This window comes from Glycine soja, chromosome 15 (genome assembly GCF_004193775.1).
Source record: "Glycine soja cultivar W05 chromosome 15, ASM419377v2, whole genome shotgun sequence".
NCBI lineage: Eukaryota > Viridiplantae > Streptophyta > Magnoliopsida > Fabales > Fabaceae > Glycine > Glycine soja.
Window position 1 is genome coordinate 3,981,766 of NC_041016.1, and position 135,718 is coordinate 4,117,483.

The 135,718-nt window shown below is 32.6% G+C and overlaps 13 protein-coding genes and 1 pseudogene across 19 annotated transcripts; 8 read left to right on the forward strand and 6 right to left on the reverse strand.

The window, feature by feature from the left end:
• The first annotated feature begins 5,863 nt into the window (after positions 1 to 5,863).
• LOC114386402 (peroxidase 43-like) lies at positions 5,864 to 9,120 on the forward strand. Its single transcript, XM_028346405.1, has 4 exons — positions 5,864 to 6,213; positions 6,402 to 6,584; positions 6,749 to 6,911; positions 8,574 to 9,120. The coding sequence occupies exons 1-4, from the start codon at positions 6,013 to 6,015 to the stop codon at positions 8,996 to 8,998; spliced, it is 972 nt and encodes a 323-aa protein (XP_028202206.1). The 5' UTR covers positions 5,864 to 6,012; the 3' UTR covers positions 8,999 to 9,120.
• Positions 9,121 to 11,028: 1,908 nt separating this feature from the next.
• Positions 11,029 to 14,153, forward strand: LOC114386401 (putative clathrin assembly protein At1g03050). The gene is made up of 3 exons (XM_028346403.1): positions 11,029 to 11,172; positions 11,513 to 12,227; positions 12,837 to 14,153. The coding sequence occupies exons 2-3, from the start codon at positions 11,579 to 11,581 to the stop codon at positions 13,982 to 13,984; spliced, it is 1,797 nt and encodes a 598-aa protein (XP_028202204.1). The 5' UTR covers positions 11,029 to 11,172; positions 11,513 to 11,578; the 3' UTR covers positions 13,985 to 14,153.
• Positions 14,154 to 15,347: 1,194 nt separating this feature from the next.
• On the reverse strand, positions 15,348 to 16,397 carry LOC114386404 (60S ribosomal protein L44). Its single transcript, XM_028346407.1, has 4 exons — positions 16,246 to 16,397; positions 15,835 to 16,014; positions 15,674 to 15,748; positions 15,348 to 15,588 (listed from the first exon to the last, which is right to left on the reverse strand). The coding sequence occupies exons 1-4, from the start codon at positions 16,246 to 16,248 to the stop codon at positions 15,529 to 15,531; spliced, it is 318 nt and encodes a 105-aa protein (XP_028202208.1). The 5' UTR covers positions 16,249 to 16,397; the 3' UTR covers positions 15,348 to 15,528.
• A 1,228-nt stretch (positions 16,398 to 17,625) lies between these two features.
• On the reverse strand, positions 17,626 to 26,202 carry LOC114386399 (phosphatidylserine decarboxylase proenzyme 2-like). 4 transcript variants are annotated; one of them, XM_028346399.1, is made up of 21 exons: positions 25,928 to 26,199; positions 25,771 to 25,850; positions 25,664 to 25,688; positions 25,435 to 25,494; positions 24,937 to 25,005; positions 24,720 to 24,812; positions 24,594 to 24,644; positions 24,148 to 24,231; positions 23,682 to 23,773; positions 23,321 to 23,476; positions 23,093 to 23,177; positions 22,283 to 22,394; positions 21,643 to 21,743; positions 21,337 to 21,384; positions 20,301 to 20,447; positions 19,550 to 19,645; positions 19,391 to 19,465; positions 19,192 to 19,284; positions 18,937 to 19,023; positions 18,800 to 18,850; positions 17,626 to 17,970 (listed from the first exon to the last, which is right to left on the reverse strand). In XM_028346399.1, exons 1-21 carry the CDS (start codon positions 26,096 to 26,098, stop codon positions 17,863 to 17,865), a joined length of 1,884 nt encoding a protein of 627 aa, XP_028202200.1. In that variant the 5' UTR covers positions 26,099 to 26,199; the 3' UTR covers positions 17,626 to 17,862. The 4 variants fall into 4 exon arrangements, with proteins under 4 accessions (XP_028202200.1, XP_028202203.1, XP_028202201.1 ...); XM_028346402.1 differs by having other exon boundaries at positions 25,664 to 25,683; positions 25,928 to 25,959; XM_028346400.1 differs by lacking the exon at positions 24,594 to 24,644 and having other exon boundaries at positions 25,928 to 26,202.
• A 7,617-nt stretch (positions 26,203 to 33,819) lies between these two features.
• Positions 33,820 to 35,363, reverse strand: LOC114386403 (NAC domain-containing protein 104-like). Its single transcript, XM_028346406.1, has 3 exons — positions 35,127 to 35,363; positions 34,540 to 34,814; positions 33,820 to 34,286 (listed from the first exon to the last, which is right to left on the reverse strand). Exons 1-3 carry the CDS (start codon positions 35,287 to 35,289, stop codon positions 34,149 to 34,151), a joined length of 576 nt encoding a protein of 191 aa, XP_028202207.1. The 5' UTR covers positions 35,290 to 35,363; the 3' UTR covers positions 33,820 to 34,148.
• A 5,100-nt stretch (positions 35,364 to 40,463) lies between these two features.
• LOC114387474 (7-deoxyloganetin glucosyltransferase-like) lies at positions 40,464 to 42,463 on the forward strand. Its single transcript, XM_028347665.1, has 2 exons — positions 40,464 to 41,128; positions 41,370 to 42,463. The coding sequence occupies exons 1-2, from the start codon at positions 40,609 to 40,611 to the stop codon at positions 42,302 to 42,304; spliced, it is 1,455 nt and encodes a 484-aa protein (XP_028203466.1). The 5' UTR covers positions 40,464 to 40,608; the 3' UTR covers positions 42,305 to 42,463.
• Positions 42,464 to 43,291: 828 nt separating this feature from the next.
• LOC114386644 (soyasaponin III rhamnosyltransferase-like) lies at positions 43,292 to 45,480 on the forward strand. The gene has a single exon (XM_028346679.1). The coding sequence runs from the start codon at positions 43,336 to 43,338 to the stop codon at positions 44,767 to 44,769; it is 1,434 nt and encodes a 477-aa protein (XP_028202480.1). The 5' UTR covers positions 43,292 to 43,335; the 3' UTR covers positions 44,770 to 45,480.
• Positions 45,481 to 45,934: 454 nt separating this feature from the next.
• LOC114386643 (beta-xylosidase/alpha-L-arabinofuranosidase 1-like) lies at positions 45,935 to 50,362 on the reverse strand. Its single transcript, XM_028346678.1, has 7 exons — positions 49,644 to 50,362; positions 48,421 to 48,708; positions 48,151 to 48,320; positions 47,939 to 48,036; positions 47,431 to 47,781; positions 46,795 to 47,205; positions 45,935 to 46,705 (listed from the first exon to the last, which is right to left on the reverse strand). Exons 1-7 carry the CDS (start codon positions 50,082 to 50,084, stop codon positions 46,134 to 46,136), a joined length of 2,331 nt encoding a protein of 776 aa, XP_028202479.1. The 5' UTR covers positions 50,085 to 50,362; the 3' UTR covers positions 45,935 to 46,133.
• Positions 50,363 to 69,384: 19,022 nt separating this feature from the next.
• LOC114387677 (BRASSINOSTEROID INSENSITIVE 1-associated receptor kinase 1) lies at positions 69,385 to 76,316 on the forward strand. The gene is made up of 11 exons (XM_028347885.1): positions 69,385 to 69,478; positions 70,153 to 70,285; positions 70,366 to 70,437; positions 71,429 to 71,572; positions 73,033 to 73,104; positions 73,225 to 73,296; positions 73,383 to 73,462; positions 74,134 to 74,262; positions 74,361 to 74,702; positions 75,031 to 75,425; positions 75,654 to 76,316. The coding sequence occupies exons 1-11, from the start codon at positions 69,385 to 69,387 to the stop codon at positions 75,969 to 75,971; spliced, it is 1,851 nt and encodes a 616-aa protein (XP_028203686.1). The 3' UTR covers positions 75,972 to 76,316.
• A 1,179-nt stretch (positions 76,317 to 77,495) lies between these two features.
• Positions 77,496 to 82,747, reverse strand: LOC114387960 (protein RAE1-like). 2 transcript variants are annotated; one of them, XR_003661436.1, is made up of 12 exons: positions 82,605 to 82,747; positions 82,437 to 82,523; positions 82,292 to 82,369; positions 81,732 to 81,925; positions 80,794 to 80,935; positions 79,723 to 79,803; positions 79,118 to 79,246; positions 78,580 to 78,657; positions 78,399 to 78,470; positions 78,157 to 78,178; positions 77,974 to 78,054; positions 77,847 to 77,885 (listed from the first exon to the last, which is right to left on the reverse strand). XR_003661436.1 is itself a non-coding variant. In XM_028348264.1 (11 exons), the coding sequence occupies exons 1-11, from the start codon at positions 82,653 to 82,655 to the stop codon at positions 77,835 to 77,837; spliced, it is 1,044 nt and encodes a 347-aa protein (XP_028204065.1). In that variant the 5' UTR covers positions 82,656 to 82,747; the 3' UTR covers positions 77,496 to 77,834. The 2 variants fall into 2 exon arrangements, 1 of the variants encoding a protein (XP_028204065.1); XM_028348264.1 differs by lacking the exon at positions 78,157 to 78,178 and having other exon boundaries at positions 77,496 to 77,885.
• Positions 82,748 to 86,682: 3,935 nt separating this feature from the next.
• On the forward strand, positions 86,683 to 88,824 carry LOC114388074 (annotated as a pseudogene).
• Positions 88,825 to 91,544: 2,720 nt separating this feature from the next.
• On the forward strand, positions 91,545 to 93,130 carry LOC114387579 (heavy metal-associated isoprenylated plant protein 30-like). 2 transcript variants are annotated; one of them, XM_028347780.1, is made up of 3 exons: positions 91,545 to 91,994; positions 92,539 to 92,614; positions 92,791 to 93,130. In XM_028347780.1, exons 1-3 carry the CDS (start codon positions 91,683 to 91,685, stop codon positions 92,889 to 92,891), a joined length of 489 nt encoding a protein of 162 aa, XP_028203581.1. In that variant the 5' UTR covers positions 91,545 to 91,682; the 3' UTR covers positions 92,892 to 93,130. The 2 variants fall into 2 exon arrangements, with proteins under 2 accessions (XP_028203581.1, XP_028203580.1); XM_028347779.1 differs by having other exon boundaries at positions 91,551 to 91,994; positions 92,770 to 93,130.
• A 2,405-nt stretch (positions 93,131 to 95,535) lies between these two features.
• Positions 95,536 to 108,369, forward strand: LOC114386636 (high affinity sulfate transporter 2-like). Of its 2 annotated transcripts, none has more exons than XM_028346670.1 (14): positions 95,536 to 95,700; positions 103,859 to 104,215; positions 104,727 to 104,775; positions 104,866 to 105,070; positions 105,155 to 105,329; positions 105,404 to 105,469; positions 105,562 to 105,675; positions 105,749 to 105,865; positions 106,153 to 106,279; positions 106,386 to 106,672; positions 106,755 to 106,945; positions 107,348 to 107,430; positions 107,513 to 107,589; positions 107,934 to 108,369. In XM_028346670.1, exons 2-14 carry the CDS (start codon positions 103,871 to 103,873, stop codon positions 108,075 to 108,077), a joined length of 1,980 nt encoding a protein of 659 aa, XP_028202471.1. In that variant the 5' UTR covers positions 95,536 to 95,700; positions 103,859 to 103,870; the 3' UTR covers positions 108,078 to 108,369. The 2 variants fall into 2 exon arrangements, with proteins under 2 accessions (XP_028202471.1, XP_028202470.1); XM_028346669.1 differs by lacking the exon at positions 95,536 to 95,700 and adding an exon at positions 103,601 to 103,706.
• Positions 108,370 to 129,908: 21,539 nt separating this feature from the next.
• On the reverse strand, positions 129,909 to 131,788 carry LOC114385664 (non-specific lipid-transfer protein-like protein At5g64080). The gene is made up of 3 exons (XM_028345672.1): positions 131,352 to 131,788; positions 131,143 to 131,169; positions 129,909 to 130,364 (listed from the first exon to the last, which is right to left on the reverse strand). The coding sequence occupies exons 1-3, from the start codon at positions 131,698 to 131,700 to the stop codon at positions 130,207 to 130,209; spliced, it is 534 nt and encodes a 177-aa protein (XP_028201473.1). The 5' UTR covers positions 131,701 to 131,788; the 3' UTR covers positions 129,909 to 130,206.
• Between the last annotated feature and the right edge of the window lie 3,930 nt (positions 131,789 to 135,718).

Sequence of the window (135,718 nt, forward strand, 5' to 3'; positions counted from 1 at the left end):
TCTTATGGTATAACCTTTTCCACTATTTTTTTTATCAAGATGAAAATTTCAAATTCTACTCTTCTCATCATACCAAGCTTCTTGAGTTTCATAATACTTCTCATCAATGACTAAAACATCATTGGATAGCGTAAAAAACCTAGAATTGACACATGCCTCCTCTAGGTATTGTGCCATGTAATCTAATCCCTAAAAGGTAGAAGCTTTGACATGCTCCTTCTCCATCAAAGGTTGCACACATGCCTTGGCTTTCTCCAAAACCACCCATATTCATTCTCATATTTTGCTATTTGTTTAACATCCTAACATGCTTCTAATGATAAAGGCACATGAATAAATCACATACATATTGAAATGAAAGAATCTAGAGGTTTTGTTAATGTGGGATTATACAATTGATGGTAGCTTAAAAGGAGTTTATTAGTATTATAATTATCAATAAAATACATCTACTTCTTAATAATTTATCACTTAAAAATTTTATCGTTAAATATGCTTAACTTGAAATAATTTTAGATTAAATGACCTCTTTGATTATAAGATTGTTTTGTGAGATAAGCATTCATCTAGAAAACTTACAATCACATCGAGAAGAAAGAAGCCAACCTTAGATTCTATTATGTAGCACAATTCATTTATTAAATGGACTATTGCCAAAACCTCTTGGACTAAAAGGTTTCAATAAGTGTCATAGTGTTGTTGTCTGTTATAAAAAGAGCAATAAAATTGAATTTTAAACACATACATTTAAAAAAAAAAAAACGACTCTGACAAATGTTCTTTGAAGGAGCTAGTAATATAGAATAGCACATTGAGGCATATCATTAAGCAATTTATTATGTCCTGAACAAGCCAGACACTTGTTACGGTAGCTATTATCACTTTCCATTACCATGCAGAGTATGAATAAATTATGTTATAGGTTATTTTGGCCACATATTGGATAGAACATGTTATTGTTCGACCTTATATTGGTTATATTGGGATTATATTGTTGTATTAGTTTTGTTTAATTTAAACTTTAAAGTATGATTTATTTATAATTCAACCACTAAAAGTACTTGTTTGGAATTAAAACTCAAGTTAGACTAAGGCATCACAACCACAATTTTCTATCTGCATAAAATTTATTTTTTGCATGATCACATATTGAATGCTAACTACAACTTAGAGTTCTCTCGTTCTTTTAATTTTTGCTTAAGAGTGTCACAAACATTCCACTCTGCCACCCATCTCAATCATCCAATAGATTTTCAATTACTAAACTATTATCCTCTTTCAAAATAGATCTTCACCTCGTGTTCAGTGTTTAAATAGCAGAAATAACCATTACATTTTATAGTTTTAGGGTGTGGCGCTTGTTTTAGAGAATAGAAATGAAAATGATAAAAATAAAAGATAAATTTTGAAATTAAAATAAAATGTAAAATATATAAATCCCACAAAAAAAGTAAAATTTGCATCAACTATTCTTTCTCTTCGTTCTAAAATACAATCTTAATTTAGTCTTTGTTTATGTTATTTTGGTCCCTGATGACGTGTTCCAAATATTAAACCCATATTAACGTGACGTTGACGCATACTAGGTGGACTCAACTGATAAATTTGAAATCAATATTTTATTTTTAACATCTAAGGACTTAATTAGTGATTTACTGCATTAGTTTTTATTTTTTTTATTTTACCCCATGGAAGCAATATACTAATATAGTTTTTTTTAAAACTTAAAAGTGGTACTCACAATGTTAGCGGGTAGCATCTGATTGAGCATTTCATTTGAGGGGTCCCATCCCATACGAGCGAAACTTTGACGCCCAATGCGACGACGACCCCCAAATCTCCAAAATGTGGAAACCCTAAACATTTCATCTCCCAAATAAAAAACTTCAATCTAAACAATCCGGCGATGAAGCTCCTCGAATCCAAGAAAAGAGCAGAGTCACGGCCAGAGTCGTCGGAAAACCCTTCAGACACCGATCCCCCGCACAAGAAAACTAGGGATTTGCCAAACTTGACCGAATGCCACGCCTGTGGCTTCAAGGTTGACGTCTGCACAGGTAAGAACAGACTCCGAACCCTCTATAGCGAATGGCGTGTGGTTCTTCTCTGCAAGAAATGTTTTTCTTCCGTCGAATCTTCCCAAATCTGCTCCTATTGTTTTTCCGGAGCGTCTCCCGAGTCATTTCGTTGCAATCAGTGTCTGCATTCTGTGCACAAATCATGTTTCTTAAAGTACAAAAACGCTGCTCCGTGGTCCTATGCTTGTTTGGGCTCTGAATTTTCTGTCTGTGTGGATTGTTGGATTCCTAAACACTTGGCAATTTCCAGAAGAAGGAATAAAATAGGAGTTAAGAATGGGAAAAATGGTAGGGTTATGCCAGAGAAGGGCAGTCCTAGGGTTTTTGGGGGTGGAAATTTGGTGAGGTCAATGGAGGATTTGGTTGAGGATGCAAAACGTGCGGTTGGGGAGAAGGTTGAGGCTGCTGCTAGGGCTAGAGATGAGGCAATGCAGAAGGCTATGGTGGCTAGAAGTGCTCTTGAGATTGCAAACAATGCTTTGAGTTTAGTGGCAAATAGGGAGGAGAGTAGTCTGAATCTGCCTCCCAAGATGGATGCTGTTAAAGTTCTTGATGGTTCCGAGTTGACTTTTGAGTTGCATCCACGTTTCAATAGCTTGCCCAGGATTTCAAAGAGTTGCTGCTTATTGAATGTAAGTTACTTGGATACCCCAAAGCGGTGGACCTCTAGTGTTGATTTGTCGTGCAAGACATCAAAATCAAGGAATGCTAGTGATCGTGATAAGCATGAAATATCCAACGATTCTGTAGGAGCAGCATTGGATAGTGGTTCTTTAACTGATCTGAATCTTCTCTGCATGGGCACAAGTGGCATGGAAACTGGTTTACGTGCAGCTGAATTTGGCAGTGAAGGGATAGGGGAAGAGTTGCTGAATGAAGGGGAGGGAAGCTGTTCTGATCGGCTGATAAACTTCAGTGAAGATAGTGGCATGGAACTTGATCACAAGCAAGCAGATTCCCCATTGCATAGGGAAGAACAATGCATTAGGCAACCAGATCGCTATTTCTTCAAGTATAGTAGGAGGTGCAATGGGCAACCAGATTCTGCATTGCATACGGAAGAACGATGCAATGGACAACCAGATCACTATTTCTTTAAGTATAGTAGTGGATGCAATGGGCAACCAGGTTCTGCATTGCACACGGAAGAACAATGCAATGGGCAACCCAATTCTGCATTGCATACAGAAAAACGATGCAATGGGCAACCAGATCGCTATTTCTTCAAGTATAGTAGGAGAAGTCGTAGTTTAAATCAAATTTAGATAGTTATCTGCTAGAATGTGTTAGGATTTAGGAATTGAATGTTGGGGTCCCTTATCAATCATTTAATTCTTGTTTGTGATAGTGGATATTTTAGAAGCCATCCTAGAAAAGAACGGGTATAGACAGTCTTTTTTTATTCTTGTTTGGGTTAAACTTAAAACTGAAGGCCTTTGTTATTTTGTATGTCCATTATCATTTCTGACATTGTATTCGCTCTTCCGCTGTCCAGTTTGATCTTTGGAAAAATGAATAAAGATTTTGTTTAAGAAAATTAAACTTATGTAGAGTGGAAAAAGGAATAATGATAAGAAAGTTTTGCTACTAGTTTCATTGATGAAATATAGAAATGATAAGCTATACAGTGCTTTCTATAATGCTGGAAGTCTGGAGGTATCATTTCATTTCATATATATGACAACTGTTCAAGTTTTACAGGCATTTCAAGGATCCAATTCCGTAACAGATTTTCTCTTGATTTTATCCGTCCTATTGAAGCTTGGTTGGATGATCTATTAAGTCGTTTACTCATCTTTTTACTTGTTTTAATGCTTTGGGAGATATTGCAGACTTTACCCTGTAATTGCATTCTGGGAGCCTTATAAAATGTTCAGGTGGATTTTAGATGGATAAGACTCAAAATGAATGCAATATTCAAAAAATTATATCATTTTGATTGAGTAGCTTTACGCTAGATGGGAATGTTTCAGTAGTTCTTCTGTAGCCTGTTTGAAGTAAGGTGATGTATTTTCAACTTTTAGAAATTTTCATTCTGATTGCAACGGAATGCTTCTCTTTTCCTGTATTGGTCGGTTGTGGCATATGTTGGTTCTTCCTCACGGTAGGGAATAACGAAAAGATAAAACAACCAAAAACCAGTGACCCGAATTAAACTACCATAAACCAGTGGCATCATCTTAGCTTAGCTTAGGCAATTAAAGTAAAATGACATTAAAAGACAGTAACTAACTAGAAAAAGTATCCTAATATTAGAATGCCAACTTACTTAGTTTTCTTAATTTCTAGACCATCGATCCCATCAAAAGCAACCTGATCTAGGTGGTAAAGTAAAAAATGACAAGAGGCTACAGCAAATTAATTAAAGGATGACACAATTAAACACATTTAATGTTTTTTTTTATAATTTTGGCAAATTAGAACACATTAACAAAACCCAAATGATACTCGAATGAATCGCATATTGACGGTCGAAAAAAACCAGCGCGCTTGTCTTCGTTCGGTTATGAAAAAAGTTTCACGAACATTGAATTTAGGGTGAAAAGTGTATCATTTCGGTAACAACTCCTTGCAAGAATAAAATGCAAATAACATACTAGTATATGTGTACACATTGATATCAACGTTACTGCATTCCACTTACCACATCTCAATTATACCAGCTCAACTAGCAGTACTTAATTCTGATAAAGAAGAACAAAGATATAGTACTTAATTAAACCCATAATATTATGATTTATGAAGCCTCTATCATTATGTCGTGTGAGGAAATAGCAACTTTATGCTGAACTACATTTATGCCTACATAGGACTTCGGGAAATAATACTTTGAAGAGACAACTCTAACACGTGCAAGTTCTTAACCCTGACACAAAACTAATTGAGTATAAGATAGGCCATAAAATAACGTGCATGCAAGTGCTGGACAAACTACTTGGCTTGCCCTACAGGTCAGAAAGTCTAAGATAAATACCCATTGCCTGATCTTGGTGTGATAAAGGGATAAGGAGGGCTGTATATATCACGCAGTCTTCTCTATATCCAGTAATTAGAATCGAGCAACTAAGACGTATTCAATTTGTTTAGGAAAGTGGCACTTACCAAGACTCCATAACATTAATTAAAGGGGCATAAAGATGGTCTATATGTATATTGACGTTGATTCGACTCATCACCCTCGTAATATTTTCAGCTTCTCATAAATGGCATTGATTACATGTCTAAAATTAGAAACTCTGCTTACATGTATTTTAAGAAAAATAAAATAGAAAGTGTCTTAAAGTAGACTAATACTTAATGAAGCTTAATTTTGACTTTTATTACGCGGATTGTTGAAGAAAAACTCTACTAATTTTAAATATTACAAATATCTAAATTATTACACCTAATTTTTCCAAAAAATAATAAAAATTATAATTGGTTATAGAGGTTGAAGTGCGTGCAGCTGACTCACGCAGTTCTTGATAAAAAAGAGAAATGAAGACCATGCAAAATTGATTTAGGAGCCGTTCTCTTGAGTTGAAACATAACGAAAAAAGCAATTTACACTTTGATATTTTATTTTAATTCAAAAATTTCTATGTCAATTTATTTTTCATTTCATTCTTTTTATTTTACTTTGCCAAACACTACATTAGAAAAGAGAAGAAGAGTAAAAAAAAAAGACATCACAAGTGTCATGCACTCATGCTTGACACGTTGCCAACTAAATTGGCAAGTTGCCGTCTGCAATCTGAATTACTGTGTATTTATTTCAGCCCCACCAGCTTGATAAGTACTGTACTGTTCACCCTTCCCCTTTTCTTCCTCTACACTAGCATCATTTTAAAATTACCGTTTGTGTAGAGTAGACATATACCTATTAGTATATTATATATATGTTAGTGTGCTCTTTGGTGTATTTCATATACCGTTGCATACTTGCATAGTAGTAATGGCGCTCTTTGTTTTGTCTCTCTTATTCTTCTCATTCTTAATGGGGAGTTCCGAGAGTCAGCTTCAAGTAGGTTTCTACTCCAACACATGTCCTCAAGTTGACTCCATTATCCGTGCCGTTGTTAGAGACGCCGTTCTCTCTGACCCCAATATGGCGGCTGTCTTACTCAGACTTCATTTTCACGATTGCTTTGCTCAGGTAATTGAGCTCTCTGTCTCTCTCTCTCTCTCTATGCATGTATATTAATAATATTTATTGTATAGCTAGCTTGTGTTATATATATATATATATATATATATATATGTGTGTGTGTGTGTGTGTGTACGTTGATGTTTCTTTTTCATCCTTTTTTGTTTCTATTTGGTGATACATATGGATTGGATCAGGGATGTGATGGTTCAATTCTGATTGAGAATGGTCCACAATCGGAGAGACATGCATTTGGACATCAGGGGGTTAGAGGGTTTGAAGTGATAGAAAGAGCAAAGGCACAATTGGAAGGCTCTTGCCCCGGCTTGGTTTCTTGTGCAGACATAGTGGCTTTGGCAGCCAGAGACGCTGTAGTCATGGTCCTAACTAACTTCATTATTAGTTAATTCATGCTTTTTCTCTTGTTGCTCATATTTTTCTATATCTCTTAAAAAAAGTTACGTAAGATTCTACACAATATGTGCTTATGTTTATGTTTGAAAAAGTGTTAGGATGAAATTTTATTTTATGTACATGCATGCAGGCAAATGGGCCAGCATATCAAGTTCCAACAGGGAGGAGAGATGGGTTGGTTTCCAATCTTTCGCTTGCAGATGACATGCCAGATGTTAGTGATTCGATTGAGCTACTCAAGACCAAGTTTCTCAACAAAGGTCTCACAGTGAAAGACCTTGTTCTTCTTAGTGGTACTCTCTCTCTCTCTCTCTTTCACACACACACACACAGCCCCCGAACACAAACAAAAGCACATACATCTTTGTCATGCTGAATAGGTGAGATCATGGTTGTTGAGGAGGAAAAGTAATATGAACCTTGGCCATTACAAGACATTAGACATGCAATAGCTAAATTACCAAATATATGATATAACTGCTACACTCCGCTTTAGAATACAATGAAAGCAAGTGAAGGAGTTCTGTTCCCAATTTGGAAAATAGATGGTGAAGTCCTGGGAATTATTCGTAGAGAAATTCTAATTATACAATAAATTTATATTACTTTTATAACAGAGAAAGACAGAAGTAAGATAAGAAGAAAGAGAAAGTGTGAGATAAGATGAGTGTGATGAAAAAGATAAAAATAAATAAATAAATTGTTGTATGAATTTGTTTTATGAATATGATATCCTTTTGTTTAAATATAGGATATGAGATCATCAAATTTTAACAATATCTCTTCGATTTTGACAATTTTTCCGGATTCAAGAAACGTTGACATAACAACTACCTTTTTTATTTATTAATAAAATTATAAAGCAATAGGGGTCTTAGTACCTAGGATTCTGAACAGTGCCATATGTTCCATCCATCCATTTAGGATAATGTTTGCTAAAAGGATCTATCACCTAGTAGATGTGTATATTAATTATTAATATTTAATGATGCGTGTGAGAGAACTTTGATTTGATTCATGTCATTGTGTATCAAATTCGATCAGTTGTAGTATGTTGTTTATTAATAATGAAAAATAAGATTGCTAAAATATAAGTGGAGTATTTAATTTTACTAATAAAAAATTGTAATTGTAACAATAGGCTCCCCTTTGAGCTGTATTTCTCTGTGTGCTAGCTTTCGTTTCATTGGTTTGGTTTCACCTAATTCATTGACTGCCTAAACTTTCGTATCAAACCGAACGCAAAATCGTGGCATGCAGATGGCAGTTCTTATATTACAAATGGTGCACATGCAACGTTACAGTTGTAATCCATATTAATTGATATTGATAGAGATCAGTTTGCTTGTTTGTCCGATTCTCTTTATATATTTATTATTTTATACTTTCTGATTACTTGAGAACCTATTTACTGGATTTCTGGGAAAATAGCTGGGTGACGCTCACGACAGTGACAAATATAAGCTAGAGTAATATGAGCAAGTAAAGAAAACGGGCTTTTTTTTCGGGTAACTAAAGAAAATATACTAGCTACTTAATGTTATTAACAGAGTGAGACAATAATTTGGTTTCTCAAATTGAAAATACTAGTAATTAGTCTTTACTTTATATTATAATAAGGAAAAATTTATTCATTAACTATAGAGTTAATTTTTTTTTTTGTTAGCAATGTCTCACGCAACTTGTCAAGTATATATATTATGATCTACATGACAACTCAGTTAGAGTGTGTTTGGGTTGCCGGTACCACAATCCAGTTTACGTTTTCAAAAGTAAGAAATATTAAAAGACATACTTTTGGATCTAATATGGGTTCGGGGCCTTGGCATCGGTTTTCCAAACATCCATGTGTCACGAAAAGTATACTATTAAACTAAACTGGTGATGACTATGAAAGTTTAGGATTATTTACTTGTAATATTGTAATATTTTATTCATTTTTAAAATAATGTTAGGTGCACATACAATTGGAACCACAGCGTGCTTCTTTATGACCAGAAGACTGTACAACTTTTTCCCAAGTGGTGAGGGATCAGACCCAGCAATTAGACAAAACTTCCTCCCTCGGCTAAAGGCAAGGTGCCCTCAGAATGGAGATGTTAATATTCGCCTAGCTATTGATGAAGGGAGTGAGCAGAAATTTGACATAAACATTTTGAAGAACATAAGGGAAGGTTTTGCTGTGCTAGAATCTGATGCCAGACTCAATGATGACATAGCCACCAAGAATGTCATTGACTCCTACGTTTCTCCCTTCAGTCCAATGTTTGGGCCTTCTTTTGAAGCTGATTTTGTTGAGTCAGTTGTGAAAATGGGCCAAATTGGTGTCAAGACAGGTTTCCTTGGAGAGATTAGGCGCGTGTGTTCAGCTTTTAATTGAAGTAAATATGCAATTAATGATCAATTGGTCATAATAAAAATGTATGGCTTCTAGATATGTTATTTTTTGGGTGGAAGTCTTCTGCTATTTATTTTTACTTCATTATACCTATTGTTATTGTATAATCCAACTCGTTAAGGTGTTATTTGAGGTAGTTTTTAGTTTTGAGCTTCAAAATTTTTAAAAGTAATAATAAATTTTTAGTTTTAGTTTAAAAAAACTTTTAAATCAGTTTTTAAAATAAGACTAATTTTAAATAAACTCATTTTAAAAGTTTTATATCATATTAAAATTAATTTAAGAATGTTTTTTTGTGTGGTGGTGATGACAATGATGATAATAATGATACTAGTAGTGATGATGGTAGAAAAACCATTGGTGATCGACTGGTCGTGGTGTCAATGACGATAGTGACAATAGTGGTAATGGTGGAAGTGACATTGATGATGATGATGATGAATCGAGGATAATAACATTGATGATGTGATGGTGGTAGTGGTGTTGATGGTGACAACTAGTGATGGTGGTGGTAGCGATGACAGAGATAATATTAGTGGTGGTTGTCGCAATGTCACTGGTGTCAGTGACGATGATGATGATAGTAACGATGATGGGGAGGTGGTGGCAGTAAGTAGTGACATTGTGGCAGTGGTAGTGATGGTTGTGACAACAATGATGGTTGCGGTAGTGGCGACGATGACATTAATGGTGGTGGTGGTTATGGTGGTAGTAATGTCAGTGGCGACGATATTGATGATGATTGTGGTGATGCTGACGGAGGTGGTGGTGGTGGTGATAATGATGATGATAGTGAAAGTAACATTGATGGTAGTCATAACAATGTTGATAATAATGATGATATCAGTGGCGATGATGGTGGTGATGGTGACAACCAATTATTGTAATGACAATGATGATAATGATAACATTGGTGTAGGTGATGGCGATGATGAAGTTGATATCGATGATGGTGGCGGCGTTGACAATGAGGATGGTGATGGTGGTAACAGCAAAAAATTCATTGTCAAATATAAAAAATGTATTTTTTTAAACTAAAAATCAAGTTTATAAATTTTTTTCTTGATTTTGAAAATGAGTATAAAAGTGTTTTAAAAATAATTTAAAAACTATTTCACATTCATTTTTATTAAACACATTTTATTTTAAAAATTATATTTGAAAACCATAAAAACTCACAAGTACCCCAAATGAACAATAAGTTAATGAACAAATATGCAAAGTCCCACACCCGTGGCTTGTTTGGTTTGGCAAAACTCGTCAATTTTTATCATGTTCGGTTTGAATGTGTTAGAGCATCTTCCTTGGGAGTTATTTATGAAATTCTTAAATTCAAGAATCAGTTATATAATTTTTATTGTTGGAGCATCAGTGTTTATATAAGTAATGTTCTTAACAATTTTTAAAAATTGAGATAATTGAGGAATTAAAGAGTGTATCATTAGAAGGTTCGAGCACATGTGGGTACCTCGATAAATTTTCTGATTTGCTCATTCCTTTTGGTTGACTTCCTCGTAGTGACAAATTAAGCTTGCCAAAGTCGGTTGAATATGAATATATGATGTGAGAAATAGCCTTTTTCACTCGTGATTAAAAAACTTATGTTGGTCAAGTTGATATTTAACATGATTAAACAATTCGATGTGAAAAATCTTAATTTAAAAAGTGGGAAATTTTAGCATTCTCTCGTGGTTGGAAAAGTTTTGTGGTCACGTTACGTTGCCTTTGAAAAGGTCAAAGTCAAATAGTGATGAGAAAATCCAAGCTAAACATTTCTCCTACCAAATATGGCAAAGCCAAGATTGTCATCGATCATTATAGCCAAAATGATTTCTAATGGGTAATTATATCCTTTGGTTCCCACGTTTTTAGCCAACGAAAAGGGACAGTGCATAGCCAATTTGAGCTTGGGTTGTAATGCTTGCCCGATACAGCAACAGAAGAAAGGGAAGAGGAATCAAAGGATGGATAGAATCAACTATCTCTCTTTTCCTTCCTCATCCTTTTTTTTTTTTTTTTCATTTCCCTCTAAACATCTGGCATTAAACATAAAATGCACTTTAAATGTGCAAAGAAATTCATGAACATTAGTGCTTGTGCCACAATAATTATCAGTTCAGAAATCTTAATTACTGCCTCTGGTCCTCTTCAAGCAGGTAGGGTCCCCCTTAATTACTGCCTCTGCCTCTGGTCCTTATTATATAACACTTTTCTATTCAGATTTATTTTGTGTTTCTGATAAATACCTTCATAGATTTAATTCAAAACTTGTCATATTTGAAAGGATTTAACTAATTTTTTAAAAGATTTAATTTGTTCTTTAAATTTTTTAAAATACACCAATTTAATTCTTTCCTTCAATTAAACTAATGCCGTTAGAAGTATAAATTCTGGCAGTCTTTTACATTTATTATTGTTTTTAAATAAAAACTTATCATATTTGAAATACTATGTTAATATTAAGACACTTGAGAAACTAATTTAATAAATTTGCAGGGAGTAGTAAATTGATGGGGTGATATTGATTAAGCAAGTTTGGAAGAAAATCTAGGTAGAGAAAGCATGGCTCCAAGCTCTAAATTCAGAAGAGCCCTTGGGGCAGTGAAGGATCAAACAAGCATAAGCCTAGCGAAGGTGGGAAGCAGCACCTCAGTTGCTGACCTTGATGTGGCGATTGTGAAGGCAACAAGGCACGATGAATACCCAGCAGAAGAGAAGCACATAAGGGAAATTCTGAGCCTAACATGTTACTCTCGAGCATTCATCAGTGCATGTGTTAATACCCTCACAAGGCGTCTCAACAAGACAAAGAGCTGGACAGTGGCTTTGAAAACACTTGTTTTGATTCAAAGGTTGCTATTAGAAGGTGATCCTGCCTATGAGCAGGAAATTTTCTTTTCAACTCGACGCGGGACTCGCCTTCTCAACATGTCTGATTTTCGTGACAACTCAAAATCTGATTCTTGGGACTTCTCTGCATTTGTGCGAACATATGCATTGTATCTAGACGAAAGGCTTGAGTACAAGATGCAAAGCCGGCGTGGAATGCGCAGCATGTATGGTTTTGATGAAGATGAGGAGGAAAGGGAAAGAGAAAAGGAAATCATTGTGAGATCCACACCAGTGCGTGACATGAAGTTAGACCAAATCTTTTCCAAAATGCAGCATTTGCAATTGCTGCTTGAGCGCTTTTTAGCTTGCCGCCCCACAGGTTTGTAATTACTTTCCTATCAGAATTACAATTTCATCTCACTAATCAATGTTGATCTTTAATACAAACTTTTACTACATCTATTACTCAAATGAAACTCTCATTTCTATCAGAGAACACCGCTGAAAGCATCTATGGAATTGCATTTTAGTTTGTCGATACCTTTTTTATCACTCAAAATGCATCATTTATTATCTTTCATCTTGATTAAACATTTTTATTTAATCAAATATTCTCATTCATGTATGTAAATTAATCACCTCACGTCCTTGTTTCACTGTGATGAATGACAATCTCAATTTTTCTAATTATTATTTGAGAAATGTTAACAGTATTTTCTCTAAAAATAATTTTCTATGATTGGTTATAATTTATTGAAAATTATCAATTTTGATAGATTTTATTTTTTATTTAATAAAATCAGGAGAAAAAATAATTAAATAAGAAGCAAAATCTATCAAAAATAATAATTTTCAATAAATTTTAATCAATCATAATCTTAGAAAGAAAGTACAAGAGAGAGTGTGATTATCATTTCTCTTATTGTCTACACTTTACATGCACATATAAAGGCAATTTATCTCATGGTTATTTATTTGAATGCAACAGGAGGTGCAAAGAACCATCGAATTGTGATAGTGGCTCTCTACCCGATTGTGAAGGAGAGTTTTAGGATATATTATGATATATCAGAAATACTTAGTATCTTAATTGATCGCTTCCCTGACATGGAAGTGTCAGACTGTGTTAAGGTGTATGACATTTTCTGCCGTGTTGGAAAGCAGTTTGATGAGCTAGACCTCTTTTTTGGATGGTCCAAGAGCATTGGAATTGCACGCTCTTCTGAGTACCCTGAGATTGAAAGGGTCACACTTAAGAAGTTAGAGGTCATGGAAGAGTTTATCAAGGACAAGTCCGCCTTAGCACAAAGCAACAAACTTGAAGCAATAGAATATAAGACCCAAGAAGAAGAAGTAGCTTACGAACCGGAACCGGAACCAGAACCAGAACCGGAAGAGGATGTTAATGCAACCAATGCACTACCACCACCACCAGAGGAAATCAACGAGGAAGCGGTTGAAGAAGTGAAGGAGGAGCCAAAGGAAGGAAAAGTTGTGCAGACAGAGGGAGATTTGTTGAATTTAAGTGATGATATGATGACAAGTGAAGAACATGGGGAGAAACTAGCATTGGCTTTGTTTGATGGAGCAGTACCAGAAGCAGCAACAGGTGCCACACAAGCACTTCCGTGGCACGCATTTGATGAAGGAGCAGCAGATTGGGAAACAACACTGGTGCAATCAGCAACCAACTTGTCCAACCAAAAGCCAACATATGGTGGTGGCTTTGATACATTGTTGTTGGATGGCATGTATAAACAAGGAGAAGTGAATGCAGCCATGCAAGGACAAGGGTACGGGGTGAGTGGAAGTGCTAGTAGTGTGGCACTTGGTTCAGCTGGAAGACCTTCAATGCTTGCACTGCCAGCTCCACCAACATCAAGGAGTGGTAGTGATTCTATTAGTTCAGATCCATTTGCAGCTTCATTGGCTGTGGCACCTCCTTCTTACGTGCAAATGTCAGAGATGGAGAAGAAACAGAGGTTTTTGGTTGAAGAACAGATGATGTGGCAGCAATATGCAAAGGATGGCATGCAAGGACAAGCAGCACTTGCAAAATTACACTCTAACAACAACAATAATAACAATTCTTACACAGGAGGTTATCCACAAAACTATGGCAACTATTATCGTTAACTAGGAAAGGTTTTTCCTTATTTTGAGGGGCTTACCCGCCCCATTAGAAACACTTGTTTTCAATCTTTTTTATTAGAGTATGAAATTAAAGATTAATAATGCCAATACCATTCACAAAATTCTAATGGTATTGTTGTCTTTCTTTGCCCACTTCAGAAAGCAAGTAGTCGCTAATGAAGTAATGATTTGTTCGCACTATCTTCCCGTTCGCACAAATCATAAGAAACTACCGTCTTTACTTTTCCCTCTATACTAAAAGTAGATTTCTATTAATTCACCCAAAAAAAAAAAGGAAATTACTATTAAGAGTTCTTTTTTTATTAGATTAGTTAAATTTGATCCATGTATCTAATTAATGTTAACATATTATATATTAGATTTTTTTTATCCGTTATTACATTTCAATTTAAAATCATTTGTAAGTGCATTTTTAGTGTCTTAAGTGATTGTATTTGAATACTTTTAAAAAAAGGTTGCTTGCATAATTCTTTATGATTTTTTACTGTCACAAAATAAATAACATTAAATAATTAAATCACAAAATTTATCACATCACAATGCACACACTAACACAACAACAAAGACTAAAAATTGTGACAAAAAAAACTCTAGAAATTTTGACTTACTAAACTTTTCTGGGTCAACTTTTCCTTCTATTTTTGACAATTTTTTTATTCTCTATAAAAAATACAAATCTAAAAAAAACATTAGACCATTAAAAATATTGAATATAAATTACAAATTATTTGACAACACAAATTAAAAATGTTTGAAGAAAAAAATATTTAGTGAGCGGGATTGTTACAAAAATAAGGACCTTCTTTGGTTTCTTGCTATGGTCTGTTTAACAGACGACAGTTGCAGGTGTTATGAAAATTGTGAGACACATTCAACAAATTTTAGTATATTATAATAGTGTTAAAATAATAATACCAATATTTTAGAATTGTTGATACTTTAGAACGTGAAGGAATAAGGAAAACCACCTATTACGAGTTAATAAGAATTGCTTTAAAACATTCACACGAAAAAGAAAATATTAGCAATCCCCGAGTGTCCCAAACTTTACAAGAAGACATCTTTATACGAAAGCAAAAGAGGAATAAAGGCAATCTCTACATCCCAAATAAGCGATTTCCATGAGAATTGCAACATCAAATCAGAAATATACTTCAATTTTTTTCTTCAGAAGTTGAACCTGAACAAACAGATTCTATCCTAAAATGCCAAATATTTTTATTTATTGTAGTACTACTATAAAATTACTATCCATTATAAAAAATATAAAAATCTACTACACCCGAAAGGGGATTTTTCATGTAAACCGAGAGCAGCTGATACTGACCCAAGCAACAGAATAGTAGTAGTATCAAAAGTATAAAAAATAGATAGAGATTGCAATCGATGAAATGAGCAAAATAGTTTTAATTTCTCAATAACAAGGTGTTGCAAAATAATAAAATATAACTAGCAGAAAAAATCCAGAGAGAAACAAAACATTCCAACATTGCTGAAACATAAAGCTCTAAATCCTAATTCTCAAACTAGAAGAGTGATGTTCCCTTGCCCTTCTTGTCACCACCAATCTCAAAGTGCTTGCACCTCTGCACAACATAGACAGGAACTAACAACCATTAGCCACACACCACATGGAACCAAAAAAGCATCCATTGCTTTCCATATACTAACCTTAATAGCGTGTTGGGAGACATGCTTGCAACCCTGGCATTGCAACCTCAGAACAATCTTCTTGGTGGTTTTAGCCTATTTTAAATAAAAATATATTTTTGTCAGCAAAAAAAAAGATCCTAATTCCTATGCACTTATAACGAAATATTTAACCAACGAACCTTCTTGTGGAAGACGGGCTTAGTTTGTCCACCATAACCGGATTGTTTGCGATCATAACGGCGTTTTCCTTGGGCAGCAATGCTATCCTTACCCTTCTTGTATTGGGTAACCTTGTGCAGCGTGTGCTTCCTGCACTCCTTACTCTTGCAGTATGTCTTCTTTGTTTTCGGAACGTTCACCTATTTATTATTCACAACAACAAAAGAAAAAAGCATTTTAACATTTTCCAGCATAGCAACCATGACCAAATAACCAATAACCAATTCAATCAAACCTAATTCACTTAGCTAGCTAGCTAGTTAGGGCTTTAGCAAAATTCAATTGAACTCCAGATACAAAGCCTAGGGTAGATGAGATGGTGATAACAATGTTAACCATTGCGGATGAATAACAGTGGAAGAGAAGGTTACCATGGTGACGGCGCGTGCGATCGGAATCCGAAGAAGCAGAGTTCTGCTGTGCGCCGCGAAAATGAGGCAACGAATGACAATGCAATGCGTTTTAATGGCTTTGGGAATTAGGGTTACACGGAGGCAAACGAGGCTGGACTGGACCGGGCTTTCTTTTATTCAAAAATTACTAATAAGGCCCAATTTTATCCAACGCCCCTTTTTATCCACTCAAGTTACAATAGATCCTTGTTAATAGTACTTCTTTTAAGTCCTAAAAAAGTTCATACTAAATAGATGTATTAGTTTTTCTATTGTAGATCTTGTATATATATTTTTTGAGTTTAATATTATGCATTGTTAGGATAATATTTTTTTTACACCATCAAATAATATAAAATTATCACAAATATATTTTTTTAAATAATTATTATAAAAATCAGCAACATTAGCATACATAAATTTTTTTTATTTTTATTGATTGACAATATAAAAACTTTTATACCATCGATGCATTCTACGTAAACTCACATAAATTCTTACCATACATAAGTTCTTTTTCATAAATCCAAATATGCTTATCCAGCTGCTTCCTTATAACGTAATCAACCAAGTGAATAGCATAGGGACTAATTGCTCCATAGTTTGAAATCTGTCCCTTAATCAGTTTTATATTTGATTTTATTTCATTAGTAACACATTAACATTCTTTATTTTTTTTATCCTTTTTTTATAGGGAGAATGCTTATTTTCTGTTCAAGTGTTTTCTTTAATAAATTTTGCATGAGTTCATAAATAATTACTTTTAGAATTTGTATAAGCAAAATTAAATAAAAACAGGTACAGATAAATTAGGTTAACTAAGTTAATTGAGACTATATAATGTAATGTTCAGTAAATAAATTAAACAGTGCAAAAAAAAAAAAAAAATAGACATCGGATAAAAAAATAGTGATACATTGTAGTTTTACTAATAAGCCCAGGTTTTGACCATTGACCCCAAATTTAGGTCCAATAAAAATGACTTTAGAGAAAGGGAATATATATATAAAGGAAAAGTTTGAAAGTGATAAAGCAAATTAAATTTGAAAATGGTTAAATTTACAATGCCATGATATGTTCACAATATCATTTCAGAAGCCGTTCTTTGAGATCTCAGATCCTCAACTACTTTAGGAAGTAAAACAAATGATATGACCAACAGAATAATCACCAAAAACTAAGCAAATGTCAAAGATGCAAATTGCTTCTATTTATGTCACCCATGTGGATGATATATTCAATCTAAAATTATAATCATTAAACAAGTTATAATGAGGTTATGCAATGACACGCAAATATGTTCATGCCTACACTACTTGATGGAAATATGCGATGGGGGCCGGGTGGTTGTAAGTTTGCTCAGGCATCATTACTCCTTATATGAAGATTGGATTTCTATATAGCTTAAGCATATCCCATATTTTTCTAAATAGATCAAACCGGAGAATTCTAAGTTAACATAGAGCCAGCTAGAGTAAATACCATACAATAATGTTGAAAAAGGTTCACTTTACAAATCGGGAAAACATCTCCCATGATTAGCCTATGATTCATGATTAAAAGAAATTAGAGTTTAATTTCAACATTTCCTAGATATCAAGACAATTTCCTCGTGGAGACACCCAATCTCATCCCTACAGAAACCAAGGTCTCCAGTGATCTGGCGCTATTTGCTAAAAGGTCTTCATCAATTGCAATTGAATTCTGCATAGCAAAAAAAAAAAAAATGGATTTCACTGGGTTCATATATTCCAATCTCAATCGAAATCTAAAGCTCACTAAAGATGAAGTTTTTAAAATGGAAATAAACTTGACTAATTTACTCGAAAAAATATACTCATTAAAATCAATTGTATATTTGTTGCATTAAAAAAACTATAACTTAAAGTAAAGAAATAGCGCACTTCAGTAATGTCGTTTTCTTAATTAATATTTGTAAAAAGTTAATATTTTTGAAGAATTTTTCACAATTGATTCGAACTGAATTAACTGATTCTATATGCAAATATATTTTCAGCTGCTAAAAATGTGAGTTTAAAAGTAAGATATTTCCCTCTCTACATCCTGCTGTTAGGTTTATGTTTTCTTATTTATTTATCTATTTATTAGTTGAACTATTAAGCAATCAAAAATTAAAAAAATTCAATGAAACCGTGTATAGTAAGCTTGAACTCATCAACTCCATCTTCATTTTGTACAATCCTATCAAAAATTGAATTTTAAAGAATCATTTGCGACATCCCCGTCAATCTCAATATCACATTGTAAAGCTTGGCCTTTTTATAAATAGTTTATACTTATAGATTCAAGTAAAATATTTTAATTCTACTCAATAAAGGCTTCTTTTTACAATTTTAAAAGGAAAAACATATTAGTTTTATGATTTGGCATCAATTATAGGTGCCCCGTGGATAGATCGTACCAAACATATAAATCAAGGTCAGCAATATCAGGAACAGGACCATATCCAACATTCTTACAATAGGACTAAAGAATTACTTAAAAAATAAAGATAACCAACTGAAATACATACCTTTTCAAAAACGCAAATTACGGTGCTTCCACCAAATGAGAAATATCCAAACTGTAAATTAAACAAACAAATTCCACTTAGAAACAAAGGCAACATATAAGATAGGAAAAACGATAATCAACTGTAACTTGCCAAACCTCATCTCCCTTCTTAACATAATCGCCCTTTTTCTTTGTAAAAGTAATGCTACCAACCATTGTAGCTCCTATTGCAACAAATGCCACCTGAATCCAAATTATAAGATAAATGGTTAATACATGTCTACAACTATAAGCTAAAATGGCAATAAATTATAGGTAACTCATATCATTTCATAAACATGTGGCATAAATTTCAGCAGGATATAGTCCCGAACTCAAGAATTCAGACACAAATTAATTGCAACGACTAACGTTTCCAAAATCTACAGTTGAAATTATTGAAATAACTCTCTTGTTCTCCGTGAAGACATTACAGTACTTACTATTTACAGCAATGGGATTCACCTGAGGAGTAGAACACGATAGGGGGGAAAACACAACTGAGAATTAACAGAAGAAAATAGACAATATATATGACATATCATTTCCCTCAAGTTATTATTACACATACAGTATACAAGCATCCAGGGATATCTACAGATTGCTCAAAAATTCCTGATACTGGAAAATGGAAACGGTGATAATCCTGCAACAAATATATGTTAAAATTAAAATTTGAAATCAAATTATATACAAAATTAAAATGACATTGAAAGAGAGCAACAAATACCTGTGGTGCCAAACGAAAAATCACCATTGTTCCATCAACAAAAGCACTGGAACACATTTCTTTCCCTAAAAGACCTTGAACTGAAAACCTTCGACCCTAAAAGTAACAACAAATAATCCCAAAAGCACTTCAGTTGGCATACATAAATAAAGTTGAAAAGATTAAAGGAGAAGAGAATGAGATATATTCCGATATTTTAGGGAATCTAATTTTCCTTAGCTGGCAATAATTTCATCAATGGGCTTAGCTTAATTTTATATCATTAAGTTATAATTTATAACCTCTTGGAAATAAAATGAGTGAACATAGTAGTAGCTACTAGTTACCACAAACAGTATGGTCATTTCATCATTAAGAATTGTTCAACCGGCTTGCACCAAAAAAGAAATTGTTTAAGCATCTAAATTGTTTCATATGTTACCTATCAAGCTTGAACTCATGCAAAACAGCAACATCACAAATACAAACCTCAGATCATAATCTCCTAATTGCAAAACCATTTCCGCCCCCCACACCTCTGTCCTAAAGTAAGGTGAGTCAAACAGGCCCAAGTTCAATGAGTAAAGTCATAATTGTATCATTTTTATTCAAGTCCAACCTGAAAATCAGAAACAGTTTCCAGATTCTGTCTGATAAATGTCTTAAATGCAGATTTCAAAATTTGATTATCATATATTGTAAAAAACAGCTTTTTTGAGATTAGAAGCCTTCCATATTCAATTAAGAATTGTAAGAAAGAAAAAAAAAATACCTTGATCCAGAATCTTGTACTATCATCAACTGATTTAAACGCCGTAAGACGGCAATCCGCAGCACATACAGCAATGTCATCACGTTCAGCAGAAGCAATTGGTCTTGAACCAGGCTTTAACTCTCGTATGAAAAATTCATTGAACGTCTGCCCAGAACATAATTTAAGATAGGTGTTATGTAACAAGATAATGACTACCATCATAAAGTCCTACATTCTTTTCAGCACAGGCATTGCCCTGAAATTTCATTCATCTTCACAGTTCACACCAATTGCTTGTACAATAAAAAAATGCACGTTGCTAGCTCAATGGAAAACAAATTCTTTCAGTTCCCCCTTCGATCAAGTTATGCTGGGATCAATAGAGTAGATATATTCAACTATAAAGCAGTAGGGATTCTACAACAATCTAACTGAAACCAAGAAGTAACTTAAATGGTCAGGGTGGAGGGAAGTTTGACATACATATAATAAAATGCATGCATATGTATGAAAACTAAAAAAAGTATTCAAATTGTTGGTTTCATGACTGGCTGGGAAAAAACAAACTTAACAAGTTAATACTCAAGCATAATCAATTAAAAATGCAACCCACAAAAGCATATGGATTATGGTAAACAGAAGATTTCAAAAATAACTAAAGAAGTAAAAAGATAATACACAATGCTATATTCACTGTAATTGTCAAACATATTATATTCGGAATAAAAGCCATTAACCACAGGAATGCTTTTCAAAAAAAAAAACCACAGGAATGTTTGGAGGTCACAGTCACAGTAATGAAAAGCATGGCTATAGCTTAAGCAAACAAAGGAGAAACGATAAGGTTCATTGAAAAAAATTGGTAGCATATAATATTTAATTTTATCAAAATTAAGACATAAGACTGTATGCATATGATGAAACACCATTAGATTCAGCATAATCAAATTGAACAGGCAAAGCATCCTACATAACTAACATGGTCAAAGAGTGTTCAGGAGCAATTATGCATCAATAACATATCAACTTAAACTCGTTACAAAGTTTGACCCACCTTAAAGTGTTCCAGTGGATACTTGACTTCAACCAAATTGATTTGATCCTACAACACAATAGTTACATCTTTTATAAGAAGGGTGTAAGTGTAATTATAGGAACACAAGTGCAGCACAAAGAACTAAAGTAAAAAACAGAAGGAGTACGTCCCAAAAAAAAAACCACAATGCTGAAATATGAGGCACAGTAATGAATGAAAAAGTGGTTGAAACTTAGAATCAAGAAGCACTACACAACTACAAACTTACATATGTCAAAATCAAAGTATGTAATCCTCAAAGAAATAAAACAAGCATTGTTACACCTTAAAAGATCTAATAAATTTTGGTATATCTGCAGATGATTCAGGTGAATCCATTCGTGCTCCCTGCTTTTCAGAAATGCTTTGCAAGAGCTCCTTCACCCCTGCATATGATAGATTCACTCATGTAAACACATAAACTAACTCAATAAAGAAGGAAAAAATTATTCAAATCCATTCTGAATCTCATATTGGCTACAAAGCCCAGGTTTGAAGTGTGACCCAAATGCCAGAAGGGTGCATTTTGATAAATATTTTTCTAATAATTAATTGGACTTTTCATCATTTGTAATCTACTTATAATGCACCAAATCAGCTTAAAGAAATGTCAGCTAGATCTAACATATCTGTACAGCATTTTTTAGCAAGCAATATTTTCATAGCATTAATTCTACTAACAACACCTCAGCAATTGCCACGAGGCCGACAATAGGGAATGGTGACAGGTAAAGCTAAATATAACTGTACAGCAGTTTTTAGCAAGCAATATTTTCATAGCATTAATTCTACGAACAACAACACCTCAGCAATTGCCACAGAGCCCACAATAGGGAGTGGTGACAGGTAAAGCTAAATATAACTGTAGCCAAGAGCTTCTTTCAATAATAATAATAATAAAATAAAATAAAATAAAAACTCATACCTATGTCCATTAAGCCAAGACCTATTTTTGACTGATAAATGGCTGTCATGGACAATACAATTTTTTTGTCAATTATTTCTTCAACAAGCCTTTGAGACTTCCGATCATATACCTAATGTCAGAAATAAATAAATATTAAATAACAAGTTGAGAGGGTGAGGAGGTACAAATACAGGATTAAAACTACCAGAATTGAGCCATAGAATTGGAGATTGGAATTGGAATTTGATCGTATTTTCTAATTTCTATGTTGGAATTTCTTTTAAAATTAGAAGCCTAGATCCTAATTGCATTGCAATTCCATGGAATTACATAGTAACTACCTTGAGTCATTTCCAATAAACCAACACTCTAAAAATTGTCAATTCCCCCTCACTGACAACATCCCAACCACTGCCCTTACTTCCATTGCTATTGAAATTAAAATTCTAAGCTATAATTCCAATTCCTTCATCCAAACATACCCTAAGGATATCTCTATTTATCTGCCTTGATGAGATGTTAGGCCGATACAATTCAAATTCTCAAGACTTTAAAAAATGTTATGCAAGACAAATTTTGATATTTGGTAAAATAGCATGAAAAGGCTGCCAGGAATGATAGATGTTAGTAAATAAGCCTGGAAGCCTTTTTTCTAATTATGGTGGATGTGAATGGGCAAACTCAGTAATTAGCAACCTAAGAAGGAATTTCATGAGGTCCTGTACATCCTGATATAACTTGAAGCATACATTCATGTCTGATGTATCATATAAATATAATTGGAATGTTAAATAAAAGAAAAGGAAATTGGTGGAAAATATTGTATACCAGAATATGGGATGCACTTGATCCAGATCGAATGCCAACATCGTAAGATGAGAAATGCGCCCATTCACTCAGTTTGAAGAACCACCTATACAAAAGTGATTTTTATTTTCTTACGATACAAATTACATAACTATAGTCCATAAAACTAGGGTATAATCCATTAGGTCAATAAAGCTTATGCTCTCTCTCATACCCTATCATTCAATGCCTAAACTTGAAGAAATTTACCCATATGAAGCCTGCTTATCTGTCAAGAATCCTCCAGCCATCACCTGGTTACCAGTCCCTTCATCAAAACAAAGAGTTAAGTGGATCATGCTGTTCAACTGGTCAGAAATCTGAAGAACCTCACCACACACAGGACAGCAATTCAATAATGGTTCCCTGCAATAACAGAAGCTAGCTAAGCAAATAAGAATAGAACAAACTTCAAAGTAAGTCAAACATTATAATTATAAATCATCAAATCACAAATAATGATATAGAGATACCAGTTAAATTACTAAACACAGAGGCACTTCGAGCAAAAGACAACAATAGGCATACAAAATTAAAACTTTTATATCTTGTAATTTAGATGGGTCATTACTGTTCTTGATGAAAAGTAAGAAGGGAGGCCAACTCGTCCATGCTCACAACACCATCTCCATTTTTGTCAGCTGCTTTGAACAGCTCTTCTTTCTGTTGAAAAATAATGTATTGACGACAGAGTAAAGCGTGTATACATATAATTATAAAACTAGATATTATATTGTAACTTCATTTCAAGATTCACAGGGTAAAGATTCATTATTTCAACCATGAGTCCCTCAACAGCTTGTAGTGAATATTTGGACTTCAATATAACCAAATTCAAGGTTCTAAGTTTTAACATTCAAGATGATATTAGTTTATAGAAAGTATAAACCATAGAATCTGAAAATAGGACAGAAAATATGAATCAAAGTCCAAATCCAGGTACAAAAACAAATTAAAGATAATTTAAAAAGCAAATAATTCAACAATAAAAAGTAATAGGAACACATGAAGTGCAAAATAACTACTTAGGTAGGAACCTTGCTGGTTGCAACTTGATTGCCAAAAGCATCAATCAGGTCAGAAAATTCAGAAAGTGAAAGCATCCCATCTTCATTGTAGTCCTGCATAAAACATCACTTCTCAGGTTGATATTAAATATTAGAGGACATGAGCTCAGTATATTTAAATTATCTAGACAACAATGAATTACATGTTGTGCTTTCCTTGATTTGTAGATTTCAAATACTCTTATATGTATTCAACCAGCTATAGCACTTTGTACAACATGTTAAAAATGTGTGTTAATATTGGAACGAGGACTCAGTAACAACCATAGGCACAATATGGTTTCAGATCACTATATCAGTATCCTCATGTACAGGAATGAAATTATACATCATCACTCCATGTGTTACCATCATGTCTTTTATTTAAGCCCACATTAGGCAAGGGTTATCAGAAAACAGAGGAAGATAAAACTTACCACTATAGATAAAATGCGTCTAACGAAGCCTTTCTCCGTTTCAATTGGATCCTGTTAGTTTGTACTAACTATTGTTAGAAATCCCTATTATAAACAACAATAGAATTTATATCATAGGGCATTTACCTCTACAGTGCATGAAATGGAAATGTTGCCAACCACTTTTCCAGGCACTGATGGATCTAAAAGGTCGAATACCTCGACATCAGAATCAGAGTCCTGCACAATCATATCATTCACAACAAAAGTGTGTAAAATTAATAAAGCTGAAACAGCATGGAACAAACCAATAAATGAACAATTCTAAAATCAGTGGCATACTGATGTTTTCTAATTTCCTCACCTTGGTCAGAAATTCAAGTAGATCAACCTCACAGTATCCAACAAGAGTATTGCGGGACATTTTGTTGGTCTAAGGGAGAGAAAATATTAAACTTAGATGCAGTATTAAAGTTAAAACAATTGCACAAAAAATTAGGGAACAGGAGATGCAGAAAGAAGACAGTTTAAAAAATTTATTATAGATATATTGGGGGGTACACATGTGATTGGAAGGAGTATCCCCAATTGTTCACCTTCGGGGATCTGAAGGCACTCAAAGGTGGGTTGCCCCCTCTCAACCTAATTTTCTCCATACACAAGAATCAGGATTCAACCGTGATCATATTTTTTTCCCTTCTAGTTCATATAGATTGAAAAAAAAATGCCCTTGAAATGCAGCAGAAATATCCAAAACAAGCAACATTCATTTTAGTCCGACAAAAGGGGCATATCTTCCCCCCAAAAAAAATGTTTGAGGGTAACTCATATTGAAAGAGAAGGTCCTAATCTTAGAGCATACCTCGAAGACAGAAATTCTTGCAACATGAGCTCCATTCTTTTCCAAAAGAAGTTTCTTTTCCTGTAGAAGAAAATATGAGTCACATAGACGAAACACTGTTCTAGTTCCAATTACTCAAACAGGTTTCAAGTACGTATGGTGCACGTCTTCCAACCCCCCCCCCCCCCCTGAGTCACTAAATAACTAACAATGAAAGGAAAGCATAGTCACTGTTGAAAGTAGTACTCACAGAGTTCCAAAGTGGTTTGTCTGTGCTGCACCATCATCAATAACACAAAATCAACACAACAGAATCAATGAAACATGATTGATTGATAAGACGAAGAAGAGCTTAACTGGTCAGAGGTGTTGGTACGGAAAGTCTGTTCTCCGAGAGAAAGGCACGCAATCCATTTATCCTTGAACTTCATCTCCGCCTACAACAAATTAAGAAGTAGAAGAATCAGATAGTTGCGTTAATTTAAAAAAAAAAATTAGTAATGTGCCTGCTCACGCGAAGGAGGGCGAGGAGAGCGATTCCGGCGAAGTCATCGGCGTTGAGGAGCTTGTGACCAGAAGAGCCATTGCCGCTTCTGCGGCGGCGAAAGTGAAGACGCAAACGCTCTTTGAAGCGAGCACGACGCGATCCTTTTCCTTCCGACAACTTGGAGTGCTCGTGACCCATGGCTTGAGGCTTGAGGGCTTGAGGCTTGGTCAGCAATGGCGACCATTCTGGGATTCACAAAATATTCAACCATCAACTCAATACACGATTGAATGTGCTTTTTTCCCTTAGTGCACTCCACGTAAGCAAACCCAATTCAATCGTTTCAGTTTCAGATATTTTCATATTTCATTTCATACACTATCCTTTCTTCTTTTCAATTTTATTCTTTAATATTTTAAATTTTTAAAAGATAAGTTAAATTTAAATATAAACAAAATTAACTAATACTTGTACTGATTAAAAAATTTAGTTAATTTGATTTAATTCTACTAGTCACATTCAAAAATAGCAATAATAGCAATACATGGAGAAATACAATGGGAAATAAAAGGATTAGGAAAAGTAACAGACTTCCTAGCTAAAGTATGTGCTGCATTATTGGCCTTTCTGTTAGCAAAAGCTACACAAAAACTATGACGATCCTTCAATATATTCTTTGACAAATTGGATTCCTTCTTGTCTATCAAATCAACTATCAGTTTGCAATCCATTGCATTACTCGCAAAAGTGCAAAAGCTTCACCTTCTTCAGCTTCCATAACTGAATTGATCCAACCAATTTTGGCCTGAACAAAGGAGCCTGATTCATCTCGAATACAGAAGCCAAAACCAGTGTTTACCACTTTGGGGGATAATTGCAACATCAGTATTACACTTGGGAAATTAAAATCTGGAGAAGGTTTTTGCCACCCTTGACACGCTTGGTTATTCTCCCTAGCCGGCTGAAATTTATTTCTAGCATCTTGAGCATATTTCCCGTCTTCAAAAATAAAAATAGCATTTTTTTAAAAAAAAGTGTCGTTCTATAACATTTGATATCAAGAATAAAAAACAATCAATTTAATTGTTGAGATGATATCATCAATTAATAGGATAAAAGTAATTAAAAATTTCGTATATTTAAATCAATAAAAAAATTCTTATAATTGAGTTCAAAAGATAGTTTTTTTTTTTGTATTAACTCACGTGTTTAAAAGATGAAATTATATGTCAATTATGTCATATTATTTTGATGATTATTTGAAGCTTTCATTATGATATACCTATGCCCAATTATTTATTTTGGATTTCGACAGCCTTGCTCCTCTGGTGCCATGATAAAATTGCAAAGCTTTAACCAATGGAATAAAGTCAGTATATATAAGCAAATATTTCCAATATTATTACAACATAAATGAATTCACCAAAAAAAAATATTACAACATAAAACAGCAAACACCTATTTCAAGATATCCTTGATGAGTTGATGGAAGGTTGATCTCTTTAATGATCATGCAAAGAATCCAAAGAACCAAATGATGATATTCTTAAATCAATAATTGATAATAGGAAGCATTTCCTTCTTATTTCTTTATTTTTCAACCATGATCAAGAACAGGACATATCTGAAGAAAAATCTGGATAATTCCACCCCAATAATGATCTCTCAACTTCTAGTGTATTTTAACTTCAAAACATTCGTGACCACAAATCTGTTCCTTCCCATATTGTGCTGGAGATTCCGGTTCTTAATAAGCCTTTATTCATTTCATTCTATATACTTATTGCCTATGGTCATTACTATTAAATATATTTACTTGAATAATCAATGTATTAATGTTAAAATATTTTTTTAATAACTTAAACTCTGACCTTTAATAAGTGTTTTGAAAAAAAAAATTATAATTTGTGTTAGTCAATCAAGTAATTTGACACAAATGATTAACATGTTGAAGTTAAGATAGAATCGTTTCGATGATGTCAAAATTCAATTATTAACGAAAATAATTTTTTATCAAATTTTATTAGTATTATATTTCCTTAATAATTAAAACATAAAAATAAATAGGGAGAGAGAGTAGCTTTTCACAGCTGAGACAATTATTCTCATTTATATAATAATGGGAAAATATTTTTAACCATAGAAATTATATTATAATACAAGGTTATATTTTTAAACATATAAATTGTATTTTAAATTTATAATACATAATTATATTGTAATAGAAGATTATATTTAACCATTTGAGAATTTTTTTAAAAAAATATTAAATTCAATTTAGAAAATAAAATAATAATAAATATAAGATAATAATAGTAATCCCTAAAAACGTAATTAATGGATGAATAAAGAAATAAATATAGATATTTTATTAGGAAAAAAATAATTAGTCCAGTTATAGAAAGGTTAAGCGATAAAAAAAGATAGGGATAATTAAAAAGATAATTTGTATCTACTCTAAGTTAACCATTAAAAAAAAAGGGAAATAATCACTTTATCAAGAGATTTCAAATTGTAATCATTTTAAACAAATATAAATTAACCTAAACTCACATTCAGAAGATTCAGAATAGAATCAGTTTCTTCACTCCTCCCTACATTTATGTTTCTTTTGTATTCCCAGCTTAGATACATACACTATTTCCCAATTAATGTCCATGTCGTATTGTGAAATTGCCCAGATGATGCTAATGGGCTTCTTTGTTAATATGATTACGATTCTACTTGTGATTACGGTAATCTCAGATTGTGGGATTTATGTGCGTTTGTGTCGCCTATTGGGTTGTAGTACTTGGATATACTATTATACTCTGTATTTCCTCGATATCTGGAGGGAGAATCTCAAATCGGAGACGTTGAGTCGGCAGATAAACAAAGGAAACCTTGTCAAAACGTACAACTATTTCGTTTTTCCCCTACAGCACATATTGCTGAGTTAGTCATGAGAGTCTTACCCCCTCTCGTGTGGGGATATGAATTTGCACCAAAGAATTTAAGAATGAAGAGTCAATTCAATTATTTTTTGAGATGCATGTTTATGAATTTCATTCGTCTTGTGTTAATTCTCGGTTACTTGACGGGAAATTACTTGTCTAGATTGTCATGAGGAATTGTCAATTACCATCTCCTAGAGAGGCACATAGTAAGACCATCTTCTATGTTTATGTTTTTTTTTTAATTAATGAAAATGTGGATTGAGTAAAAAAGTTTATGTATTTATGTTGTATGTATGGGCTGCATGTTAGATTGATTCTGAAGCAAAATCAAGGATTTGGAGGGACCTGAAGCCTATAATGTTTCTATGCGGTATCTGAAATCTCAATAAATTTGCAACATGCATGAATTTTGTGCATTTTAATTTTCATTTTAGCATTATTCTATGAGAATGATTTTTTCTTGTACCTGGAGCATCTGTCCAGGGTTTCGATTGTTTAATGTTACTTTGTCGCGTTCTAAATGATGGTGTAACTCTTTTTTTAGGCACTAAATGTGATATATATAAATTCTACTTAATGTTGTAAGAGCACTATTAAGAAAATGAAAGAGAATTATATATATATATATATATATATATATATATATATATATATATATATATTAATATGCGTAAAGATGTCATCATCTATGACTTTAAATTTACTTGTATATGATTCCAAATCAAAAAAAATTCTTTTTAATTTTTTAATCAATCCTAAATAGATTAGTTAGAAAACCCCATATAAATATACGTTACTATGTTTTGTGTCGATAGTAACTTAAAAACATTATTCTATTTCTCAACAGAATCACTTCAGGTGATGTTGTTCTGATACCCAAACAAAAATAATATTAGAGGATTCGAAAACATTTGTCTTAATAAAATACAAAAAATAATTTGCAAAACTTAATGAATTTGAATTGTTAATTTATACTGAAAAAACAGTTTTATCCCTTTTTCTTGTTTTAATGTTCAGACATGTCCTCTTCATTAAATTTAACTAGTCTCTTTACTCATGAAATTGGGATTTATTTTATGTTAGCCATAAATTATAATAATGGGTTAAATTATAATTTATGGTTAACATATGTTTTTAATATATATATTTTAAAATGAATTTTATAATCAAATATTGTGATAGAAGAGGTACTTGTGACTGAAAAAGTCATTATCGCTTCTACGACGACAAAAAGAAAGAAAATCTTTGGAACGAGAATAAAATGACTCGTATTTAATTCGCGTTCCAAATCTAATATTCATGCTTTACATTTCATTGATCAAGTATTAGCTAACTTAAGTCATTTTGCCACTTTCTGAAAAAAAAAAAGAGAGTCATATTTTGCCACTTCTAAATTCAATGAGTAATACTAATAATATGTTTCAAATATAAATTTGGAAAACTTAAGTCATTTTGTCACTTCAAAGTTCAATGAGTAATATTAATATGTTCCAAATATAAATTTCTTTTGATTAATTAATTAACTGATTATATTTAAAAATATTTGTTTTGGTATGTAAAATACTTATTACATCTAATATTAATAAATTTGTATAACAATCCTGTGTAAAGCGGAAGTGAGTTGACTAATGATAATTTAAACACGTGTCTTAAGCTTCCAATTTCTCCATATCTTCCTACAATAGTGCAATTAAATATGGATTTAAATAAATAAATATTCCATGTTCATGTATCATCGCATTCTATTTTTATCTTGTATTGGTTTTTAAATGTAAAAGCAACTGGTTTGTGAGTTGTGTGGTCACTCATACGTCATCCACTAGTCTTCATATTGTCATATATTGAAGCAATTTTTATGTCAACCAAATATTTTTCTGGTGTATGATTACTCCGGTATGGCCAGAGAGACAAATTAAGTAATATGTTAACGTTAGGAACTTTATATATTTTATCATGTATTAATCCTTTTTCTATTGCCTTCAACTGGCCGGGTTCATTCATGAACTCTCATAGCACATAGCACATAGCACAAGACAGTTTTCTCCACATATTATTTCCTCTATGTGCTGAAATTTGATCACTTATGCGACAAGTTCTCTTCCTTTGGCAACCAAACTGAGAGCATTTTCAATTTTGATTGCCTTTTTCCCTTTCGATTCATTTTGTGTGGGGTTGACTTATTTTGTACCTTTTTGTTGACTTTTGATGGTTGCATGGATCGATTGGTATAATTAACTTCATTCGAAAGCTACATAGGTATATATTGGCCTCACAATAATTCTCACTAGTTGCTCTCTCATGCCAATGTTAAAAAAAAAATCATCATCATCATCATACCAAGAAACAAGCAAGCCAAATGCCAACATTGGGATAGATGGGTACATGTCAAACACCTGCCTTCCCCTTTTATTTATATACATAAATTTTGTTGCGATCAACCAAAGCTTTATGAACAAGTTGAAAATTAGGCCCATTGGGAAGGTTTCATGACTTGGGCAATCATTATAACGTCCAATTTTGATTTGGCATTTTCAACTTTCCACGTACAATCGGGAGCATATAGTTTATGTGAGATTGGGAATAAGCTTTGAAGTAAATGGTGTTTCCGGCTCTTTGAAGTAGCCAAAACCACATGCCACCACTTTTTTCTCTCTCTCTCTCTCTCTCTCCAAAAGTCGCATGGGCAGGCTAACAATTAAGCAAGCACGGGTGAGATGATTAGGAGGCTCAGTGGTTACGATCTGATTAAGCAATGAAATGTATAGTTAATTATAATATTACAACTTAAAAAGAAACAAGGGTGGGAGGGAGTTCTTTCGTGAATTATGATAGACATGAACTCGTGGAAACAACACAAACGTCGAAGCGCAGCATGCTTATTGGATGGGACAATACCACTATATTTTTTAAAAAAATCTTTAGAAATTGTTTTTTTTAGCTGCTATGATTAGAATATTTGACTTTTTCATATATCCTCACATATTTCCACCAATTTTGATCCTTTGGATTAATTAAGAGAGTAGTTCTTAAACTAGAGCTTATTAATTAAAGTTCATTGGATGCATCATTAATGTAATTATTTTTATATTATTAACAAAATTTATATTTATGTTATCTGCAGTAATTATGTTAAAAATCATATGAAATATCAAACTTTCTAAATAATGTAGCAATATATCATTAAATATAAATATACAGTTTCATATTAACAATGAAGTAAATTAAATCATTTACTTTGATGACATATTAAATATAAATACATGAAAGCAGGGAAAATCTTATAGCAAGATTTGACGTCTTTAGTTTAAAGTGAAGAAAGTGCACAAGAGAATAAAATTATTAATTACAAAATCAACAATTGAGATTATAATTAATTTTAATTTTTTTATAATATATTTGATTTTATTAAAATTTTCAACCTTTAATTTTTTTAATCAATAATTGTGAATGAGTGTACTTAAAGTGCATCTTCCCACTTTATATAAGCAAAACTACATATAAAGCTCAGTTACTGATCCTTTTTATTTATTTATTATGTTTGAAATGTATTAATGTTTTAAAGATGATCCCAGCAATTGAATGATGCTTTAATTTCGATCTAGTGACGAAGTGCAAATTCTATAAAAACAGTATATATGATTGGTTTCGTTCGGCCCAAAATTTTACTAGCTTCAAAATAATGGTGTCATATCATGTCTATTATAGTATTAGATTAATGCTAAAGATAACCAACCATTTCTTGGATTCAATCTGTTTTTTATCCATTCTTCACCAAATTTACGGGCAGCTTTGTCATTAAATTACAATGCCTTTACTCATAATTATCTCTTCACTTCTGGTGGATATAGACGAGAAGAGAGAACCCCATGAGAATAAGTTTCTTTGATCGGCCAATAAAGTTTATATATATATATAAATATAAAAATATGATATGGGTACCAGAAGTACCATTTACATCTGTTAACAGGCACTGTGATAATGGTTACACAGTAACTACACCAATAATTAGTAGGCATAGATACAAGGTAACCACCAATCAGAAACCTGAGACTCAAAGGAAACAGCCCTGCACTCAGAATCATTGTAACCCCATGAGAATAAGGTAAGCATCATGGAATGGTTTGTCACTCTTTGGTGACAATATATGCATATAATATAATATAGTGCTCGTGCTGGGGCTTGAAGCATGCGAGTGCTTGCATCACACATGACTTGATGCTTCCCTAAGCAGCCACCCATATATGCAAGAAAAGCAAAATAACAACAACAACAAAAAAAAAGGAAATCGTCCTTGGCATCGTGACCCAATTAAGACAACTAGCTACCAAATACCATCAAAGTAGACAAAAGCTACAAAACTTAAGTAGTTTATTGCCCAATGCTCAGTTGCAAGCGTGTGCTTATTGGGCTCCACAGTCTCCTCTTCCTCTTCTCACGTTTCATGAATATATGTTTTGAGTAATATTTTCTAGATATTCCAACAATGTAAATATCTCATTCATATTCATTATTCCTCTCTATCCATCTCTCATTACACCAAATCACCTATTACAATTACACTTCTTGCTCTACTATCTCTTTATAATTTTTCACGTCTTTAATATTAATTTATACGTATAATTCTTTTTTGTTATTGATTGAAATTTCAGGTGAGTTTAATAATTTGAATACACACCTTTCATTTGTAAAACTAACAAGTAATTTTATCTAATATATAATTAATAAAAAAGAGTGTTATTAACATTTTTTTTTCTGTTGTTGAAATCTCGTTCTCCCTTTTTTCCCCATTATTATTAGATTTAAGAGGATACCTTTAAGTGCACGAAATTTTCATGCAACAGTGGTGATGTGAAGATTATGTGATGAAATACGTAAATATTACTACTAAATGCATCTTATCCGGATTTGCAGGTTGATTGATATATATATATATATATATATATATATATATATATATATATATTAATGGCTGAGAATGGATACTGAGCTGGCAATTATCGACGTACGTGTCCATATATACCGAAGAAACGGCAAAGAAATTTGAGGGGGGTAGCCAGTGAGTGACGTGGGATCTGAAAAAGCATAACGTCATACTACATATTGTTTGGCCATGAATTTTTTACATAGTGCCCCACTTGAAGGGCTGCTATGAAAACCCATTTCACTGATCATTACAATGCCACCTACACTGGATTTAACTATGGCTCGTAAATTAATAGCATCAACCATATATATATAACAAGCATCAATTATTTTAATTAATTATCCAGTTGTATACTGCGGCTAGCTAGCTAGATCACTTGCATTAATAGCTAATAATTTGGTAAGCTAATTTCATCAAGATCATCATCCAATGACAAGAATACTTCATCCAAGCACGACAGCTCTGTTCCATTATCATCGTCGCCATTGCGCTCATAAACACGACATATCACCCATTTATTGTATTCCTGAATCAAACACAAAAGGAAAAATAAAATCTGCAATCAAATCAATGTGTTGTACAATAGTTTTCCAACTTGAATATACGTCAGTGGTAACTGTTCACACGACTAGCTATTTTAAAAAAGTTATATGTATTTTTTTAATTTTAATCACTTATGTATTAGCTAATAGTTTATATTTTTAATTCTCATTTCTTACTATAAGAAGAGTTCATGTTTGATGTGCTTCCTGATTATGTATGAAAATATGTATACTGACTATTTTTGGTTGTGATTTTCTTTTGGATGATCTGGTAGAGGAAGAAGAATCTGATAGACGATATTCTTGCATTATCCAATTGGTTTTGATACCAGCAGCAGGGGCTTCTCCCACATGGAACACAAAATATTTCTTCATGCCAACTCTCTTGTTGCTTGTGCTTGAAACCACTGGTTCTTCTATTCCAGTTGGTTTCCAATACCCATTTCCAGTGACCCTATTTTGTGTCCTTCTGCTGTAGTAGTACCATTGGTTCCCCTCTGCTAAAGCTCTACCTGTACACAGATGAAAATTAATTAACATGCATATATACCTACAGTACACCAAATTAATTAGCCATATATTTGGCATCTATTCTGAAACATGAGAAATTATTATATGGTTCTAGATCATATAATTTCAATTAATCTTTTCATAACACATACGTAACTAAATTTTATTAACTCTTTCATACGTGTCATATGAAAATTAATGGATATTGCATGGTCCTCTGGACCATACAATAGTAATTTCTTAACAGTTCAAAATGGCAGGCATGGAACAAAGAGGCGTGTAATGAAAGTTGAAACCAAAGCAAGGAGTGGTACCATCAAGTTCCCATGGATCATATGGGTAGACCTCAAGATCAGGGATGACATCTGGGTGGCAAGGTAAAAGAGATGCCTTTCTGTGAAGGAAATGGACCACAAGCTCTTCATCTGTGGGATAAAATCGAAACCCGGGTGGAAGGTTGACATTGTTATCTCCCATTGAAGCAAATAGAGGCAGGGGAGGATGAAGGTGGGTTTGGAAAGGATGGTATTTAAAGTGCAAAGAGAGAAGGTAGGAATTAATGAATAGATATAAATAAATAAATTGATATATATATATATATATATATGGTCTGACGTGAAATTGAAGATGGCGTTAATCACGTACAAAACATACATTTCATCAAATAATTGATAATTTTATTTTTGGCACGACAGCACTCAACTCCAAGCAAGCAAGGCGGCAGATAACGGAACGTGATAGATAGACATACTATAATACTTGCTCAAGAAATTAAACGGGATCTACAAAAGTGTGTTGGAGGGACAGAGTGTTGCGTGGCAACAGATTCTTTTTATTTATTAAATTAAATGAAAGACTTTGATGGCATGGGTCATCATCACACTTCATGCTGACATCATCCACCTGCAGTTGTCAATGTGGCATACATTAAGATGGGTTTGGTCTTAGGCCAATTGAACTAGGGTGTCCCACCTCTCCGAGTGTATCTATTTATGCTTCATTATTATCAGCAATTTTCGTGTGTTTTATAGAGTAAATATATATATACCAAGAACTTTTTGTTTCAGTCTCAAGTCTCAACCCATATGCTTCTGCCTAGCAATATAATCAATGAATTAGTAGGAGTAGCACGTCAGTAGGAACTGCACATACATCCCACATGAATCAAAGCAATCAATTATTTCTTCGGAAGGGGGAGTTTAACTAACTCAAATACAAAAAAGAAAAAATATAGAAAGAGGAAAAAGAGAGATGTAGGATCCAATCGTTGATAATGTATTTACTTAGTCAAATGGTGGAGCCAAGGAAACTCCCGCATTAATTATATGATGATTAATCAATTATTAAGGAAAGAAACAAAGTACGTAAACTACACTAACCATGAACTACCTTGCTTATAACTTATTCAAACTATAATTAATTATATTTTTCTGTTTATTGATAATGATATTTTTCTGATTTAGAAGGTCGGCAGTAATAATTTATTCCCTTAAAGTAGACATCATTATTTTGTTTTTGAGGACTAATCTTTTATAGTACCATCCGAGTCCAATAATAACCAACCATATTGAGAGTTAAATCCGAAAGAGATTTACTATTTACAGTACAAGATTGTACGGTGTCTTTCTTATAAGTCGTTATTTGTTAACTACACAAAAATTGTGCTTCATTAAATAGGAAGTGATGATGATGAAGGCCATGGAAGGTTACCTAAGTAAGTACCTTTCTTCCTGCACTGGCACCGAAGTAGACATATGCCCTATAAGGTTGTTGCCAACAGAACTTAACCAGACTAGTCATCAACAACCGAAAGTTGCCATTCAAATTCTTTTACTATTTCTGGCTTCAAATTCTTGTACCATATCATGATACCATTAATCTAATTCACAAGGCTCTGGTATTTTAGATTCAAACAGTACTTGAACCAATTTTGGATAAGGTTTATGACACCAAAAATAAAATAAAATCCTAGTGTGATGGGAAGAACATATTACACATATATATGTGGAAGTGGAAGAACTATCATCCTCTATCTTTTCTGCTAGCTATGCCCCATTTCTGGGCTCTAGTGGGCCAAGAGTTGAGGAGAATCTTTCCACTTAAAAGGTGTATTCCATCCATATAAGGCCCAGTGAGCAACATTCCTAAGATTATGATTTATGAGCCTAGTTCTTTCTTCATCCTCATTACCTTGACATTCACCCTAGTCATCTTATTGGTTGTCAGTGCTTGTTCCACAAAGAAATTGCTCATGCAAACCCTTAATTGTTTTTTGAACTTTTCCTTCTATGGGGACAGAGAAAAGAAGTACTAGTGAAACAACTTTGAAGTTACAATGTGTCACAATTCTAATTTTGTACTATCTAACTATGCCATTGACACAAAAGTTGTGGGGTTATTATCTTTTTCTTTAAGGGAAATATCTCAAGTTAATTTCAAGAGGAAATTATCATATATAGACTGCATTTTCTGTGGTGGGGTTATTGTTAGAAAAAGACTTGTACAATGAAACAAGAACAGGGAATGGAAAACAGATAACATTCCTCTGCCTCTTCTGCAATGCTGCCCTTTGTACAGAAAACTACCGATTGGTTGCTACTTGCTACACTCATTGAGAAAATAGATGTTCCTCCTTACTGGCGCTCAGCCCCAATTGTCATATAATTATGTTCTAGCAGCAATCACACACACACACACACACACAAAAGAGTGTATTAAGTATTAACTAAGAACATGAGATGACTTATTTTTAATTGCACACACACACACATAGTTGGAACACTCACAAGTTTCAGTTCAGACCCATGTTGTACAGTTTGGTATATTTCCATGTACCTGCCATATCTTGAAGTAATTATTTAGTGTCTTCGAAGATAATTTAAGCATCTAAATAATCCCAATTATATTAATATCTTCTCTTCATATATAATATATGTTCAGGTTCAATTAGAATAAAAAGTATACTAAAAGAGCATTATAATGGTCCATATGGTACGAGTGCGCTAGTTTTAGCTGACTATGAGGATGATGTTATGCTAATTTTGTGGTGACTCTAAGTTTGGCAAATTTTTTCACCTCTATTTTACAGGGACTACAATTAAAAACATGAATTGACATGAATAAAATATTAAAAAATATTAACTAACAAATATCAAAAATATATTTAAATCTTTTTTAACATGATTTTTTTACTATAAAACATCTTTCTCTTACTTTTTGTCCAAATTGGGCTTGGGAACAAATGAGTCTCACTTAGGAGCCACTGGAACAAATATTTTTAGAAACATTTTTAAGAAAAGAAAAAATAGAGCAAGTGTTTTCTAAATTAAAATTAATTTATGCATAAGTTAAAAATTATATTTCACAAAAGTTAATATAAGAGAGATTCTGCAAGTAGTTTAAATATATAAGTAAATTTTAACATATAAAGAAATTTATTTTAATTTATATTATTTTTTTATTTTCTTTTACTAAAATTACTAGTGAAAAATTTATCCAAAGTAGCTCTTACTTTTATAAGATATTCTTTGATGTTTTTTCAAATAGGAGAAAGAATGGTTTTAAAGATTTTTCTTTTTTTAATTTCCGTTCTTGCATGTTTGTACGGCTCCAAATGATGTGTTCGAGTTTACTTTAACTTGAAAATTTTTATCTTACTGCCTCTGTCCAAAATATTTATGGCCTTAATTTTGTTTATAAAGATGAAGAAAGACTAAAAGAAAGATGAAAGTGAGTGAAAATTTTATAAAATTAATTTATCATTATTAATTTATTTATAGATTTTGTTATCCATAATTAATGCTATAAAAAATATAAGTGAAAAAAATAATTAATATTACATTCAAAACTTAAAAGATGACTATTTTGGGATTTTTTTTCTTACACAATTATTATTTTCTGAAAATTACACAACACTTATTATAACACGGAAAGAATATATGAAAACAAAATGTAGTATTACTCGTACCATTTCAAGATATAGACTTTAATTAACGAATTTGTTTTGGTGAATATATGTGTATAGGTTGGCATACCATGGGTACATCAGCTTGTCAGTTCTTGAGTTATAGAATGCACAACTTCACTGCAAATGGTGGTCCTGACCCTTCCATCATCACTTCGTTTCTTTCCCAACTAGGAGCACTATGCCCGCAAAACAGTGGTGCCTCAAATCGAGTTGCACTGGATACAGGTAGTGAAGACGAATTTGATAAATCTTACTATAAAAATCTAAGGAATGGGAAAGGAATTCTCGAGTCTGGAATGATGCTTCCACAGAGACATTTGTAGAGGACTACTCAGACTCAAGCATGCATTGCAAAGTCTATGGTGAAGATGGGCAACATTGAGATGAAGACTGGTGTTGATGGCGAAACTCGCACTATATGTTCTGTATTAACTAACTAGTCTGTTCAAATAAATTTATAGATGAACATGCAAAATAGTACAAAGAAATTTGTACGAACAACTGATGAAGCTAATGATAATGATGAATAAGAAACTTGTATGACCACTAGGTCTTCCTTGTAAGAATAAGTGATAAACAATAAATTTGTACGATAATTAACTTATGAATCCGTGTTTTTAAATTTTATTGGATAATTAACAAATTAAAATAATATACTCCCTTCGTTTTAAATTAATAGTGGTCTTAGTTTATTTAAAAAAAAAAGCAATAAATAAATAAAAGATAGTATTAGTTTTACATATTTAACTTTATATCAACATTAATTTTACATATTGGAGTGAAAAACTGATAGAGATAAAACAAAAATAGGAAGAAAAACATAATAACGTGTCAAGTAATGTGATAGAAAAATTGAAACAAATCTAAAATAAAAAAATAGATCTATAAATGTAAGAAAAAATAAATCATGCATAGTGTAAAATAAGTTAGGACACGGATCCTCTCCTGCAGTGGTATCAGTTGGAGGTCCAGTTAAACAAATTTCAACCATTTGATTATATTAGTGACTCAGATCTTACCATGTGTCCTAGGTTATTTTTACTTCTCTCTCCACAGTTCACACTGAAAAACTCTTGTCTCTTTGTCTCTCTCAATTGTTGGCCGTGGACTCGCCGCAAAATGTAACCGAACAATGTTGTAAAATGGAACTGCTCTGTTTGATAGACATATATATATGATATGAGCCAACAATGTCCCTTTTTTGCTCGGCCACACGTACTAAAATTTTGTTAATCCTTCCTTCAAATTCACCTTCCACGTTTCCGTCAGGGTGGTCGAGATGTTTGTGTGACTAAATTGTTATCTTCACGATTCTACTCTTTGATATTCCAATATTGTATTTCAAAGTTTCAGGGAAACATTTTTTCCCTTTGTCTCAATAGAACACTAATGAATTTTTTTCTTAATTATTATTCCCGATAAGTAACAGTAAACTGAACTCTTTCTAATTATTTGCAAAGTGAGTGGATCCCATCCAATAATTTAACAATATTATTTATTGTCAATGATAATATCATTGACTTTTATAGTATTTATTTAAAAAATTACACCAACCGTAATTTGTGATGGATTGTTATTGTGAAAATTTTAACCATACCCATTAAACTCTGCGAAGAGAAGTTACTCAAAAGAAATAAAATATTGGCATTCGGAGTAAAAAGAAAGAAAAAAGTAAGAAGGATCTGTGGCTGAAATTTTCAGAACGGAATCTAAACGTGTCGGAAGACACAGATACTGCGGTTGATACAATCATAAATATAGCTGACCACTTGCTTTCATCAAGCAACATTCCTTTGATGAACATTATTCTGTGACACACAAAGTGATTCATGTCAAAGATGATGGGTTTACTAGGAGGAACCAAGAAGCCACATGCTGTTCTGATCCCATTTCCATCACAAGGTCACATAAACCCATTTCTCAAACTAGCAAAGCTCCTCCACAGCAACGGCTTCCACATAACCTTTGTCAACACTGACTTCAATCACCAACGCCTCGTCAAGTCTAGAGGCCCTAATGCCCTCATTGGCTTCCCAAATTTCCAATTTGAGACCATTCCTGATGGTCTCCCTCCCTCCAACATGGATTCAACTCAAAGCATCCCAGCTCTTTGTGACTCTACCAGAAAGCATTGTTTGATCCCATTCTGCAACCTTATCTCAAAACTTAATCACTCTCATGCCCCTCCAGTTACTTGCATTTTCTCAGATGGTGTCATGTCCTTCACAATCAAAGCTTCTCAGCAGTTTGGGCTACCCAACATACTCTTTTGGACTCACAGTGCTTGTGCCTTCATGAGCTTCAAGGAATGCAAGAATCTCATGGAGAGAGGCCTAATACCACTTAAAGGTGGGGACCATCATACATTGTTCACTCCAATAGTCTAATTTCATTCAAATTAGTATTATAATTAGTCAAATACAAATAAGTGTCTTTGGGGTATTGGTTATAGTTCTCGTATGATCTTCATAATAAATATTTTCTTGTTTTAGTTCTTTAACTAATGACCAAGTATACTAATTAGCAAGTCCCTTATGATTATAATATCTATGTATTATAAATATTTTACTGTTATGATCTTGTTTTTCAGATGCAAACTATTTGACAAATGGGCATTTAGACTCTGCCATAGACTGGATTCCTGGCTTGAAGAACATCACTCTAAGGGACCTTCCTGGCATCTATCGTACCACAGATCCAAATGATATACTTTTGGACTTTTTGGTGGAACAAATTGAAGCAACTTCAAAAGCTTCGGCTATTATTCTGCCCACATTTGATGCCTTGGAGCATGATGTGCTGAATGCACTCTCCACAATGTTTCCTAAACTTTACACCATAGGCCCACTGGAGTTGCTCCTTGTTCAAACTTCAGAGAGTACATTTGACTCTATTAAGTGTAATTTGTGGAAGGAAGAGTCCGAGTGTCTCAAATGGTTGGATTCACAGGAACCCAATTCGGTTCTCTATGTGAATTTTGGCAGTGTTATAGTCATGAGACACCAACAACTAGTTGAATTGGCCTGGGGCCTAGCAAATAGCAAGAAAAAGTTCATGTGGGTGATTAGGCCTGATTTAGTTGAGGGTGAGGCCTCAATTTTGCCACCAGAAATTGTAGAAGAAACCAAAGACAGAGGCCTATTGGTGGGTTGGTGTCCTCAAGAGCAAGTTTTGAAGCACCCAGCAGTGGCTGGGTTTTTGACTCACTGTGGTTGGAATTCCACGCTTGAAAGCATAACCAACGGGGTGCCTCTGATCTGTTGTCCCTTTTTCAATGACCAAACTCTCAATTGCAGGTATATCTCTCGTGAATGGGCTTTTGGCATGGAGATGGATAGTGATAATGTTACAAGGGCTGAAGTGGAAAAGCTTGTGAAGGAGTTATTAGAGGGTGAGAAGGGTAAAGAGATGAAGAAAAAAGCAATTGAGTGGAAGAAATTGGCACAAGAAGCTACCCACACTAATGGTTCTTCCTTTTTGAATTTGGAAAAACTGGTGAATGAATTGTTGTTTGTCAAGAGTTAGGCTACAAGAAAATAAGTTCACATTAGTTAGTTTCCATATTACTAAGTTGATATTCAGATATTGTTTGTAATGCTATCATCTAAATGTGATTTGAAGTAGTTTCCCTATGGTGTTAATGTGGGATTCAATATTACTATTATTTATTTCTCGTTGATGCTATTCAATGCTTGAATGCTCTACTCGTTTTCAATTGGCAGATTATTTTTGCTTGGACTGTCTCCAATATTCTACTAATGGTCTATTTTCTTTCTCTGTTTACAGAACTTTTCTTTTTAAAAAAAATGCAATCTTTGCAATGAATATTAGTTGTTAGGTTTGTTTACCATGCGGAACCACGTGGGAGAGACAGCATAAATGTCTCAGGATTGAATTATTAGAAGAAAAAGAACCAGTTGTAAAAAAAACCTATAATAATATTGTGATAAGAATAAGACCTTGCAAAATGTTTGATAATGGTTTTTTTTTTCTTAAACTGCATCACCTACATATATGAATTTGTTCCGTTTCTTGCCCTTTAATAAATAAAAAATAATATTGTAGTTCAAAAGTTGAGTATAATTTTCATATAATTTCTTTGTATAAAATTTTTTATATCATTAACTAATTATGATTTATTTTAAATATTAATTTTAATGTAGTTATTTTGAAAATCAACATACTTTATTACGTATGTTAATTGATAATTAAATGATATTATCATCTGTACATTTTAAGTCATCTGTACATTTTCTCTTCTTTTGTTATTTTTGTTTTTTGTATACATAATAACACCAGAAGAACAAGTCATTTGGATCTGAAAATCAGATGCGCCCATATTATACGACCATGCATTTTTTGTGGGATCAATCTCTCTCTTTTTTATTTTACTACCACAGGTTAAAGGGAATAAAATAATAGCTGCGTGCTTCACATGTCACTGGCCCATTGCTGTCTATCAGTCTATGCATTTTTTAGTGAGTTCTTCCTCTTGGATTCATTTTTGCCTATATATTATTATACACAACACGGATGACATTAACATATTTTTCCTTATGCAGAGAAAAGAACCAATGGATCACTCAGTTTCAGTTTCATCCAATAAGCCTCTTCATGTTGTAATGTTCCCATGGCTAGCCATGGGTCACGTATACCCCTGCTTCGAGGTTTCCAAGATCCTTGCACAAAAGGGTCACTATGTCACTCTTGTTTCCACCCCTAAGATAATAGATCGCTTGCCCAAACTCCCTCAAACCTTATCACCATTTGTTAAACTATCCAAATTACTCTTATCGCCCCACATCGACAAGAACCATCTCCCACAAGATGCTGACTCCACAATGGACATTCCCTCCAACAAACTCTATTACCTCAAATTGGCCTATGATGCTCTCCAAGAACCTGTCTTTGAGGTTCTCAAAACTTCAAATCCTGATTGGGTTTTCTATGATTTTGCAGCAAGCTGGATTCCACAGCTAGCCAAGACCCTCAAAATTCACAGTGCCTATTTCAGTCCCTGCCCTGCATGGACCATATGCTTCTTTGACACACCAAAACAACAACTTGGTGATGCTGCTGCTGCCAATAGATCAAACCCTGAAGACTACTATGGCCCTCCCAAGTGGGTTCCTTTCCCTACAAAGATTGGTCTAAGACCCTATGAGGTGAGGAAGCTCTTAGAAGATATCAAGGTCAACGAGACAGGTGCCTCACCTGTTTTTGATCTCAACACAGCAAATTCAGGTTGTGACATGTTTGTCATCAGAAGCTCCAGAGACCTTGAACAAGAGTGGTTGGATTATCTTGCTGAGTTTTACCACAAGCCTGTGGTTCCTGTGGGGTTGCTTCCACCGTTAAGAGGCTCTGATGAGGAGGACAATAGCCCCGATTGGCTTCAGATCAAGGCATGGCTAGATACACAGAAAGGGTCATCAGTGGTGTACATTGCATTTGGGAGTGAGGTGAAACTGAGCCAAGAGAACCTCAATGAGTTGGCTCTTGGAATTGAGCTTTCAGGGTTGTCTTTCTTCTGGGTCTTGAGGAAGGGCTCGGTTGAGTTTTTGCGAGAAGGGTTTGAGGATCGGACCAAAGATCGAGGTGTTGTTTGGAAAACTTGGGCACCCCAGCCTAAGATATTGGCTCATGCATCGGTTGGTGGGTGCTTGACTCATTGTGGTTCTGGTTCAATGATCGAAAATCTCATCTTTGGACACGTTCTTGTGATGTTGCCCTTCTTGCTAGACCAAGCTTTATATTCAAGAGTGATGGAAGAGAAGAAAGTGGGAATTGAGATTCCAAGGAATGAGCAAGATGGGTCGTTCACAAGAAGCTCAGTGGCCAAGGCATTGAGATTGGCAATGGTGGAAGAGGAGGGAAGTGCTTATAGGAACAATGCTAAAGAGTTGGGCAAGAAATTTAGCAACAAGGAGCTCGATGACCAATACATTGAAGATTTCATTGCTTCCCTTCACAATCACAAGCATACATAGGAGGGATTAAGTGGATATGAGTATTTGATTATTTGAGTTAGTACAGGTCTTTTTACTTTTCTAAAATTTCACCTGTTTTTTTAAAATAAATTAAGTATGGTTCAAGTTCAACCATTGACGTATTAAATTTTGAAAAGAAAAATTATACCTTGCACACACAATATGTTAATTGATACTCAGTGATAAAGAGAGAAAAGTATAAGTTATACATATTGCGATTTAAGGTGAAGAGAAAGACAAAGAGAAAGAAGATGTGTTTGTTAAGAGTTTAAATAATACGAGTGTCCATATATGATCATTCTTTTGAAAAATATTTCATGAGCATCAAATATGTTATAATATACCTAGAGAGAGACAAAAGTATAAGTTATGCATATTGTGATTTGAGGTGAAGAGAGAGACAAAGAGAAAAAATATGTGTTTAAAAAACACGAATGTCCATGTATCATCATTTTTTTGAAAAATATTTTATGAACACCCAATGCCCGAGTCCTCGAAACAATCCCACGTTCCTTGGTTATTTCCTCAAACCCCTCTGGCAACTCAAGCAGACCCTCCTTCAGGTTCTTCAATGCCCAAAAGAAAGGCAAACCAGAAAATATTCGGCTACTCTCCTTTTTTTTATGTATTTCATGTCTTGTAATAAACTATGTGATTTCAACCATAATTTTAGAAAATAATTAGCAACCGCGATTTTAGTTGGAATGTCAAGTTAAGTTTTGTTTTAGTTTGTGTTTTTTTCTCTGTATTTTAATTTTTACCCTTTCAATATTTAATTTTTTAAGATAATACCAAAAACTCCCCCACCATTGCTCAATCCCCTCCTGGGTACAGGGGTTCTAAGTTGTTTAATGAAAATTGAAATAATGTATAAATATGTTAATTGAAAAGCAGTTCCCTCCCTACTCTAGAAATCATATTAGGCTATTAGATTAGACTAGAGTAGCCGAATATTTCAATTTATGGGTTTTGGCCTTTAGGGTTGCATTCCTTAAATATTTTGCTCTTATAAATGGTCCTATTTTGAAGCTCTTTATGAAGACAAGCATTGCCCGTAATTCTCTTCTAGACAATTATTTATTGTACAAAATAGAACTTCTAAATAGAGATACCGCTGACGAATTTTAGAATAAATCTCAGTTTTACGTTGTCAAATCGTATAATGTGGGCTCTAACGAAAACTTGGTTTTGTTTCCAAATTTGTGATTTGAATACGATAATGCCAATCAGAGAATTTTGTTACAGTTACCTCTGACTTATTTCTGGTCCCCTAGAAGAATTCTTTTAAGGAAACCAGCGAGGAAAAAGGCAAAAATAAAAGAAGGAAAAAAAAGAAATCAGTGCCGAGGATTTGAAGACTTGTTTCAAACCCTCAGACTCAATGGATGCTTCAAGTTTCCCACATGAAGCAGATGTTGTCCCAGTGGAACTTTCCTGTTGCCAAGCTCATCGACCACACTCAAATCCTTGCAAACATCTACCTTGAACCTAACCTGTGCTTCTGATTTTCCTGGCAAGTGCACTTTCTCAAAACCCAACAAGTGTTTCTGAGGAGCATTATGCACATCAGGAGGAGTAAAGAACAGTAACACTACATGGCTAGTGCTCATTTTCCCCGTGTTCTTGACCCCGAGGTGAATATCAAAGGCCAAGTTTTGGCAATGCTCATCAGCAACATCAAGTGACATGCATTCTGAGGAACGGCATTCATGATCTTCTGCTAGAGGAACAGACACCAATTGTGGTGCTTTAACAATTTTGTGCTCAATACTTGAGAAGCTTATTCCATCTCCAAAGGAGAAAACAGTTTCCCCTTTATAAAATCTATATGTTCTACCAGGGTAACCTGTAGCAGGATCTGCCCTCATGTTCATGTTTGTCATTGGTACCTTGTTTACGTATGATTGTGGATACCATGTCATGGGTAGCCTTCCACCTGCATTAGGAAATTATCCATCAGTGTCAAAGAAGTATCATTATAGGATTGGAATTTTTTTTATACAAGGGAGGCTGTGAATGACTTACTTGGATTATAAAACCCAAAAATAACATCAGCTATGGCAGCTCCACCAGCTTCACCAGGGTAGCCAACCCAAAGGATGCTTGTGATTTTATCATTAGATTTAGCAAAGGACACGTCCATGCCCCCACCAGACATTATGACAAGAATCACAGGTCCCTTGGATGCATTAGCAACTTCACTCACTAGAAGTTGCTGTTGTCCTGGAAGAAGAATGTTAATTCTGTCAAGACTTTCTGCCTCTATAGCTAGACTTGCACCAACTATAATCACCGTTGCATCTGCAGATGCTGCTATCTGTGTGGCATCATCTAACTCTGCATTCGCACATTGCACATTGGGACAGCCGGCAGCATAGCTCGTAGGAACTAAGGCTGTTAGGGTTTGCAAGGGGGATATATAGTTACAAGGAATGCCTGAAAAATTTTAGGAACTGGTCAAATGTGATATTAAGCACAAGGTAGAGATAATAAAGTATTTAACTATATAGTAGCAAACCATTTGATAAATTTTGCCTACAGTTATATAAGTTTGGTGCTTCTACAGAGAAATAATTGACACGTTTAATCGTTTATCAAATTCAATATAGTTCCCAACTTTATATCTATGTGGCCTAGTATAGGAGTAGGAAATTTTGATACCTTCATAGTTTCCAATCATGACCCTGGTAGCATTAGCATTGGGCCCTATAACTGCCAATGATTTAATGGTTTTGGCATTGAGAGGCAATGATCCTGGACTATTTTTAAGCAACACAATCCCTTGCCTTGCAGCTTCACGGGCGAGCTCCCGGTTCTCTGAAGTGCATACATCCTTTGGACCAAGGTTACCATAAGGTTGCTTGCTTGGATCACCATCAAAGAAACCAAGACGCATCAATGTGGCAAAATTGTTCGAGACAGCATTGTTAATAGATGCTTCATCCAAAAGTCCTTGCTTCACTGCCCCTTCTGTATATTGGCCAAGATAATTTCCGCAGTTCAAATCCAACCCTGTGCAATCAAACATTACATATAAAGAAGGTAAGTAAACAGGTATCTTGCATAATTTGTGCAAACCAAGACTTGTGCAAATGACGATTGCAATTCAATGATAATCCAGAATTACCTAATGAATTTGGAAGTATATAGTCATTTCATATTTTCTTACCTGCCAGAATGGTTTGGGCTGCAGCTTCTTCAGGAGTCTTGGTGTAGTGCTGATCTTTGAAAAGCACTTCTACCGAGTCACAGTCAGAAACTATATATCTGCATACACCACACATGCATATCACTATCAAGACTACATTAACAAACATGATCAATTAACCCTACCTAACCTAAGTATACAAGATTTAGGAATCAAGGAGAGTTTTAAGATACCCATTTAATTTCCATTCTCCTCGGATAATCCCCTTAAGGAGGTCAGGGTCTGCGCAGGTTGGTTTTCCATTAACCTGGTTGTAGGAACACATGACACTGGCAACATTCCCATCAATCACACAGCTCTTAAACGGTGGTTGGAATGTATCATCCATATCTTGTTGTGTCACCTAACAAATTCAAAAGATAAGAAGGGGTGACAAAATGATTTTTCTGCATTCACATCACATTAACTTGTTGAGTTTTCAATTAATGTATGTAGTATATTACCACAGCATTGAAGGTGTAACGCTGAATGCCTTTCCAGTTATCCAAATCATAGGCTGTATAATGTTTGCAACAAGCAGCAACCTTGAGCTTGTTTGAGTCTCCATCATCAGTTTGTTGCAAACCTTTCACGTATCCTGTTGCGTATTTGCTACTTAGCAAAGGGTCTTCCCCTGGTGTCTCCTGTCCTCTTCCCCATCTGGGATCTCTGAATATGTTTATGTTTGGTGACCAATAAGTCAAACCGGCCAACCCCACATTGTACATTGCTCTGGCTTCCGTTGAAACCACCTAAAATGACCACAAATTAGTCCTAAACACCACTTGAAACCAACATTTTTAAGTTCAGTGCCGACATCAACTATTTGAATTGTGATAAATCACAAAAATAGATGACTCTGCAGCAAAATATCACTAACTATTCATTTTTTATTATTTAAAGCAATTTGGTCATTTCTCATTTAAATGTACTATCAAAAATTGAAAACAGAGAGACTTATCAATTTTGAAACTATATCACTGGCAAGCAATCAGCATCAAACCCTCTCTGTCATTCACCTTAGTTTCAATATGAAAGCTGGAAAAAATGGGGAAAAACTCATAAATATCTAAATCCAAATTTTGCAGGTTCACACCTGAGAACTCACCCTAAATTTTTGCTTCATTTATTATAGTAGTGCTTAATCAAGCAATTTTACCTAAAAGTCGAGAGCGTGAAAAAAAAATCAACTCTGTAACTACCCCCACCCACCCACCCACCCATCAACTTCTTTTATTCAACAAAGAATATCTTCAACCTCACTGCTAAAACCACCTGTAAATAAGTGCATATTCAAACCTACAAATTTAAGAACACCCAATATATATTATTTTCTAGTGTTTTAATTTTCTATCCCCTCTAAATCGTTGAATCAATAATGTAGATTGAACACCATCAATGAAAGTAATACTATAGTAGGAAAGTCCCCCACAATGACTCAATTCTAAAGAACGGAACCCGTACAATGGCGTATCAATTTCACATTCCGAACCTCACTTTTGTGGAAAAAACACCAACTCGAGTGACTAAAATGAACAAGTTTCGATGTCCTCCTCATTCATAAAAAAAGGGGAAAAAACCAGACTTTCCCATTATATGAGTGATCCACCCCAAGAAAGAAAAAGAGTGACTTTAAGACATGACAGAGAGAGAAATTAATTAATGAAGAGTTAAAAATCTGACTCACTCTTCCAATGGCCTCAAAGAGCGAAGCGTTGAATGACGCCGCAGTGAGAATGGGCATGGGAAAACTGGTGGCGCCAGGCACCAGACTGGAAAAGTGGGTCCCAGGTCCAACGTTGGAGACTCCATGAAGTGCCTCAGACCACCATTCATACTTGGGAATGCCAAGTCTACTTACACTGGTCGCGGAATTCACCAAGCTTCCGATTTTCTCTTGCAATGTGAGCCTCTTCACCAAATCAGCCACCCTGTCCTCCACCGAGAGTGACTTGTCACAGAACCCATAACCCGCCAAAGCCGGGTTCTTCGCAACATCGCAGGCAAAAACAGCGGATGTCTGCCCCGAAACCCGGTTGCAATTCAGCAAAACGCTGGCAACAAACGTAAATGAGAAGAAACAGAGGAAAACAGGAACCTTCGGTTGTCTGTTTTCGGCGCAGGCCATGTTCTGACCTCGGAAACTCAAAACAAGGGATACGGTGTGTGATTGTTTGTGTATAATAAAGGAGCTATCTATCTATGTACTATGATTTTTGAGTGTGGAGGAGATTCAAAATGGAGAGCGAAACCATGTGTGTTAATGATGGCAACATTGTTTTTTAGCCCTCCCTTTGAATGCAGTTGTTGCTTTTGACGAGAGCCAAAGGAACAACCGAGAGAAAAATCGAAAATGTATATACAAAAATGATCAATAACTCATCCAGTTACATAAATTTGTTTGGAAGCACAACTTGGCATGGGTGTATATATTGGCGCCTCTACTGCATAGTGCCGTAGTGGGTACAGTTTCTTCTCTTTTTTTTTTTTAAAGATAAATTAAATAAAAATTAAAATAAGACAAATATTATGATTATTTTTGGTGTATTGATTAAAAAATTAAAAAAATTACATTACTTATCACCTTTTTTTCCATTATTTTGTAATTTTATAATAAATATATTTTTCCTTTAATTTCTTAATTAATACCTAAAAACATTAATTATCATATCTTGAAATAATACTACCATCACATCAGAAACATTGCCTGCTACGGTAAAATCACGTGAGGCGGGGTATGAACTTTGGCGGCTAGATGCCTTTGGCGTTTGGCTTTGTTTGGAGGGGTCGGTTAAAACCAAATGGTATAAAAGAGTGAATTAAAAGGAAGGCTTAATAAAAACAATCGCATATTACATTTACGTCTTTATACTTCATTAAAATTTCACTTCCTATGCCTTCTTTTTTTAATCTTATCAACCCGGCCTCTTTTCCTCTTTTTTTTAATAAAAGAAAGGCTTAATAAAAATAAAAATAGTAGTACTTCTTATCCTCGTTTCTTTTCCTTCAAATCATATTTCTTTTGTCTCCTTAATAATTACGTTTGATAACAATGTTAATTTTTTGTGAAATATCTTAAGAACCCCTATCACTTGTACAAGTTTGCTCTCAGTCTAAGTTCACTCGAATTTTTCCCACGAAAATATTGTCAACTCACTCTTCACCCCCTCGTTAACTCCGTCACCTTTATCAACCACAACAATTTCACCATCTCTGCCTCCTTCGATGCTATCTACATCCTCTTCCAGTGTTGCAACAACCTCACCAACGATTAGTGCTCTCGCTGCATGTCACATGCAGTCATCCAGCTCGACAACATCTGCTTCACCTCTTGTGACGGTCCGTTGCAGTTTGATAACTATTTCATCAAGTACGATAATGCTACATTCATCGGGGTTGAAGACATGACGGTGACACCAATAAATCTTCATTTCTTTCTCCTTTTTTCGTTATTTTTCACAATGTTAGTGGGTCAGGTGGTCAAAATGTAATGGATGATAAAAAAAATAAGAAAATCTTGTGTATAATAAATAAAAAAGTATGGTTGAGTGTAATAAGGATTAATCTCAGAAAGTGCAAGTGTATTATACTCTAAAAACAATCCAAAATATTGTTTATATTAATTATTTTTTTACAAAATTATCCTTAACTTTGACTCAATTTTCTGAATTAAATAAATAATAAGTAAAATACATAATGTTTTAAGCTTTTTGAGAGATTAAATTTACCTTATAGAGAGTATTTTGTGAATTTGACTGCATAACAAATAAAAAGTAAAACAATAAATATTTTAATGATAAGAGACAATAAAAGAATTAAAATTAATAAAAATATTTAAAAAGAATAAAAGTATATTTTATTAATGTTAGGAGTAATTTTAGAAAAATGTGTTAATTTTTTTATCTTAATAAATTAGTTAATTGGGTCTTAAAAATTCAGCAAGAGTAAAAATAATAATAATTTATACTTCTTCCTTTTCTTTTTCTATTTATAAGACATTTTTTAAAAAGTCTATTTGTACTTTTATATAATACTTTTTTCAAAAAAAATTATTAATTATTTTTTAACAAAAATATATTTAATTATTTTATAATAAATGCAATAAATTAATAAAATAGATTCTTTTTTTTTTCTCTCGTAAAAAACAAAGAAGATGACTAAAACATATTAATTAATTACGTAAAAATTAGTATTTGTTTTGCATTATATATTTGAGTGTTGATTTTAGTGAACATATGCAATTTTGGGACGAAGACATCATAGGTCAAGAATATAAAAAAAATAATGTAATTTTATTAAGAAAATAAATATGTTTTTAGTCACGGTAATTAAACAAAGTAATGCTAGCTTATTTTCAGTTTTTGAAAATGAGTTATCTCTTTGCGTAAAAAAAAAGTTATATCTTTTTGGTCTCCTATCCTATTTATAAAAAGGCGTCAAATCTAATTTTTATCTCTAAAAAAAATGTCTCATTATATTTCTTCATTTAAATAAAATAACTAAGAAATACATATGATACATTTTCATAAATAAGAACTAAAATAAATAATGTATACTTTAGAAATAAAAGAAGAAGAAGCAAACATTAATCTATTTAATAAAGACTGGAAAGTGAAACTTAGCTTGTTGATTCGATTTGACTGCAATTTTCCCATTTGCACTAAAGACAGCGAATCTAAAGTTCCGGAAAATCTGATAGGTAACATTACTGATACTGATAATTGCAAGGGAAAGGGTTGTCCTCTATTACTATATTACCATATACGAATTAATTGCGAAGGAGGAAAGTGAATCTTGTGAAACTTAGCTGGGATGGGATCCTTTTCCAATGTACCTCCCAACTTGGACCTTCGAGGCTTTTAGGCTGGATCAAAATAAATGATTTGGCTTGTCATTTTCATGGGCGATCGAAGCCAATTGCCATGGATGTATGATAAATGAAGCTAATAATTATACAGTATGAGGTCATGGGTGAATCGTTTGTGATTTTTTGTGCTCTGTGTTTAGTCAGTCATAAAGATGCAATGTTTGTTCATGTATCATGGGAGTGTTATCAAAGTTTCAATGCATCTCAGGATCGATCTTTTTTAGTAACTAGTACCTAATTTCATTACTAAAAAGATCACTCAGTCCCATTTGATATCTGAAAGGAAAAAAAGTCATTAAACAATGCTTTAAATTATAAATATAGAGTATTTTAGTCATTCATCTTTTTTAATAGTTAATATTTTCTAAAATCAATTTGAATTATTAATGACTTTTCATTTTTCAAAGACTAAATTAGTACGTATTTAATGATTATTTTTTTTAAAAAAATTATATTGAGTGAAATAATATTTTATATAAACCAAATTGGGTGTTTACTTTAGTTATTAACCTCAACCTCAGTTGGTTGGGGTTCATTTCTGGAAGAAAAAAAAAAAAGAGAAGGTATGGGAGAAAAAATAAATAATTCGTTTTGGCACATTTAATTGACATTGTGTTAGTTAAGACTTTGGCAAAAGCTACATCCAATCAAAATGTGGGTTGCAACATTTAATTCGATAAAAGGGAAGGTTGATGATATTCCTAGTTGATTATTTTGTTTCTTTAATTTTAAAATTGAAATAGAAAAAGAGCATCTCTAACCAATAAATCCATCAAAAAATTTCTTTTATTTTTTAATAATATTTTTCACTTTCTTATAATAACACATCACATTTTTTTCTTCAAACAACCCAATCAAAATTTTATTCCAACTAAAAAAGTCATTAAAATTTCTCAAATGGTCCCCACAATTATTAAAAAAAATTATGATAACTACAATTTTATATTCATATTACCTGCAAGTGGATCAATCAAATAGGAAGAACAACCATTGCTTACAGTAGCACCCCAAAGATTAAGAACCACGAGTAAAGTTTTTCTTCAACGAAAAAAGTGATATCAAAGCAATTTCTTTTACTTACAAAGGTAGGAGAAATTCTCCTTTGGAATTGCTCTCAACAAACTAAGTTTATGGAGATCCTATCATAAATTAGAATAAAAAATAAAATTCACAACATTTTATGCATATGTTCAAATTGAAAACATATATATCGGAATTGTAGTTTTTAGAGCAAACAAAAAAAAAAGTTAAGCTTTTCACACGCTTCCAATTTTGTTGGGTTGTAGTGTTCCCTTTACATCTTCCAAGTGAAATACAAGATGACAAACATGTTAAGAAATTAAAATAAAATAGTACAGTACTGTATTTGTTTTAAAGAATTATTTTAGAGATATTATCGGAGAAGTATTATTTGATTTTTTTTTATAGGGAAAGTATTATTTAAAGTTGAATATACTAAATGCTTGCTTTTTTATTTACCCAACAAGAAATGCTGTCACCTGTTTAAACGCATGATGTGGGTAAAGAATGAATTGAAGCCGATAAAGCTGGTCAACTAAACTAGAGGTGATGAAACGAAGTAGGACTGCGATTGGTGGAATTGCTCTCCTCTACGGTGGACCCGAGCACAGTTAAACCAGTCTCAGGGTCCAATCATAAAACCGTGAACTTAAAGCATGGATCAGTGGGACCCACTCGCATGCACAAAAATCTTCACGGACGAGAATGTGTGGGGTCCAATTTGACTCATTAACCAGTAGCATTGCTGAGGTAGATCCTCACTGTAAAGCACCCACAACACAAGTTGCATTCAAATTGAATTTTAAGTTCATGAAAAAACCAATATTGTGTTGTAGTAATTCAGAATGAGAATTATTTGATGAATTTGTAAGGTAAACTTGGGTTGTAAACTTTAAAATTGCAGCAAGTAGTGGAAAACAGTGAGTTGTACTCTCTGCTCTGCATATACTACCTCTTGTTTTTCTTTGGTGTAATAATGGTCCATGCCTACCTGCAATTCTTGATATAATTATTCATGCCCCAACTTTCCCGCTAAAACTTGTCAAGGAAACTTGGGCCCATTCATCCATGTGTTTGGTATTTCCTTTAACAGGATAAATCAATGTATATATTTCCTTCACTAGACAAAAATCAAATTGCTTAAACCATACTCCTAAGTTTATATAGTTCTTATTTATACGGGGTAAAGGATTATCGCTAGGCATCCTGATCAATGGTCATGTATCATTACCTTTTTAATCATCACAAGTTTCACAGGAGTACGTACTAAATAATTAAGTATCATTACAACTTGGAAATTGTACTTGTACTTATGCACCTCTACTCTACACTTAACACTTCCCTTTTGGAGTTCTATTTATTAGGTAAACCAAGTCTTTATAATTAGCTGGTCAATTGATTACTATAAAAAAGCTTCGTCCATTTCTCTCTCCTTATGTGTGATGTGATAATCCCATGCTAGATGCTACACAAGTCAAATGAACCAAAACAAATCAAAGACTATTGCTTTTTTCGGTGATTCCGAAAGCTACTACCCAATCTTATTCTGCCTGCTATTAAGTAGTACGTAGATACCCTTGTGAAAATCAAGGATGCTTCCATGTTTGATTTATTATTTCTAGATGAAAACTCTACAGCCTTTACAGATTGTCTTGCGGGATGATTGGCCATTAGTTTACAGGGGGAGCATCCACCTAAATTAGTCAAAGTAGTGATATACTCCAACTTATAGAAACCCTAAATTAGATCTGCGCCAGCTGGTGCTGTCCAACTTATAGAAACCTACCCATGGCAATGAATTGAAAGTTCCACCAGCTACCTTAAGTCAAACCCTTCTATTGCTAGTGCATATAGGCAATGTGGCCAAAGGCATAATCAAACAGGAAACTGACTTGTGTCCTTTTTTTAAAGAAAAAATGTCAGTAACATACTCTTAATCAAATCATTCAAATGGAGTAGTTTACTTGGGAAAGGTGTACATTACAATGTTATTTTTTTTTCTAAAATAAATAAATAAATAAATGGTTAAATTCTTTGCATATTCAATGTGAGTACTTAGAATTGAATTTTTTTTCTGCATTCACTATCCTCTTTGATTGTGCACATCATTGAAAAAACAATAATAATAATATTCATATACTTGCACAATAATATACCTTTAGCCCATAGATCAAATGTATAAGATTGTTCTACGTTAAAGGTACTAACAAGGAATACGATAGATAGAAGGATTTAGATTTATTACAATAATACTTGTTTTTATTGTGTGACTTCTCAAACACGATTTTATAAGATCTAACACACCCAAATTCACATATAAACATTCTTTCACGTCTTTTTCTTTATATTGATTAGAAAAATCATTATTGCAATTTGCACACCTTATTTTTGGGATGTCGGTGGAAAGAAAAAAGAAAAAGAAAAGAAAGAAAATAAAAAATGTTTTACTTGATGTGATGTAAGAAGAAAAAATTAGAGGGAAAAAAATGAGGTGAAAAAAGTGAAAGTATTTTCTTTTCCTACAACTTCCTGGAAATGTCACTTGACTGTGAAGTTATTGTCTCTTTCATCAATTGGCAAACAAAGTTTTCTCCCATGTTTAATTAGTGAATCTGCCAAATTACAATTCGAACAGAAGAAAAAAAATATGTAAAGGGCATAGTTTTGACTTTTAAATAAAGGGGAAGCGAATGGATTATCTTTCACGTAATGGAGATGGACAAGTGAATGAACATCTTTCTAACAAAAGTTGTATCCTTTAATTTCTCCCATTGTATAAATCTGTATTTCCCTTTCACCCACCTCTGTTTCTTTAAATTTTAGATAATAATAATAATATTTGATTTGTAAGATGACAGATTATGAACATTCTCATAAGCACAAATTAAAATTGACCCCAAAAAAACAAAATAAGACATAAAGGAGGATCGAGTTGCTGCCTTGCTGGTACTATATCGAAATCAAGCACGCTGCATCCTTTATTGCATTAATTTTCGTTTTAAGACAATAATTTAGGTTAAGTGGTATTTGGTGCAAGGTTTCTCAATAATTTTCAATGAAAGTTATACATAAATGGGAATAAGATCTAGCTGTAATCGGTCTCTTTTTGCACTATCATTTGCTTTTGATAAAGGCATGCAATATTCTTCAAAGAGTATTCCTAGCTATAAATTAATTTGTAACCATATCCTTCCACGCACTTTCCCTTTTGTGTATCTTTATTCTTAGTAGATAAGGTAATATGATTCGAGTGTTTTAATTTGAGGTCTAAGACCCATCGTGTAAACATAACAGAGGAACGTTGATATGGCTATTCTTTAATTCTTGTCCTTGATTCTTACCGATTAATAAATTATAGTATTTTAGTTAATTTGTGCATTTGGAAAAGATAAATATTTATTTTTATACAATTAAACTCTTTTTCTTTTTTGTATAGTGACACTAAAGAGGTTTAACCTTTTCACCACATACAAACTATCCAAATCTTGCTGCTGCTACTAGTTAGCTCGCCCTTAATGGGTAACTGAGAAGAGTTTTTATTATGTAATGTAAAATACAAAGTATAAAATACATCCATGCGCATTTTGACATACTAGTGAATTATTAACTTCTAGACAAGAAAACATTTTCCCATCAATGTAACCTATAATGTGAACTAATAAATTATAATTTATGAATACATGATCCAAATGCTAATGAAAATTTTTAATATAATTCGTTAAGCATTTTAAAAAAATCCAAAATGAAATAAAACTTTCAAGTTTTTAACATACTAAAAGTTGAAAATTTTTGTAATGTTGCCTTTTTTTTAATTTTAGTTTGGCAGTATAACATTTTTATTGTCACAATTGACAAATAGGATCGATTTATAATATAAAAAACATTAAAATAAAAGAAAAACAACAAAAAGAAGTAGAAAACCAAGTCTTAATATTGCCTTAAAAATCATTATTTTGCTAAATACTCTTTTATTTTTTTAATTTTTTAACAAGTTCCCCTTAACAGCCGTGAATAGGACCCTTGACCTTATCACAAGCGACGATAGACAAGCCAGAAAAGCATCTATGCTGTGTTACATGATCATGGTTTAACCAACATTAAATACATGTTGGGCCTTTAATGTAGAAATGGACTTCACATATTGTATGGTACGTACCCTTCAATTTCACCCTATCATTTCTTTGGCAGAGCACCGCACTGTGTTTGGTTCTTAGTTTCAATAATGAGATGATAACTACCGATTCTTTAAAGGGTTGGCAGAACTACCATATCCTATTTTTTAAGCTTGTCATTGGTCTCAAAATTTGGACTAATCTTATTTTGATGTGTATTCAACTATTTGGAGTTTAGCATGATGTCCCACAATTACATAACGTGAAAGAGAATCAAGCATGATTATGGCTTTTTTGGTTTAACCTACAAGTTATGGAACTATTGTATCTGATTCTTCCAATCAATCAGACAATCACTATGGTACTAATTAAAAGGACGACCATGATTGATAATGAGACAGGCCAACTGGTACATGACCACTAAGAAGGTATGTAAGTGCCTTAATTTTCCATTTGAGTGTGGACGGCACGGTGACATATATCTATAGACAGGCTCAAACCTATCGGGTGGTTGTGGTGCTTATATGTATATCGTATAATCAATATTAATCAGAAGACTTAGGTCAATAAGATTTTACTTTGATATAGTTCAATGCACTTCTAGAATGGGGAATATTAAATGAATGGTTCATTCTTTGTGTTGTGTGGTGGGAGTGGCCGAATGGGACAAGGAAGAAGAGATATTTTTCAATGCTAGGCATCAATTCCTTTTTGTCACACAACGTTAAGTACTTAAAAACGGAGAAAAATGGAAAGGTTTCACTTTTCCTGATACGACACCTTCTGAGGCTGTGAATGTGTTGGTACCTTGCTAGGAAATGTATCACGACTCCATGTTTGTTTATTTACCAACGAGGATAGCTACCAGCATACTTCTCAATGTACACTCCTCCCAATATACTATATATTGTTGACTAAAAAATTTATCAAAATATAAATAAAACATGTTAAATAAGATGTAAAATCAACAAAAGAATTGGTATGAAATAGTTCTGGTAATATATTTCTTTTGTTTAAATATTTTTTTCATTTTATTCCCTTATAAAATATGTTTTTTTGTTATTTTTAAAGCATTTTAGATAATATTTTTTTACTATTTAAAGCAGGAAAAATAAATAAATATATTTTACAATGATTAAAATGAATTTTTTTCAGGAACAAAAACAAAAAAAATACTAAGGTGCCAAAAGTATATTCAAACCTATTTCTTTTTCACATAAGATTAATATTTTTCTCTCAATAAAATTAAATTTATTCTATATCTAAGAATTAACCTAAATTTAAATCTTAAACCACTTAATCATTATTGGTGATTCACAAAAGAATATGTTTCTTAATATTTTTCATTTGACCAATTATATTTTCATCTATTATCAATGTATGATTTACATTTATGTAATTTATAATGTAATTAAACTCGTTAAGTACATGAAGCATTAAATTTTAATTGAATAACAGTATAACGTATTTATTTATTTAATTTATATATTGGTTCACATTATAGATTACACTGATGGAAAATGTTTTATTTTCAAGAAGCAGCCGAAAAAAGTTCATAATTCACTAGTATTTTTAATTTGTATTCCTTTGTACTATATGTCAAAATATTGTCCAAGTTTTTTTTACACAAACAAATAAAAACTAGTAAATAGATAAAAGAGTAGCATATAAAAAATAAAAATATATATATGATCGAAAGAGTGAAACAATTTTACAAAAATAATCTTATAATTATTAACTCATTCATTTATAGACTCTAATAATATCCATCATCAACATTATTAGAAGTATATATAGAAAAAATAATTAATATTATATTAAAAATTAAATTAACATTTTTTAGACTTTTTTTTAACATAACACTTATTATGAAATCGAGGGAGTACATGCATTATTAATGTGTTGTGACATAATTTAATGAGTAGCCAAGTTTATTGATTATCAGTACATTATTGAATGATAATATGTTTTTTTACACTAAAAATATCAAAAATTGAAATAAAAGAGTTACACTAACATAACACCTTATAAAAGTTAAGCTATGTTTTATTCTTATATTATGATAATCTTCTCTTTAGTATAAAATTAATGCATGTGATGGACTAAATTTCATTCCAATATCCAAAGGTTTTTGTCTTGCACGGTATTGATAGAGGTAATGTAATAGTTTTGCTGAAACAACCACAGTCAAGTAAATGAACTTTTTTTTTATAATATTTATTATACATATACTTTTTTTTCCACCTCACTTTTGCCCCTTTTTTTTTATCTCTTATATTTCCATCACATTATGCATCATTCTATCAATTTTCCTCTCAACCTTTTTTTCTGTCTTTCTCATATTTTCATCCAATCCATCCACCCTAGGTGGATGTCACTGCTTTTTTTCCTCGGATAATCATGACAATTTTCATTCATACGAAATGCATGAGTGAGCTTTTTAATTAATGGAATTACTTTCTCTAATAAAGGAATAAGAAAAAGAATGAGCTATATCTTAGAAGACAATAACACAGCATCTTTTTTTTTTAAATAAATGATGGTCGAACATATTTCATTGATTATTTTACACGGAGAAAACAAATATATTGTAGTTTAGGTATCACAATACTTGATCTTTTTTTTTTCGATAACACTATACTTGATCTTTGATTTATTAGTACGAGTACACAAAAAATGAGGAACGCAGATTTTTTTTCCGGTAGACACACATGGCTAACTAGCTACTATTAAATAGCATTCTTTGTTGTGTGTGACGAATAGTTCCTCAAAATCAAATAGCATTTAAATGTGTAATATTATAGACAAAAAAAAAAAAATGCAACTTGTACCTGCCAGCTGCGGATGAGGGATATTTTTTTTATATGTTGTACCTTTAAGGCATTAAGTGAATATATATGTATGTGCGAAGGCTACGAGATAAATATAGAATGGGGTATAGTATTTGGTGAAATATGACAATGTTATCAGAACAATAGTCACTTTCAGTTGTTCTAATACACAAACAATTTGGTAAATAACATATCTCTCCTAGATTTTCCTTAGAAAAATACCATTTCTCAATGAGTCTCGTTGAATGAAGTCTCTGTGTGTTTATTTTGCCAAAATAGAAGACGAGATATATTTATAGATAAAGAAGGACGAGAAATATAGTATGTATCCGCATCTAGAACAAGGTAGTAATTAAGGGAAAATAGGTAACAAGAAAATATTAAGACGACAAATTGACAAATGAATAAGGTCAAGAATAGTAGAAGAATATAATACCAGTGAAGGAAGTTTAATTGAACTAAACCATAAATGTGTATTAAACAACTAAATTTCTTATTACGCGGATGATTAGGAATATGTTTGAATATCTAATACTAGAATGAAATGAAATAAAAGTACTGTTTTATTGTTTATATATATTAATTATATGTATTTCATTCCTTTCTGATTTAATATATTAAAAAAACAAATTAAAGTCTCGTTGTATCATTTTTCACTAGTTGACATATAACCTAAAAATTCGAGTGCAGAAAAGAATTGACAGTGTTTGTGACAAGAAGGCAGAAGACTCGTCAGAGGGGTTTACTTGCTTCCCTTTTACCAAATTATTCTCTAACCGTATTGACAGAAACAGAGACCAAAACATCATTGCAGCAAGCTGGTGCTGTTGTGCGTTGGAGAGTCACCTTCATGTAGACCCTATAGAAATTCTATCTGAAACTCAAGGTAGCTGCATGCATAATAGTTACTTCATTCCTTTTAAATTACTATCATTATCATTTTCTGTACTAAAAAAATTATTTATTATTCATACCTTTTTAAGAAAATTCACTAATTAATGGCAATAATTATTATGACAAAAATAGTCTTTTTTGATTGAAAAAATTCTTAAGAAAAATAATTTGAGTAATAAAATAGTATAATTTATATTTAGGTAATATATTAATAAAAAAATTGTTAAATTTTAATTTTTTACAAATAGATAATATTTAAAAATAAATTAATACTAATAAAATAATATATCCTTTATAATAACACTTAGTTACTCTTTTAATCTTTTTGTTCCTTACTTTTTTCAATTTCTTGAATTTCTTCTCTTCAATTTTTTCCTGAATTTTGACAACATTTCAATTAATTATGTAAGAAAAGACACTTCAATTAAATATTAGAACTTGAAACCTTTAATTAAACAGCAACAATCACATGTTGATTCACATGTTTGAGTTTCACATTTAAAATATTAAAGAATCAAATTTGTAAGAAAACCATAGAGGAACAAATTTTGTAAAATTGAAAAAATAAAGTGACTAAATGTAATTAAGCGTTGAATTTTTTTTTCAACGTTGAGACATATGCTTGAAAAGACGTCGGACTGGGCCATAGAACAGAATTGGGCCACATTCTATTCTTATCCCAACTTTACAAAAAGTAGCTGCCCATCACGGACGTAATCGATGTTATGTTAATGAAATATCCCAAAGCTTGTGTGCACTTGTTGCAGAAAGAGTAATGTATGAACAAGGTTCGGTGGATTGATATTTCATCATCGTTTAATTGGTATTAAAGCGATTTGGACAGCCTCAGAATCCAACTTGTTGTTTATTCGGTTACATCATTGCCACTTATCAAAAGTTAAATCCTATCCTCGGATATTTTGAACCAAATTTAATTTTGTAATGACCCTTTTAATTAGGACGGAGGTTTGTCACTAGTTAGCACCATCAGATTATCAATCAAATTTAAAAGCATACTAATCCTTTTGAATTGACCTTCTCCCTTTCAAGATATATTGATGACGTGTGATTGTTTAAGGAAAACATGTCATGGTATATTCCTCTAATTTCCTATAGAGCACCCAAACCAAAAGAAGAAAAAAAGAAGTGTAGAACGAACAGGGAAGTGTTACCATTTTTTATATTTTCAAGAGGCTCGAATAATGATAAAATGTTCAAATAATAAAGTTATCCACGTGCAATATATTTAAAAGGGTGAGGGTTAACAACCGTTTCAATGATTATTGATTAACTTCATGAGGCAGGGTAAGAGTCTAAGGAAAGCCGATCTTACAAGTTTCTACTGCAGAGGGCCCAAATAGAGAGAACCGTGGCATGCGAAGAACCCAACACAAAGGGTGAAAATGTCGATAGATCAAAGAATGATGATGATATTGATTTAGTTAGGTGGGACAATAAGAATTTGTTATTTTTGCCTTGGAAGATAAGACGGGGCAGTGGTTGGATAGTGAACCTATAGTTTACAATAGTTCATTTATTCCTTAAATTACTTTTTTTGAATGAAATTTTTAGGAAATTTTAAAAAATGATTTCTTTTTTTGAAAATTGTATATTATCTTGGTGATTCCTCCTAAAAAATTAACTCACCCATAAGCATTTACATCATAAGAGTCAATGTTTGGAGGACTATACATCGTTTTGACTAATTTTCTCTTAAAAAATTAACTTATTTGTGAACATTTTCACCATAAGACTTAATGCTTGAAAGAGTGCATATGATCCTGGTTGAATCTCCCATAAATGTTGCCTCACACTTAAGCATTTATGCTAGAGATATGACTACTTATTTCTAATGGTCGATCGAGTCATGACCAAGCCTGACAACAAATCAGGTGGTATACCGTAAAACAGAACCGACCATACATATATAGGTATGTGTCTCTCGAGAGTCAATGCTATAAGGACACATATAAAGTATTATTAGGAGACCTTTCATATAAAGGTAAACTTTATGATACACTTCATGTTCATGATCAAGACAAGTTAGGAGAGCAAAGTGGAGCGGCTGAGCCTCGAGACACTCCCTTCAATGTCCTCGACCTGAACAAAAATAATGAATTTACAGTTTTTATCATGGAAATAACTTGTTAATATGAAAATAATTTATCTTTGATCATTAATAAATTAACATTCTCGAAAAAATATTTTATTTTATTTTCTTCTGCAAAATATAATTTTTTTTATTTTATGTTACCATTTCGATAATATTAAAACCTTTCTTGTATTAAATGTTATCTAAAACCTTACTTTAGTTTCACTTCTAATTAAAATTTTAACTTACATAAGTCCATTTTGTATCCATAATAATGGAGATTCAAACTTACAATTTTATTTTTATTTTTTACATTAAACTAACCTTATAACCTCATATTATTATATATAATAACTATCTTAAATCATATGATCAATGATCTATGATTGTTTGACAACGATAATACATCATCATTAAAAATTTTATTTATTAATATTTTTATATAGTTTACTTTGGATCAAACACACAGAAGCCTTTTTTATTTTCTTTCTAACAGAGCAGATGTTTCTATCTCTTTCAAGTCCATGGTATAACACACTGCACTTCGAAACAGCGAGCAAAGAAACATCGTAGTCGGTAACAAAATGGCTAACATGCCCTTCCCAGCAATAAAGCAATGTATGTAAGCTAACATATTATTTACTCCTTTTTTTATTAACGTTTCAGTAATTTCTTTTTATCTTTATTTCAGTAATTTTTATTGTTTTTTACACTAATATTGATGGATAATTAAATATTTTATTCAATTTCATCCTTAACAATGAATTAAGGTATATTTTAAGATAAGTTAGTTATTTCGTAGCATTTTTCATGAAAATTAGAATATTAATTATATTTTAATTTTTTTTATTCTTATAATACACCTTTAAATGGTAATATGAAGGTTCTAATCTTTCTTTCACATTACTGTCGGATCTTATTTTAAATAAGATTATTTTCCGAAGAAGAGCTGGGAAAAGAAAAAATAACAGGAAAAGGGCGAACCACAATACCATCCGTACAATCCAACTTCTCGACCAAAATTTATAGGCCCAAGATTTGAAAGTCCATCTTCTGAATTTTGGGCCTTTAGTGTGTTAACTATTGACAAGTATGTTTGAGCTATGAAAAAAATGCTAAAATGTTTTTAATATTTAATATGAATTTGATTATTCAAAACTTTTTAAATTTTTACATTCAAAATATTTAAATATTTTAAAAATAATTCAATGTTATCGGTTAAGTATAACATAACATACATACAATCAAATAAATTTATAGAGATTAAAAACAACTAAAAAACTGCTTGAACAACACCATTAGAGGTGGAAGGTGACTTGCAAATTAAATTCTTGAAGTATTAACATTCCAGAAATTAAATGTTAATACTTCAAGAATTTAATTTTTGAAACATATTTACATATTTCAGGAAATTAAATTCAGAAGTATTAACATTTTGCATACTTCTGAAATTTTATTTTTAGAATGTTGAGTCCTCACGCGTACAATGGTGACTTTAAAAGAAAAACTACAGGAAATGTATTTAGAAAAAGAAAAGGGTACAAGAAGAAGCTCCCGAAAATATTCCGGATGATGACCCGAATAAAGCTCAAGCTGTGCAATTGAAACATGGTGTATATTCCATTTAGCAGTATAACTAGGATTGTTCATAAACTGGTATAGGATTTATGTACTTTATAGTATAGTAACCAATAGGTTATTTATTAAGTTTTACCCTCTTAACTCCATTTCTCCAAATTCTTTTTAGTGGCTTTAAATCTATTTACTGCGATGTAAAGAAATGAACAAAGATGTGGAATTTTTTTTTTTTATGCTGCATAAAGAGAACAAAAGACAGAAAACAGGAAAAATAATCAGTGCCTCAGGAACAAAACTCCTAGGGCATCTGCCAACAACTTAGGTTTAAGACAAGCTGGGCAAGTGTCTAAGACTACAAAATGAAAATGAGCATCCCAGTCAAATTACAACAGGATATTAGGTAAAATTGAAGCAACTCTATTTTGTTTGATTTGAAACTTTAGCAAACTTTACGCTTCATAAATTCATTGTCCACATGGCAATATAAACACTATATATCAAGAGGGTTTAATTTAGTTGATTGAAAAACGTGCATAAGTTATTAAAAACTCCTAATATCTGTTTTTTATTTCTTGTGGATAAAAAAACTCATATATAAGTTGAATAATGTTATTCACAAACATTTATACTTATAACTTTACGTTGGAAATTATTATTTTACAATAAAAGTGAAACAACTTTTGTTCTTTCTTTTAATAAAAAATTTATTATTGATATATATATATATAAAACTATTAGTGACAATAAAATATAATGTTAAATATAGTATTAATTATTTTTTGTAATTTAAATAAGAAGATTATTTTACCTTTCTATAACTTCTATGATAATGCATGTTGATGAGTATTTTTAGAGTATGCATTTAAGATATAAAAGCATAAAACATTTTTTTTAATTTAAGATATTTTAAATAAGTATATATATTTAATACTCTCACGTCTTAACAGATCTAGCTAGGGTCTTAAAGAATTAATACGCGGATAGTATAACACCTTAACGCTTATCATTTAATCATAATTGGACAGATTGTGCTCTAAAACCTTTGTCCAAGATTCAGTCTCATAAGTCATACCAAGGTGTTTGAGGGTTGGAATATATTACTCCTTTACGATGGTGCAAATGACCAAACGAGATAAATGAAAATAATGTGTACTTGTGGTACGTAGTGAATAATGCTTAAGGAGAAAGCAGATTTTGGGAAAGATCCCCGTATATTTAAGTTTGGATTCGGTTGTATAGTATACAACCACCATGGGGACGAAAGAATTCTAGTAGTATTACTTAAACATAAACAATTAATAAAAATTAATCTAGAATGCAATATTATATACAATTAATTTTTTTATTTTCTATTTGTTTATACATACATTTCTAATACTACCTCATACAAATGTTAGTTGATGCGCTTATTAATTATGTACACTAAGCTATTGTTCTATATTATTAATTTTTTATGAAAAACAAAATACTGATGGGATTCGGGTAAAATGTCGTAGCATCATGGATTCGTTTAGGGCATGCAAATTTGGACTCTAAACAGATATATAGCAAGATTTTGTGTTAATGTTCTATTTCAAGCTATATAGTGTATGACATAAATGTAGTGGTTGGTTTCGTTTTGCTGACTCATGCTGTCGGTCAACACTCAACAATGAATTACCTATATGAATGACTTGGTCAGTTTAATAATCCGTTAGAAGATCAATGTACGTATACTTGGTCTAATGGTTTACTCCATCTTGAAGTGGAATTTGGTACAATCCTGCATATTTTAAGTTTTTTTTTTTTTATAATTTTTTATGGGTCTCGTCATGATATATTATTTATTTTTACTATACACAATTAAAGTAATTGTCCTCTTTAACAGTACACCGGGATGAAATTGGGATCGAATTAATTTTAATAAAAATATATATTTTTAATATTTTAATATAATATTTTAATAATATTGAAAAAATAAAATAATATGTATAAATTGATAATAATAAAAAATAAATTTTACTTAAAACTGTCATAAGTTATAATTTTAAAAAAACTAAAATAATGTCATTTTAAAAGTTTTTTTTTTTAAATAAGCAAAACTAGATTAACGATTAACCCACCCGTTTTACCGGTTGAATGATTTTTGAGCCGACATTAATTTTTAAGAAGGGTTAGACCGGACACGTGACGAGTTTCCAGTTTAACTAGTTTTCAGTCGAACGGGTCCAATTTTCAAAACATTGATAAATATGTATAATTCATTAAATTATTTTTATTTTAACTTAACGTTTGAACTATTTTTTTTAAAAAAAATTGGTTGCTGTGTTTCGTCAAATTACAGTACAATTGAGCTCCTTTTTTTAACAAGATACGGTGCCATGTAGAAGAAACTATTGCTTATTTGGGAGGTCAGGTTGCAGCAGCACTGATGAGTTTTAGGTGATAACTAAAAACCCTCTATTAGGGTTACTCTTATATATGCTCCAATTTTGTTATTTAATTATTTTGTACTTTCCTAAATAAAATAGTCCGTGACTCCTCAACTAGCTAATATTATGCTTACCACTATGGATCAACTTACGTGAATTCATTAATAATTTTTTAATTAAGGTAGTTTATTAATAATTTAACCAGTGGTAGTTTGTACTAAAAAGACATTACGCTTATGGGCATCTTCGATTTTGGATAAAATTTAAAAAATACGAATTAAACTTAATATTATAAAATATGTATCTTTAGGTAATATTTAAAAAGGGTAATTTCAAAGGGTTTTGATATTAAGATTCGTGAATGTCAACATACTTTTTAGGATAAAAGAATAATATAACAATGTACTACTATAATAGTATCTATCTTTGCTTGCTACTAGCTAGTATCTTAAATCAAGAAAAAAATAAAGCTTATCTTTTACAACAATGAATCATGTTGATATCCCATGTCTTAAATAAATTCAACATGAAAGAAATGTAAGATATGGATATCCCAAGATGTCGCATAGAAATTTATGACAGAGTTACTAATAAAGGAAACCTCACGAGTAAAAGAAAACTCGACACTTGACATTTATAGACCGAAGACAGATTTACTAATTGTTGTGGTGTACTAATAGAGAAGGGATAAACAAGAAGAAAAAAAAGAAAGGAAAACTGAACAATAACGTGCTTGTCACATGGTGATGAATACTAGTATAATTCAATGTTGAGACTAGCTTGAAACAGCTAGCTATGCAATGTAAGTGTAACACGCTGTAACCTGAAAAGAAAAAAAAAAAAACAGAACAAGGAAAAAACAACAACAATTAGTTGACTAAAATGTTCAATTAAAAAGTGATTAAGCCGAATTCTAAAACTCCCATAGAAATTTTTTCACACTATAAATTACTGGGTAATAATTGTGTTTATTTTATTCAATAGTTTTCATAAATTATTCGTTACTAATTTTGACAAAAACGTGTTTTGTTTGTTTGTCTGTTCTTTCTAGGTTTGAAGTTTGAACATTGAAAGCTTCTTGGGGAACGGTGTGGGGACAATCACAGGCGTGCAAGCGTGCGTGTTTGACCAAACTTTCTTAATTCTCACCATTCCAAAAATACCAAACACACTCTCTCTCCCTCTCTCTCCTTATCATTTTCGTCTGAATTTTACTTTCTAATCACAGTTCATACCTCATAATTCATAAAGCAAATAAAACCAGAATAGTGGAATATAATAATTTTTTTAAAATTAAAAAAAGAAGAAAAGAATAATCAGAATAGAGGGAGAAATTTCTCAACAAAGGATGCAACGTTCGTTGACTTAAGCTCTCTCTTCTCCTCGACCCTTCTTCTCTCTCAAAACCCTTTCTCTGCATTTTCAGCTAAACCTGAGCACACCCAACTGAGATTTTAGCTTCAGATTCCGAGGTAAGAGCAGAAAGAAGAGAACTTGGAGCTACCCAGAGTTCGATTTTGGGTTGTTCAACAAGGTCAAGATGTTTCTGAGCTTGATGGATATTATGTAGATCAAGAGGGGTGTGTGGATTGGGGAAGCAATTGTTTATGAGGTTGAAGAAGCATGGAGAGAGTGACTTCATCTTTTATGGGTTCCTTTTTTTTTTGGGCAATTTTGGTGCTTGATTTGGTACTTAAGGCTTCTGGCAATCAGGAAGGTGGGTGCTTACCTAACTCTTTGAGGTTTTAATTGTTCCATAAATGTCTCTTCCCGTTAAACAGTTCTTTAAATGACCAGGATTAGGAAAATTCACTCAATTGTGTTTTTATTATTTCTCCCCCTTTTTGATATGGAATAGGTTAAGGTTGCCGGTTAAGGTTGCCCTTCAGCTTAATTATTACTGGTTCATGTGTTTAATTGCCAGATAGTACTGGAGAAGAAGTTAATGTTACAATTGGAGTAGTTTTTTGTGATATTTCAGTTTCAAATCTTCCGTAGCTGTAATGTTAGTAAGCAGAATATGATCATATAATTATTTAATCCTAAGCTTAGTAGGGAGTTCACCAGAGTTTTTATTGTAATACTTTGTGAGATAACAATGGCTTGGGTGAGACAGTTCATAGGACTTCATTATCTCAGAATGGCTTGTCAAAATGGTTTTATCCTTGTAAAAAAAAATGTTTCTTTGCATTTGCTTTGAATTTTCCATAGTTGGCATAGTATCTAAGGAGCATGCTACTAAGGCTGACTAGTGGAAGTTGGGCTTCATGTTTCTGATTCCTGAATCTTAACATTGCACCCTTGATATGTCAAACGTGTATTTGATCTCCTTCTCCATACAATTTAATGTTGGGTATGATTGCACCTGAATATTGCTTCTTTCTATAATAGGTGATGCCCTGAATGCATTGAAGAGCAACTTGCAAGATCCTAACAACGTTCTTCAAAGCTGGGATGCTACCCTTGTCAATCCCTGCACGTGGTTTCATGTTACATGCAACAGTGATAACAGTGTGACCCGTGTGTAAGTTCATATGCGATTTTTTACCTGTAGTTTTACAACTGTTTGCCTACATGGTGAATTATTTATTTGTGTTTGGTCAGTGATCTTGGAAATGCAGATCTTTCTGGTCAACTGGTTTCACAACTTGGTCAACTTACAAATTTGCAGTACTTGTAAGTTATGAATCATATATGATATTGTTGAGTAAACTTGACTCTTTCTTGCATACCATGCTTAGCCTTATTTCTTGATTGATACTCTTGTATTTCCTTTGTTGTTGCTTTATTAAATGTTCTTATAAACAGTATCTCTACATGGAGTGACCAGGCATCAAATCCATTTTTTTGTTCACTTCCACACCCTTGTGTGTGTGCACACACACCCTTCCTCATTCTCCTATTCCCCAAAATAGATAAGTTGCACTTCTTTTAGAGTGTGCACACACTTCCTCATTCCCCAAAATGCAGTAGATTAGTTGCACATTTTGTTCTTTTATTTTTAGACTAAGCTCTTGTTCATGGCAAAAAATTTGGGCTGTTATTCATTGACCATTGAATACGAAAGGGGCTTATAGGATCTAAGAAATGTATTTGGATAATCTTTTATTTCCCAATCATAAAAAATACCTATTGTGTACCTGCTTCTCAAAATTTTGAGAATTAAACCCTTATTTGGAAGACCAGCTGGACATGACATAAAGTTATTTGAATCAGAGGGACATGCACTTAATTTTGTAAATTAAGGGAATAAGAGAAAGCAATTGATAAATCAGGGTGGCATATTGCAATTGACCCCTTAATATACCTACGTTATACATTATTTATTTATGGTATCAAGACAAAACTTTTCACAATCGCATTGTGCTTTTGTTTGCCTTCTCAATCTCAGTATAAAAATTCAAAGGGGCCTTATAAGCAATGCCTGTCCTAGCCTTTTATTGTTGAAGACAGAAACTTCTGGCATTTTCATATGGCCAACTATACATCAATTTGGTTTTGTAGATAGTTGTATACATTGCTGAAGCCAAGATTAGGAAAGTTATATTGTACATAATCACCAATATCTGTTTGTTTGGTTCCGCTCTCAAATCATGTGAACTTTTTAATTAATTGTTGGATGATTTTACCTGAAAAATCTGATTTTATTTCCCCCTTTTAATGACAGGGAACTTTATAGTAATAAGATAACTGGAAAAATTCCAGATGAGCTTGGGAACTTAACAAATTTGGTGAGCTTGGATCTTTACTTGAACACTTTAAATGGTCCCATACCGACTACTTTGGGCAAACTTGCAAAACTACGTTTCCTGTACGACATACTTTCCTTATTCTCATGTCTTTGATGTGCAAAATTTATTTAACTTGGTTCCATTTTGTTTCTTCCTTCAGCTTTCCATCCTTTTTTTTTTCACTTTCCCATGCAATGTGGTAGATTTTGTAGCCTACTACATGCCCATTTAATTTTCAATAATGCCTTTTATATACATGTGCAGATGCCTATAGATAAGCATCAATCCTATTTTTACTATTGCAGCTATTGCTATTGTTATTGTTACTTGATACTTGCTATTGCTACTGTTATTGTTATTATTACTTGATGCTTGATGCAATAGCATGACTATATGCACAAACGTAATCAAGTGAAATACTTGAGGTTGCTCTTGTTAAAAGTAGTTTTATTGCACATTTGGTCCCTTTAGCTCAGACTGTGTGATTTTGGTCCCTCAAGTTTTTTTTAGTCAATTAAGTCTCTCTGTTATCCTAATATTTAAGGGGGTTTATAATGAGTTTGGGATATGAAATAATTTTAGAAGAAACTTAGAGGAAACTTGATAAATTTTGAAGGATTTTATATGGTGTGAGATTAGGATTTGAAGAAGGGAAATTTTGAGATTTTTAAGTGAAATTTGATGTTTTGGTTGGTGAGTTTTGAGCAGAAGATAATTTAATTTATAAATATTTTGAATTAAAAAATTGAGAATTTAAGGGTTTTAGGGAGAAGAAATTTGATGGGAATCAAATTTTCTTAATTTTAAAAATAAAGGGATTCAATAAACTAAAAAAAAAACTTGGGGACCAGAATCGCACACAGTCCAAACAAGAGGAGAAAAATGAAATTAAACCTTGAAAGTAAGGACTTAAGGCTATTGACCAGGTTGTCAGAGTTTGGCAATGATTTATGTAGCTTTATTTCCTATATAACCACAACTGGCTGAAGTTTCTTCATGTGCCTGGTGTGACTCATCTGTAATGTAGCTTTATTTACTATAACCACAACCAGAATTACTTTTCTTTTATGCATGTTCTCTCATCCCATATTTTAAACAATCAAGGCTATGAACCTGACATTTTAAACAATCAAGGCTATGAACCTGACAGAATTTTGAAGGTTAAAGCCCCATTTTTCTCACGATTTTTTCCCTGCAAATTTAAATATGCAAAAGGGAATTTTACTATGTGTCTGTTGGTGGTGGGTTGAGGAAATTTTATACTACCTTGTCTGTAAAATATCCTATCATGGTCATGTAATTCATTCATGTACTTGGAATTAGGAGTTAAATTATGAATGTATCAGTTGTTCCAGGAGTTAGACATACTCTCCTTTTTTGACCAATTCACTTTACAAAGTAGAATCTTTGTTATATACCCTGGTGCCAGTAAACATGTTCTCTATTTGAATATTTGACAATTGTTTGCTGTCATGTCTTATTACACTACTCTATCAGTAGCTTATTACTGCAAACTGATTCATTATGCTCTCCAAAATAGGCGTCTCAATAATAATAGCTTGACAGGAGGCATACCCATATCTTTGACAAATGTTTCTTCACTGCAAGTTCTGTGAGTGTTACTCCTATACGTACATTTTCCATGAGTTAATGCCAAAATACATTCCTATTTATACTAGTGTCATGTATTTTTATAAGTGTAACCTGACACAACTGTCATTTTGGAATATAGTGATCTCTCAAATAACCATCTAAAAGGGGAAATCCCAGTGAATGGTTCATTTTCATTATTTACCCCCATCAGGTTAGTACAAATAATTAAGTTCTTATCTATGGTTATTGTTGAGGGACGACCTGAAAATTTTGCTAATCCCCTGTTCCACTTTACAGTTATCAAAACAATCCTGGCTTGATACAACCAAAATACACTCCATCTCCAGTTTCTCCAACACCACCACCAGCTTCTTCAGGTTTGTTGATGCCTGTTTATCATTCACAATGGTTTAAAATTATTCGATAATAACTTGAGGTGACAGCTTCAATTCAAAATATAACTCTAGCATGCTCACAGCTATCTTGAATTGAAACCGGACTCAACTTTGTTTTAAGACCTGGGGCTGCAGAAACCAAACTCCAAATCCAAACTATTAGGTCAACTATATTTTGATAGTGTTAAATAACGACTTGACCTAAAAGTTTATGCTTCTAAGCAAAAGCCATGAATTTTTATTTAATAACTCCATTAATGCTATGGGAAGCAGCTATTCTATTTTTCTTGTACTTTACCTTTGTTTCTTTTATAAACTACCTCCAACCTTTCCCTTACCTATGATATTACATATACCCTTTTCCCTCTAAAGGATGAGGAGAAATGCAAGAGTTGATAATTGATTGGTACAGGCTACGTAGCTTTTTTCTAGATATTTATTCTGTAGTTGTGGAAAAGGATGGAATATTTTTTTAACAGTGATTTCCTGAAGACAAACTTAGCTTACGCTTAGCTTCTTGGGGTCAGTTGCATTATGTCTCATGTTTAAATGTGTCACTTCTTGAGGTTGGTGTCTCATGGTTGAATTTAATAGTGGAATTCTTATATGAATGGAGTTATAATTTCTTATTTAAACCATTTATCCTTTTTCAGGTAACAGTAATACTGGAGCTATTGCTGGAGGAGTTGCTGCTGGTGCTGCTCTGTTGTTTGCAGCCCCTGCAATTGCACTTGCTTATTGGCGAAGAAGGAAACCTCAGGATCATTTCTTTGATGTTCCTGGTTAGTTGAATAACAGAAAACAAGGCATACAGCTGATGAATGCAGTATATGATAGCTATAACTGATTTACTGACATTTTTTCTGTCTTTTACTGGCAGCTGAGGAGGATCCTGAAGTTCACCTTGGTCAGCTTAAAAGGTTTTCTCTGCGTGAGTTGCAAGTTGCAACAGATAACTTTAGTAACAAACACATTCTGGGTAGAGGTGGATTTGGAAAGGTTTATAAAGGACGCTTAGCTGACGGATCTCTTGTAGCAGTAAAAAGACTTAAAGAGGAACGCACGCAGGGTGGAGAGCTGCAATTTCAAACTGAAGTGGAAATGATCAGCATGGCTGTGCATCGTAATTTGCTTCGGCTTCGTGGTTTTTGTATGACACCTACTGAGCGGTTGCTTGTGTATCCTTACATGGCTAACGGAAGTGTAGCATCATGTTTACGAGGTATCCCTATTAATGTTGTATTTGAATTGCTTTTATTCGTAATATACTTGTCTTTTTCATGTGTAAAATGTTTCTCTCATGTATCCTTTTTCTAGTAGAAATGTTAGTGTTAGTGTTCAATGTAAAAATTCTTTCTGGTGTATGTTGATTTATTATTGAAGAAATAAGAATTATGTATTTCCCAGATGTTATCTGGCAGCAACTTAAACACAATAAATAAGGAAATTTCTTAATAGCTCAAAATTTCAAATACAGTTGAATGCTCTTTCTGTTGAATTTCAACTTTATACCAAAACTGTTTTTATGTATATTGATTATGTTGTTGTAGAACGTCAAGAATCCCAACCGCCACTTGGCTGGCCAGAACGGAAGCGTATTGCACTGGGATCTGCAAGGGGGCTTGCTTATTTGCATGATCATTGTGACCCTAAGATTATTCACCGTGATGTCAAAGCAGCAAATATATTGTTGGACGAGGAATTTGAAGCAGTTGTTGGAGATTTTGGTTTAGCTAAACTTATGGATTATAAAGATACTCATGTCACTACTGCTGTACGTGGAACAATTGGACATATAGCACCAGAGTACCTCTCAACTGGAAAGTCTTCAGAGAAGACTGATGTTTTTGGATATGGTGTGATGCTTCTTGAACTAATAACTGGACAAAGGGCTTTTGATCTAGCTCGACTTGCCAATGATGATGATGTCATGTTGCTCGATTGGGTAGGTATTCAGTTTACTCTAAATATGTCATTAATACTTGAACAAGTTACACTAACCATACTATCAATTAATCTCTTCACATGGTTCCTTATGCCTATGAAATTATCTAGCTTATAGTATCCCTTGAATACCTTTTTACTGACTTTTCCTTAGGTCAGTGTTTATAATGTTATATGTAACATTAACACCAATGAATAATGTTCTCAACTGACCTTGTTTTGAGTCTAGGTTAAAGGACTTCTCAAAGACAGGAAATTGGAAACACTGGTAGATGCAGATTTACAGGGCAGCTATAATGATGAGGAGGTAGAGCAGTTAATCCAAGTGGCCTTACTATGCACACAAGGCTCTCCTATGGAAAGACCTAAGATGTCTGAGGTGGTCAGAATGCTAGAAGGTGATGGTTTGGCTGAGAAATGGGAGCAATGGCAGAAAGACGAAACATTCCGGCAAGACTTCAATAACAACATACATCACCCTAATGCAAATTGGATAGTAGATTCAACTTCCCATATCCAGGCAGATGAACTATCAGGTCCTAGATGATCCCTTTAACATTCTATGGACAAGAGTGAATACACGATCTTGCCTGACAAGGCTTTCTGTTGGAAAGAGATATACTTCTGATTTTGATTTTGTGCATATAATTTTCGTCCCCTCTACCTTTTCTCTTGTTTTCATCCTTTTGAAATTATCTTCTGTGCTCAGATTACATGCCCATTGGTCAGGTTGTGATTATTAAAGAAAGAAGATTGTAATTTCTATTGGGCTGTCAAGTTACAGGATGAAGTGTATGTTACAAGCAACTTTTGTCATAGTACGTATGAGGAATTAGTATAGAGCTTTTATGGAAATAAATGCAATTCTATTGGCGATTACAGTTTATTATTATATCTTTAGTATTTATGTCTGGAGGTTTGGAAATCAGTACTAATTGAGTCATTGACTTAATGGTTGGCATTGCATTTATTATATGTGAAAATATGCCTGAATGGCCACGCAATCGGTTTTTCATTTTCTCCAAAATACTAATCTCTTGTTTGGTTTAGATTCTGGAAGCACAAATCATGTTTAGTGTACATTAATACATCTTAAACTGGAATGCTAGTACCTACTTTGACAGCATGGTGTCCAATAATATTAAGTGACTAAGGATTTATAAACGAAATTTATTAACTTACATTCATTTGTGTTTTTAAAAGAATGTTTTAGCAAGTTTGATTATACACTTGCTAAAATATTTCTTCCAAAGATTGCTCTTAAATGTGGGAATGTGGGTTGATGCTAATAAGGTTACTCGTTTTTAAGATGGAGAAGTTTAATCAGTTATGTAACTTTGTTTTCTTTAAAATGGTCTTAAAAGTATAGCTTGGTATTTTTTTTAACCCAAGTGAATGTAGATTAACAAATCTCAATATCAATAAATCAACTTTAAGTGTTTATTTTATTATTTATTGAAGACTACTAAAGAAAATGAACAAACATATCTAGTAATTTTCTTTTTCATTTAGTTTTTTTCGTATTTCATCTACAAATTACACTTAATAATGGTTGGTAGTATTGAAAATAAACTGACTTAAGGCGAATGTTAAGCAATTTTGTTGGGTGTCGACGTTTACTTTGGAGAAGACTTCATTTGCTTAGTACTCTCAGCACAAGAGCCAATCACTATGTCTCCGTGATTACCTGGTTTTTTTTTTTTTTTTACTATCTAATTGTGTATGAATTTGATATCTGAAGTTTTTTAGCTATTTCTGTAAATTTGACTATCTAGTTTAAATTGTTTGAATTTGGTATCATTTTTAACTAATTCTGTAAAAAAGTGAATTTTTTAGCTAATTAAATATCTTTAAAAAAAATAAGAAAATTTAATCTGCCCGTTGATTTTTTTTATAACTAAAACTGTTAATCCAATATGTTACCTTTTTTATTTAATAAAATTAAATTTAGCAATTTACACATTTTAAGTGTATAATCCAAATTATAACTTGCTAAAATATTCTTTTAATTGCTATTTTCTAAATCCTACAATTCATAATTTGACATCTAAAACCGACATTCACCCCTAAATGCAACAACCCTCCAATGTCTTGCAGAGCCATGAAAGAATCTACTTTCAGATGCTTCACTGTATAAGCCAACCATCATCGATCTTAAAACAGGAAAATACAAACCATGCGTATACACAACATATGCTTTATACACATATACATTGGATATAGAATTTCTCACCAAGAATTAGTTGATAATTTCTTCCAAGCATGGCGCACAAAAAAAAAAAAATCTTCCAAGTACGACCAGCCCATTCAACTTCTATATTTTGATATCAACTAATACCTTGCCTCTACCATATACCAGGACAAGCCAACTATTTACATAATAGAACAGTATCACACAGCAGGATCATCTCTACTTTCTGCCAGTAGCACCAATGCGTGGTTTGCCCTTAACCTCAGATTCCTGCATTTCATAGGGAATATAATTTTGCATATCATTAACAGATGATTAAAGGATATTCTTTTTAGAGGTGGATAGCCAAACCAAATACCTGAGGCAAATGCAGGAAAATATAGGTTTTTGCTGCTGCAGGATTAGAATTTTCTGCCCCTTTACTCCAGTCATAGCAGACCTACGAGCAGGAATGTCAATATATCAATTCAACATGTTTGAATCATAAAAATAACAGAAATACTTCCATTGAGGTAACCTGATACAAGACCAGCTTGAATACCTAGTTTTTTGACTTCCAAATCCTTTTATCAGCAAATTATGAACCATATCGAGAAAGGAATTGGCCAACAGAAAGTAATATAATATTTCCATTAAAAGATATCACAAAAGTGAAGAAACTTAACAAACATTCTATGCATTTGTATGACAAAAGAAGCATTGCAAGGTGAATTTACACCAGGACAAAAAGGAAAAAAGCTCTATGTGCATGACTGGAAAAGCAGAATAGTAAGGTGGGCATACTGAGTAAGCAAATATTGAACCATCATTGTTGAAGGTACTGCAAGGAATAGGTTGGCTGCATCTCAACATGGCCTGAAATAAGACAAGTTTGCATTAGATAAGCATGTAATTATGCCAAAAATATTGCAACAATATGTGTCAGTTAGGATTGAATGGAAGTGTTTAATAAAAATGGAATAACCTTGAGCCTCTGTTTACTATCCTTATCCCAAAAATTGAAAGCACCATCAGAACCAGAAGTTGCAAATGTGTGGTGTACCTAAAATTCATAGAAAAGAAAAATGTGAGAAATGATAATAGATTATAAAGTGGAAATACTTTGTCAATGATTTCTGATGTCCGTTGGATTTATAGCTAAACAATTGTGGATAAAAATGTGAAAAATAGCACCAAAAAAAATTTCAGTACTAGCTACAAAATTTTAGGGAGACTGATAAATAATAGATAAACAGCAGTCAGCAGTACATTTGTAAAAATAGAATTGAGCATACAAGTATCTGTTAAATTTCAACAGGAACAAAAACAAGAACAATAAACAACCAAAATAAGCAACTCGCAACCAGGAGTAATTTAAATTTTAACACTAACCATTCATTTAAAAAACAAAAAAAATGAAATTATCCTACTGAAATTCAAAGGTGTAGTGGTGCAACTTCAACAATTGAAAGTAAGCCAAATTAAATCAGAATAGTAAGGCACAGGTGGAACATAAATCTTACAGGATGGAAGTTTAAAGAGTTGACTGAGTATATTTCATTGCCCTCTCTATGGCATTTAAAAGTGAAGTTTTTACCATGCTGACTATCGTCCAAATGATGCACCCCAACTCTTCCTTCTATTGATCCAACCTACAGCAAGTATATCATCAGTTTCAACAGCCCAAAATTAATCAATCTAGACTTACAACTTACAATTTGATAATTACAAACAAGAATCTGGAAGACATATATTTTGTATATTATTCCTATAAATCATAAATGTAGGATAAGTTAGGGAAACAAACATTAGTTGGTGTCAAAAAGTTAAAGAAAAAGGACAGAAAGTAGAGCATACTTCCCCTTCTTAGCTGGAATAGATATAGAGAAAAACAATTTTTTGTCTTTTCATGATTACCATCGGACTTATGTTTTGGTGAAAAAGTAGATAAATAAAAGCAACCTAAAAATTGGTTACATAAAATACGTCCTTACAGATACTAAATAGGAACCCACTGTTGGGAAACAATTGAGTATTGCTTTTCACTGATAAAATAAAGATGGGAAATAAAATTACCCAAATACGGAACAGGATTGAAGATCTTAAAGGAGTGGGGAGAGATGCATACCAAGAAACCTTGTTGGTCAGGGAATGCAGCAAGGCACCTTGTTTGATACTTCAAGGGTGAAACAATTCTCTTGAATTCAACCTGTAGCAAATGAACAATGGTAAAATGTAGGAGACACTGGCAAAAATAGAAATGAAAAGAAAATAAAAATCAACAGAATGAATATTGTTTATGAATGTATATACACATAGATCTAATTATTCATTATATAAAATGAACACAGAGGAATATGAAATAAAAGGCGAATGGCCAACAAACTTGGTTTCAACAAAGCATGCTTATATATTCATGTGGATATAATTTTCATGCACTTAAGGTTTGTGGTTTGAGGATGCCTATCTTAGCAGGTAAACTCATTCCTTCCTTTTCACTATCTTCAGAACTTGCTCACTAACTGCACCTCCAAGCGCAGTGCACTTGCTCACTTCTCTGGTGAGGCAAATCAATCCAAAAGAGTTCACTTGAATACATGGGCACAAGTGTTTTGCAATCATAATCATAGGAAATGGATCTGATTGCATAGTAGTGTATTTACATATCAGTTTTGTGATATTAGTACTAAACATATTTGTGGAGTCAAGCCCCTTAACTTATGTTTTGATGTAAAAATAGATGACTAAAGTTTATTTCATAATTTGTACTTAACATATTTGTGGAGACAAGCCCCTTATGTTTTCATGCAAAAATAGATAACTATACTTTTATTCATATGCCTTGTTCGATTTCCGGTAAAATCATGCTATTTGAAATTTTGGCTCCATGACAATCATTGGGATTACTTTTGTGAATACATTGCACTTAATATCCCTAGCATGTCACAGGGCCATAAATTGGGATGTCTCTTATCTTTCTTTTAGATGACTTATTATCCTCATGGAACTCCTTGTTTCTTCTCCTACATAAAGTTTCTCTTCTATTGTCCAATATTCAAGAATAAGAAACACAACCCCTCTATGAAATCTTGAGATAAAATAGCCATGATATAATAAGAGAATATATGACCGAAAGCTAATACAAATAATGGAAAATACAATTAATTTGAGATTAACTAAATTAGAATAAAAGTATTACCTGAGGATTTTGCAAGTTGTAAACAATAAGATTTCTATCAGCAGTGCCAACAACCATCAGAGGATGTCTCACTGTCATAGCATAGCAGCGCTCTGGGAGTTGCTGTGTGTGCACTGGATTTGACTGCCTTGTATCCCAGTATCTAAAAGTAGCCAAAAAGACTCATGTGGAGAGGACAGAAGCATCAGATCAAGCAAAATTGTTAGCTTTCATACCATATTTAATAAGAAGGATACAATACATATCAGCATCACAAAATACTAATCCCATAATGTGCAAAGGTAATAGGAAACACTTGATGCATGGAACAAAAATCAGACTAAACTGAAGAGCTTATTGGACTGTTACATAAACAAGGAAGAAGATATTACATTGTAATGATCATTAGTGGAAATTTCCTGGCAAGCAAAATATATTCAGAAAGAACTACAACTTCTCCAAAAATCAAGAATGGCATTTGCTTCAAGCTACAAAAGAACTTAGGAGAACCCAAAATAATTTGAATTTTCAAATTGAAATTTGAAAGTAAGGCTGGTGTATCATACAGCCAAGGAAAAGGAACTCGGCAGCAGAATAGTGGCAAGACAGACTACAAAGGTAACACACAGATACTGTGTTCAAATTATAGGGATTTAGGTATGGAAAGAAAAAAAGAGAAAATACAGATTCCGAATAATATTTTCTTGGGTAAAAAAAATGACATGATGAATGTGATACAAAACACAAATGCCTATCTATACTCAGTAAATTCTAAATTCAAATTAAATAAAACAAATCATGAAACTATAACGAGATATGGAAACTATTCCTCCAATATCACCTAAGATATTCTAAAAGATATAATGTTGATATTACGGGATATTTTTCATATATTCTAATTTCTAAAGATATAATTTAAAAACAAATTGCTGTAAAGGCAGCAAATGCTAGCACATTACTTCATAGTCTTGTCCCAGCTTCCTGTGACTAAAAGGTTCATTTCAGGAATCCAAGCAAGTTCTTTGATGGGTGCATCATGCATGGCAACAGTCATTGGTTGGCCTCCAGATAACAGAGGCCACATCTTCACTTGCTTATCACATCCACCAGAGAATACAGTCGTGCCATCATCCTTCCATGTAGAGCACAAAACCTACGCAAAGAAATATACATTATGAATTTATGAGATAAAAACTATTAAAAGTTCACTGTTTCAGGACAACGCAGATCAGCAAGATCACGAAATCCAATAGTCAAGTACCATTAATTTATCAACCTAATAATCAGCTCAATGGTCAATGCATATCGTTATTTATTAGCTGCATCAAACCATTCCTCTATGTCTTTGCCACAGAAAGCACCCTGATTCTTCTACCCTAACCCTAACACCATCTCCTACTTTTGAATCCCAATTTAAACCATCTAGCATTGCATATACTAGAATAGTAACTCATGAAAATGCATACACTGAGTAATGAAGAGAAAATAAGGTGATAAAAATGAAAGTAAAAGACCTTACCGGATGATCGTGCGTTATAGAAGCCTTGGGAACAGTGGCAACATTTACTCCATTCCGTGCTACCTCCCAACAACGAACCTGCAAAAGTTGCACATAAGCCTATGCCTATCTATCGAAGTAAAGTGAGAGAGAGAGAAAGACGCACCTGATTGTCCCAAGAAGTGGCGACGAGGAAGTTGGCTTTGGGACTGAAGCTAAGACTGGACACGGAATCAGTGGGAGGCTGATTCACCTGCAAAAGCAAAATTCACCCCTTAAAACAATAACTCGCAAACTTCTCATAAAGTGGAACATTGACATTGAGTTCAGGTACCTCGAAGGACTTGTTAGGGTTCGGATTAGTATTGCTCAGGAAATTCGACATTTGCAAATTTTCTCAGAGAAAATAGAGAGCTTGGAGTTTGGAGGGAGTTGACTTGAGTGAAGGAAAGGGTTTTGCGCGGGTGAGGGGAGGTGTAGGGATTAAATACTACTCCCACATAGCGTTATTACCACGCCTGTTTTGGGTTTTGTTCTCTTAACTGCAATTGGGCTGCTATTTATTACGGCCCTAAATACATTTTTTTGGAAGTTGCTATTATCACACCCAAACTTTTTTTGGAATATATATATATATATATATATATATATATATATATATATATTTTTTTTTTACTAAAGTGTTATAAATTATGAGTATTAATACCAATATCAACATTAACAATATGAACATAAATAAATTATGAGTAAATAAAAACGGATCATATGAATAAGTATAATAGAGCATGAATAATTAAAATTAATTTTAATTAAAAATGACAATTATTAATGCATTAAATCAATTATAAAAATGTAATTTGAGCCATTTATATTGTTGATGCAATCTTAGTTATCCATAAAGGACATAATGATGCAATAATATGTGAACACAAAAAATATCTCTTGTTCATCTAAAACTACTCTCCGTTAGTAGTTGACAAATAATTTTATTCTTTAAATATATGGTTAAGGATTTAATTATATGTCCGTACATATGAAAAAAAAACTTATTAGGAGCAGAAGAAATGATGAGTTTATAAAAAAAATAGTGAGACAAAATATTTTTTTAATATTTCATAGAAGAAAAATATAATAAATTTTTACAAAATAATCATGTCATGACAAAAAAAATTAACATACTTATATTTTTACAGGCTTTTATATTGTAAAATAGTGTAAAGTTGTGTATCATACTGAAATCATTGCTATACATATGAGTAGGATAAATTTATCTAATTGATAAAGAAAAATCTAAAAATCATATATCTTAAATAAACAACACATGTTAGGTGCTAACATTCTCCTTTTATTGGATTCTTTACTTGATTATTTGCTCTATAATTATCTAACTCTTTACCTCTATTCTTACCAATTGAATAATTATCCAATAAAAGAAAAAAACAAAATCCTGTGAAATTTGATACTTTGGAGTTTTGAGTTTCACTATTTAAATATTTAGTGTACTTATCAAACTGTTAACATGTTGTTTGGAATGATAAAATATTTCTTTTCCTATTAATTGGAATGATAAAATATATTTTTTCCTATTAATCCAAACATAGTTTGACTTTCTGAAACAACCAATTAACGTATATATAAATTCCTATTATGATTCCCCTAGGTGGACTTAATTAGGAAATTTAAATATTGAATTAGATTTTTTCATTTGTACACATGCATATATTTATTTTTATGATACTCTTATTTAAAATTATTAAGTATAATGTTAATTAATTTAATATTATCTAAATGATTGCATATAATATTAAAAAAATAAGCATTATAATTTATTTATATAAGGACTAAATGAATCAATTAATCTTTTAAACAATCATTTCACGTTGATTTTATCTTTTAAGGATTTCTAACATATGCAATAAGTCTTTCAAAATAAAAATAATTATTTTTATGTTTGAGAAACTTAATTATTCATGTTAGAAAACTTTTAAAAATAAGAAACTTCAAATGATTAAATTAATCTCAAACAATTTTTTAAAAACTAAATTAATTTTTTTAATAATTAGAAATAACAAAGCATGATAATAATAATTACATAATACAAAGTATATAAAATCAACAAAAGAAAATGAAATTTTCTATTCCATAAAAGAATTTATTCATATTATGTTTTTTAAATTTAAGATAATATGCTACTTCTGGTTGTTTTATTACAAGTTTATTTATTATATGAAATCATTTAGAAATTCATTATTATTTATAATTTTTTTAAACAAATTTTAGTGTTTATTTTTATTTTTATATGGTTAAAATTTATATTAATTATTTTTAATATTATTTTAGAGTTATATTTTTAACTACTGTACAATTAATTTATTATCATTTCATTTTTTATAGTATTATTTTATTTATTCTTTCTGATTTTATCCAATTATAACATAAGTTAATTATTAATTTTTATCTGTTATCATTTAAAACTATTGTAATTATAATAATTGTTTTATTATATTAAAGTGTGATACTAATTTTATTTAAATGTGTATTACCGATAATGCTATATTAATATTGTTCTATTTTATTTTTTAAAAATATTGTTGTAGATTGATGTGACAAAACTCTAGAGAAAAACAGTTATATACAAAAAAATTAATTGTATTTATATATCTCATTTTTGAAGTGTAAAAAAAGAAAAGAAATATATATATATATATATATATATATATATAAAAGAGAGAGAGAAAAATAAAAGAAGCTAAGAGAGAGAAATTGATAGATATAAGAATGTGATAAAAATAAATAAATAAATAAATAAAGGAAAAGATGGGAAGAAAAATGGAGTGAAAGTGAAAGTAGAAGAAAATTGGGATGTATAAATACAATAACAATATATACATGACTAGTCAAGACTTTTTACTCCTTTGGATATTCATGATCACTTTGTCATATGACATGTCCTAGAATCTTACGATGCATGTGCTAAAGACTTATAGGTTATAACTATCCTGATAGTATCAGATTGAGAGACACACAAGCTTATGCACTTAGACATGTATCCACATGCAAATGTAATAGACCTTGGAATTGGTGATACGACACAACCCTTAATAACAATTGTAACATCTAGCATGGTTGATGTAAGCTTTGAAGGTTATTAAGTTCTTTATGCTGAATTAGCAGAAGATAATGCATGTATGTAAACAAGTGACTTTGAGAATTAATATGTTTACCTGATAGGGTAATTAAGCGCCATCAAACCGCATGTATAAATTAATTCTATGAATGAGATGAGAGTGTGTATAAATGAGGCCCATATATGAATATTTCATTCATCATGAATTAACCCGCGGCTAGTGTCTCATGAAAAGTCGAAGGAAAAAGATAACTTGAAGTTGAATATTTGATTCATCATGAATTAACCTGCTAGTGTCTCATGTAAAGTTGATTAACAAGGGAGGATAATTATGAATATTTCATTCATCATAACAATTTATTATAAGCAGGTTGCATATTTATAAAATGCGTCTACCAGTATTTGTTAGCAAAATTCAAAGATTCTGGGTAAAAAAAAATCCATTCATTTGTGAGCATGTGACCGCATTTGTGACTCTAAGTATGTGTTTTAACTTTTATTAATAATAATTATATATTATATTAATTATAAGCCATGCAAGTCATATAGTAATTATTTTATATATCTTTGATATGTTATTTGAACAATTATCTTTCGCCTAATATTTGAAGAGAAAGGACTCCAGTCAATTCTTGAATTGAGATTGCTAATAACCAGAAGGATTGGTCTGGAAGACAAATGTCCCCTGATTTGGTTGCACTCATATGATGCTTTGCAGTTTGTGCATGGCCTTTCAACAGCAACAGGTTATAAAGGATATGGACCAGAGCAAGGTGAAAAGGTATCTTGGAGTTTGTTTGAGCAATTAGCACATTTTTTTTCTCGTTCGTACGGACCACAAAATGAAATCCTCATATAAAATAGAAACTACTTTCTTTTTATACATGCGTTTAAAGTGCTTCTGTTTTGGAAGTACATGCTATTAACATTTGAGTCTAACAACTCATCTTTATCTACTTTTATTTGTGTTATGATTTAGATCACTATATATAATATATGTCATTCAAGTAATAAAATGTATATATCCTGCGAAAACAACATTTCAGACCTTGAGGAAAGCAATTTCTCTTGCATTCTACAAAGATCAGGTATTCAATTATATTCTACTATTTCATAATCATATTTGTTTGTTGTATTCTAATCATTTTTCTTCCCTTGTCTTGGTAACTTTTCACCTACCCATTACACGAAATAGGCGTTAATATCCTAATGTCTCTCATCCTCATTGTAAAGTAGATTCCTTCGCTAAGTGCTCAAATTAATATAAAGTACTGAATTTGATTTGTCTCAATGTGTGTAGCTTCTTATGGGTCCCAATCTGAAGATAGCTGTGCAGGATCCATCCTTTCCGGTATTGTAATTACTATCTAATCAGTATGGTCAATTATCTAGATGTTAGCAGTTAACAACTTCCGAATTTGCTCAAAGGACAAACAAATTTTAGAAAACAGTAAACAAACAAGGCCTAGATTTTAGTATTGTTGATAATGTTGTTCTAATTGCTTGGTTGCATTTGAATTGTATAAACTATAAAGTCTTCCATCTTGCTTATTCTATGATGAGCAACTTGTTGAAATGTCCTCTTAGACTGAATGCATGCATGCATCATTTCACCAAACAGAAAGTGTTTTTAATCATGGCAAATTCTTCTAAGGCAGGCCTACATAGATTCGAGTGTCATAATTGGTCAAGCTGCCAAGTTTGTGGATAAAGCTGGGAAGTACAAAAACATAGAATACATGACATGTGGACCTCAAAGTGACTTCTTTCCTGATCTTCCTACTATTTCAAGGACTGAACCCATTTTCTTCAATTCTCCAAACAATCCCACTGGTCATGCAGCAACAAGGAAGCAATTAGAACAACTTGTGGATTTTGCCAAAGTGAATGGATCAATCATTATCTTTGACTCTGCATATTCAGCATACGTCACTGATGATAGTCCCAAATCAATCTACGAAACTCCTGGAGCCAGAGAGGTATGCCCATGCTCGTTTATCTAGCCAAGTCCCATTCTGTTTTATGTTGTTTTCACTAGCATCATGTAAACCTATTCTAGTATTCTTTCAATCTTGACACATGATTGGTCCATCAAAATGTTATATAAATCATTTAGTTTCACCTTTAAATTTCCTTTTTATTTCTTGATTGTCATTTACAATTTTAACCCCTAGCACTCTAAACAGTTTTCCGAATTTTCTTAGCTGTTCTAAACAAAAGTGACTTGTTTGCAGAATTTTCCCTCCACCTACAACTATTAATTTTTTTTTTGTCAAACCTCATTTCCTGATATGAAGGAAAACTTGTACATCTTTTTTCTCATAACATATGCAACATTATTATTGCAAGACATCTTTTTTGGTACACTGTACAGGGTTGATGTGAATGGAAGAAGATGATAGATGACTAGTAACAAGAAAAAGGGGAGGGGGAATGACTAAAGAGAGAGGGTTTCCCCTAAGGGATAAACCCCATGTGTGAGTTGTGTGTTTTCCTTTTGTTTCCTCCTCCTTATATAGGCACCAGATAACTTAACTTTATGCTTTTAGGCTTCTTCGTGGACCTTTTTTGCGTGCTAAGCGGGCTCTCCAATTCTTTTAGTTTTTGTATCAATTTTTCCTCTAAAGTACTTGAAATCTTCTTCTTTTACATTTTACTAATAAAAAATAGCAAAGATGTTAATTTCTTCATTATTTCATTAAAAACAATAATAAAATAAAAAAATTACACCCACTTATTAATCCAAATTAACTATCAAATTAGCTTGTGCGGTTATCAGTATCTAGCATGTACTATTTTCCATAATGGCAAGCTTTAACCTCTTTTTTTTTTTCCTTGTTATGCTTTCAGGTTGCAATTGAAGTGTCATCCTTCTCAAAATTTGCTGGCTTCACAGGTGTCCGGCTTGGTTGGACAGTGGTCCTTGAAGAAATCTTGTATTCAAATGGCTTTCCTGTTGTGCTTGATTTCAACCGTATAATGTGCACATGTTTTAATGGAGCATCCAACATAACTCAAGCTGGTGGACTAGCAAGCCTTTCCCCATAGGGTTCTTGCTATCATTATGTTTCATTTAAACTAGTTCCTAGATTTATTTCAAAATATTGCGAAATAATGTTTTGGAGAATTTCTCAGGCCATGCAGTCCCTTGTTGACCACTACATGGAGAATGCAAGGATACTAGTTGGTGCTTTGACTTCTCTTGTATGGTGGTAAAAATGCACCCTATGTTTGGGTCCATTTTCCTGGCTCAAAATCTTGGAATGTTTTTGCTGAAATTCTTGAGAAGACTCACATAATTACAGTCCCGGGTATTGGTTTTGGACCAGGTGGTGAAGAGTATATAAGAATTAGTGTTTTGGGCAGAGAGATTCCATCATTGAAGCCTCAGAGACTCAAATACCTTATCTATCAGGAGCAAATCTAATGCTCTCTACTTCTGTCAGTTTTATGAGTCTATGAATGAAATAAAGCAAAATTAATGGAAAATCTGAGTCTTCACTACTTCTAGTTATAAGAGGATTCCCGTGCGAACTATACTTGTAATATATTGCATCTCTGTAGTGCAATAAATACTTGATAATATTGCTCCTATCTAAACTGAGAGTCACAGGACCAACGTTTAACAAACGAGAAAGCTTGCTAATAGTATTATTTAAGGATATATAGCGTTCTCTCTCTTTTCCTTTATATTAATTCTTCTCTCTTTCCTTAATTAGTAATTGCTAAAAGATGGCTTTATTCATCATGCATGTCGTGTGGCTTTTCTGTCAAGGTACTCTAGAGACACTAATAAACAGGTTATCCAAACCTATCAAATTCGTGAGACATTTAGATTGCATAACGTACTCAAATTTACATGATGACTTGAGAAATCTTATGAATCAATCACGCAGTGAAGAAATGGACCATTTACAATTTTGAAATCATGACTAACATTGTGATCACTTAGAGGCTAACTATCTCATAAGATCTACCACTCCAATAAGCAAAAACCCTCAAAATTTCCCACTGAATGAATTATCTGGTGATAACAATGGCTTGGACGAAGAAGCTAATTAATATGATTACAGGCCGGTCATAGGCATAGTCCAGAGGTGTGAAGGTCCAAGGTCCATGGCTAAAAGAGACCAAAAAAATAAAAACAAAAAATTATATACTATGTTATGTTATTTTCATAAATGAATTGAAATTGTTTCTCATTTTGTACAAAATTAAAATATGACATCTGAGTGTAAAATACAAAAGATTAAATTTTTCCCAAATGTGTTATATAATTATATTCTTAAACTCATGTTACATGAATATATATATATATATATATATATATATATATATATATATATATATATATATATATATATATATATATATAATTAAACTTTACTTGAACTAAATTTTATCTTAATTAATTTAATTTTAATTTAAAAAATAATTTATATTACTACTAATTTGATTACTTTTTTTTTAAAATGTAACTTATATGTAGAATTAATTATAAAATGAAAACATTTTTTCGTTTTGTTATTTTTTTTTCAATAAAAAAATCAAGATGAACATGTATTTCCATTGTTTTAACGGGGTTGAAAATTGATCCATAAATGAAATATGTTTCCTTCCGTTGTGGAAAAAAAAAAAAACACTGTACTTTGAATTGAAGAGTTGAACTCATCAGTTACAGCTAATTGCTAAGGTTTTGTAGAACTTGCAGAAGAGCTACACATAGTGGTGGTCCTTGGATGTCATACTTCGCTGCTGAAAGCAGGATGGAACAGAGGAACGAATTAAAAGACTGCGAACCCACTAAAATAATGTCACATGGCATCCCTCAGGCAAAACAGTGTGTGCATGCAATCATCATTTGCTAAGTTTCGATGAGTCATGTCTGCCTGCTTCGCTGTCGTTACATTTAATTTAATTTCTACGCACTGCTTCATGAAGCACATTAATCCTACCATATTTTCTTGAATGAATCTATAATGTGAGTGACGCTGGTTTGCTGTTCGGTACATGGAAACACTGTTAGATCACAAAAGAACATAGCTTAGCTTCATTTATCATTTTATTATTATTGCATAATCGTATTCTGGAGTAGATTTAGTAATTTGATTCTTCTATAGTTTGGTGCTATGCATGACTGGAAGCTACATTCCTTGGTAATTAATTATCTCCTAACTGTAAGCTACATGCAATGCTACATACTAATGCATCCTGCCAAATCAAAATATAATGCTATTATTGCTAGCAAGATGTGGTTCTTCTCCACTATCTATAGTTATATGAGAAATATTAGCAACAAATTTTTAATATACTTTTATTATTAGCTAAAATTTATTAGAAATCATCAGATTTTGTGAGTTCTGCCTTTAATTTAATAAACTCCACATTTGGTAGATTCCAATAATTTGTTAGCTACATTAACAAGCATATTTATTACAATGAATATGTTAGATAGTGTATTATATTACTTTGATTCTTTGCTGAACATAGCAAGAGCATTCGCTTCTACTAAAACTGTAACGTAAGACTCAACACTGCTCTGCATCTCCTCACTGAATTTAGCCAGTTTTGTAGATCAACTAAATACTTTTGATGCATCATGCTCATGCATAGCTGTCCAGCTACATTTTCAGCTTTTCCCACTATGTGCTGCCGAACGCCCATGCTTAAATAGTGGTTATAACCTTTTTGCAGAAGACAAGAGAAAACGACCGTATCCACTAGATTTGTAACAAAGGGTGTCCTACTTCTTGAGCTTACCTCATTTTTGTGGAGGATATGGATGAGATGCTCCTTTGTATTTTTCTTGCTTGCATAGGGCCAACAAAAAAAAAGGAGTGGACCAAAAAAAAACCTTAATTTCTGGTTTTAATATCCACACACAGCCCAACCCTCATCCAATGACCCCAAAAATAAAAAATAAAAAAATGTATTTTGGTAAGAGAAAAACATAAAACAAGACAATCCATGTTCTTCTAGTTTTAATATGATTTTATCAAACATGTTCATAATAGCAAAAAGGGCTAATGTCAATTTCTCAGCATTAAGAGCTGAAAAGGACATGATTTTGGAGTGTTTTAATATCACAGACACATGCATAATAGATAAAATGCCAAAAAGATTCCATAGTCATTGTTATTTTGTTACCCAAGACATAATGGCAGTACGTCTCTTCTATTATACAGTCACTGTCTCCCACTTCCAAAACCAGCATTAGCATTAGAACATTGCATCTTCAAAACATCACGGTTGGTAAATATTGTAATGTAACCCTCTTCATTTGTGATGAGCCTGAAAAGCAGCAAGAGGAGAATGAGGAATGGTTTCATGTGCCACTCTGAGGCATCAACTGCAGTGTGCATTGCTGGGTCTGTGGTTGTGCCTAGGACAAGGAGTAGGAGGCATCAGAGAAGTGTTTCTCTTGATGGTACAAGGTTGATCAACTATGCCAAGTACTCCAAACTTGTTGACTCCAGCACTAGCAGCAGGTTCAATTCAGCTCACAAGAAATGTGACTCTGTTTCTGTACCAAACATCAAGCATCAAGAGAATGAATCAAGGGAACTTCAGAAAAAGCCAACAGATAATGTCTTCCAGGTTAGATTACTTTACACTTTACGTCAGATGCAATACAAATGACATTTTACCATGGAAACATTTTCTTTATTTTTTTCATGAGTACGTAATGCTATTTGTTACTAATTGTTTGTTCCCGAGCATACATTGGTTGGTTGGAGTCTAAATTGAGTAACCAATGAAAGTTCTCTTATTTATGTGATTTTGTGAAATAAAATTTGAATTTAACTTTTTTTATTTTTTATAAAATAATGATTTGTAGACATCTTCATTTCTACACCAAATTAATACTTACAATTTTCCAGTCTCTTTTTCTTTCTCATAATATCATTCTCTTTCTTTTCCTCACTGGATATCAAATAGCTTATTAGTGTCCATTTATCATTTTTGAGTTTAGTCATTGTTTATGTTTACATGTCAGGGTTGTTTGGCCGGTATGGTAAAAAAAAGACTTTCCCTCTTTCTCTTCATTAATTACCCGTTGTAAGATAAAATACATTGGTTAGGACACCACTATTTGTTAACTCTATCTTATTTTTGCATTTTACTTTTACTAATTTTGAAGGTGGTTGTGATGCGGGTTGCTATTCATTGTCAAGGATGCGCGGGTAAAGTGAAAAAGCATCTATCTAAGATGGAAGGTAATCTCATCATGAATACCATTCCTGTAAAATGAATAATTCGTGTAACATATTATATATTTTCATAATCTGAAATAAAATTTACGTATAGGTTCAAATGATAATCTGAACAACTCGTAATTAACATGCTTTAGCTTTTTAACATACAATCTCAGGAGTTACATCATTCAGTGTAGATGTAGAGTCCAAGAGGGTGACAGTAATGGGACACATTTCTCCGGTGGGAGTCCTTGAGAGCATTTCAAAGGTGAAGAGGGCTGAGTTCTGGGATTGTTAATTAAGCACCTAAGATTAAGAGTATGATCGTTAGCAACAGCGGGGATGCACAGCTAGACTAAACATGTTGGAAATTTGTCTTTGCCTCTGCCTCCTCTTGAAATTTATATTAAGTGTGGGTTTGCATTCATGTTAATTAGGTGATTCAAAAACATGTGATTACGGTGTTCATAGACAATTTAACGATATCTTGCCTCTCATTCCCATTTCGCAATTTCTCTTATGACATTTTTTAACTTACAAGATCATAGCATTGTACGTACCTCACTTCTTGTCTTTTAGTTTTCTTTTCCATTGAAAGTAATTATCAATGAAAAAATCTCTACCAGTAAACATATGCCATATTGATTCACCAAGACAATTAATTTTGTTTATTGGATGAATATTATATAGTTTTAAGTTTAATTATGTCATTAATATGCACTGAGGCATGTATATCTAAAATTGATTTGCATATAAATTTTGAAAGAAAAAAAATCGAGTAATTTCAAACACAAAAAAATTGAGTGTGCATGCTTTTACTTTATATCCCTTTCTTTTATATAAAATGAACATTGCTTTTCTTTTAAAATATATAATATTAATAATATCAGAGTTTAATAGATATAAATTATTAATACAAAATACTTTTGTAAAAAATAGTTTTGATGTAATTTTTAGGATGATTATTACAAAATAAATAAATTATTATATATAATAATTCATAATTAGATAACAGTGAACAAAATTAATACAATATCAGTACAATTTTTTTCTCTTCATAATATTAATATGTTGTCACAGTTTAAAAAAATGGGATTCACTTGATACTAAAATAGAAAGTAATGCTAAAACAACATCTCATATTTAGAGAATAGTAAAATGGGAGGTCACAGCTTACAACAAGGCAGTTGCTATTGACCCTAATAGCTTTTGCTTTTGGCTGCTACAATTCCTCAAAATTTTAAGATTATTCCTTCCTCAAAGTATTAGCCATCATGTTTTCATTGCACAAAAGGGTAAATGAATTTCTTGAGTCTAATATGCAAGAAGGTTAAAACATGATGATATTACAGAAGTGTGATTCTATTATATAATGTATATGACAGAAATATAATTCCATTTAGAATTTGTTCCTAGAAAAAATAAATATATAATAGAATCACATTTTTGTTGTTCTTTTTTTTTTCTTTGGAAAAAATACTAAACGGAATCATGATTTCATTTAACCATGAAAACGAACAAAAAAAAACACCTGTGTGAATATGGAGAGTGAAGAGGCAGGAATAAAGAGAACAAGAAAAGATGAAGTATGAATGAAAAAAGGAAAAGAGGGAGAGGATAATAAAGATATGAGAGTTGGGGAAAGGTGGGATGAGAGAAAAATGATAATTTGATAATTACTCTTTGCCAAATAAGATCTAAGAGCAATTTTGTTAAGTAACATTCATTACAACAATAGTCGTTCACAAGTATTGGTCCAACGAGGAATGGGCCTAGGTGCTTAGTCGTGGCCCAACAGAATGGGGGAAATACATCTCGTTGTTTTTTTTATTTTTTATTTATAGATAGAAGATAATGAAATAGAGAAGACAAAAAATTAGTAAGGAAAGAAAGGAAATAGAAGACATGGGAAAGTAAAATAAAAATGGAACAATCAAAAATAAAATAAAGAAAAACATCTTAACAATCTACACTGCTCCAATTGATACCTTTAATACGTCAAATTGTAGATTTTATACATGAAAAGTATTTTCGTTTAATATTTTGTATGTGCGACAAAATAATTATCATAATGAAGGAATCTATAAAGCAGCATGCCAAAATAGGCAAAAGCCCTGGAAAGAAGTAGGATGTGAGTGTTGCTCTTCATTATGGAATAGGTTTATGAGTAATAGGATACTCTTCAATCAGAATATAATTTTCGTATTGTGGAATAGGATACTATTTCAAAATGACCGTTCTGGAATAGGGGTGCCTCAGGAGGGATATTTTGTTCGTTGAAGTCTTTTTGGAAGTGCAGAAAGCAAAAAAGGAGTCCATTGTGAATGTGAACAACAGGGACAAGTCCCAAACTAGCTGGCTAGTATCCACACTACAAGATTCCTATTGACACCATTCCCTATTTTCTTTGCCTCTCTCCATCAATATTGTGGAATACAACATTTAAAATTGCATCCTGCTATTATTATTATTATTATTATTATAAAATTATGAATGAATTTACAAGGATATATAAAATGCATGAATTAAAAGAGACCTCGCAGAAATAATCAACAACATATTTCCAAAATTAATCTTACTTTTAATATTCCATTCATGTCTAAATTAAGAATCGGAATCTGATGAAGTTTGCTGTATTGGCACCTAGCTAGTTCGATTGTAACAATAACAAAGCAACGTCATATTTTATTAACCAATTAATCCTCACCAGAAAGCACCCACATGAGAGTTTAAAATATTCCGTATATGATAATCCAATTAATGTATTTTACAATAGATATATTTGCATTCCTCTTCTGATTGACAGAGGTTTTACTTTTGTTTTCTTTCAACTGAAAATGATCATTTTGATAATTTTCTATCGATACAAATTTTGTTGTTATAGGAGGTTTCGAAGTCCATAAGTAAGCACACATATCTTGAACTCTATATCCTCATCTCCAAACTTCAATTAATTCATGTTCTGCCGTTTTGTATTGGAGATAGATGCCAATAATTTAGCAATTAAAATTAAACCAAGCTGCAGATTGAAGCTTCTCCGGCCAGCTCCAAATTCAGCAAATTAAACATTGGGATGGAAGGAACTAAACGAAGCTACAAACATGACGGTAAGATTGAAATTTGCTTTTGCTTTTCAGTTTTCAGTATTTCTTTTCTTTCCCTTCTTTGAAGTCTATATCATTTCATATATTATTATTTCGTGTGCTCCTTCATCAAATGGACACACCATATCACGTGGAATATGCACTGTTAATTCATTTTACTTTTTATTCAATTAGTCAGTTAAAACATTAATGCTTTTTTTCTGTCCACGGAAAAAATGAAATATTCTATTTATTTTGTTATTTTTCCGTCAATCATCTATTCTCATCCAAATCGACACTAGTAAATGAATATTTTTGTCGACTGAATAGTACTTTTTTTTTACTCCATTTTATCCTTCTTTGTCATTTTCACAAGGTAAAAACTAAAAAGTCATAAACTCAATTTATTATTTTACCTTTTTGGTCTCTTTTAAGTAATTTGTCAAAGGTGCCATTAGCATAAAATATCAAAATGAACACTTGGAGTATGTGCTAACGCAAATTTCATAAAAATGACATGGGGAAGTGGATCATTAAGAAAGCTCAGTGATTGATAAATAAAAAATACTCCAAATGTCAATTAATCATAGACGAAGAGAGACAAAGTGCATGCGCAACGAAATAGTAGTTGCCAGTGGTTCCTAAAAGATATAAAAACTCAAGTCTCATTAGGACTACGTCTGGAGATTCAATGAACGCAGACGATTAAAACAATGAATGTAGACAAACATATTATTCGCCCTTATAATGAAGGTTTAAATAATTTTTCAATCCTTAAAATTAGTATATATTGCTTCTGTTCCTTATTATTTATCTTTTAAGTTTCTTATGTAATAAAAATTAAGAAATGTAATATTTTTTATTCTCTTAAAATAGTTGTATGATTTATTTTTTAATTATTTCTCTTTTAACTTCACAATAAATACATGTGAAAATTAATTAAAAATAAAATGTTTACTATATAAATGGGAAACACAGAAAGTGAAGCCCAGTCCAAAAATCAGGTGAAATGCATGACACAAAGAAAATCACAACTTTATGACACCTGATTACTTTTTACATCTTGCTATCGGCGTGTAAATGTTGGTAAGTTTAAGGAAAAAAAAAGATGAAATCAACATTAAAATTTTGTGAAATTTATATTTTTACTCTACTTTAATTTAAATTTTTCATCTTTTTTCATTCAATTCTATCAAATATATACTTAATGATATAGTAACTACGTACGTATTAGTACATTAAAAGTTTTTTATTGATGCTAACAGTGAAAACCAACATTTTTATTGATGCTAACTAAGTTTAATGATATGACTACGCATTGTTACAGTATGAAGTTTTTAAACATATTATTTAATGATATGTTCACACATCAATTAAAAAACGAGATTTCTTAAATAACCTGATAGTGAAAATTTTATTAATCTAATAAATATATGTTTTTGATAATAATGTAAAAAGTTCTATACTTATGTAAAAAAATTTTACAATAACGTTGACGATGGGCTTTTCCTTTTTTTTGGGGTGAAGTTGCATTGTCTAAGGACTATAATAAGTTAATAGTAAAAGAAGCAGTAGTGGGTTGTTGAGATTTGAGAAATGATGAAAAATATACGGTCCACATTATCATTTGAATTTCTCTGATTTAAGGATAGTAGGATCCATAATTTTGCTGTAAAAAAAAGGATTCGTGATTCTTTTAAAATATTTGTTATATTTATTTTTTGATAATAAAATATTTAGATGAATCTTGAGAGCTCACAATCAAACTCATGCCATTTTAAGATATGATTATTTCCTTGTCAACTAAACTAATCTTCGTTCACATTACATCTTTTATTAAACTTTGATATCCTTCCAATAAAATGTTATCATTAAAAAAAATGTTATCCTTTTGATAAAATAAAAAAATTTGCTATATATTCAATTCAATAACTTATCGGGGTCTTTAGAAATAAGAAAATTTTATGGTGCAAACCATAACACAAATGCAACGGATAGGAAAAGTTTTAAATGGTTGGATCATCAAAATTCATTTCAATCACAGCGATGTTGGCTCCTTACTAGAGATCATTAATACTAAAAATGTACAGCTATTTTATAAATATGTTAGAAGAGTTCAAAATGTAATACTATATGAATTTTATTTTATATTTAATATATTTTGAAAAAGAAAAGAATAAATATAATTTTAAAAGTTATATATTTTTTATTTATCAAAGGAAATGAATTAATTAGGAACGTATAGATTGACTAAAACGACATTATTTTAATTTAACCAATAATATTGAGTTCAAATCTTAAATACTACTCTTTAGAATATAAGAAGAAGAAGAAAATGAATAACACTCATCAAGAAAATTAATTAAAATTATTTAATTTTGATAATCTCTACAGAAAAAGTTAATTCATTTTTCTAAAATATCATCTTTTACATTAATTGCATAGAGCAAAAAAGAAAAGATTGTTGAAAATAAAACTTCAATTAAATGAAGGATATTTTGAAGAGACTATCATTAAATAAGAGAATTAGTTAAAATTTATCTATATTTTAATTCAACTCACATTGATTTTTTTTTTCTTTTGCTTATATTTTAGTTCGAAAGAAGTATTACTTATCATTCTATATATAAGAAATAAATACATATAATTCATCAATATTAATAAGAGTGGTTGAATTGGTTAATTTTAATTAATAATGTCATAAATTTTAATTTGATTCCAAAATTACCCATAATACTAAATGGTTTAAGTAATGATTATATTTAAAAGATATTTTTTCCAACCAATGAGTATATATTATTTTGATAAAAGCTGAATAAATGCATTAATTTCATGAAAAAATGAGTGTAGGAATATATCATTAATAAACCTTACAATTAATAAAGATAAAAAGATTAACAATTAATACACTTCAAAGTAATCATATGTTTTTTATAATTAGGAAAAAAATATTATCTTTTATTTCTTATATGAATAACTGAATGTAGTACTATATAGTTGCATTATTAAATACTAAAAAGAAAGAAAAAAAAAATCTCATTCATAACAATTCTACTAGTACATGAATTAAAGCGTAGCATAACACAACCATTTCATTTTATTCTATTTATTAGCTCACTCGACACATTAAAGGTTACTTACCTAGTTAAAAATATTTACATATATATTTTTCTTACTCCAAAATACTCATATCATTTCACTAATAATAAGATGATGAATACACTGTGGAATCAAATCATAAACATGTTGACGAACATAAAATCTAAACTCCCTTGCAAGACAATGAACGAATCTATTAGCTTGCTGCAAATATAACTAACTGAAAAATTAAGAAAATATGTAAAAAGCTCCCTTGCTTCGATTTAGAAATGAAATACATTTAAATCCATAAAATAAAATAAAATTATTAAAATGAGAAAACAAGGAGTACTTTTAAAGTTATAGTTGAAGTATCACAATTTTCTTTTGAATTTGCTTTGAACGTTGTTCCTGAAATTTAATCACGCATAAGTCCTTAAAAAAAACTAAACTATTTGCTAACATGTTTAGTTTAACTTAATTTTTTCTTTAAAAAATAGTTACCTATTTATTTTTGTGAAATCTCAACAAATATCGGTAAGAAATAATTATTTTCAAAATAAAATTGAACCAAACGCACGTTAAAAAGCGTTATTGGAATGAGATTGGCTTATACATTTCAAGATTCTTTAATTTAACTTTCGTTGGATCTGCATTTGTCGTATGAAGACAAAGTTAAGTTGAGAATGAAACTCATATATTATGCAACTATGAATGGTAGACATGAAAAAGTGTTGGTAGATATCATAATGGATGAACTCGGTGAATGATTGATCTCTATTATCAAATATAGGGTTGGCCTATCTCTTTTTTGTTTTTTGTTTTTTTTAGTCTCTTTGTATTGTAGAAATTGTTTTCCTTGCATCATCCTTAAAATGTAATTTTGTGACCAAAAAGCCCTTAAAATGTGATTTTTTTCTAAATAATGTGGATCATAAAATACAACAGTTTAAAAAATATATATAATCCATTAAAATAAGAATTGAACAATAATGAAATAGACACTTTTAACATCGAAAATAAAGAAAAGCAAAAAGGTAAAAGACGTTGTGAAATAATTAAAAAGACGACCTATGCAACAACATGAATAAAAAAAATAAATCAAATAACACACGAAGGAATAAAAAGCACTTCTATAATCGATCTACTCGAATTGCATGATAAATTAAAAAGTACTTCTATAATCAACGTTTTTTCCCCCATTTCTTTCTTCCATTGCCATATTGAAAGGCTTAATTAGGCACCAACAAACCTAATTATGGGTGCCCACTTTTCGCACTGCAACGCACACCGTTAAGAATGAGGAGGACGTGGAGGAAGAAGAAGAAGAGGGGAGTGACAAGGGCGAGGACAAGAAGGGTTGAACATCTTTTTTTATTATTATTATTGTTATTGAAAAATGCTAACAACATATACGCTTCTCTTAATATAAAGTATATGCGATTCGGTGACCTTAGTTTTATTGCTTCGAGATACAAGATTGATAATAAAATCATATACGAAGATTATATGCTTAGCTTAGGAAGTAATGAAATTATAAAATAGATCTACATCTTAGATCGAGTTGGAAATCGATGTGCCCCTGCCACCGTTTAGTTTTTCTTTTTCTGAAAAAAATACTTGTTTTTTTTTTTTTGTCAGACTTTTGCTTAGGAAACATCAAACATACGCCAGCGTGAATAATAATTCAAATGAACGAATTTTTTAAAGAAGCAATTTCACCTTTATTATTTAAGTTTTGATCTTAAATGAACTAACCATAACCTTCGAGTTAAGGATTTCTTACGTCATTAGATATTCTAAGATGATGACAAGATGTATTAAACTGAAAAGACGGAACTAAATATGAATATAATCAAACTTTTTTTTTTCAGAATAAAAATGCATGGCATAAGAAAAAAATATTATCAATATTATCGGATAAGATGTCAACACTGGAGTTGTTAGTAGAAGCTTACTTAGAAAATTATATAAATCTAGACTGTAATTAATTTTACTCAATTGCAATTATTCAACTAGTTCCTAGTTATCCAGAGATCTTCCAGAAAAATGTCCACTAAACCGAAATTAAGTAGCTCAAGGCGAATTTGAATAATCAAACATAATAACATAAGAATGTGCAATCATTTTCTCTAACTTTAACTTTTCATAATTGGAGTTGGAGATTCTGGCAGCCAATTTTTAATGACCATTTGAAATCATGAGTGTGCGTGGTTAAGTGTTTTATTATTTATTTATTCCATATAATGAGTATTTAATGTTTATTTTAAAATAAAGGCTGTACATATTTAAGAAAAATACTAATATTGAATTTCATAACACATTTTTTCAACATATTATTATTGATTAAAAAATATTTTTTAAGTCAATTCATTTTTATTTAACGAGTGTCATTCATAATTTTGTGAATTTTAGTAATTTTTGACTAATTTATTAAAGTAATACTATGGTATTAAAACAATGCAATAAAGAATTTTGTGTTGGTACAAATCAATATTTAATGAGAAATTTCATTTATATAAGAGAAAAAAGTTTTTTTTTTAAAACATAATAAAGAAAAACACAAAAAATATGATTATAGTAGTAGTATAAATTAGTGTTTGAATTGTTATCTGGATAAGATATTTAATTATGTCCGTTCTCATTATATAAGAGCTATATATATTGTAATATCTCCCTCCCTCCCTCCAAAGCTAAACGCCTACACCCATGGCCCAACTCTCTTCAGAGTCAACGCCACCTAAACCTAAACGTTATTTTCTGTAGCACACAATCAGACAGCAACCCTTTCATGTGTGCTGCAATCCCATGATTAAAAATTGGCGGTCAACGGCTACGCTCTCCATTCAATTTTTCATGAACTTAGACACAATATAGGCCTCATTCATTTCATACATCGCCTTTGCGTATGGAGTGGAGTCTATATTAAATACTACTCCATGTTTGCTTTTTACTATTTTTCATTATAAGTTCTCTAAATAAAGTTTTAATAACAACTCATTTCAAATATTTAATAGGGTAATCAGAATACGAATTTAAACGAAAAAAATAGTTAATTATATTAACCAAATAAAATCCGTTTTTGCAATTTTTGTAAATTCATAGTTGTGTTTGGGTTGTGTGATTGAAATATGTAGTTACATCCATTTTTTCCCCTCCTATCATAAATATTGCTAATTTGTTAGCTTCTCTTTAAATTTCCTCTTTTTCCTGTCACCTTACCAAATATTTCGTGTGTTCGATAGAGCTTTTAAAAGTTTCATTATTTAGTTATACTTCCGTTAAGTTATCTGACTGTAAAACTACCAACTATCACAATAAATATTTTCCACTTTCTAACCCACTCTTTGCTGGTGTTGTGTTTTCCAATTTGTTCAAGATTATGCTTGAAATAGATCTTGGTATTTTAAGATCGATGTTTCAATTGTGTAATTTGTTTATTTCATGATCTATATTTATTCAATATCGCTAAATTAATTAGATACTAGCTGTGATATGTGAGTGGATGTAAAGAATTTAGTTTCGCTTACTCAAGGAAAAAAATATGTTTATTAATGTATAATTTCTTTTTCCTATTGATCGAGAATGATATGTTTATTCTGTATATATAGATGGAAAAATATTGTTAGGGTTTAATTTCAATTAGTTTTAATTGTAAAAATCATGGTGTGATCAATTATAAATGTTGGTTGGTGTTCTTAACAAAATTATAAGTGTAATCAAAGAAATGTTTTTCTATTGAAAGAATGATTTTTAAAAACATTGTAATATATGATAAATACAATGACACTATTATAACATGTTCCTGGGCCTTTTTATTGCAAAGTGGACACGTCTTTGGTGTAAAAAGCTTCTACATCCACTACAAAATCATCAAAAGAATATTGAAAAATGTTAAATACAAAAGTAATATATAATAAGTGATTCATCTATTGCAACAGTGAAAATTAATAATATAGTAGAACTTTATTGTGAAGGAATTATCAAATAATTTATACATGCATATAAATATATAATGTAAATACAATTACCTTAATTAATTAAAAAAATGTTACATAAAATTAGTCATTTTATTCTTTAGCAATCTAAAATATATAAAAATCAAGTTTTATTTCTAATGAAATAAAATTTATAACAATTTAATTTAATTTCCTGTAGAACTGGTAGGCCTATATATCTAATTAGAATTAATTATATGGAAAGCCAAGTGATGAAACTCTTTTTTGTTCTTTGGTTCGGTCATTTTCTTACACATTCAATGAATGATTGAATGGCCAACATGTAATGTAACATTCGAGGAGAAAGGAAACGAACACACTCCCACCCTAAATTAATTAATTGATAACTAACAAATTGTTAGTTTGAGTGGTTCTCAACTTGATCTTTTTAAATAAAATTTTAGGTTTGAATCTTATAAAAAAAAAGTAATTGAAAGAAAAAAATTCATTAAAAATAATTAGTCAAATTTATCATAGAGATTAATTATTTATAAAAAAATCCATGAATATTTTATATAAATATCATGATAATAAAAAAAATCAATTGATTGATAGTTATGGTTAATGGCAATAATTAAGTTTTTCTAGGTGTCATTTGTGAGAAGAAGAAAAATAAAAACTTTGGTTGATATATACGAGAATTCGTTTTGAAGTGTTCTACATAACACCTTTTTTATGTTGTCATTCAACATTTTCGCCCTCCCACTCAAACGATAAAGAAATTGCAGAACCGTTTGTCTACGAAATCCTAAGTACCAAATTGGTGTAGTTGACTTGCATTAATAAATAGATCGAACTACATTTGGTTTAATTGAAGTTGAACCTCACACGTTACATCAGATACAGTTGACATTTCCCATCATTTCTCATTTCTGATTCTATAAATATAAGCATTGGCCACATCACAAAACAGCAAGTTCAATCGAGGGGTATCACATCTTGTAACATCATTTGGTACTCTCACTGGGCCTTTTGGTTTCATTCATAGTCATATAAGAAACTTCACATGACAAAATGTGACCATGCATGCATGCAGCATTTCAAGCACTTGACTCTCTTGAAATAGAATGCTATATACTAACTCAATTAGCTACTTTAATTTGCAGGTGATACATTAAATGAGTCAGCGTGTGAGTGACGAGGCTGTGACGAAGGCCATGGGGGAAAATGAAATAAAAAGTGGGTCTTCTTCACGTAGGCATGGAGATACTTTGCCACATATTCACAAGGTGGGAGCTCCTCCTAAGCAAACACTTTTCCAAGAGATCAAACATTCTGTGGTTGAGACTTTCTTCCCAGACAAACCCTTGGAACAATTTAAGGGCCAAACCGGCTCTAGAAAGTTTCATTTAGGCCTGCAATCTCTCTTCCCCATTTTTGAATGGGGAAGAGATTACAATCTTAAAAAATTCAGAGGTGATTTCATTTCTGGACTAACTATTGCAAGTCTATGTATCCCTCAGGTAAATAGTCACTTCTCGATGATATTATTAAGATATTTATTTTTTCCGACTAAAATAGCTTTTCGTCCTTTTTTTTCTTCTTTTAAATGGGTCACTTTACAAAGCTGGTCATATCGTTATATTATCATACTAACTTGATCAACTTGGTAAATTTGATTTTACAAAAGTACTTCTAAGGGACTAAAGTAAAACTTTTTAGACTTAAGAATTTTACCGAAACAAAAAAAAAATGAGGAATCGAAAATGTATTTTTAGCCGAAATATTGAAATGAAAAAATTTATAGTTTATACTCTATAGCACTCTTTTTCGACATTTTCTTATCAGATGAAATTCATGGGTGCCACGTGAAATACGTAGATCCTATTTCTCATTTGGGGTCTCAGTCCAAACTAGTGAGACCTACACGAATTTCAACTTGAAAAAAAGGAATGTGTTGAAAAGAGTGTGATAAAAAATATGTTGATTCTGCGAATTTGGATGATCACTTTCTAACATATGAATGCATGGCAGGACATTGCATACGCAAAGCTGGCAAATTTGGATCCCCAATATGCACTCTGTGAGCATCTTGATTTATTTTAAGAAAGCAAAACTTGGATATATTAGTTCTTCAGTTGTGTTTGACTTGGTTTTCCTTCACTCTGTGCAGACACCAGTTTTGTGTGTCCTCTTGTGTATGCTTTCATGGGAAGCTCAAGAGATATTGCCATAGGACCCGTAGCTGTGGTGTCCCTCTTGCTTGGGACTTTGCTAACCGATGAGATCAGTGACTTCAAATCTCATGAATACCTGCGTCTTGCATTTACTGCCACTTTCTTCGCAGGAGTCACTCAAATGGCACTCGGTGTTCTCAGGTAATGATTCTCTTCTCATGCATTGTTATTTCTTGGTTTTCCTAAATTCTTCTTGTGCTACAATCTAAACGTGAATTTTTGCAGGCTTGGTTTCTTGATTGACTTTTTGTCCCATGCTGCCATTGTGGGATTCATGGCTGGAGCTGCCATTACTATTGCACTGCAACAGCTTAAGGGTTTTCTTGGCATAAAAACGTTCACCAAGAAAACTGATATTGTTTCTGTTCTGCACTCGGTTTTCGATGCAGCACACCATGGGGTAAGGTTTCATTTCTGTTTAGAAGTTCACTTCAAAATGGGGATCATATTCATTTGCTTAATCTTTGCCTGCAGTGGAATTGGGAGACAATAGTCATTGGAGTAGCATTCTTGGCTTTCCTTCTTATAACCAAGTATATTGTAAGAATGCCAAGAACAACTTTCCTTCTTTTCTTCCCCTTTCCATTGGAACTTTCATTATCATAACTTAACTTTTCTGTTGTAATGGACAGGCTAAAAAGAATAAGAAGCTCTTTTGGGTGGCTGCAATTTCTCCTATGATCTCTGTTATAGTGTCTACCTTTTTTGTCTACATTACCAGGGCAGACAAGAAAGGCGTGGCAATTGTAAGTAGCATAAAATTGATTGAATAGTTGAAAAAAACTAAGCACTGTGAAACTGAAAAGTATGGTATTTCAGGTGAAACATGTTAAGAAGGGTGTGAATCCATCATCTGCTAGTGAGATTTTTTTCAGTGGAAAATATCTAGGCCCTGGTATTCGGGTTGGTGTGGTATCTGGTATGGTAGCACTCACGGTAAGAAAATTTCACTGATGATTCCTCATTCCTTTTCCTGGATCTAGCTCCTCTAAAGTGAGTTGTTCACTTGAGGGTAAATTAAGCAATTTTAGTCATTGATTAAAAAATCAATTATTGTTATTACATGCACATACATAACAAAATTCATGGATATGTGTTGGAATATCAATTGTTGATTTTCTCATTAACGATAGAGATTACTCAGGTTATCCTTACCCACTTTAGAGGAGCCAGATTCCCTTTTCTTTCTTTCTCTCTGATGGCCAAATTCGTTAAACTTTCAGGAAGCTGTAGCAATTGGAAGAACATTTGCTGCCATGAAAGACTATTCACTGGATGGTAACAAAGAAATGATGGCAATGGGAGCAATGAACATCATTGGTTCACTAACATCTTGTTATGTGGCTACAGGTACAATTACAAAAGTGAACTCACTTCTTAATTTATACAAATTTCTCTTACCTATCATATCACTGTCATATTAATAAGCGTTGTTTTGTTTCCGATCTTTATGTAGGATCTTTTTCTCGCTCGGCAGTGAACTACATGGCTGGTTGTACAACTGCTGTATCAAACATCGTTATGTCCATTGTTGTGTTATTGACACTGCTACTCATTACGCCACTCTTTAAGTACACTCCAAATGCTGTGCTTGCATCTATTATAATAGCTGCGGTGCTTGGCCTTGTGAACATTGAAGCAGTTATTCTGCTGTGGAAGATTGACAAATTCGATTTTCTTGCTTGCATGGGAGCCTTCTTTGGTGTGATCTTCATAAGTGTTGAGATTGGTCTTCTAATTGCGGTAATGAGAAAACAAAGAGAAAAGATATCTGTCATTTTTGCATATTCAATTTGGCCGTATTTACTTAACCTTCTTTATGCAGGTGGCTATATCTTTTGCCAAAATCCTCTTACAAGTGACAAGGCCAAGAACTGCAGTACTAGGGAGACTTCCAGGGACTACTATTTATAGAAACATCCAGCAATACCCCAAAGCAACCCAAATTAATGGCATTCTCATTATAAGGGTTGACTCTGCAATCTACTTCTCAAACTCCAACTATATCAAGGAGAGGTAAATAACTGTTATTCCTACTAAATATGCTCATGCATGTAGAATTGTACACTCCATATACTAACTAGAAGTGGCTAATATGACAATTTAAGAACCTTGTGCTGTCTATTGGAACGCGGAAACAATTATTACTATGACATTTGAGGTGGGAACCTTTTGGATTTAAGTGTTTTCATGGATAAGTTTTAGGATAAAACTTAAATGTTGTAAAGGATGGAATTTAAGATAAACATAAACTACAGAGGTAAAATTCTAATTCTAATAGAAGATCAACACTTAGAGCACCCTACAGAACTGTTGTATTTAAGTTTTGTGGACACTCCCACTTCAGGTTAAGAAAGTCTAGATATTGATTCACTTGATTAAATTTAGCTTGATGAATAATTCCATCACAATTTGCAGAATTTTGAGATGGTTGGCTGATGAAGAAGCCCAAAGGAGAAGTGGATCGTCAAGAATAGAGTATCTCACTGTTGAAATGTCACGTATGGCTTTCTACCAAATTCTTTCGTCCTGTTTTAATTAATTTTGATGAATGAATTTATTCACCCAACCATATTCTTGCAGCTGTTACTGATATTGACACTAGTGGCATCCATGCTTTTGAAGAGCTATACAAGACCCTTCAGAAAAGAAAAATACAGGTAACAAATTAATAAATAATCATAGAATTTAACTTTTTCTACATCATTAGTCACTTCTAATTACTGTAGAAATTCTGCTGGAAAAAGTCTCTAGGTACTGATCAAGCTTTGTCCTATGATCTTAAAATATGCCAAAAATGTTAAGGAATTCCTCAACCCATGTCCTACAAATTATTTTTGCTTATCAAAGATATATAGTTTAAGTCAATTAATTAATTAAATGACTTTGCTTGCGTGCAAACAATTAATACCATCAATATTGATAGTATTATTATGCAGTAAGAAACACAACATGTACTAATTAAATAATTGTAATGACGTTCATCTCTTTGGTCTTTCCACAGCTTATCTTGGCAAACCCCGGGCCAGTTGTAATGGAGAAGCTCCACGCATCCAAGTTAGCAGACTTAATTGGGGAAGATAAAATATTTCTAACAGTGGCTGATGCAGTTTCAACTTTTGGTCCAAAGGGTGAAGCAGTAGTATGAATAAATTATTAATTAAATAACTGCTTCAATTCAACCGTTGAAATCAAAGATGCAGTACAGAGTGGGAGGCTGTTCAAGGAGCTCATTCGAAAGCTTATTTGAGCATTGTGTTAAACTTTGTCTTCAGTAAACATATATGTTTGGTTCATTTTCTTTGAGTTATAGCCCCAGTTGATGTATAAAAACAGTAGGGAAAGAAAAATGTGTTCTGGTTTGATTGTATACCTTGTTTTTATCTCTGTTTATCAGCTTACTTTGTGGAAGTAAATATTTCATTCATGATTTACATATATGCTCAATGATTGTAGAAGAAAGAAAATTAATTGACTTCATGATTTGATTGATTGATTGAGTTAATTATAATGAATTTCTAAACGGATAAGATGCGAATGTCACAAATAAAAAATGTTTCAGAGTTAGAATTTACTATACCTGATGACCAACGCATACCACAAGATTAACAATATAACATACCGCAATCACCATCAACAAATTATTAGAATATAAAAAAATTTAAAGTATGTTGTGACTTGTCAGAATCTTCATAAGTACATTTGGATCGTTGTGTGATTGGCTTTTGGAATGCGGAAATAACAAATATATGATATGATTGCTACTTTTGAAGACACTTTCCCTCGGAAGACCTCTTTGATGAATATGAGTTTATTGGTGAACAATGAACATGCATGTTACATCAGTTACGGAGCCTGCTTGGTACAGCTTGATTTAGGGGGAAAATTACTATCTTTTAAAAAATTCTTTTTAAAATTAGTTAAAAATATTTTTCAAAATAAAATTATCCAAACACGTATTAAGTACCTCTACAATAAATAAAATCATTTATACGCGCATGCATACACCACGATGATAAGAAATGTTGACTACATAACTGTATAAATAATCAAAATTGAAATTAGATATTAATGTTAAATTTCTATGCATGATATAAATTTATTGTTCTTATTTGACATGTTCCTTAACTTTCTATGTGTTGCCTCACATGTAATAAGCGTTGTATATATGCGGTAAAGGTTAAATGTTTAATAATCTAACCATGTTATTTCCTTCATTAAACAAGTGACCTCATGTATGTAGTGTTTTGTTACAGATGATTGTTTTCAAAAGGTATTTAATAGAATATATCAAGTTAGGATTGTATGATGAATAGAATAAGGTTACGTTGTAATGGATATTTGAGCTGGTTTAATTTATTTATTTTACTCACTGAAAAACATGTTTTATTATTTGGTAAATAATTTTTCCTAGTAATTTCTAGTGTTTTTTTTTAAATGTTACGTGAAGTAATATTTTTTTTAACATTAGTTTCTATCTTTTAATTTTTTATGTTTTCTTATATTTTTATCCTCAATATATTTATCTAATTTTTTTATTATCTTTTTTAAATAAATCATGATTTTATTATTTTTTTATACTTTTTAACTACTCCAATAATTAGTTTTACCGAATACTTATAATTTAATAAGTTAATTTTTTCGACTTCCAATTATCTTTTCAGTCAGTTTTATCAAACATAACCTATGTCTTAATTGTATAATTATATATGAATGGTTAAAATTAAATATTAATTACTAATTACATGATTACTTAAAAAACCATGTTCATTTATATTTCAATTTTAACCCTTTAAATAAAATGTTTTTTTTCTCAACTTTCACAATAATTAAGTATCTCATGTCTTTATCAAGCTGAACCAAGCATTTCATTCACGTCGTAAGTTTTGGATTATAAACTAAGTATGTTTGTATTAGCCAAATAGAAACAAAAGTAGTTTATATTTTCAATTCAGTGGTAACATAATTTTTCCTCGTTTGATATCCTACAAAAAAATAAAAATAAAAAATTTTCTGTTATTAAAATAATGAGCTTAATTTAGTCATAGACTTACGCACACATGTAACTCCATTATTGTTTTAATTTGGAGGCAATTTTGCTTAAATATTTTCTTTGTTCAACTTGTGTTTGATAATCACCTAATAAACAATTGCTCATATGATTACGACTATATATTATAACTATATATTATTTCTTATATTTAATGAAGACGCACTGAAGAATTATATAAGAGCCTAAAGAAAAGAAAAGTCTAGGTAACAAACAAATTAAATAATCATAATTTTTTTTCATCATTAGTCATTTTTAATTACTATAGTAATTCTTATGGAAAATCTCTAGTTACTTACATATCAAACTCTGTGGTTTATATCGTCTTAAAATTTGCCACAAATGTTAAAGAATTGGTAAATCCATGACCAATATTGTATTGGCTGAAGAGGTATAAGATTGATTGGTAGATTATAAAAGAAAGAAAAAAGATAAATGTTACGGGTTTTGATTTCTCTCAATTCTTACTAACAAAAAATTAGTAAACTAATTATTAATTTTTATTGATAAAAAAGATTGGCTGAACAAATATATAGTTTTAAGTCAATTAGTTTATCAAATGACTTGCATGCAAACAATATCATCAAATGACTTGTAATATATAATTCATTAATTGTGATGACATTCATTGGCTGATGCTGTTTTAACTTTTGGTCCAAAGTGAGGAGTAGTATGAAGAAAATAAGTGTTTCAATTCAACCGTTAAGACAAAGATGTTGTATAAGGTGGGAAGCTGTTCAAGGAGAATATTGAAAGCTAAAGAGCAGAGTCTCATCTAGATTTGTTATCAGTAGTTCTGTTTGATTCTAGTTTATGTAGAAAAAGCCGGTCTTCACAACCATGTTTAATTTGCTTCACTTTTCTCATTAACAAATGACTTCATCGAATTAAGTATTCTGGTATGAGTAATTCCTTTTCAAGCCATATCAAACAAATAATGAAAAGGTATTTTAATAGTATATTAAGTTAATTAGGGGATTATGTATATAATGAAAAAAATCATTTTTAAATATGAGAAAAATATATCTTGATTATATAACCTTACATGAATTAATGATTAAAATTTAATTATTGATCATCCAACTATTTTTGAAAAAATATATATGTATTTATGTTTAAGTTGTAATCCTCTAAATAAAATTCAATCGTTAATATTTATTATTTCCATTCTTCATAGTAATTAATCATTCTCGTATGAGTAATTCCTTTTCAAGCCATATCAAACCCGCCTCCTAACTCCATTCACATCGTAAGTTTTATATGTATTAAGCCTAATAAAACAAAAGCTAACTTTAGACTTACGAATATGGACAGCTTGCTCCGTTTAGGTTTGGTTTGTGTTGGGCTCGAAAGTTTAAAGTGATGCAATTGTTATTTTCACCTCAATTTTGTGTTAAGTTCACCCCTACTTTTTTTAGAAAAAAAGAAGTATAACAAAATTACTCTTGACGAAAATACATTTTGGTTGTGTATTTTAACAAGATTAGTCAAGATACAAGATGAAAACGTATTTGTATTTCTATTGGATCTCAACAAGATTTTGTTGAGATGCACTTATAGGAATATTTTTTTTCAATTTATTTTGAAAATTTTGGAATAAAAGAAATAATTATTTAAAGTACCGTAAAAAATAATTTAATAAATTAAAATGTAAGAAATAATATATATATATATAATTGAAAATTATATCAAAATTACTAATTTTCTATAAAATAGGATGCCAAAATATCTCTATTTTGAAATAAGAGAATAAAACTACAAATTTTATAAAATAGAAAATTCAAAATTATATTTAATCCAGAAAAAGTAATTTCTTTATTCTTGTGTTCATTCAAAACAAAGTACAGTTAATTAGGCGAATTTTCATATCATAAATAAAATCTCGCAATTACAAGAAGTTGGTCGAAAATGGGTTTAAGAATGAAAAATGTTAAATGTTAAGTAAAATTCGTGCATATCACACAAATGACATGGGAGATGTATCTTTTTTCTCCTTTTGCCTATTTCTCTCAAATTTTCCTTTTTTTTTGGGCTATTTTATCCTCCCACCACATACCTAACCTATGCACCATGGAAGGCAGGTGTGAGAAGCACAAGCACATGGTTTCGATAGGTTTTGTTTGTGTGTATTGTAGCGTCCACATATAATACAATAACATATTTTCATTTTATTTAATAAGTTTTTTTTCCTGCCAAAGAAGTTATTTTTTTTATTTAATAAGCTGTGCATATAATTAAAATAAACGTGTGGGAGAAAGATTTGCACGCTGTTCGTGCATTTCGTGCTTGAGGAATTTTAACATATATATAGCACCTCTCTTTAAGAATAGGGATGGAAGTTGACGTTGCAATTTCTTCTTCTAAAAAGTTGACGAATATCAAGTAGGTAACTTGCAAAAACAATTATTGCATGATCAAGATCACCATGAACTTCTCACAACTCATATCATACTGAAAAACCCGACAACATATATATTACATAACAGGTAATGATCCGATGCGGAAAGAAAAGTAATGGTGATCTTTGATTTCAGTTCATGTTTTGCGCTCTAATTCTACAGCCCCACGAACCCTTCGTTTGTGCCATACGTATGTTCGACCTTCTCTTCAACTCAGCCACTTGCTCCTGCCACTCTCATTACCAACAACACTCTTTTCACTTCTCAAACCCAATTCATAGTCATAATCTGCTCGAAGCCAAGGATTCGATAGGGTCCTGTAAGCTGCGTTGAGTTGCACAAACATCCTCGTTGTTTCCTCCTTCTTGGAACCATCATGGCACACATCAGGGTGGTACCGAAGCGCCATTGATTTGTATGCTTTCTTTATGTCATCCATGGTTGCACTATTCGGACTCAAACTCAGTACCTTGTACAAGTTGTCGTCCACACCTTGAAGAAGCTGTTTTGTGGCTCTGCATCAAACAGCAAACTGCGTAGGAGGATGTCTTACTCTTTGGTGTTTCTCTGAGAGAGGAAGGAAATGAATGCTAAGGCTGGAGCTGAAGGTTACAACATCCATTGCTCCAAATCTAATTGTTTGTTTTTTGTCTATCTACTTTTTAGAATGCACGTGGGGTATATATATACGCGCGCGCGCCCATGTGGTTCATGACCATTGGAGAGCAAACGGCCAGTACACCACCATTTCAGTTATTGCATTTATGATTGGTATTTGGTGTATAAAGTTCTTACCCACCTAATTAACAGTTACGAGGTGGTGTCGTAGAGAAATGAGAGGAACCATTTTACATTTTGTTTTTCATCCTTTATTAAAACACAGCTAGCTAGCTCCCTTTTTCTTTTTCCTATCGGTCTCTCTTTCATACATGACTTCTTATAAAAAAAATGTCAAAAAGAATGCCAGAAATGAATATTTGTTGTTAGTATGCAGGCAGTAACACGCGCAGTTGAAGATGACCAAGGTCAAAAGAGGTAGTTAAGGCTGCGTTATTGTCTCTTATTGAGAATTTTCTTGGCACATGTAGTTCTTGCCTTCGTGGATAAAAAGTACATTAATTGATCATATACTCTCATTAATTAGGGGTGGCCTTAAGGGAGGATTTCTACAGGTCTTTGTTAGGAAATACAATTAATGAAAAAGACAATTTGGACCAGCTAACCTCATAATTTAGAGTGGGAACACATCATTAATTGTAGTTCTTTTGACACTTAGTTTTGATGGTTAGAGATTTGTTTATCCTTTTGTATAAGATATTTTTTTAATTTTTAGATTTTTTCTCTACGTATCCTTATTTAATTATTTTATCTCTAAACATTAATTAAGGATAATTAACCGAATAGAAAAATAAAAAAGGAATAATTTTAGAATAATAGTATAAATAATTGATAACTTTAATATAATTATCTAAATGAAATATTTTTCTTAAAAAATATAAATTAGTTAAACTAATCTTATAATTACAAACAGAGGAAGTAAAAGAAAAAATATTTATCATGTAAATCTTAAAAAAATATATAAAAAAATCATAAACTATACAATTTTTCGTCTTCCGATACAAATATTTTGACTTTAAATTCATTAATCATTATAATACTCATTTTTCTTTTCATAATGCATATCATATATATGTTGTGATGGTGATCAAGAGAATAGGAAGAGGCATTTCTTGGAGTGGGTAAAACATAGATCCTTTTGCTATAATGAAGATCCAACCTAGCTCCCATTAGTTAACAATTGGAAGTTTGGGCTGATGCCAAACTATTAGGTACAAGTCATCTTAATACACCAAAAAACAATTAGCATGTCACTTCAGTTCTACGCTGGATTAATTAGGCAAGTTAAGATCCTGCAAGTGTGCTACCAAGACTTCTGCTCCTACTATAGAGCCTGGACCTTGGTACACACCAGAAAAGTTCTAGGGGTTAAATATCAGAAAAAGTTTATTTGATTTATAATTGTACAAGTCAAGAGTCCATCATACTCTAGAGAAAATGTAGTTAAACCAAAAATAATTATTTTAAGAAGCTACTTTAAATAACTTTTAAAAAATGCTATAATTTTAACTACATTATAAAACTATATATATATATATATATATATATATATATATATATATATATAAAATTGTAAATATACAAAGATTATCTTTTATTTTATATAAAGTATTTTAAAAATAATTTTTTATACATTCTTAAATGATTTTTAAAAGCTTAAGCAAATGGACCCTGAATATACTCCCATTGCTTTTTTATATTTTATTTTAAAAGAATTTATTTTTGTTTTTACTTTTCTATCATGTATTAATTTTTTTTTTTGTCACTATAACATTTGATATCAAGGCGCGAACCTAAGACTAATTTAAAAGATTTGAACTCAATTTTACACTGACCAAAAACATATTGGTATACTAATTATTATTTAATTATATTCTTATACTTTTCCTTACAAATAAAAAGAAAGAAATAATATAGAAAATGTAAGAGTAATAAATAAAAAAATATAAAAGAAATCAATATTATAAAATTTAACTTTTTATTTATATTTCTTTAGCTAGTGTTTTTGAAACACTTATTAATGGAACTCTAAATGATCAAGTAATGAATTATATATTTTTAATTTATAAACTAACCTCTTCAATGACATAATAAAATTATGTGGTGGTAAGAAGGATGCTTTCCTTATACTGTTCATTTATTATCTTAGAAGGTACAGTTCATGCCTTACAGCCAACCTTTCAAGGCCGAAACCAATAGATGTACATGGACTTCCTATGGGTTGCAACTTGCAAACCATTTGTTATCCCGAAATAGGAAGAAAGAAAGGGAAAATAAGAGTCAAGAGTGTAACAAGAAAATAGTATGCTAGCAGAAGTAGCATGCCTCGTTCAATGACACGGTGACATGTACCATTACAAATCCCTTGGCATTTGCTCACATAAGACCTGGATCAAATAGAAATAGCCAGAAATTAATTTAGTTGCAAGTGCCTACTTCAAAATTTGGAGCTTATTTATGCTTTCGCTAGGGTATGCACTTTTAAAGAAATTGGAATAGTTATTTTACAACTTAAGTGTTTTTGTTAAGGAGTGTCCTTAAGGGCATTGATTAAATAATATTGAATATATTTTATTATATATTGCAAATATTGGGTTTATGATTGTTAGCCCATATTTTTGATGAGCTAAAAATATGCTCTAAATACGTATTAGATGTCGTCTTGAATTTTGAAGCGTATTAAAGAGCAAGAATCTTGTCAGAGTCTGTTGAATCGAAAAGAAAGAAAGTGCTATTAGAAAGGATTCACAGGTTCAAGGAAGTATTTACAAAATACAAGGCTAAGACAAGAAAGAAGGCTTCGAACCATTAGGCGAATCGAGCTGGCGTAGGGTCGAATCGAAGTTAAGGCAACAAGATTTCTGGATTTGGCGCAATTTCTGACAAAACTTCACAAAATTAGTTCGACTTCGAGCAATGTGGGTAACCGTTCTAAGGAGTAGTTATGTGCATGCAAGGGGTACGTAGCAGGACACTTGGCATTAGGATAGTGTTCGACCGTTAGGGCAGTTTATTTTCGAATGTCTATATATAGCAGTTTTTAGTCAGATTTCGGGGTCGCAAATCATTTCTACAAATCCTTATACACTCAAAGTACCCAGCGCAGAGAGAAACGAGTACGCAAGGAGAATGTATGATTGTGAACCATTTTTAGTTTCTGTAAACTTTACATTTCAAGTGCAATGCAATTTACGTTTCACTTTATAATTCCTGTCTTTTAAATGGTTCATTCGATCGAATGAACTCACTGATCCTTTAAATTCTGCAATTTACCTTTCCCTTGTCAATTTACTTCCAGCATTTCGTTTCTTTCAAAGAACTTTACTTTTTGCAAATCTCAAACCAATGAATGTTTGTTGCAAGGATGAACATTAAAGGTTTTACATTTAAATGCAAACACGCAAATGGCATGCTCCTGAGATTCACTAGTCGATCTCGCAAGCAACTCGATTAGACTAGCGATTGTTTACCAAATTTCAGCGTAAACAAATTGGCACGCCCGGTGGGACCGGTCAATTGTGTGTTTCTGCTTTAAATTATTGTTAAAGTTTTATTCAGTGCTGTTGGTTTATTGCACTCTTAATTGTTTTGATCTTGTATGCATTTAAGAAGTGGGAAATCTGTTCCACACTTAACAGAATTTAAAACTCGTACAAGGATGGCTAGACCACCCCCAAGTAATCGAAACAATGACCTTCCAAATATGGAGGGGCAACCAACGCAGACATCTGTCAGTAATGCCAATATAAATTCTGGCATAGGAGCAATTCCTGACCAAACTGTTGGCACGATAAGTTCGACCGCTTCGACGGTTATGAATCAGACAGGGGTAACTTCTCTCATGACCAACATGACGTTGGCAAGTTCGACCACGTCAGCGTCTGCTTTTGCCCCATGGAATAACCCCAGTTTAGGGAATCCCAGTGGAAGTCCCTTTCGACCGCTTCAAAACCCTCTATATGGCATGCCTACATCTTTGATGGCAGGGCTGCAAAACTCTCAACCAAATGTAGAGAATCTTAATACGTTCTCTCCATCAGGGTCTGTAGCGGGCAATCAAGGTAGGGTAATTCCTCAACAGTTAACCAATACATCCGTGTTGTCACTCAGACAACAAATGGATGAAAGTAACCATGATATGGTTAACATGTTAACACAACAAATAGGAACTGTCATTAACCCCTTAATTCAAAATACAAATGAAAGTTACCAAATGTTAACAAATCAAATAAGTCGAATTGCTGACTTTTTTGGGGCACCACCCATACAGCAACCACCAATTCGACAAATCCAAATACAGGCGTCTGTCCAAGAGATACAGATGCCTAACAATCTAGGGATGCAAATGGCTCAAGCACCACAACCAGTGGCACGCATAGAGCCACCAGCCCAACAGGTTGATCCAAACCCTGGTATAGTATTGGTAAATAGAAACCAAAATGCTGATGAAGTAATTGGGAATATTCAACAAAACCGTTTCGATAGGCAAAATAACCTGGCCCAAATGGTCGAAACAATTTTAGTACATAATGGTTTGAACTTGGGCTTACACAGGCCCAATTTTGTGTCTCCATTATCTGAATATGTGTTACAGACAGAATTACCAAGGGGTGTGAAAATCCCTAAGTTTACCAAGTTTGCAGGAGAGACAAATGAGTCCACTGTCGAACACGTTGCTAGATATTTGGTCGAGGCAGGGGACTTGGCTAATAATGAAAATTTAAGAATGAAATATTTCCCTAATTCCTTAACTAAAAATTCTTTCACATGGTTTACAACTCTTCCTCCTCATTCCATACATAATTGGAACCAATTGGAGAGGATTTTCCATGAGCAATTCTATATGGGACAGTCTAAGATAAGCCTTAAAGAGTTAGCCAGCGTTCGACGTAAGGCACCTGAATCAATTGATGATTATTTGAACAGATTCAGACTCTTAAAGGCAAGGTGTTTCACCCAAGTCCCTGAACATGAATTAGTCGAAATGGCTGCTGGTGGCCTAGATTATTCGATTAGAAAGAAATTAGATACCCAGTATTTAAGGGATATGGCTTAATTGGCTGATAGAGTTCGACAACTCGAACGATTGAAGGCTGAAAAGGCTAGAAATTCTAAGTTCCACAAGAAGGAAAAGGTTGCATATGTCGAAACCAATGACAGTGACCAGGAGTTCGATATTATTTATGAAGATATCGAAGACAATGAGGTTGATTTAGCAGAATTAAAACCTGGACCTCCTTATGTTTGTAAACTCCTTAGACCTTCCAATGGAAAAAATCCTGTTGAACCTAAAAATGATAAATTTGTGTCTAAAACTTATACATTTGACATAACTAAATGTGATGAAATATTTGATTTATTAGTCACAGATGGCCAAATTGTTGTTCCTAAGGGCTTGAAAGTACCCCCAATCGAACAACAGAAGAAAAAGGGTTATTGTAAATTTCATAATTTCCTTGGCCATAAAACCTCACGTTGTGTTCTTTTCAGGGATTTGATTCAAAAGGCTCTCAACGAGGGGAGGCTCAAATTTGGTGAAAAACCAAAGGTTGCCCAGGAAAATGCTGAAACATCCAAAGCTGCGGAAACTCTTTATGCAGAGCCCCAAGAAATAATGATGGTCGAAGCAATGGAGTTGTCTCAGGTGCAAGTTCAGGGCATATCTGAAGAGGATTACAACGAACAAATGAAGGTTGTGTATCCTCAGGCTGAGGAGGATTTAATTGATTTCTTGAACAGATGCAAACTCGAAAACAAGATTGTGATGCTATGCCCTCGCTGCAGTGCAGTATGTGATAGGGAGGCTACTGAGGGCCTCAAAGAATACCAAGTTGTTAACAAGGGGGCAAAGCAGAACCAACGTTTCGATAAAAGTAAAAGGGTTATGATGCAGTCGAACAGTAATCAGAAGTCTGGTCGAAGGAATACTTTCGCTCCTCCTGGTTCAGTTCCGGTCGAAAAATGGATGCACCAGGGACTCATAAGGTTCAATAAAGGGGCCATGGAAGTAGGTGGTTCGAGTGGAACGAAGCAAATTGGCCCACAGGAGGCTAATAGGTACTCTTATAGGAACAATTACAAAGGAAAGAATCCTATGACGAGGACCCAATGGCGCAGGTTCCAGCGTCAGAAGAAATTGGCCCAACAGAATCTGCAAACGGGCCAGTATAAAGAAGTGTCTAAGAGGCCAGTAAAAGAGAGACTCTTGCCTCCAGTCGATGAAGATAAGATGGAGGATGAGGATCTTCTGGATTCTGAACCAGACTTTGATGTTATCTGCGTGGTATCTATCTTGCCATCTGAATATGATGTCCAGTCTGAGGTTACTGAGATCGAAAGTGAGTTCGATCATTTTGATATGGCTGACCCAAAGCCAGTGTGCTACTATGTTATGAACAATGGCTGTGTGGAAGAACAATTAGCCTATTTCGAAAAGCCAGATTTTCGGATGAAAAGTCATCTCAAACCTCTTTTCATCAGGGCAAAAGTTGAGAATGTTGGAATCAACAAAGTGCTCATAGATGGAGGAGCGGCTGTTAACTTAATGCCTCGATCTATGCTCTACAAGATCGGGAAACATGACACTGATCTATCTGCCCACAACATTGTGCTTTCGAATTATGAGGGTAAAACTGGCTATTCTTTGGGAGCCATTCAAGTAGATGTTGCTGTAGGCAGTATAGTTCGACCAACTTTATTCCTGGTGATACAGTCCAAGGCTAATTTTAACTTGCTATTAGGAAGGGAATGGATCCATGGAGTTGGGGCTGTGCCATCTACTCTCCACCAGAAACTCATTATCTGGATGGAGGATGGGATTGTTGAAAATATAGAGGCAGATCAAAGCTTCTATAAGTCAGAGGTTGATAATGTTACTCCACAAACCTTTGACAAAAATTTGGCTAACATAGCACCTTGTGGTGACAAGGAGACTGTTTTCGAGCCAAGTGACAATGTTATCCACTCTGTCAAACTCCATCCTACCCATGGGTTTATATGGGAGAGGGAGGAAATTGATGTTGTTTCCTCTGAAGATGGAGTCATTCCACCAACTGGGTGGAATATATATGAAGATTAATATGCCTGAGGCCACTGCATGGGCCAGAATTACGGCTTATATGGCCGAAAATAGACTAAATACGGCCTTGGAGGCTGAATCCCAACAAAATATGGCAGTTGAAGCCAAGATCGAAGATCATGAAAACAAAGAAACAAAGGATCGAAGACTGGACTGCATTTATGATGATGAGCCACTGGGTTTTGAGAAAAATCCCATAAGTGAGGTGCCAAAGATGCAGGCTCAAGATCCTTTGGAGGAGATCGACATTGGAGATGGCTCGATAAAAAGGCCAACCTATATCAGTGCCAATATCACCTCAAGTCTAAAAGAAAAGCTGGTGCCTCTTCTTAGAGAATTTAAAGACTGTTTTGCTTGGGATTACCACGAAATGCCTGGGTTAAGCAGAGAAATGGTCGAAATGAAATTACCTATTAAGGAGGGAAAAAGACCAGTAAAACAACTACCAAGAAGATTCGCACCAGAAATCATGTCCAAGATTAAGGAAGAGATCGAAAGGCTGCTAAGGTGTAAATTCATCAGATCTGCCAGGTATGTCGAATGGTTAGCAAATATAGTCCCTGTCATTAAAAAGAATGGAACTCTTAGAGTATGCATAGATTTTAGAGATTTAAATAATGCTACACCTAAAGATGAATATGCTATGCCAGTAGCGGAAATGTTGGTAGATTCAGCAGCTGGCTTCGAATTTTTAAGCATGTTAGATGGTTATTCTGGTTATAACCAAATATTTATTGCTGAAAGTGATGTGTCAAAAACAGCATTTCGATGCCCTGGTGCTTTAGGCACTTATGAATGGGTGGTTATGCCCTTTGGGTTGAAAAATGCTGGGGCCACTTATCAAAGGGCCATGAATTCCATGTTTCATGATTTTATTGACATATTTATGCAAGTTTATATTCATGATATAATCATCAAATCCTCCTCAGAAGATAGCCATTTGGATTACCTTAGGCAATCTTTCGAACGAATGAGGAAACATGGATTAAAAATGAATCCATTAAAGTGTGCTTTTTGTGTGCGTGCAGGAGATTTCCTTGGTTTTGTGGTGCATAAAAAAGGCATTGAGATAAATCAAAACAAGACAAAGGCTATTCTTGAGACGAAGCCTCCTTCGACCAAAAAACAGCTTCAGTCTTTGCTAGGAAAAATCAACTTCTTGAGGCGATTCATTTCGAATCTAAGTGGCAAAGCTCAAATTTTTTCGCCATTACTTCGACTCAAGAAAGATGAACCATTCAAATGGGATGAAATGCATCAAAAGGCTTTTGATGAAATTAAAGAATATCTGATCAAGCCTCCTGTGTTAATGCCTCCTAGTCGAAACAAGACTATGAAGTTGTATATTGCTGCGTCTGACAAGACCATTGGTAGCATGTTGGCTCAGGAAGATGATGATGGCGTAGAGCATGCAATTTATTATCTTAGTCGTGTACTAAATGATGCAGAAACTAGATATAATGCCATAGAAAAACTTTGTCTTTGTTTGTATTTCTCTTGTGCAAAACTTAAGCAATATATAAAGCCTGTTGATGTTTATGTATATTCTCATTATGATATTATTAAGCACATGTTGTCAAAACCTATTTTACACAGTAGAATTGGAAAATGGGCTTTGGCATTAACAGAATATTCTTTAACGTACAAGCCTTTAAAATCTGTTAAGGGTCAAATTGTGGCAGATTTTATTGTAGATCACTCAGTGATCGAAATGCCGCAAGACTATGTCGATACAGAGCCTTGGATTTTGTATTTCGATGGTTCGAAACACAAACGTGGAACTGGAATTGGAGTTTTAATAATATCTCCCAATAAAGTTCCAACTAAATTCAAATATAAAATCAAAGGGCTTTGTTCTAATAATGAGGCTGAGTATGAGGCTCTAATTACAGGCCTTGAAATTTTAATTAGCTTGGGGGCAAGAAATGTTAACATAAGGGGTGATTCAGAACTAGTGTTGAGACAATTAACACAAGAATACAAATGTGTTAATGAACACTTAGCAAAATATTTTGTTATGGCAAGTTCTCTTCTGAATCATTTCGATTACATTAACATTGAGCATATACCTCGACAAGAAACCCAAGAAGCAAATGATTTAGCCCAAATAGCTTCAGGGTACAAAATGTCGAAGGAAAAGTTAACTCAGTTGATCGAAATAAAAGATAAACTGGTATTACCAGAGCCATTAAGCACTAAATTGCCAATGCCAAAACTTGTGGGGGCAAGTACACCACAAAATAATGAAGATGAAAGCATGGATGATCTCCAGGGAAAAATTCAAATTTTGGCCATTGACAATATGTTAGATAATGATTGGAGAAAGTCCATTGTTGAATATTTGGAAAATCCAATAGGTAATGTGGCTCGAAAGATCAAATATAGGGCTTTAAATTACGTGATTGTGGGAAATGATTTGTTTAAAAAGACTGCAAAAGGAGTGTTGCTGAAATGTCTAAGTGAATCAGAAGCATACTTGGCAGTTTCCCATGTTCACAGTGGGGCTTGTGGATCACATCAAGCAGGCCATAAAATGAAATGGCTTTTATTTCGACAAGGTTTGTATTGGCCTTCGATGTTAAAAGACTGCATAGAATTTGCTAAAGGCTGTCAGGAATGCCAAAAGCATGCAGGGATACAGCATGTACCTGCTAGTGAGTTACACTCCATAATCAAACCTTGGCCTTTCAGAGGATGGGCTTTGGACCTAATTGGTGAAATCAAGCCTGCTTCTTCTAAGAACCAGCGTTATATTATAGTTGGTATCGATTACTTTACAAAATGGATCGAAGCAGTCCCTTTGCCAAATGTTGATCAGGAAGCAGTAATTAGTTTCATTCAAAATCATATTATTTATAGGTATGGTATTCCTGAAACAGTTACCACTGATCAAGGTTCAGTTTTTACTGGACGTAAAATGCAAGAATTTGCCCAAAAAATTGGCTTTCGATTATTAACCTCAACACCATATTACGCGCAAGCAAATGGTCAAGTCGAAGCAGCCAATAAGATTGTAATTAACTTGATTAAAAAACACATTGCCCAAAAGCCAAGAAATTGGAATAAAACGTTAGATCAAGTTCTATGGGCATGTAGAAATTCTCCTAAGGAATCAACTAATACTACCCCATTTCGACTGACTTATGGGCATGATGCTGTACTTCCGGTCGAAATACATTTGCAATCAGCCAGGGTACAAAAACAAATGGACATTCCAATCGACCATTATTGGAAAATGATGTCAGATGAGTTGGTTGATTTAGATGAGGAAAGATTAAGAGCATTAGAAGTTTTGACTAAACAAAAAGAAAGAGTTGCTAAAGCTTATAATAAGAAAGTGAAGTCAAAAAATTTTAATATTGGAGATTTAGTTTGGAAGGTCATCCTGCCCATGGATAGTAAGGATCGAGCCTTGGGTAAATGGTCCCCAAATTGGGAAGGACCGTTTAAAATAATTCAGATCTATTCGAATGGTGCTTATGAGTTAGAGGAGCTAACCCCTCAGAAACGTACTTTGAGTATAAATGGTAAGTATTTGAAAAAATATAAACCAACACTGCTCGAAGTTAAAATAAGCATAGAATAAGAGAAATACTGGAAACATAAAAATGGCGATAACAGTAAATTGCCACAAAAGGGCATTTGTCAATATTACATCAAAAAGTAGAATCGAAATACAGAATTCGAAATAAAGAAATCACAAGTTCTACTAATTCATGACCAAATCCCCATACAGCTTTTTCAAGGAGGCTATCTCTTTAGTTAAGACCTGGTCAGCACTCTCCATAACCTTTGCCTCATCTGCTACAGCCTGAGATGCGCTAAAGGCCTTCAGGCCTTCTCTTCCTTTTTCATCAACCAGTTTCTGGATCGAGTTAGCGGCTTTCTCCTGGAGTTCCTTGCGTTTGGCCTGCTCTGTCACAATTTTCTGCCTTAGATCATCGACCTGAAACAGCAGATCCTTAATAGTTGCCTCCCAGGAGGAGATGTTATCATCACAGTCTTTGATCTCAGAAGATCCTTCTTTCGCCTCTTTGGTGAGACGTTCGACTTCATGTTGAGCAGCTCGGGCTTTCTCGAGCAGAAGGGTATGTGCCTGTTTCTGGGCATCTAGTCTTGTGCCATTTTCGCGTTTTCTCTGCACAGCACTTGCAAACTGGTCAATAATGGCCTCGATTTGGATAACTTTACCTAGAGTCTCATCAGAGGTAAGGGGGTTGTGCAATTTCTTCAAAAAGTTCAGGTGCCCGAAGGCAGCAGAGGGATTCTCTTCAATGGATTTAAGCACATCTTTCCGTGCATATTCCGTTGATAGCTTCAAGAGCAGAGAATCTTGGCGTACTGAAGAGTTTATTTCAGCATCAGATGAGGACGAAGCACCAGGAATCTTGTCACTTGAGGTGTTGGTTTGACTTGTGTTCAGCAGGAGTCGAAGGGCTGCAGCAGGGTCTTCATTTTGCATTTGAATGAATGTATCTTCTGCGATCCCTATGCTAGCGGAAAGTTTAGATGTTGAGGACACCGGGTAAATGTCTGAGCCTCCAGCTTCAGCCTCTTTTATTGCATCTTCATCGAAAAAGTTTTCTTCGGATGAACTTTTCTGACTCGATTCATGAGGAATGGTATTATCTGACTGGTTCGGCTCATGAGGGTCATCGACCTCTGCCCAACCATGAGGATTACTGGATCCAATGCCTTGATCTTCACCCCATTCCTCAACATTCACTGCATCCGCCTCAGGAGCGGGAGATGTTCGTGCACATGAGGGTATTTCTTCTGCAGAAACATTTTGTTGCACCTGATTCGAATTGTCATGAAAAAGGGTTAACAAATAGTTTCATATAAGTCATGATTAAAATCACATTAAGAATGATACCTCGAAGGTAGGTTGTTCTTGTGGTGAGTTCGGTTGCTCGACAGGGTTGCCCATCTCAGCAATAGAAGGAGCAGCTTCTACCTCAGTGCCGTCAATATCAGTCGAAGGTGGTTGGACGTCAACAGGTTGTCTGTCACCTTGTTCTTTTGAAGACTTGGTCTTTTTCTTTTTCTTCTTGGCTGGCTCACCACCCTCGACAGCCACAGAAGGTTCAGGCTCGACCTGCTTCACTTTCTTTTTCTTCTTAGGCATTTGAGCCTGGGAATTGCCTGCCTCTGTTTGGTCAGCAGATTTGGTCGAAGTTGCAGGTAACTTTCTTTTTCTTATGAGAGGTCTTTCCTCTTCTTCCTGTGTTACGAGGGTAAAGAAATGTCAGAATATAGACTTGAGGGAAAGCTATAATATTGACATTAGAAATAAAACTTGCATCTTTCTCTTCGTCTAATTCGACGCCCGCATGCTTCGAGCGTTTTGAAGTCGTGGTAGTCTCAGTGCTATCATCTTTCTTTTGACTCTGAAAAATAAAGAAATATGAGGCAAGACGTTAAGATTAAAAGATAAGTTCGGAAGAGTTACCTTCTCTTCTTGTTTCCCTTCTTGGATTTTCACCCCAGTGGGTTTCTTGGGTCTCATGTCAGCTCGAGACGTTTCAGCACTCCTCTTCGTCATAGGTGCTTTGCCTGAAAGTAATAATTTTAGAAAAGATAAAAATACATATCAATTTAGAAAGTCAAAAGTAAGTTAATACCTCGAGCTTGAAGGCTTGAGCGAATATTCTCGACCGTTGGTTGCACAAAGCCACTCTCAAGCCTGGAGATCATGTTAGTAGTGTCTCCAACCGAACGGGTCGAGTAATATCTTTCCCACCAGGTAACAAACCCCATGGTGCAGAAGTGGGAGTGGTTGAACTCAAAAGGATGCAGGTTATAGTTTTCATCAAGAGAAATCTTCAAAAACTTCTTGAAGGTCTTTTCCGAAAGATTGGCCCCTCTTATGACGTCTTGAGGATCTTCGAACAAGCTTTTAGGACGAATTTGCGAGAGGCCGAATTGTCTTGAAACCAAATTAGGCTGGTATCCAACCAGGCCTAAATAGTTCGATTGAACACCTATACGACAAGACAGGATCTGTGGATTCAAGTAAAATGACCATATTTCGTTCACCTCTTCTTCATTGTCTGGATCGACAGTAGGGAAATAGTCAGTGAACCAGGCCGGGCCAACCTCTCGACTAATGAATGGAGCATGTTGGGGAAGAAACTTGTCAAAGCTCAGGAAAATCCTCATATACTTTAGGAACAGTTTTTGTGAGTTTGGATCCAAGGTCTTGGGCGTTAATCGAAGTGCTCTCTGGCCTTCAATCGAGCGATTTGCAACTTCTTCAGCATAATCTTGTGGGATTATTAATCCCATTTCCTGTTCAAAAGTGGCATTAAGCCACAACTGGAGGAGCCACATAGGCCCAGACACTAAGAAGGAAGACCCATCCTTCGATTTCTTCAGATCATCGCATGCCTCACCAAGTGATTCGTATAGCACTGCTAACAAGAGGCGTCCAAATCCAAAGTTCTGACCTTCATGAATTTGTAATGCCATTGGAATAAATCTTTTGGCTACTTGCAAGGATTTTGTGCAAAAGACATAGTGAGATAGCCACAGGGTTAAGAAGGCTACATGCTCTTCATCAGAGACTTCCTCTTCAACCGGTCCTTTGTGTTCAGCTATGTATTTGGAAAAGGTGTTCTCCTTATATATTAGCTTGATATTATCACTAGAATTAGTGGGGTCATAAGTTTCTCCGCTAGGCCTAAGGCCTGTGAGGGCGGCCACATCTAAGAGAGTGGGGGTCATCATACCACACTTAAATTGAAAGGTGTTGGTAGAAGACTCGAAAAAGTGCATAGCTGCTATCAGCATTTCTGGTCGATATTCAGGACCAGATCGAGAGAATTGTATCAAATCAAAGATGCCATATGTCTTCCAGAAATCCTCATACGCTTGTTCGACTCGATCAAGCCAAGGCAGGTAATCCCTATGGGCTATTGACGGGGCGGATCGAAAGAGTTTGTTGGGTTTGCTTAAACAATTAAAGTTGTAAGGCTCACTATCAAAAATCCTAGGTTCGCAAGTTTGGTAGCAGGGAAATACCTTACTCATTTTACTCGAAAGTGATGCTTGGTCTGGCAGGGGTCCACCAAAAGCGTAAACCGTTCTTTCCACTGCAAAAGGGATCATCACCTCTGATTCCCAGGTTTCTGTCTGTTCTGCGTCACCATGTGGTTCTGGAACCACCTTTTCTCCATCATTCCTGACTGTAAAGTGTTGCCACTTCCCAGCAAACGGAACTGCTTGTCCTTGCGACATTGTAAGAAATCCGAAAAGGGATGATTCTTGCGAAGGGTTTGTTAACTGGTAGAATCAGTGAGTAAAAGCTTGGATTCACGAGTAACAGTGGCAAAGTTCAGAGATATGGTGGGGTTGATGATGAAAGGAGTAACAAGTTGATATGAATATCTGAAAATAAGAAGGTTTCGCCGGAGATACGAATTAGAAGAAGAAGGGTTTCGGAAGCAAAGAAGAAGAAGGGTTTCGGAAGCAAGGAAGCTGAAGGGGTTTTTCTGGGGTTCTCTGCGCTATTTATGGAGTTTTACTTTAAAAAGAAAAAACAATATAATAATAATCAATTGTCAAAAATCAATCAAATCAGATTCCCCTTTCGACTTCCCAGCGTGACACGTGTCCCACTCTGCCTAGAAAAGTGGAATTAATGATGGGTAGTGGGAGATCGAGGCGACGGTTACACAGTGAACGTGCGATCATGACGCCATTTCAGGAAACCTGGTAGAAAGAGAGAAAAAATGTCAACTTCTCATCTTCCTTCGATCTCGAATCGAAGCAGACATTTTTTGGGGGCAATTTGTTAGCCCATATTTTTGATGAGCTAAAAATATGCTCTAAATACGTATTAGATGTCGTCTTGAATTTTGAAGCGTATTAAAGAGCAAGAATCTTGTCAGAGTCTGTTGAATCGAAAAGAAAGAAAGTGCTATTAGAAAGGATTCACAGGTTCAAGGAAGTATTTACAAAATACAAGGCTAAGACAAGAAAGAAGGCTTCGAACCATTAGGCGAATCGAGCTGGCGTAGGGTCGAATCGAAGTTAAGGCAACAAGATTTCTGGATTTGGCGCAATTTCTGACAAAACTTCACAAAATTAGTTCGACTTCGAGCAATGTGGGTAACCGTTCTAAGGAGTAGTTATGTGCATGCAAGGGGTACGTAGCAGGACACTTGGCATTAGGATAGTGTTCGACCGTTAGGGCAGTTTATTTTCGAATGTCTATATATAGCAGTTTTTAGTCAGATTTCGGGGTCGCAAATCATTTCTACAAATCCTTATACACTCAAAGTACCCAGCGCAGAGAGAAACGAGTACGCAAGGAGAATGTATGATTGTGAACCATTTTTAGTTTCTGTAAACTTTACATTTCAAGTGCAATGCAATTTACGTTTCACTTTATAATTCCTGTCTTTTAAATGGTTCATTCGATCGAATGAACTCACTGATCCTTTAAATTCTGCAATTTACCTTTCCCTTGTCAATTTACTTCCAGCATTTCGTTTCTTTCAAAGAACTTTACTTTTTGCAAATCTCAAACCAATGAATGTTTGTTGCAAGGATGAACATTAAAGGTTTTACATTTAAATGCAAACACGCAAATGGCATGCTCCTGAGATTCACTAGTCGATCTCGCAAGCAACTCGATTAGACTAGCGATTGTTTACCAAATTTCAGCGTAAACAATGATATAATAAAAACATTATCAAACAATAACTTGTTTTTAAAAAAGCTTCTAACAATAAGTTTGAATGTGGAAAGATAGGGTAATCTGATGTGCTAAGAACAATAATGATAATACCAATTATGAAATAGGACATAGCAAACAGGCAGGCATCTTCAGTGGTTCAATTTCAAGATCTGGCAATATTATATATCTACTTTATTGTGTGTTCAATCAATGGTGCTTCACCAAAACACCCTTTTATGGGTCGATGATGCCTTCCCATGTTTTATTCGAATGCTTCCAAGAAATGGTCATTTTTGTTACTTTTCAGTTTATACATTCACGAGATGAGATAAAAGAATAGGTAATCACCTGGTCCTAGCCCTATAGAAAATTGATCTCCAAATCTTCCAATCCTGGTTGCAGACACAAACATTATGTGGTCCACATCATCACCGAATTTGGCATTTGCTTCGTGGCAAAGAATTGCGAAATATAGTGGCAATGCATTCATCCTCATTTCTCACGTACGTGCCCAAAAGTGGACAGCAAATATATGCCTTTCAGCTTAGATAAAGGACCACAATATGGCGGTCGCTTTCGAACAGTGTAAGTTAGCAATCATAATTTTGTGCCAAAAATAAAATCAGTTAATGGCTTGCAAGGCTCAAAATTTTGTCGGTCTGATGAAAAACAAAGAAAGAAATATCAGTTCCATTTGTAAAGATTGAACAAATTGGTTCACACACACACAAAAAAAAATCAGTAACTTTTTATTTAAATCAATTGCCAAAGTAGATCCATTTCAAAATCTTGCAGTTGAAAGCTCTCAAGCACATCTTGCGGTAGTCCACGTCTAGCAATAATGTAGCACGGGGAGTTAGTTGTGGACTTATTGTGACAATAAAGATCATAAAAGAAAGAAGCTTCTTCTACCATTTGTGGGTCATGTATCTAAATGGAGTTGGCCTTCATTTTATTAGTTACTAGTTGGAAACAACAGGCAGTACATGCTTTAACTATCAATTTCTTTGATTTTTTAGTTCTAAATTAAAAGATGTAAATAACTGTCTCATTAAAAGATTTATTATTTCTAATAATTACATTTGAGAAATTATTTTTTCTAATAACTGTTTGATCCAAAGATGGTTTTTAAAATTAATTAAAGGATAAAATAATCTAAGAAAATGTATACATCAGGATAATAACCCTTATTAAAGGTTATAGATTACATTTCAACCACAAACATGTTCTCCCTTGTGTGTCAACAAGAAATCAAATCACACAACAATATCATTCCAGCATTTAATAATAACGCTAAAATCACTCACTCATATACATATATATTATAAGTTATAAATATACAACCACAAAATAAATTCGAGTCACTGAATGACTTTATCTACTTCATTAAGTCTCACATAGAAGATGGAAAAGTCAGAAGACATGAAAATAGTCTCTAATGTCATGTCCCTACTCTGAAAGTGAAACGAGAGATAGAGCTACTAAAAGGCAAACAATAGAGGATCCAGCTGATATGGGGATTAATGCTGATGCTGCGTTCCCGGGAGTTGATGATGGAGCTCCTCCTGGAGTCCCAATAGTTGCAGTAGCAGATGTAGGAGAGGGGCCTGCAAGCAAAATTTGTAATGATTCAAATCAGAAACACCAATCATGTGAGAAATTGAGTACCTAACAACGAAGATCAGAAGCTTCAAGATCTTTCACACAACTCAATAGATTATTAACACACGGTTAGCATGTGTGGGAAAAGAACAAGTGATTGATGAATAACATGCTTAATTGACACGCAGAAGATATACATAGGATGAATAACATAACAGCTTTTGATTTTCCTTCTACCTTGATGATGCCTACACTTCATTATTCATAAAGAAAATGAATATAATATCCTGTAATCTCCAAAACCAACACCGTACCGTAAAGAAAATCAAATGCCTCTTTGTCGTAATCAAATAAACATACACTAAATCCCCCAAAAGAAAAGAAGAACTAAATTATTGACAAGAATGAATAATGCCGACAATCAAGTTTAAATTATTGACCCGATTCTTTAAACAGAATTTTGTGAAAGTCAGTAGTGCATGCACACATGAACAGAAATTCTGCAAATAGCAAATGCAGTAAGGTCCACATTCCACAAGTACATACAATATAATGATGTTTAATTAATTTTAAAACTGTCCACAAAATGATTATCTAGACAGCCAGAAGAAAGAAAACAACAAATCAGATATAGCCCTCAATATTTTGGGACTAAACAAATATACACCCCCACCAAGCCCAACCGTAATAATTTGGTACAAAACTGAACATAAAAATAGGAAACCAAAGATGGTACATGGCATAAACGGGAAGCGGGAAGGATTAAAATGTGTTAGGAAATACCAGGAGCAGCAGCAGGCGTTGCAGACACTGCAAAAACATGGAAAAAAAACCTCATTACCGACATAAATCTAGAAAGGATCGAAATTTTTCTTCAACAGAACGTCAAAAAGAAAAGAAAAAAAAAACTTTCCAGGAAAATACTCTCGTATGAGTCACACAGAAGAATAAAACGTGAGAAAACCCAAATGGGGGGAAGAGAAAGAACTCACGTCCACAATTAGCGGCAGAAGGAGTAGAGAGTTTGCAAGCAGCGGGAAGCGTGACAGCCTTGGTGACATTGATGGCTAAACCTAACTGAGCGCTGCTGTTGAAAGCCTCGCAGAGGCACTTAGGGGCTGTGTTGAGCACAGTTTTCAAGGAAGAGCAGCATGTTCCCTGTGGCTTGGTGACGGTGCTGCCGTTGCTAACGAAGGTGAGGCAATCCGATAAGGTCAATACCAGGTTTGAACACTCCACTGACGGTGCTGGTGCTGGGGCACGGGCATGGTGTGATGATGAACCCAGATCAACGGCCCAGATCGCTACAACACACACAATGAGATACCACTTTGCTGTCATCTTCAGGACAGGAATTTGAAGAAGATGCAGTGGGAGTAATGGAGGGGGAGGGTGAGGTGGTCCTTTATGTTGGAGATATATGTCATACTCATCACTGATGAGTGTCAGAACAAATATAGCGTATTATTAGTGTAATTAATATTTACAATTAATTATTTTTAAGTATATAAAAAAATTAAATTAATAATTTGATTTCTATAGTTTTAGATTCTTATTTTTTAATGTTTATAATTTAAAAGTAATTTTTTAATTTCTATCATTTATATTTTAATTTTTTTAATTCTTATAGTTTAAAAGTAATTTTTTATTTCTTATACTTAATATTTTAATTCTCTTTTAATTCTTATAATTTAAAAGTATTTTTTTTAGTTTTTATAATTTGTATTTTAATTATTTTTTAATTCTTATTAAATATATATATATATATATATATAATTAACTACAAATTAATTATAAATTATCAATTATTTTTTTATTATAAATTATCTTACGATAAATTAATTATGAATTATTTATTAATATTGTTGTTGTTAATTATAAGTGATAATATTACTCATATTTTGATGATAAAAATTAGAAATGAATTAAATAAAAAATATAGAGACTAAAAATATTGTTTTTAAATTATAAGAACTAAAAAAATTAAAATATAAATTAAAAGAATTATAAAAATCATTAGAGACTAAAAGAGAATTAAAATGTAAATTTATAAGAATTAAAAAAACTATTTTAAAACTATAAAAACTAAAAAATACAAATAATAAAATTATAAAAACCAAATAAATAATTAAACCTAAAAAATATACGGCCAACAAGTTCCAGCACATATGACATGCTCCAGTGCATTTGATAGTCGATAGGATTGGATTTTCTGTTTTTACTTACAGTGAAGATTTTATTAAAAGAAATAAAATTTATTTTTGTAATTTTTATGTTTCAATAATTTGATAGCAAATTCACGAGTATGAAAAAACGTATCAGAAGATGTTAATCTATTATATGAATGTTAGTAACTTAAAGAAATTAGTATGTATTTGATTGTGGGAAAAAAAATGAAATGAAACAATGAAAACATATTTTAAAATTATTTGATAAGTAAGAAATAAAAGACATAAAATTCACATTAAAATTAAAAAATACCTTCACAATTTTACATAACTAAACACACATGCACACTACACTTTTACACAATTCTCTTTTATTCTTCTCTTTTCCTATGGTAACAAAAAGGAATTAGACTTTCACTTTTAACTCAAAAGTAACCTTAGTTAAAAGAAAAGAAAGTGTGTTATTTTCACTCTTAAAATGCATAACGTGTACGTGTCCGCCTGTTGGAAGTTTCCCTCATCACCCACCACGCATGACATATGACAGATTTAGAAATCTTTCAAAGTATCAATGTGAACGTGTGATGTTGCTTCCCAATTTCCATTCCAGTCAAACTCGGTTTTTTTTAGACTTCTAAGTTCTGTGGGGAAAAGTCATCAAATTGACACGTTCATACAAGGGTTAACACTTAACAGTGTCAAATTCGGAGCGGCTAACTTAATTTGAGTTAATAAGATTGCAACAATTATATATTTTTATAACAAAATATACAGTAATGAGATATAAGAAAAATAATGTGGAAAATGAAATAGAAAGAAATAGAAAAATATTATATAAAGCATGATAAAAAAAACAATACATTATATAAATAGAATTTATTTTCTATATATTGTTAGAATAAAAATTATATTATTAAATAATTAAAAATTAGTCTAAATATAATTTTGGAATTAATTATTATAAAAATAAATAATGTCATACATGTTAATCTATGATTGGGTAATAATATAAAGAAATTATACTTCTAGTGTATTTAATTAAATTCATATATACAATGAGTTTAATTTTTATGTATTTCTAATGTACAAATTTTTAAACTGTTGGTCAGTTAAAAATCATCAATAACGTGAATTTAAAATAGTTATGGAAAGAGTTGATAAACTTATCATAAATGATAATGTATTAACTATTTTACTCTTATAATAAAGTAAATAAGTTTAATTTGCTTGTATTATCATTGTAAAGATTTTTATACTATAAACTTATTCTAGATTTGGCTTAAGGCATAATTGGTATAAATATAACGAATTATCTCATCCTCAATCTAAATGCTAAGTCAACAAGGATGCCACTACGGTGAGGTGGATACTGGTAGTATCTCCTCACTACCCACCTGGCTGAATAAATATCCACTCCATGCATTCCCCGTACTCATATAGGTACTTATTTGTTGGTGTAAAAATTAGTCAATTGACCCCTCATTCTGTCGATTAATTATCAATGAGTAATTTTTTTTAGACGATTGAAGAAGGAATTTTATTTTTTAATTGAGTTCCTAATCCACTCCAACGAACTTTTTAACACTTGTTGAACTAAAGTTTTTATATTACGTTACTCCTATGAAAATTGTAGTAAAAGAAAGTTATAAATGATTGAAAGCTTAAAGGGAAAGAGGTAAAAAAAGTTAAATAAAAGATAAATTACTAAAAAATATCATTTTGATTGTTTTGGTCTAAGACTTATTTACATCGTGTTTTCTACTATTTATAATATTTTATAAGGAATTAAGAACATAAGTCATTTTTTGATAACTACCCATGTTTGGAAGTTTTGGAAACATACTTCCATCATGGGTAGTCTTTATGAAAATTGTCTTGAACATTGTCCCATATTTTGATCCGTTTGCTTCATATACTTCATATAAAAAAGACAATTGTTAAGTTCCATTATACATTTCTCTTATTTTTTAAGAAATCATGACTTCATGTGCATTTGGCCTAGGAAAATTATTTTCCACACTCAAATCTTCACCTAACTTGGTCTTCTATGAAATAGGTATGATCCTTGGTTGCTTTCTAGTCTAATTTTGTTACGCTAGCCAACAAAAATAGTCGTTAGCAATTAGGTGTCAAAAATAGTTTTCAACTACTAAAAAAGGATAAATGGTCAATTTAGTTCCTGTAGTTTACATTTGTGGACAATTTCATCCTTGTATTATGAAAATTATCTATTTAATCCACAAATGTTAAATGTCACGACAATTTGATCCAACGTTAAAAATTTTTCGCCTCCGTTAATGGACGTGGTCTATGTGACTCATACTCATCCATGTGGTAAGTACACTTGTGCACAGTGACTTTCCACATCATTTTGAACTAAATTATCACTTTTTAAATGTATTGATTTTTGAAGCAACAAACATAATGGTTACGTATAGATGAACTTTTCTTCTAAAAATTTCCCATCAAAACGTATATACTTACTGACAGAATGATCCCTAATAAATATTACTAACCGATAATAATTAGTCCACCAGATAAGTGATAACATGCATTTAGTAGCAGAATCATCCATGAAATAAAGATAACATGCACATAGTCCATAAAGCTAAAACGAGCATTCATAGAACATAAAATTGTTGTTCATTACACATAACATACCCAACTTTCCAAGTAGTAGTAAAATTTCTACCATGATTGTACATTACTAAAAAAACAAAGACACCAAAGCATGCCACAAAGTCACTATCATAATAGAAAATTTTAAAAATATATCCAAAATACGTCTAAAACACATTGATTCTGCTAGAAATGAAGGGGGTTGAGGTTGTTGGTTACATGGTGTAGAAATGAAGCTCATCAAGCTTGACTGTGACACTCTTGGAGATACTCCACTTGGAAATGAAACTCTAACCATAGGAGTATTTGCAAGTCGAATAAGAGTTGGTTTGACTATAGGTGCAAGTGGTACAAATGTGGGGACATTGGCAGCTTCAACAACAGCTGCTGGTGGTGTAACTTCAATTACAACCTCTTCAGTGACTAGTGCATTTGGAGAGCAACCATTTCTTCATGCATTGAATGAATGAAATTAAAATAAGTTACTATATTGATGTTTAAGAGTAAATGGTTTCTAAATAAAAAATAGATCACCAAAAATATTAGTATACTGTTTTTTTAGTTGTTGCAAC

Coding starts and splice junctions, on each gene's coding strand:
- LOC114387579 (XM_028347779.1), top strand. CDS start 91,683: ATGAGCCTGAAAAGCAGCAAGAGGAGAATGAGGAATGGTTTCATGTGC. Junction 91,995..92,538: donor CAACAGATAATGTCTTCCAG/GTTAGATTACTT, acceptor CTAATTTTGAAG/GTGGTTGTGATGCGGGTTGC. Junction 92,615..92,769: donor GCATCTATCTAAGATGGAAG/GTAATCTCATCA, acceptor ATACAATCTCAG/GAGTTACATCATTCAGTGTA.
- LOC114386636 (XM_028346670.1), top strand. CDS start 103,871: ATGAGTCAGCGTGTGAGTGACGAGGCTGTGACGAAGGCCATGGGGGAA. Junction 105,330..105,403: donor TCGATGCAGCACACCATGGG/GTAAGGTTTCAT, acceptor CTTTGCCTGCAG/TGGAATTGGGAGACAATAGT. Junction 106,280..106,385: donor ATCTTGTTATGTGGCTACAG/GTACAATTACAA, acceptor ATCTTTATGTAG/GATCTTTTTCTCGCTCGGCA.
- LOC114387960 (XM_028348264.1), bottom strand. CDS start 82,655: ATGTCGAATTTCCTGAGCAATACTAATCCGAACCCTAACAAGTCCTTC. Junction 78,658..79,117: donor ACTCTTTAAACTTCCATCCT/GTAAGATTTATG, acceptor TATGAATTTTAG/GTACACCACACATTTGCAAC. Junction 77,886..77,973: donor TTTTCCTGCATTTGCCTCAG/GTATTTGGTTTG, acceptor TATGAAATGCAG/GAATCTGAGGTTAAGGGCAA.
- LOC114386399 (XM_028346399.1), bottom strand. CDS start 26,098: ATGGGTCACGAGCACTCCAAGTTGTCGGAAGGAAAAGGATCGCGTCGT. Junction 21,744..22,282: donor TCTTGGCTTAATGGACATAG/GTATGAGTTTTT, acceptor TATCATATGCAG/GGGTGAAGGAGCTCTTGCAA. Junction 20,448..21,336: donor ATCCACTGGAACACTTTAAG/GTGGGTCAAACT, acceptor TGTTCTGGGCAG/ACGTTCAATGAATTTTTCAT.
- LOC114387474 (XM_028347665.1), top strand. CDS start 40,609: ATGTCAAAGATGATGGGTTTACTAGGAGGAACCAAGAAGCCACATGCT. Junction 41,129..41,369: donor AGGCCTAATACCACTTAAAG/GTGGGGACCATC, acceptor CTTGTTTTTCAG/ATGCAAACTATTTGACAAAT.
- LOC114385664 (XM_028345672.1), bottom strand. CDS start 131,700: ATGACAGCAAAGTGGTATCTCATTGTGTGTGTTGTAGCGATCTGGGCC. Junction 131,170..131,351: donor TTCTGCCGCTAATTGTGGAC/GTGAGTTCTTTC, acceptor ATGTTTTTGCAG/TGTCTGCAACGCCTGCTGCT. Junction 130,365..131,142: donor AACGCCTGCTGCTGCTCCTG/GTATTTCCTAAC, acceptor TTTTGCTTGCAG/GCCCCTCTCCTACATCTGCT.
- LOC114386402 (XM_028346405.1), top strand. CDS start 6,013: ATGGCGCTCTTTGTTTTGTCTCTCTTATTCTTCTCATTCTTAATGGGG. Junction 6,585..6,748: donor CCAGAGACGCTGTAGTCATG/GTCCTAACTAAC, acceptor ACATGCATGCAG/GCAAATGGGCCAGCATATCA. Junction 6,912..8,573: donor AGACCTTGTTCTTCTTAGTG/GTACTCTCTCTC, acceptor AAATAATGTTAG/GTGCACATACAATTGGAACC.
- LOC114386644 (XM_028346679.1), top strand. CDS start 43,336: ATGCAGAGAAAAGAACCAATGGATCACTCAGTTTCAGTTTCATCCAAT.
- LOC114386404 (XM_028346407.1), bottom strand. Junction 15,749..15,834: donor AGCCCGTCTTCCACAAGAAG/GTTCGTTGGTTA, acceptor TATTTAAAATAG/GCTAAAACCACCAAGAAGAT. Junction 15,589..15,673: donor TCTCCCAACACGCTATTAAG/GTTAGTATATGG, acceptor TATGTTGTGCAG/AGGTGCAAGCACTTTGAGAT.
- LOC114386643 (XM_028346678.1), bottom strand. CDS start 50,084: ATGGCCTGCGCCGAAAACAGACAACCGAAGGTTCCTGTTTTCCTCTGT. Junction 48,709..49,643: donor TCTTTGAGGCCATTGGAAGA/GTGAGTCAGATT, acceptor TGGTCATTTTAG/GTGGTTTCAACGGAAGCCAG. Junction 46,706..46,794: donor TTTTGGGTTTTATAATCCAA/GTAAGTCATTCA, acceptor TTCCTAATGCAG/GTGGAAGGCTACCCATGACA.
- LOC114386401 (XM_028346403.1), top strand. CDS start 11,579: ATGGCTCCAAGCTCTAAATTCAGAAGAGCCCTTGGGGCAGTGAAGGAT. Junction 12,228..12,836: donor TTTAGCTTGCCGCCCCACAG/GTTTGTAATTAC, acceptor TGAATGCAACAG/GAGGTGCAAAGAACCATCGA.
- LOC114386403 (XM_028346406.1), bottom strand. CDS start 35,289: ATGGGAGATAACAATGTCAACCTTCCACCCGGGTTTCGATTTTATCCC. Junction 34,815..35,126: donor TGATCCATGGGAACTTGATG/GTACCACTCCTT, acceptor ATCTGTGTACAG/GTAGAGCTTTAGCAGAGGGG. Junction 34,287..34,539: donor GAAAATCACAACCAAAAATA/GTCAGTATACAT, acceptor TGTTTGATTCAG/GAATACAATAAATGGGTGAT.
- LOC114387677 (XM_028347885.1), top strand. CDS start 69,385: ATGGAGAGAGTGACTTCATCTTTTATGGGTTCCTTTTTTTTTTGGGCA. Junction 73,463..74,133: donor ACCACCACCAGCTTCTTCAG/GTTTGTTGATGC, acceptor ATCCTTTTTCAG/GTAACAGTAATACTGGAGCT. Junction 74,703..75,030: donor TGTAGCATCATGTTTACGAG/GTATCCCTATTA, acceptor ATGTTGTTGTAG/AACGTCAAGAATCCCAACCG.